Raw genomic sequence first — 114937 nt, forward strand, 5'->3', positions numbered from 1 at the left:
CTGAGATCATCAAGGTACTTGCGTTTCTTATTGAATTTTGCCAATTATCTGGACCAATGAAAAGGGTGCATAAAGGGGGAGGTATGTCTTCCGTTTTTTTGCGGATCCATTGACTTTGTATTGTACCAGGATCCGAATTTTGCGGACAAGAATAGGACATGTTTTATATTTAAACGGACATGCGGAACGGAACAACGGAAACGGACAGCACACATTGTGCTGTCCGATTTTTTCCAGGACCCATTGAAAATGTATGGGTCCAGATCTGGTCCTGATCTGTTCCGCAAAAAACGGAACAGATCAGGAAAGAAAAAACAGACGTGTGAATGGACCCTTAGAGCGTGAAGACCAGGGGGGCCACTTAGGAGCCCCAAGCCAAATAGGTTTTGTGACACAGTGGATCCACATTCAGTTACAACTGCTTGTTAATAAAAAAGAAATTCAAAATGGAGTCCATCCAGTCATAAACATTAGCCAGAAAATTGATTATCTCACAGCAACAGATCTCATGGATGCATTTCTGCATATTCCTGGCTTCTACAAACACAGGAGATTTCTTCAGATAATTCTAGCGCAAGACCAGAATCTTTAACTAAATTTTACTTGCCTATTGTTTGGGATAGTAAGTCAAACTTTTCTGCTCCCTGGCACATGGAGTATCAATCTGAGTCTTTCTTCAGATAAGGATGGGTTCACTTTTGCTAGATGTCATGGCAACAGCCCAGAACTCCAAAACCAATAACTTTTATTCCCTTGACAAATTGGATCTCCCTTTAGCAATAGACAGACTTTCCATCCCCTGGAAGGGGATATTCATCTGTCTTCCCTCCTATCCTTCTAATACCTTAGGTACTGAGGAAAATCAGGGGTAAACAAGATTTTGGAAGCTTCCACTTCAAAAAGACTTACTAATTTGACCAGAGAGGTCTATTTCACTCTGATCTGTATCATCTCCTTTACAGGTAAGCAGAAACAATAGACAAATTTTCAGACTCCAGCACTCACTTTTTCTTGAAGTTTCAAGTTCTCCGGCTTTATTATCAAACGTGCACAGATAATACAAGGTTCGATTCTCATAGGTGTAGGCTGTTGACGCGTTTCGAAAGTTCTTATTCGTAACAGTAGTGTGCATGTGGTGTGCTCTGGTATATATATAGGAAAGTCAGGTGTGCACAGACCCAAAGGAATTGGTGAGAACCTCCCATTTGAAAAAAAAAAATTTTTTTTTTTTTTTTTGCGAAAGGGGAGGGATTACATTTGATAGTATTGATTCCACCTTTGTGTGCAGCTCCTGACGTTCACAGACATCACCTGAGACACCCAGTTCAAATTACTTTGTTAGTCTGCCTGCGTAAATTTGTATACTAACGTGGTTTAAAACAAGCATGATCCAATATAGAGTCATTGGCTTTTACTAACATAATAATACTCTTCTTATCATGTAGCATGCAATAAAAAACGTGAAAATACTATAAAATACATAACAGTATTAGACATATAGAAAAAAGAAGAAAGAAAAAACCCTGTTTGTAAAATGCCTTTTGAATATGTATTCATTCACATTACTATTGCGTTATTTATATCCTTGGCTGAAGGGAAAAGCACTGGCAGTGTATTAGAACATATAATGTGTTGGTTGCTGGACACATATGTAATATTACTTATATATATAAACCTATTAGGTTGAAAAAGAAAAGAAAGGAAAAGAGAAGAGAAAAAGAGGAAAAGAAACCAGGATTACAATTTGAGCATAGCAGTGTGGGTGGAAGAAACCTTTCCTTCTGGCTGCTTTTTAAGTAGGTGTCCATACACACTGCTATTGCGTTACTTCCATTTTTTTCCCTCCTTATTCTCTTCACAAGAATGGCCCCTGGTTTTGCTCTTGAGCATATAATGCACTAATGCAAAAGCACAGATACAGAAAGAATATAATGTATAAATATATGAGGACCTTTTCGGTAAGGAAAAAGAAAAAAGAAAAGAAAAATAACCCGTAGGTAGAACTTTTAAGTATAATTATGCGGTCATTGTTGGGATAGTCAGTAGAAATGCATAATTTCTTTTCGCATATTTAAGCCTTTGGGATATCTGGTTTCTAATTTAAAAATCCAATACGCTTCTCTTAAGTTAACTTGATGTTTTATGTCTCCCCCCCTTATATGGGTTTTGACCTGCTCTATAGCATACGTTTTCAGGAATTTGGGGCTGCGGTTATGTTTTTCTATGAAATGTTTTGCCACATTAGAAATATTAACATATGCAGGGTTATCTATATAATTTAGGTGTTCTAATAATCGGGTTTTGAATTTCCTTATTGTGCATCCTATATACATTTTGTCACAGTGTTCGCACTTAATTATATAGATTACTGCCTGTGAATTGCAGTTAATATATGATTTAATATTATAAGTCTGTGTGTGACTTGTGTTGTCAAAAGTTTTTGTATTTTGTGCATAATTGCAGGTGCGGCACCGCTGACTACCGCAGCGTGTGAACCCCTTATATGTAAGCCAGGTGCTTGTAGATGGACAAGCCTCCTTTATGAACATGGAGGGCGACAAGACATTTCCTATGCTTTGGGTTTTTTTTGGCACTATCCTGCAGCCCTCTTTTAACACTGTGTTGAGTACATTATCTTCATAGAGTACAGGAAGATATTTTTTTATAATGTTTTGAATTGTGTTATATTGTCGGCTATACGTCAGTACTAGTGTAGGTTTAGAATTTTTCTTTTTATCTTTCTGTATACTTATTTTGTTGTTGTTTTTGGGACTTTCTTGTTCAGGAAATTGTTGTGTTTCATCATATATTTCCTGATTATTGGAGATGTTTGTATTTTTGTTTTTATTGTATTTATTGCTTTTATTTTTAAATACTAAACATTCTCTGGACTTTTCCTTTGCAGTTCGGAAACCTCTAAAAATCATCCATTCAGGATATTTTCTTTCTAGAAGTCGTTGCTGTATAATACAACATTCTTTTTTAAAGGCTTCCAATGTGCTACAGTTCCTTCTAGCTCGTATGAATTCTCCTACTGGGATGGATTTGATAGTGTGGTGACAATGGTGGCTGTCTGCTCGTAATATTGTGTTTCCCGCAATTTCTTTTCTGTAAGTTTCTGTCTGAATTTTTTCATTTGGTATACCCACAAGTTTTAAATCCAAAAAGTTTATTATACTGGTATGTTTGCTATAAGTAAACTTTAGATTATAAGTATTATTTTGTAGGTATTGGATGAAATCTGGTACGGCAGGCACATCTCCACTCCATATTATGAGTAGGTCATCGATGTACCTGCCGTACCAGTTCAGACAGTGTGCATATGGATTGTTTGTACTGTATATGTATTTTTGTTCCCAATACATCATTGTCAGATTAGCAAGAGCTGGGGAGTATTTAGCTCCCATAGAAACTCCTTGTGACTGGAGATAAAATACTTTGTCAAACAGAAAATAGTTGTGGCACATGAGAAAACGGGTTACATCCAGGACATATGTAATGAAATTGTCTTGATAGCCTGTGAGTTTGTTGAGATAATACTCCAAAGCCTCTAGGGCTATGGGGTGGGGAATCGACGGGTATAATGCTACCACGTCTACTGTAAGCCAGCTGAAATGTGGTTCCCACTTTTTATCAAAGAATGATTTGAGAACTTCTGATGTGTCCTTGATGTAGCCCGGAGCTCTCCTGACCATAGGTTGTATAATGCAATCTAACCAGTTCCCTAGTCTTTCTGTCAGTGACCCTATACCACTAACGATTGGACGCAGTGGTGGTGGGTTGAGTTTTTTGTGTACTTTGGGAACTGCATGCATAATTGGAGTAATGGGATGTTTCACATTCATATAGTCGTATTCCTTTTGTGTGAGAAATGCATAATTTAAACCGATTTCCAAAATTTGCATATACTCTACTTGATACTTGATGATAGGGTTATGTGGAAGTTTGATATATGTGTTGGTATCTCCCAAAATTTCCAATACTTGGTTATAATATACAACCTTGTCAAGGACGACAACTGAACCCCCTTTGTCTGCCATTTTTATTATTATTTTTTTGTTATCTGATAGCTCTTTAAGAGCTTTTTTTTGAGATTTGGAGACATTGTGGGATACGTCGTCGTCATTGAGAGAATCATGGATCTGTTTCAGATCCTTCTCCACTAGATCTTGAAACAAATCCATGTTCTGGGTACGTGACATAATAGGGTAAAAATATGGGTTAGATGTTTTAAACATTTGAATGATATCAGAGTTAGACTTTTGTTCATAATCCCCCTTTCATCCAATACCTACAAAATAATACTTATAATCTAAAGTTTACTTATAGCAAACATACCAGTATAATAAACTTTTTGGATTTAAAACTTGTGGGTATACCAAATGAAAAAATTCAGACAGAAACTTACAGAAAAGAAATTGCGGGAAACACAATATTACGAGCAGACAGCCACCATTGTCACCACACTATCAAATCCATCCCAGTAGGAGAATTCATACGAGCTAGAAGGAACTGTAGCACATTGGAAGCCTTTAAAAAAGAATGTTGTATTATACAGCAACGACTTCTAGAAAGAAAATATCCTGAATGGATGATTTTTAGAGGTTTCCGAATTGCAAAGGAAAAGTCCAGAGAATGTTTAGTATTTAAAAATAAAAGCAATAAATACAATAAAAACAAAAATACAAACATCTCCAATAATCAGGAAATATATGATGAAACACAACAATTTCCTGAACAAGAAAGTCCCAAAAACAACAACAAAATAAGTATACAGAAAGATAAAAAGAAAAATTCTAAACCTACACTAGTACTGACGTATAGCCGACAATATAACACAATTCAAAACATTATAAAAAAATATCTTCCTGTACTCTATGAAGATAATGTACTCAACAGTGTTAAAAGAGGGCTGCAGGATAGTGCCAAAAAAACCCCAAAGTATAGGAAATGTCTTGTCGCCCTCCATGTTCATAAAGGAGGCTTGTCCATCTACAAGCACCTGGCTTACATATAAGGGGTTCACACGCTGCGGTAGTCAGCGGTGCCGCACCTGCAATTATGCACAAAATACAAAAACTTTTGACAACACAAGTCACACACAGACTTATAATATTAAATCATATATTAACTGCAATTCACAGGCAGTAATCTATATAATTAAGTGCGAACACTGTGACAAAATGTATATAGGATGCACAATAAGGAAATTCAAAACCCGATTATTAGAACACCTAAATTATATAGATAACCCTGCATATGTTAATATTTCTAATGTGGCAAAACATTTCATAGAAAAACATAACCGCAGCCCCAAATTCCTGAAAACGTATGCTATAGAGCAGGTCAAAACCCATATAAGGGGGGGAGACATAAAACATCAAGTTAACTTAAGAGAAGCGTATTGGATTTTTAAATTAGAAACCAGATATCCCAAAGGCTTAAATATGCGAAAAGAAATTATGCATTTCTACTGACTATCCCAACAATGACCGCATAATTATACTTAAAAGTTCTACCTACGGGTTATTTTTCTTTTCTTTTTTCTTTTTCCTTACCGAAAAGGTCCTCATATATTTATACATTATATTCTTTCTGTATCTGTGCTTTTGCATTAGTGCATTATATGCTCAAGAGCAAAACCAGGGGCCATTCTTGTGAAGAGAATAAGGAGGGAAAAAAATGGAAGTAACGCAATAGCAGTGTGTATGGACACCTACTTAAAAAGCAGCCAGAAGGAAAGGTTTCTTCCACCCACACTGCTATGCTCAAATTGTAATCCTGGTTTCTTTTCCTCTTTTTCTCTTCTCTTTTCCTTTCTTTTCTTTTTCAACCTAATAGGTTTATATATATAAGTAATATTACATATGTGTCCAGCAACCAACACATTATATGTTCTAATACACTGCCAGTGCTTTTCCCTTCAGCCAAGGATATAAATAACGCAATAGTAATGTGAATGAATACATATCCAAAAGGCATTTTACAAACAGGGTTTTTTCTTTCTTCTTTTTTCTATATGTCTAATACTGTTATGTATTTTATAGTATTTTCACGTTTTTTATTGCATGCTACATGATAAGAAGAGTATTATTATGTTAGTAAAAGCCAATGACTCTATATTGGATCATGCTTGTTTTAAACCACGTTAGTATACAAATTTACGCAGGCAGACTAACAAAGTAATTTGAACTGGGTGTCTCAGGTGATGTCTGTGAACGTCAGGAGCTGCACACAAAGGTGGAATCAATACTATCAAATGTAATCCCTCCCCTTTCGCAAAAAAAAAAATTTTTTTTTTTCAAATGGGAGGTTCTCACCAATTCCTTTGGGTCTGTGCACACCTGACTTTCCTATATATATACCAGAGCACACCACATGCACACTACTGTTACGAATAAGAACTTTCGAAACGCGTCAACAGCCTACACCTATGAGAATCGAACCTTGTATTATCTGTGCACGTTTGATAATAAAGCCGGAGAACTTGAAACTTCAAGAAAAAGTGAGTGCTGGAGTCTGAAAATTTGTCTATTGTTTCTGCTTACCTGTAAAGGAGTTTTTGAAAAAACTAGGACACCGGGCACGCGGATATAAATACTATAAAAAACATATGAGCCGGTATCTTTACTTACATACTGTATCATCTCCACCTGATAAGTAAAGTTCTGTTGGGGGGCAAGTAGTTGATTCCCGTATCTGGTGCATTTTTTTTCCAGCGGGTATAAATAACATGGCTCCAGGCACTGATTTTTATTGTTCTTCAGTTTCTACAAGAAGGGCATCAACATGACAAATCTAACACTCTAGGGGTCCATCTAACTGCAATCAGTGCTGAAATTGAAGGGAAATGTTCTCACCATCAGGGGCGGATTGGCCATAGACCTTACAGGGAAATTTCCCAGTAGACAGATGCCTAAGGGGCCGCCTGAGCCCTCCTCACGTAATGTTTTTGGGGATGTATTTTGTGCTGATGGGGGCAGTATTTTGTGAGGGACTGTGGTATTTGGCTCTGTTGGGGTGGTATAATGTGCTGCAATATGGTATTGCTGGCCCCGCCTACTTATGCTGTCCCTGCCTCAATTTGGACCCAATTACAAAACTGGGCCATTTTTATTTATTTTTTTCCAGGGCCACTAAGTTCCCAATCCGCCCCTGCTCACCATCCTCTTATAATAAGATTTTTTTAAAGCAGTCAGAAAGTTGAGGCCTTATATAAAAAAGAGATGTCCAGCTAAATTCATGGTAATATGGCAAGGATGGTTCACAGTACCAGGATTGGCATCTCCGGCGCTACAGAGTAATTGCTTGAGGGAGCAGCTTTCCACAATAAATCTTGTAGTCCCGTAATTGAGATAGCTAATATGATATCTACCTATATGCATGGGTGTACATGACATCACCTCACACCTTGACACTAATGCCAATCTCAGTGGATGTTTTCTACTTACGCATTATATTCTCCGAACAGTGAACAGGTTGAGTCGTTTCTCTGCAGGATTGTTGTTGTTGGGGGGAGGGATTTTACAGTTTATGAAACATTGTGATAATTTAATAAAAATTATACCTGACAAAAAAAAAAAAAAAAAAGTTGAGGCCTTATAATCATGAGCCAGTAGCCTCCTAGGACTTATTCATTATATTGAAACATCTCTATCTTTAGCCCCTTCAGGATACCGGCTTAAAATTTTTATTGTACTAATTTCTCTTTGTTGTCAGGAGAGCTGCATGCCTTGTCTTCTACCCGGCCATTTCTTAGCCTACTTCCTGATGCAGTAATTTTGAGAACTATCCCTGGTTTTCTACCCAAAGTTGCTTCAAGTTCCAATTTAAATCAAGAAATTGTTCTACCTGCTCTCCATCCTTGAGGTAACAATGGCTCAAATTAGAGATGAGTGAATTGATGCTAAACTAATTGATATGTTATGAATTTCCCATAAATTACACTTCCAAATGAAGCCAAAAGGTTTGAGGATTCCAGTGGGTAGAATCGCACAAAGTGGTGCATGCCATTTTACCTATCAAATTCAGTAAACCAGTAAGGGAAACAGGGCAGGAAAGATGAAGACAGAGATCATGAGCAGGGTCCATGGCCAGCGGGCTTGCCCTTAATGCCTTGCAGTCAACTTCACAGCCAGTATAGAGAATATTGACTAATCTACTAGGCACTATGTAAAGTCCCAAGCAGACACCATTCTGAATTCAGCCACTGATGTGATGGGATGCGTCTCTCACAGACACAAGACAGCTATATAGCCATTGTAGGGTCTTATTGCTTAAAATATATCTTACCAGTGATTGATAAGATATATTCAGGTTTAGGTCGATTGAATTACTTGATAGAAAGAAAATATAAAGATCTATCTATCTCTCTCATAATATACTGGTATAGTGCTAAAAAATAATCTGCCTTTTTGAAATTCTGTAGGAGGTTTTAAAATGTCCTTGCAGAGATGACGAGGGCCACCTAAACATTTACAGTCTATGCGCAGTCAGCAATTTTTAAGGTATCTTAATTAATTGCAACTTTATGATTGGTAGATGCTGAAGAAAAAAAAATATATAGTACCCATTTACAGCTTCTGGGAGTTGTACAAACATGACCATTTTGTTTGAGCAAATCACTATTGGACCAGCTTCTAAAACCCCTGGCACTATTGCTGGGGAAAAGAGTGAAGTGGTCAGCCATTTGAGGTTTGAACATATTTAGGCTCTGACTGTTAGGACCATCATGTTCATGAGAACATCCCCTCTGTGAATAGTGCAGGTGTGCATGCTTGACCATCATTACATTCACTGCACTGGGACTGATGGAGATAGCTAAGCATTGTACTTAGCATTCCCATAGAAGTGAATGAAGTGCATATTGTAAATAGGGATGAGTGAATCGATTCTAATTTCTAGCTAATTGAATTAGTTCAAAATAAGCCTCCTGGAGCACTGAGGAGCTGGCCCTACTCCTCAAAAGACTCCCCCCCCCCCCCCATTTAATTGACAGGGCCAAACATTTTACCTGGCTCTATCAATCTTACACTCCCATGCCACCACTTCCACATGTACCAAGATGTCAGCGATGCATGTGCAATCGGTATATGCACTACTCAGATAGCAGATCCTTTGCACTTGCGCTGATAATCTTAAGTGACAAGGCCAGGAGAGATGTTTGGCCCTGTCAATCAAGGAGGTGGGGGGGAGCCTCTTGAGCAGTAGGATCAGCTCCAGGGGGCTGGTTTTGAACAAATCTAATTAGAATTGATTCGCTCATCTCTAGTGATCAATATGTTTCGTGGGGCAACCCGTTAAAAACTGAAGCAGCCCACTTTGTGAAAAGCAAAATCTGTGTCAGTCTCAAAACATTTGGCCATGACTGTAGATTGGTACAAGCTTTGCCAGTTTCAATAGACATGAAGTATACTGGTATACCTCAGCAAGCAACCATGCATATAATGCTAAGGGGGGGGGGGGGGGCGCCAAAACCTGTATTGATTTACAAGTTATACACCCTATAAAACGGGTATGGCAACATTTAAAGGGAATGCTTTTAATTGTTTTAACTACTGAGCTGTAGTCCAAAAAATTTAATTGAGGGGGACCTGCAGCTGCAGTGCTAGTCTTGTGGGGCAGCCATCTTGCCCGATTTGAAACTGAACAGCAGGTCAGTGATTTGCTTAGCCGCATCAACAGATCACCTCCGTAAGAAAACCTATTGACTTATATGGAGAGTTTTCTGGGTATGCTCTGTCACCTATGCTAATAGCAATTAGATGGCCACAAGAAAAGACAAGGCGCTCATAGGTAATGGTGAACAAGATACTATTACTTACTCCTAACCAGGGTGATTGCTACTCACCTTGGTTTGGTTGCACTGTGTGTAGTGCAGCTCTGGTGGAGATAAAAGAGTTGGGGTCGTCTGGGTTGGTGCAGCCGAATATTGTCCAAGTTGACCATGGGCGGGAGCCAAGCCGCCACTTTGGTGCATATTGTGATATATGAAAGCGAGCTCGTCTGCACTGGGTTCGTGCGGCGAGCGGATGGACACAAGGCGCAATTCACAATTCCCATCGAGATGTGGGGAGGTGGAGGGAATCACCTCTCCGCTCTGTAGGTCTGCGCTGCTGGCCTGGGACCCCTCTTGTATTTCTGTGCTCCTGGATGTCAGTGGCGGGAGATCCGTCCGCCTGCCGCGATGGTAAGGAATGCGCGCCTCCGGCGCCATCAGACCCCGGCTCCTTGTCAAAATAGAAGCTGAGTTTGCTTTGCACCCTTAGCCAACGCTTGCCTCTTGCCTTCCCCTGCTGTCAGGGACATGAGGGCAGTGGTATGCTAATAGGATGGGGGAGAAGGTGACATATGACCCTGTGTTTCAGGCTGCCAGCCTTGTTTTAATCATGCCTATAATAAGGACATATCTCTAGACAACAGGAAGTGTCAGCTTTATATGAGACTTCAAGAGCAGTGTGAAAACTGCAAGATACCAGTGTATATTTATTTTAATATATAAGGCTACTTTCACACTCACGTTTTGTGCGGATCCGTCTTGTATCTGCAGAGACGGATCCACACGAATAATGCAAATGCTTGTATCTGTTAACGGATCCGTTTGCATTATTAATTTAAAAAAAGTCTAAGTCAAAACGGATCCGTCTTGACTTACATTGAAAGTCAATGGGGAACGGATCCGTTTTCAATTGCACCATATTGTGTCAGTGAAAAAAAGATCCGTGCCCATTGACTTACATTGTAAGTCTAGACGGATCCGTTAGGCTCTGCGTAGTCAGACGGTCACAAAAATGCTGCAAGCTGCGTTTTAGTGACAGTCTGTAAAGCGCAACGAGTTGAATTTCCCCCATTATTATTCTCAATTTAAAAAAGAGCTTGAATGCTTTGAATTGAGCTGGATGGGCAGAAATGTACTTTACAAAAATGCTTATCCTTTTTCATATTTTATATTTCCTAAGGATTGCGGTTTATAAAACTAAAACCCACATCTCATTTTCTATGATGAGTCAAATGCCACATTGTGGCATGGTGTCTATGTAACCTTACTCACTACTACACAGCCCTCTCCTCGTCCAGTTGAAACACTCGACTCATGCTCAGCGGGATAAGGCATGGCTAGACTTGGAAGCTCAGCTTTCTAGGAACTAGCTTAAAGGATAACTGTCATTTTCACTCAAAATTCAATTTTAATATATGTTGTTGATGAGTGGTGATAATCCATAATCACTAATTATTGTGCTCACATACCACTTGTTTAATAGGATTCCGTCCATAGCAACCGCTCCTCACAAGACTTCTTTCTATCTTCTCAAGATGCCTGCCAATGCCCTTGGTTCATTCACACGTCCTTATGTATTTTGCGGATCCGCAAAACACGGACACCGGCAATGTGCGTTCCGCATTTTGCAGACCCCACATCGCCGGCACTCTCATAGAAAATTGAAGACAAGAATAGGACATGTTTTTTTTTTGCGGAACGAAAGTACAGATCCGCAAATGCAGACAGCACATTCTGGCCCCATTGAAAATGAATTGGTCCCCAGCTGTTCCGCAAAATTGCGGAACAGATGCGGACGTGTGAATGGACCCTTACCCTGAGGCTAAGACCTCCCCTCCCTAACTACCCACCTCACCCCAACCAATCGGCTTTCTTCAGACTTAAACACGCCCTCTTCCTCCTGAGTAGTTGATCGCGAATATTCTAATTGCAAATTTTTATCGAGAATATTCTAATCGTGAATTTTTATCGAGAATGTCGGCACTATCCCGGTCCGACGGGATTGCACATGTAGAGTTCGGGACTGTCCACTACTACGTCCTCCGTCTTCAGTATATAGAAGATAGGAGACGGAGGACACCTAGCAACGCTGTTTTAGCTGCACCACTGAAATGCCTGGGGGAGGAAAGAACATGCTGTCATTACTAGGTAATTCAATACCTATACAAAAGTACTAACTAGAGAACTAAGGTAAACTTAAATCAATCCAATTACATAAAAAAAATTGTTACCCTTTAAAATCACTTCTCATCCATCTTCCTCCTCTCCTGTTTCCCCTCGTACAGTTTATGCCTCTATTAGCTTAAAAAATATAAAAAACTAATAGCATTTTGGCTATAGAAACCCTGTTTTTCACCAGTTATTAAATAAAAACAACCTTTATTTGTGTTCAGGTGACATGTAGCAATTACAGTGCCCTAAATAGTTGTGCTTTAAAATGACATATCCACTCTGCTACTATATAGTTGTATCAATATAGTATTTGGGGGATTTTTGTAGGTCTGGTGCTGGATTTTTCTCATTTACTGATGTATTGTCTTCAAACACCCTTAATTTAATGAATGGTCTGTAAGAGATCACTAAGCGTAATGGCCTATAAAAAGTCCTATAAGTTGGGCCAGTAAAGACGGTTTTTAGATTATTATTATTAAAGCGCCATTCATTCCATAGCGCTGTACATATGAGAAGAGGTATACATACATAATACAGACAATTGCACTAATCATAAACAAGATGACTTACAAACTGGTACAGAAGGAGAGAGGGCCCTGCCCGTGAGGTCCTACAATCTACATGGTATGGGAGAAGGACACAGTAGGTGCGGGTGAAGTTGGTCGTGGCGGTATAGAGGCAGCAGGGTCACTGGTTGTAGGCTTGTCTGAAGGTGTTTTTTTTTTAAGGTTTCTTTTGAAGGATTCCACTGTAGGTGAGAGTCTGATATGTTGGGGTAGCGAGTTCCAGAGTATGGGGGATGCATGGGAGAAATCTTGGAGTCGATTGTGGGAAGAGGCGATAAGAGGAGAGAAAGAGGTTCTGTGAGGATCGGAGAGTGGGTGTGGGGGTGTATCGGGAAAAGTAGCTCAGATGTAGGGAGGAAACAGGTTATGGACGGCCTTGTATGTATTTGTTAGTACTTTGAAGTGAATTCGCTGGGCAATGGGGAGCCAGTGAAGGGATTGGCAGAAGGGAGAGGCAGAAGAGTAATAGGGTGAGAGGTGGATTAGTCGGGCAGCAGAGTTGAGGATAGATTGGAGGGGTGCGAGAGTGTTAGATGGAAGGCCACAGAGGAGAGTGTTGCAGTAGTCTAGGCGGGAGATGATGAGGGCATGTACAAGCATTTTTGCAGATTCAAAGTTAAGGAAAGCACGGATGCGGGAGATGTTTTTGAGTTGGAGGCGGCAGGTGGTGGAAAGGGCTTGGATGTGCGGTCTGAAGGAGAGGGCAGAATCCAAGGTCACTCCAAGGCAGCAGACTTGGTTGACCGGGGAGAGTGTGCAGCCATCGAATGTGATAGATAGGTCTGTTGGGGGAGGGGGTGGTTGAGCAAGATGGGGGATTGTGTAGCCATTGAGCGTGATAGATAGGTCTGTTGGGGGGGTTGAGCAAGGGGGAAAGATGATGAATTCTGCTTTATCCATGTTAAGTTTTAAAAAGCGAAAGGCGAAGAAGGATGATATAGAAGATAGACATTGTGGGATTCTTGATAGTAAGGTGGTGATGTCTGGACCAGAGAGGTAGATTTGTGTGTCCCGTCAGCATAGGAGTGATACTGAAAGCCATGGGACTATGAGCTGTCCCAGGCCAAAAAAGTGTAGAAAGAGAAGAGCAGGGGTCCTAGGACAACCAACACAGAGGGAATGAGACAAGGAGGTGGTGCAGGAGTGGGAGACACTAAACGTCTGGTCCAGGAGAGGGCCAGGTCAGTGATGCCAAAAGATGAGAGTTTGCAACAGAAGGGAGTGGTCAACAGTGTCGAAGGCAGAGGACAGGTCAAGGAGAAGGAGGAGGACAGAGTATTGTTTCTTGGTTTTAGCTGTCAGTAGGTCATTGGTGACTTTAGTGAGGGCAGTCTCGGGTGGTGGGGTCAGAAGCCAGATTGTAGGCGGTCAAAGAGGGAGCAGGAGGAGAGGTGAGAGGACAGTTCTGAATGGACATGTTGTTCAAGTAGCTTTGAGGCATACGGAAGAAGTGATATGGGGCGATAACTGGACAAAGAAGATGGGTCATGTGAAGGCTTTTTGAGGATGGGTGTAATGGTAGCATGTTTAAAAGCAGAGGGGAAGACACCAGAGGTTAGTGATAGGTTGAAGAGATGAGTTAGGGCTGGGATAAACACTGTGGTGAGGTTAGGGATGAGGTGGGATGGGATTGGGTCAAGTGCACAGGTGGTGAGATGTGATCTGGAGAGTAGAGTGGAGAGTTTTTCTCCTGTAATGGTGGAGAAGCGGGTTTTGGGAGAAGAGGACTGAGCAGTTGTGTAGAGGAGGTCTGTGCGGACTGTGTAGTGAAGCTCTCTCTTAGGTTGACTAATTTAGATAACTAATAGTTTATATATAATTGCGTATTAAAGGCCCTAGAATTTGTTAGTGATTATATTTGTAATATTAGGGAGTTCAGACTACTGTTGTCAGTGATGGCAGCTAGACCCAACTTCCTTGCATTCAACTAAGAATTTTGCTGTATATCCCACAATCAGTAAATACTTAAATTGAGAAGTGACTTTCACAGACTGCAGCTCAGATTATATTTCAGCTGGCTAATAAGTAGCAATTAAATTCTCACTGACAGTGCTCCATAGGAACTAAGTAACATGCCCATAGACTCCAATGCTAATGTACTTCCATTATAGAGGTGGTCATTAGTACAGTAGGACCGAGGAACGGCGAATTCAGTACTTCCTGGTTTTAGTCTGCAAATGGCGCATGCTGTGCTGTGACTTGCACACAGCGCAAGCACATTGGCTCACTCTGTGAACTCAGACTGTGTGACATCGGATCACAGCACAGCGCGCAGGAGCGACAGCTGGAATAGGATGGGTGAGTATTTATTTTTGGTCTGATTTGAGGTCTGATTAACATTAGGGGGTCTGATTGTAGCTCTGAGCTGAGGTCTGATTATCACTGGGGGGCTGACTGAGGATTGACACCAAATATATTTTTTCTTATTTTCCCTCCTCTAAAACCTAGGTGTGCCTTATAGAAAAAATATGGTATATAAATGTGGCATCATTGTAATCGTACGGACCTGGAGAATGACGGTAGCAGGTCAGTTTTACAAAAACAAAACCCATAAAACTGAGGCGGAATTGTGTGCAAATAAGTACATTAGAAAGTACAACTTGTCCCGCAAAAAAAGCAAGTCCTCATACAGCTGACGTGAAAAATAAAAAGGTTATGGCTGTGAGAAAGCATGGGGTATAAAAAATTAAGACTAAAAAAAGAAGAAGTTGTGTGGGAATTAAAGACACAAATCAAAACTCGTATTGTATAATATGTCCACAGTTCAGTATTTTTATTTCATTTACTTATTTTTTTCTTTTAAATCTGTCATCTCAAATTGCACAAACAAAACCGAACAGCATTGATAGATGTTGTTGCTTAAAGTCTCTCCTCTGTACACTCAAAACAGTGACCTAAGAACACCACAATATCCAACATACACGAACCTCAGGGAGCAGGAGAAGGGTACACAGACTGGATTTATGGTGCCTTCTTTGTTCCTGAATGAAATGGTCCCACAAAAAAAGCACAGGATACAGCACGACATAGGGCCATCTGTTCATCATGGAGTGAGCTACACACACTAGCATTATCTATATGCGCAACTGAATATTCCCTTACGTGACGGATGGTTTTTTTTCTTTTCCTTTTACGTAGAGTCGTCTTGTATGTTGCTAAAATTAACAGAGTCACACAACAAGTGGTATAGAATATGTAGATTAGTGTTCTTTTGTCATCGGCAGTCTTGCATGTGGAAATAGAAACAATTTCTTTTTTTCTTCAGAATATACAAGTAGATTTATATGCATTTAGATAAGACAGTACATACGCTGCTTACATACATCAATTCTGAGAGTCAATATTAACTTTTTCTAACGCTAAGAGTGCAAATCAGATTCTTCACGACAGACTGTTAGCATTGTTAACCCCCTCGCTACCAGTGTCTCTACAACATTTTGTTTTTGTTTTACATCATGTATTGCAGGTCCTCTAAGGGGTTGAGAGTTGTATTAATTTCTCTAAGAGCTGAAGCAGCCGCACCATATGAAGCCCCAACTACTGGAGGGGTTACAAGCAACTCAGTTAGAAAAGAAAAAAAAAAAAAAAAGGGGGGGGGGGGACAAAACCAGAAATAAAATAAAAACAAACAAACCACAATGCCAAATAAAAAATAAAAAAAAGCCTGCTTAAAAGAAAGCAACTAACATACAAGATTGCAATTTTTGTAGATTACGGAATGTGAAGAAAAATAATTAAGGGAGGTATGATCCAAATACACTGTAAAAAATAAATTGTCCTTCATGACAATAGGGAGCCAATTTCTGCAGCTTTTCCCTGCTATGAGACAGTAGGCGGAAGAGGGACGGTGGAGTTTCAGTAAGAAAATAGCCCAGGTTCAAAGATTCCAACCCTTTTCTTTTACATGCTATATCCAAATCCTGGCTGGGGCTGCCCATAGGCAGGTGCAGTATAACCATAGCCAAATGAAGCTTGTGGAGGTACTGCAACACTGGGTCCCGCTGTCAGCATTAACTGGGGCTGACCTAGGGAAAAGAAATAAGACACAGAGGTTAGAGCATACAAAAAACAAAACAAAAAAAACTCAAAGCTCATGAAGGAACATTTTATTTCCAGTAAAATAGAAATCACTCTGCTGACCAGGTTTCCTAGGTTACAGCAACTGAAAAGAGGAAGCCTCTATCATGTTTAAAGAAGTTTTCCCAGCCATAGATACTGATGACCAATCCTTAAAGGGGTTGTCCAGCCTTAGGTCATCAATATCAGATCGACCGGGGTCCAACACCTGGACCCCTGCTGATCAGCTGTTTGACGAGATGGTGGCGCAAACACCCCTTCCTCATCTTGACACTGTGCATCTTCTCCTGTGGACCGGTGGCATTCACTTGAATGGAGCGGGTACTTTTATTACACAGCACTTCTGAGACAAAGTGCAGTGTAATGAAAATAAAGAGGCGCACACACGGAGCTCCGCCTTCTCTTCAAACACCTGATCAGAAGGGGTGCAGTTAGTCGGACCCACACCAATCAGATATTGATTACCTATCCTGAAGATAGGTAATCAATATTAACGGCTGGACATCCACTTATCAGATTGATGGTGGTCAGACACCCAAGGACCTCCACTGATCAGTTTTCAGCAGCCACTGGAAATAACAAAAAACTAACAAACACAGAGCAGGAAGCACAGCTCCATTCTCTGTGTTGTGACTGTGTTGGACTACTGCAGCTCAGCCTCACACTCTGCTCAGCCCCATCTGTGAACAGCTGCATGGTGGGGGTGCCAGGTGTCAATAACTATAACCTGGAAAACCATTTTAAGGCCAGACTCAGACTATAGAGTTCAAGGAGAGAAATGCGCAGAGTTTGGCAGTATGAGTTCCCGTCCTGACCTGTGCTCCTCTGACAGAATGGCACTGCATTATAATGTTTTATAAGTGTCTGTGTCCCTGTTAGACTGAATTACACCGATAGCATTAGGTCAATGCAATCCAATAGAATGCAGGTCTAGCAGAATTATAAATCATTATAATGCTGTGCGATCCTATCAGAGAAGCAGAAATCAGAAAGGGAACTCGCATTGCCACATGCTGCGTGTTTCTCACACTGAACTCGCTTGTGTGTGCTTGGTCTAATGGAGTGGAAATGATCAATATCTATTGGGGGGGGGGGGTCTGGATAGGAGGCAGTCAAAGTTGTATTAAGCCACTATTAGACAGGCAGATTATGCAAGTAACTGTCAGGAAGCAAGCAGAAGTTCGTATTACATGCAACAATCTCCTTCTCAATATGGGGAAAAGTGATAACTAAATGCCATCGCTCGTCCCCATACTGAATCATTGTTTGCAAGCAGATCTGCCAACGACAAGCAATGATTTTTAAACCTGTTGAAAGACTGGGATTGCCCGATGAACGAGCATTTGTTCATTCATTGGTTATTCGACAGCAGTATTACACTGCCAGATCGTTAACAATGATCGTAAGCGATGATCTGGCAAAGTATCTGCCAGTCTAATAGACCCTTTACAGTCTATGGTCTTGCCTCACTGCTACAAAGATAAACCCCGTTTCACACTTGTGATGTGGCTTTCTGGTTTTGAGATCCAGCAGAGGATCTCAAAACCAGGCCAAAACGGATGAGTTTTGTGCCCATTCATTGACAATGGTTAAAAACAAACAAAAAAAAAACAAAAAACGATCAAGATGCATCCCGTTCCATTTTGCTGCATTTTTGGACTGGACACAAAACCGACGCAAGCTGTGATTTTGTGTCCAGTCTGCGGAACTGAACAAACCAGATCCGGCATGAAAAATCAATGTAAGTCTATGGTGCCAGATCGTTTTATTTTCTGTTAGCTAAAAAACTGGATCTGCTGCCCATTGACTTTCGGTCAAAACAGATGCATTTGGATGTATTGAATGGCACGGATCTGTTTTATTCCAGTTTTGAGATCCTCTGTTGGATCTCAAAGCCGGAATTAACGACGCAAGTGTCTAAAGCAAATAACTGTAGGCTGTATAGTAACATGCAAAGAAGGAAATGTCATGAATAGTAAAATTACCATAGACAATAGGCTGCGTTTCTGTAGCTTGTTCCTCCTCTTTTCTAAGGGATTCAGAGGCATCCAGTTTGTCAACCTTTTAAACGGTACAGAAAAGGATGTTAATAAATTACATGATCCCCAAATGATATGAGAATCCTAGAGTGCTGAAAACTAAAAACGTGGAAAAGCCTTAATATTCAGAAAGATTTATATCTAATATATAAAAAGGCTACATATTACGCCACCCGCAAAATGGAGCCTGGATTTAATATCAGCAGTCACTTGAAATATGCACATTAGAGAAACATCAATTATTGTTTAATATAAGCACCTATAGAACGACTCGTGTAGATATTTCCAAGCAACACAGCTTTAAAATGAAGCAATGACATCACGGGGAACATGGTCTTCATATAGTCGCTCCAAAACAATTTTTAATAAATAACATTTTTTAGGACTTCTATGTCTCGTGTTCCACTGGACTCAAGACAACAATGGGAATCTATTGTGAGTAAGATATGAGATTACAGGAAAGGACATCCTGATGACTTGCAAGAAGGAAAATTCAAGCAATGCTCAAACAAACATGCAGGTCATTCACATTAGTTCCAGTCACAGAGTCTAACACTGAATATTAAAAGGTGCAGAAAAAGGGTTAAAACAAAGGTGTAATGTATATAGGTATAAAATGTCCCCTGACCTCCTTTATAGCCAACATTCTTCATTCTGTCTGATCATCCCTCATATGTCCTCCTCTGTGATCCACAACATGAAGCTAAAGTGCCCAGATACAAATTCACTTTAAGAGTTAATATATGGGGCTTGCTTTTGTGAGGCGTGCTGGGATTTCGAATACATCTTCCTAGACGCCTGACGGCAGAAGAGTACTGAAAGCCTCTGAACATAACAGCCTGGAAGACACCACCTAAACAATTTGTGCGTGTGGTCCTGCTCTTCGTGCAGGCAAGGCATTGCCACAAATGCAATGATGCGGTATTATGGTGTTAATCATGCCATATAACCACTAAGTGGAAGACAAAAAGCCCCAAAAAGGCAAAAAACACTATTTCTAGACCCATAACAGGCGGGTATGCAGACAATAAAAGCTGAGGTACAAACACTTCCACATGCTCCTTGCCCGCCTATGAATAAGGGGCTTTAAAGGTCACATTCGGGATATGGAGTCTTCAATACCTACATACTGCTAGTCATTTAAAATATGCAATCCACTATGAAAGAAACATATATGAGAAGAAATAAAACACAATTGTGACTACCAACATCGTATCCTTTGATACTTTGTTTTTCTCAGAAATTTGGAAAATTGGGATTTGTCACATTTTCCCCCAAACTGGAGGTGGATTCAAAAGCATTTAAACGGGTTGTGTCATTATTAACACTTATGCCCTGTCCTGGGGATATAAAATAAGTACTTCATATCAGGAGAACAGGGGGTCCAGAAGTGCCTCTGAACTGCCCCATGAGAAGAGTGGTGGTGCTCATGGGCATTCACTTCTATGGGATTGCTGCTGTAGAAGTGAATGGAGCAGAGGACGGACATAAACAAAGTTTTATTCTCATGGGGCACTTTCTTGTGATCACTGGGGGTCTCAGCAATCACTTATCCCCTGTCCTGTGGATAGGAAATAAGTGTTATTACATCCCCTTTAAAGATCTATTCCTAGGTAACCATCTTTACAGCGATATTCGAATACAGGTGCGTTCATGTTACTTTAGCCCATGACGACTTTCAGATGGCCACTGAACGCTAATTGGGAGTAGGAGCAGCACATATAACTGGTGGTAATAGTAGGGAGAAAAGGCATAAAAGCATTGGACTGCAACCATTTGGGCTTACAGGGATGCCACTTGCTCAGTCTACTCTGTTTTCGCACCTCGTGTCATCCATGTAAACGTCAAGACAGAACGGCTATGAAAGGCTTTTCCACAGAAGCAGCACATTGCAAGGTAAAAAGAACTCCTCTGGAAACATGCATTGAACGCCATTGGTGCGTGAAGTGTAAAATGTGTGCATGAAAAGAAACGGCAACAGAACTGAAGCAAGGAGTGGATTCTGGGGGGAAAAAAAAAAAAATATGGAGGTTGCCATACAGGCTCCTGACAAAGACAGCCAACAGCAATGATTGCGCTATCATTTGAAAAACGTGGTGGTAAAAGGCTGGATTTCTTCATGCTGTGCTTTCATAGTGTAACACTACTGCAGTTCAATTACCGGTTTGGTTTTCACACAAACACACTCACACAGATTTCTCTCAAGGGTCAGGCACAGAAGGACATTCCCCTGCTGTATTTCCGGAGTCCAGGAGATCATTCCTATGGCGTCAGGCCGTTTGCCAAAGAAACTACAAAATGCATTAACAGGATTTTTGCAATATAGTTTTACGGGAACCCCAAAGTAATTATATTGGAAGGGGCGCAGAACAAATGGCCACCATCCTTTTTTTTTTTTTTTTTTTGCTCCCCCCCTCCCCCTAATTTATATATAATGAATGTACTTTGGCAATGGACGCTGACACCATACGATCTGGACCAGTGAGGGGAAGGAAAAAAACAATAAACCACAGCAAGAGAGTCACTTCTGTGACTTTAGTTTTGGCTATTGTCAGAAAATCAGTAAAGAAAAAAAAAAAAAAAGATCAGGAACTGGATCACAGTTTTATCAAATAATAAAAAAAAAAAGGATAAATCTGAAGGATGCACATAAGTTATATTTCGGAAAAAATGACTGTACTTGAATATAATATAAAAAATGGACAATACTATGCTACTATTTAACACTGGGGGCTTCTTATGTTAAATGTAAGTCTCTAGGCATTGACTACACGCTTGTTGATAAAGCCGTACATAACCTGTATCCCTAGGTAGGTTTGTCAGCGAAGGACTGCGCCATCTGGTGGTGTGCGATTAAACTACACACGGCATATGTATCACATCCTTCAGAATTATGAGACCAATGACCAGGTTTACATTAGTAACTGTGAACCAATACCTTGTATCTTCCTGAGATTAGCCGATTAGTATCAAAACACTAGAAACAACCTAAATCTAACTATTTTAGTTCTAGTATTTTAGGCCTGCAGAGGCTTTAGTGAGTGTTTTTTGAGGGGGAGGGTGGGGGGGGGGTGGAAGGAGGACAGCAGCAGCAAACGTAGTAATTGTAGTAGTAAAAGAAAGGAGGCGGTGTGGGAAACGCATGCAGATTCTTTAGACTTAGTCTTCCAGGTTTACAGATGGAAAACAAGAATCAACTTTCACCTTTTCCTTTATTGCATCAACCTGCAAAGGAATTCAGAGGGTGCAGCTTAGAAAATCAAATTTCACATTGAGCATAACAAAAAGGAAGAATAAGCAAAGAAAAAATAAATGAAAAAATAAATAAATTAAAATTTAAGGCCGTTAGAGAGAATGAAAACAAAGAAATCAAAGGAAATGTGTCAAGGAGAGGAAACAGGCATGGGTTCCATTGTGTCTGGGTTTCTGTAGTGGATTTGATGCATAAATCCAAATCGGTAGCCTAGCAATATACCATTACAGGTGGCATGGGTACAGTAGAAAACAAAGTGGTGCATAGGTAGATCGCCCCCCTGTAAAACAGTTATAGAAATGCATTGTGGTTGCTAAGTAGATAACGTGCCTTCCTGACAGGTAAGACATCATTATGGAGGAAACAGGACCTTAAAGGGGTTCTCCGGAACTGTAGCCTGTTCAGTACTTAAATAATCATAAGCAAAGACCTTGGTGACTGCACTTGAAAGATCTACCTGCATGACATCCAAGACTCGACGTAAGATGTGTGCGTTCTTTGCTTGGAGTTGGACTGCAGCAACTAACAATCCCTTAAATTTCGGATACAATCCATCTGTCAGGCCTTGCTACTAGAAATACTTGCAGATCACCGTTTCAGATTGGCCCTTTTTTCACTAATAGGAAATCTAGAGTGAGGTTGAATATAAACCAAATGCCAGGCTGCTGCCACAGTCTCTGTAGCTTTGAAAGATTGTTGGTCCAACCCTCGCCAATACAAAATCCTGTCGGTACCCTTGTTAACAGTGTATACACTCAGCACTACACGTCAACTGCTATAGACATTTATCTTTCCCACCAAACAAGTGATCGCACAGAATCGCACAAGGAAGCATGGATAGGGTCCTCCTGGCGTGTGCATGTATTACTTTATTTGATGACCTAGATCTTTGCACTATAAGGCTTTATTCACGCGTCCGTGAGATACCGGACTGGCATCCTGCTTAGTGCAGGAGCGCACGGCAACATTGTTTGCCATGACGCCGTGCGCTATAGATCATACGAGTGTAATACTGTACTGCGGTGGCGGCACAAAGTACACAGCGTTATAGCAACCAATGACGCCGTGCGCTCCTGCACTAAACAGGATGCCAGTCCGGTATTTCACGGACGTGTGAATGAAGCCTAACTGTGCCAGCCAAATAGGATGACACTATATAAATATAACTGCATGTTCCAAGTATTCCATGGTTAAAGGGACCAGTCGCAACCTCCCAACAATGGCAGCTGAGTTCTCCTGGCTGTAAGTGCCATTCCACAAATTCTGTGCTGACAGAAACGGCTTCTGATATGCCACGGAGTCCATGCAAGGGGGCAGACCTCGTGCCAATTTTCAATAAGGAGTTAACCACTGTGCTCTGCTCCTGTCCAATCAATGCAGAAAGTGTCACAGTATTGCGATACTCGATACCATGCGAAAAAAATAAAAACACCCAAAAAAGTTGCGTGCATTCCGCATTTTATGGAACGTCCGGCCCATAATAGAACAGTCCGATCCTATTTTTTGGGGGGACAACGTGACCCCCAAAAATTTAATAAATGGCGAATCGCGCAGTTTTTGTCATTTTTTTTTCTTTTACAGTTATCACCACATAATAGATTTTTTTATTTTTTTTTAACAGTTTAAGGGTCCATTCACACGTCCGTTTTTTCTTTCCTGATCTGTTCCGTTTTTTCAGGAACAGATCAGGACCAGATCTGGACCCATTCATTTTCAATGGGTCCTGGAAAAAATCGGACAGCACAATGTGTGCTGTCCGTTTCCGTTGTTCCGTTCCGCATGTCCGTTTAAATATAAAACATGTCCTATTCTTGTCCTGAAAAATCGGATCCTGGTACAATACAAAGTCAATGGATCCGCAAAAAACGGATGACATTCGGATGTCATTCCGTATGTCATCCGTTTTTTGCGGATTCCGTTCCTGGAAACACATAACAAATTTTTTTATTTTTTATTTCTTTTTTCAATTTTTTTTCAAAGAAATCCAAACAACTTTATTTGATTATTGAAATGTATACATGCTCCCGTTTTTTGCGGATCCGCAAAAAACGGATGACATACGGATGACATACGGAAACATTTTCAGGAACAACGGATCCGCAAAAAACGGACCGTTTTTCAGGATGAAAAAAAACAGGACGTGTGAATGGACCCCAAGTACTATTTCCCCCCTTTGGGGTAGAACCTGGGATCTTTTCATCCCTTGTCCTATTCGCCCTCATAGAGCACTGCGCCACTGGACAGGGGAAGGCCCTGCACTGCACCACCAATAATAATTAACATTTAATATACAAATACAGCCGGCGGAAGAAACACATTGCCGGCACCCGACCTCTGACAGGGCGCTGCGATCAACGGCAGTTAACCCCTGTGCTGCACACCTGAGGGGTTAATTGCCGCAGATCACAGCACCCTGTCAGGGGTCGGGTGTCGGCAATGTGTTTCTGCCGCCGGCTGTATTTGTAATGTATTAAACGTTAGTTATCATTGGTGTTGCAGTGGCCACAACCCCTCCCCTCCTCTGCGCTCTCACTAATGGCAGCAGCAGCAGCACAGGGGGAGGGAGAGACCGCTTCCTTCTCCCTGTGCTGCTGAGGGAACATGGCCACGCTGAGAGCAGCTCGCTCATGTTCTCCAATACTGGGCTGTGCAGTAGCACAGCCTAGAATCGATAAAAGGCAAATCCCGGTATCAGTATCGATACCGGGCTAAAAGTATCGATTGGGTATCGAAAGTTTTATACTCAAAACAACCCTAGGCTAAAGCGGGGTAAATGAAGCTGCCATAGTTAGAGGATGTGACAGGTCCTCTGAGTGCAGCATAGTCCACTCTATTAGCCCAAACAAATACACTGTGCAATTTTGCAAGAATACAGTGCATTAATGATCGATGGGGGTCATCACAATTCATCACACTTAGGCCTCTTTCACACGGGCGTTCCGGTTTGCTCCGGATGCGTGGCGTGTGCATTGCGGGAAACCCGCGTGACTGCGCACGCAATTTCAGTCAGTTTTGACTGCGATTGCGTTGTTCAGTTTTTTTTGTGCGGGTGCAATGCGTTTTGCACGCGCATGAGAAAAAACTGAATGTGGTACCCAGACCCGAACCCCTTCACTGAAGTTCGGGTTTGGGTTAGGTGTTCTGTTGATTTTATTATGTTCCCTTATAACATGGTTATAAGGGAAAATAATAGCACTCTTAATACTCTTAATACCCCATTAAAGTAAATTCACTGCTATTATTTTCATTTATAACATGGTTATAAGGGAAAATAATAGCATTCTTAATACAGAATGTTTACTAAAATGTCGATTGAGGGGTTTAAAGGGTTTCTACCACTTAGGTGTCACATATTTAGCTGTCAGACACTAGCGATCCGCTAGTGTCTGCTCTGGCCAACCATCCTAATATAATTGCTTTTGGGCCGGTGGTTTGGCTAAAAAAACTACTTTTATTAATATGCTAATGAGCCTCTAGGTGCTATGGGGGCGTCATTAGCACCTAGAGGCTCCGTCTACCTTCAGAAACTGCCGCCGCCCAGCGCGTCCCTCCAGCCCGCCCATCTCCTCCTGAATGCGATCCTCCTTGTGAGCGCCTGTATTCGGCGCATGCGCAGTAAATGTCTGACAGCTTCCCTGCTCAGACATCTCCACTGCGCCTGTTCCTCGGAGCACTATGGCGTCATCGCGCAGGCGCAGTGGAGATGTCTGAGCAAGGAAGCGGTCAGACATTCACTGCGCATGCGCAGAATACATACGCTCACAAGGAGGATCGCATTCAGGAGGAGATGGGCGGGCTGGAGGGACGCGCTGGGCGGCGGCAGTTTCTGAAGGTAGACGGAGCCTCTAGGTGCTAATGACGCCCCCATAGCACCTAGAGGCTCATTAGCATATTAATAAAAGTAGTTTTTTTAGCCAAACCACCGGCCCAAAAGCAATTATATTAGGATGGTTGGCCAGAGCAGACACTAGCGGATCGCTAGTGTCTGACAGCTAAATATGTGACACCTAAGTGGTAGAAACCCTTTAAACCCCTCAATCGACATTTTAGTAAACATTCTGTATTAAGAATGCTATTATTTTCCCTTATAACCATGTTATAAATGAAAATAATAGCAGTGAATTTACTTTAATGGGGTCCGGGGTTGCTAATCCCTATCATCTGCTTGCAACCATGCGTGAAAAATTGGATTTTTTGTACTCACCGTAAAATCCTTTTCTCGTAGTAGGCATTGGGGGACACAGCACCATGGGTATATGTCCAACTACCACTAGGAGGCACTAGACACAAAAAGTGTTGGCTCCTCCCAGGTGGGCTATACCCTCTCCACAGGCACGAGGCTATTCAGTTTGTACCAAAAGCAGTAGGAGAGAGAAGAAAAGCAAGGAACCAACAACTCCCGTACCGGGAAAGATCAAGAGACCAGCCCGGAGAAGCGGAAGTAAAAACATAGGGTGGGATCTGTGTCCCCCAATGCCTACTACGAGAAAAGGATTTTACGGTGAGTACAAAAAATCCAATTTTTCACGCATGGTTGCAAGCAGATGATAGGGATTAGCAACCCCGGACCCCATTAAAGTAAATTCACTGCTATTATTTTCATTTATAACATGGTTATAAGGGAAAATAATAGCATTCTTAATACAGAATGTTTACTAAAATGTCGATTGAGGGGTTTAAAGGGTTTCTACCACTTAGGTGTCACATATTTAGCTGTCAGACACTAGCGATCCGCTAGTGTCTGCTCTGGCCAACCATCCTAATATAATTGCTTTTGGGCCGGTGGTTTGGCTAAAAAAACTACTTTTATTAATATGCTAATGAGCCTCTAGGTGCTATGGGGGCGTCATTAGCACCTAGAGGCTCCGTCTACCTTCAGAAACTGCCGCCGCCCAGCGCGTCCCTCCAGCCCGCCCATCTCCTCCTGAATGCGATCCTCCTTGTGAGCGCCTGTATTCGGCGCATGCGCAGTAAATGTCTGACAGCTTCCCTGCTCAGACATCTCCACTGCGCCTGTTCCTCGGAGCACTATGGCGTCATCGCGCAGGCGCAGTGGAGATGTCTGAGCAAGGAAGCGGTCAGACATTCACTGCGCATGCGCAGAATACATACGCTCACAAGGAGGATCGCATTCAGGAGGAGATGGGCGGGCTGGAGGGACGCGCTCGGCGGCGGCAGTTTCTGAAGGTAGACGGAGCCTCTAGGTGCTAATGACGCCCCCATAGCACCTAGAGGCTCATTAGCATATTAATAAAAGTAGTTTTTTTAGCCAAACCACCGGCCCAAAAGCAATTATATTAGGATGGTTGGCCAGAGCAGACACTAGCGGATCGCTAGTGTCTGACAGCTAAATATGTGACACCTAAGTGGTAGAAACCCTTTAAACCCCTCAATCGACATTTTAGTAAACATTCTGTATTAAGAATGCTATTATTTTCCCTTATAACCATGTTATAAATGAAAATAATAGCAGTGAATTTACTTTAATGGGGTCCGGGGTTGCTAATCCCTATCATCTGCTTGCAACCATGCGTGAAAAATTGGATTTTTTGTACTCACCGTAAAATCCTTTTCTCGTAGTAGGCATTGGGGGACACAGATCCCACCCTATGTTTTTACTTCCGCTTCTCCGGGCTGGTCTCTTGATCTTTCCCGGTACGGGAGTTGTTGGTTCCTTGCTTTTCTTCTCTCTCCTACTGCTTTTGGTACAAACTGAATAGCCTCGTGCCTGTGGAGAGGGTATAGCCCACCTGGGAGGAGCCAACACTTTTTGTGTCTAGTGCCTCCTAGTGGTAGTTGGACATATACCCATGGTGCTGTGTCCCCCAATGCCTACTACGAGAAAAGGATTTTACGGTGAGTACAAAAAATCCAATTTTCTCGTGCATGGCATTGGGGGACACAGCACCATGGGACGTCCCAAAGCAGTCCCTGAGGGTGGGAAAAGAAGAGACGTGCCACCGGCTGGGCATACAGGTGCAGGAGAATGTGACCATGTGACCCAACAGGAAAAAACACGGAATGGGCAAGAGGTCTCATAACAAGGAAGAAACCTCAGAAGAAGCAGGGAAGACTGCCAGCACCCCAGGACAAATGTCTGGAAGAAAATCCCAAATGCAAGAAGGTGGCAAAAGGGAACACCAAGCGCAGCCAAGGGCTGGAGAAAAAAAATTAGGACAGCACTGCGTGTTGGATCGACCCAACGCCCTACATTGTCTCAGACCCATAAACCTGTGGCCATCCCCTGAAAGGCCAGGGGAGAAAAGAAACAGGGAAGCACTGGAAACCAAACGAGTGAGGGAAGCCATAGCAAGGCTCACATGTGAAGGGAGAGGGACTCCCCTCACCGCAAGGCCAGGTGAAGAAGCCAAGCGCCCCATGTAAAGGCGAAAACCCAAGGCTGCTAGAGGAAACTGCCAACCCTTGGAGAAGGAGGGGGTTGTAGGTAAAAGCCAGGAACAAAGAACGATCGCTCCTGCGTCCCCAAAAACAGGAAACGAGGCACAAGCCTCCGAAAACAAGATAGCACTGTAAAGCGCAAGACCAGAGGAAACTCTGGGCATGTGAAGTATCATGGAAAAAAGGAACCAGAGACAGGCCCAGGCAACCTTGGCAGGAACACACTGGACTGACAGACATGGGAGTAGAAGAAGAGCACTCCAGAACAGCCTAAGGAGGAAGGGGTCTACAACAGGAGGAGGTCCCTCCCGAAGGAGACCATACGGTGGAATTGCAAACCGTAGCACCAAACCACTCAATACCAGGTACTTTACGTGGGAGGATGGAAAAAAAGACAAATCCCAAGAGGACCTCAAATGAACAGGGACAGGGACTCCAGAAAGGAGTACCCAGATGGGGTCACAAGGAACCAGGAGCTGAACCACCGGAAGACAACGCAAGCCAGCATATCCAGGAAAGGCGAAAAGAAACCGCCATAGGGGAAGGGACATTGGCCATGGACAACTAGCCGCACCAAAAACATTGACCAGCACACCGTAAACATTGTCCCAGAGAGGGCAAGTACAGCAGCTCGGAGGTACCACAAAACGACAGACATCGATATGCATAAGGAATGCAGAAGTCGCCATGAAAAAACCGGGGTAGCCTACATAGAAATGTAGAAACCAGCTGCGACCGGCATACAGAAAACTCGCAGGGGGGAGAAAGTACCTGATAGGTACAGACGACGGCAAGGTCCAAGGGGAACGTCCCTCCGCCATGTAGTGCAACCAAGCATAAAATACAAGGGAAAACCGAAAACACCTGGACCCAGAAGGAACTACGGGGCCCTGACCGATACCAGAGCAATCAGCTGAAAATTCAGACAGATGTGTGGCGCTCAGTGGTCCTGTCCTTGACCCGTCAGGGAGGACGTCCAGCGACGAAAAAAAAAAGCCGTGGACCCAGAAGGATACCGTGAGGCGGACATCCAGCGATGACCGAAAACCACTGCCGCGGCCGATGCTCACCAGCTACATGTCCAAACAAGGTAGAAGATCCAGTGGAGATCCTTGTACTACACCAGGAATGGCCCGCTCAGCAATAGGAAACAATGTGAGTACTCCCCTATAACATGGGGTAACGCGGAGCACAGCATACCGTAGGACCTTAAACAGAAAGCAAGAGCAACTCTAGCACAAAGGCCAACAACCACCTGGCCATGGAGTAGGAGGTTGAATGAGGACCACCCGCCGGACCAGACAGATCAGTCATATACTGGAGCTACCAGAAGCAGCACTAGACCGATAAGGTGGGGGATGGGCTGACCCACCCCTGCCAGATATGGTAACCATGCACATGCTGAACAAGGGTGACCTGGTGCTGACAGTGCCTTGAGCGGCACAAGGAGACCAATGAGGACGACAGTAACGGAGTGGCAGACGTATGGAAGAACCAAACGGATGGAACCAACATCTGCAGCACAGATTAGAACCCGTGGGCAGAAAACACCTAGTAAGAAAGAAACTGTCTGGGCCACAGATCGCACCATAGGGCCCAGCACTTAGGGTACTACAAACACACGCCTAAAATAAAGGTAAAGTGGCTGCATGTTGCCGACCAAGGAGAGTGGAAACATAGCCACAGCATCTGGGGATGCGACAGCATTCGGAGGGTACAGGTACACAACCTGTAAAGTAGAAATATGGCTGTGAAGAGGAACTTCATTTAAGATCGAAGCAATGTGGCCGCATGGTGCACCCCAGACCCAGAGAGGTGCAACAGCAACTGCGTTAACAATGGAACCCATAGGGCCGCACGATACCACAAAGAACAAGACAGGTGCACACTACAATCAGGTAGGTGCAATGGCAACAGAAACAGGGCCGCATAGTACACCATAGAAGCCAGACAGGTGTAACGGCTGCAGCATCAAAGACGGTTCAGGAACTCTACCTATGAAGGAAGTAAGATGGCTGTTTGGTGCACACTATGATGAGGTAGGTGCAATGGCCACGGCAACTGGAGGAGGCCTCAAAATCTCGTCCTGTAAGGGAGAGAAAATGCCACATGGTACACCATAAAGCCGGACAGGAGGAACGGCTACCACATCCGGAGATGGTGTAGGTACTCTACCTGTTAAGGGATCAAGGTGGCAGGGAACAGACAGGTGTAACTGAACCGGACAGGGGCAACTCTATGGCAATAGAAAGTGGCCTCTATATCTCGCCCGTAGGGAGAAATGTTGCCGCCTGGAAGACAATAGAGCCCGCCAGGGGTATCGACCACAGCACAGGAGATGGCGTAGGTACTCTACCTATGAAGGGAGCAAAATGGCTGGGAATAGACAGGTGCAATTTCAACGGCAATTAAAGGCGGCCTGTAAATCTCGCCAGAAAGGGAGAAATAGTGCCGCACGGAACACCATAGCGCCAGCCAGGGGAATTGGCTACAGCATCAGGAGATGGCGTAGATACTCTACCTATGACGGGAGCAAAGTGGCTGGGAACAGACAGGTGCAATTGCAACGGCAATCGAAGTGGCCTGTACATCTCGCCCGGAAGGGAGAAATAGTGCTGTATGGAACACCCCAGAGCCAGCCAGGAGTAATGGCTTCAGCATCTGGAGTAGGTGTAGGTACACTACCTATGAAAAGGGGCAAGGCAGCGGTACAATTGCTCTTAACTCCCCAACCTACAGGAGGCGATAGCCGAGCTAACCGCTTGCCCAGAACAGGAACCCCCTGTAATGAGGTAGAGTGGCGAACACCACCACCAGGATGGGGACCCTGTGGAAACACTCTCAAATGTGTAGAGGATAGCCCCTGGTATAGGGGAACCAGGAAGGCTTGTCAGGGACAGCCTATGGCAGTGGTGCAGGAATCCCCCTGTTAAGGAGAAGGCGTACGTATCAGAGACACCGCGTAGGTGACTCAGTATGCTAAACACGGGGACGGCTGCCTTACCTGTGCGGTTGAATACCTGTGCGGTCAGGGGAGCACCATCCGAAAATCCACTAGAGGGGATACCAACCCTGGGTAGGAAAGGTTCCTCCGTCCACATTCGTCTTGACCTCCCAGAGGGCTTCTGTATGGAGGAAGACCGCCTGATGCTCTGTTCCGAGGGAATCGGCGCAGAGGTGTCCCCAGAGGCAACGGATGGGGTGACAGGAAGGATTCGTCACCAGCCTCAGGCCTGTCCTGGGGGGGATCCGAGGATGCCGAGGAGGGGTGGTACCCCGTTGAGACCACCCGAGGGAGTACCGTGAGCTACCCCTAGCCGAACCCGGGTGCAGGTACCCCTAACTGAGCGTGCCCCATCTGCAGGGAGGACCCTGGGAGGGCAGAGGTGGCCGCAATTTGGATTGGTAGCGGCCAGCGACTCGGCAGGGAGAGGCGGTCAAGGTTCCCATGGCATTGACACGGAGGGAGCCCATTCATGGGGGACCGACACAAAGGGATTGTTCGGGGAAAGGATCTGGGAAGAGGTACTGCACCCAGCAGGGACAGGCTGACCGCACGGCAGCCATTGTTAGACCCAGAGAGGTGCAGACAGCGGACGCACGTGAAAACACGTGGCGACCGAGGAGAGGCTGGGAGAGGAGATGCTCAAAAAGCAGCCAGCAGAGGCTGTCTATCCTGACCCGGACGCCCTGTTCCCCCAAAGAGGCGCTGCAGCAGCTTGTCCCCCCAAAAGAGGTGGTCAGTAGGGCTGCAGGGGACATGAAGCAATTGAGGGGAGGGGAGGGAAGGGGTTAACCACCCCCTTCAGCAGAAAAAACACGTTAGCCCAGGAAAGGGTGAAGAGATAGCCCCTCCCAAGGGCCGGGCGGGGCTCAGAAAAGCCCGGGAAGCAAGGAGGAGGGGCCGGGAAGATTGCGGCCTAGCAGGCCCAAAAGCCGGGGCCTCGATTTATTAAGGCGGCCGGGAATGGAGCGAGGGGGGCGGGGCGAACCGCGGCCTAGAGAGGGCCCACCGAATCATAAAAATAGGTGAGGAGGGTAGGGGGGGGGAAGCGACACCTAGGGACAGGTGGATCAGGGCAAACAGAGCACCTGGGAGCCGGGAACGGGCCACAGAAGATGAGGCCTAGTCCCGGCAGAAGCCGGGGACTAAAGTAGCGGAGAAGCCAGGGAGAAGACTGTGTGGCCAGGGAGGAGAGAAAAGACCAACCAAGGGAGAAGAGAAGGGAGGGGAAACAAGAATATAACCCCCCCCCCCCAGAAAAAAGGGGGGGTTGGCTAGGGGGGAAGATGGAGGCTCCCCAGGACCCCCAGCTAAGGTGGATCCCATCCCCCTGGCCACAGGAGGGAACCTAACCCTGGGGCAGGGACACAGGGACAGGGGAGTATACTCACCATCAGATATACTCACCATCCGATGTCTTCGGGCGCAGCAGGGTCACCCCTTCGGCAGACTCAACACGGAAACCGTGGGAATGCCGGCAAGCCACTGCGGATGCAGTCCGTGGGGACTGGGTGACCGGCGATGGTACCGAAGTACGCGCCCGCAGGGGGGCAACTAAAGTGGAACACGATGGAGCCCCAGCCTGCAGCAGGTATAACGGTGGAGAACACCGAGACCTGCGGAAGAGAGAAAAAAGAAAAGAATAAAAATAAAAAACAGCAGAACCTGCAAAAAAGCAGGACAGGTCTGCCTCCTACGGACACTAGACTAAAACTGAATAGCCTCGTGCCTGTGGAGAGGGTATAGCCCACCTGGGAGGAGCCAACACTTTTTGTGTCTAGTGCCTCCTAGTGGTAGTTGGACATATACCCATGGTGCTGTGTCCCCCAATGCCATGCACGAGAAATCGCACCGCATCCGCACTTGCTTGCGATTTTCACACAGCCCAATTCATTTCTATGGGGCCTGCGTTGCGTGAAAAACGCTGAATATAGAACATGCTGCGATTTTCATGCAACGCACAAGTGATGCGTGAAAATCACCGCTCATCTGCACAGCCCCATTGAAGTGAATTAGTCCGGATTCAGTGCGGGTGCAATGCGTCCAGCTCACGCATTGTACCCACGCGGAATTCTCGCCCGTGTGAAAGGTGCCTTAAAAAAAAATTATATAAAAAAAAATTATATAAAAAAAAATTTCCTGTGAACAAATTAGTCAACGCTCTAGCTTGTAGGATAACTTATAATGGTGATTGCTATTCATTATCCAACTAAAATATAAAGTTCCACTTCACAAATCTAAAATAGAACATCTTTCTGACCAAAATGCTGCCATGTTTAACTGGTTAGTCCTGTAGAAAAAAAATTAAGCTGCCAATTCAGCAAAAATTCCGCTAAAAAATAAAAAAAAACAAGCGTGCAGAATGTACATTTGTAAGCGCTCTAGCACAACAGATGCAGACGCTTCCAATACTGATGTGAACAGTTTTTCGTTAGGAGCCAGCACTTCTGCTCCATTCTTATATTCTCTTCATTTATTATCGGAATAGACTTTTTTTGTCTATTGTTTTGTGTCTGTTCTTACCTTGCTTAAGTATTCCCTCATGACCTGAATGAAGTAGGGCATGGCAAAGTCCATAATGTTGTGCCGCCATGCAGTTTCCAGGACCACATCTGGCCGCAGCAGGTCGTAACAAGTGAAGAGACAGGCTGCAAAGCACTCTTTCTTCCCTTCCAGCAAAAACCACTGCAAAAGTTCTTCTGCCAGTTCTGTGTCTTTGGATTCAGAGCCATACTGCATGGCATCCTGGGAGAGAAGGTTGTAAAAACAGATGACATCACTAGCACACTGGCTTAAGTTTTATCAATGAGACAATGAAAATATTAAAATAAAGCAACAGAACATCTATCCTTTGCTATAGCGTATGGCTTCCTATCAGAACTATATATTTTATACATATCCATTTGGTGCTAGAAATGTGTAGCAGTCTATCAAGTACAGTGATGACAGCAATTTTTGGACTGAGCAAATTATTCTGTAGAATAATTAGGGTCTGCATTGTCAACGGTTCGAACCCTTATTAGATTTGACCACTGGTCATATATACCTTATAGAGCCGGTCTTTCTTGCACAGCTCGACACTCTGTTTCCAGCGGTTGTTGCCCTTGAAAAGGTATGCAGCAATTCTTCTAAATTCAATTAGCTCATGCTTCTCCAAACGCTGAGCAAGGGATATGTTGTCAAAGTTGTCATAAGCATCTATGGATGTACGAAGTGCCTAGAACAGAAAGTACAAGGAAAAAAAAAAAGGAATATTAAAAAAAATTACACTTTACAATGAAACTTCTAGGTAGCATTTTTTACAACTATTACCTGATAGTCCTCTTCTGTTATGAAAAGATTATTAAGAGCCTCGTTGACAGATTTATTGTTATGGTTCTGTACTGAGCGGAGGTAAGGTTTTACAAGAGGAAGCTGCTTCACCTTGAACAAAAAACAAACGAAAAATGTTCAGTTCAAGCAACATCTGTGCATGCAGGATTATTCTAATAATGAATATACAGATTTTCGGTGGGTATAAATCCTTGCTAGTCCACACTAAACGTACCTTGCTGAAGTAGTTGACAGCGCGGGTGTGGTCCAGTCTTGGAGACAATACCATCAGGAGATCGTTCAGTAACAGTGGCTTGAATTCCAAATAAAACTGAATTGCTCTGTAATACAGCTCCACGTTGGCCACCTTCAAAACCAAAAATGGCAGATTATACATCAGTTATATGACTACTAATACATTTCCCTTAGCTTCAGTCTGACTCAAGAACCTGCAGATAGCAGTTTTTGCTCACCATGCATTATGCGGCTCTGTTGTAACATACATGTTAACCCCACCCAAATAACATCTTCTGTTAATTTACACCTTTTTAGTGTATAAAAAGGTGTCTACTTTGTAGATGCCTAACAATGTCAGCACAAATACAAGCATTAAACACACTTTGCAGATGGCACAAGAATTTTCAGCATTACCTTTGTGATAATATCTTTAAACTGTCCTTCCTTCCATGCGTCTGTCGGGTGGCTCATCATGGTGATAATGGCATTATCATACTCTTCATATTTATCATAAAGAAACACCAACTCTGCCCAAAGGTGGGCTTGCTCGGCTGCTCTGAGCACCTGCAAAAATAAAGCACACATATAACACCATTCGAGATGGAGACACTTTCCTTCAATCTACATGTATAAAAGATGCTGTGGTTTACCTTGGGAATGTTGACTCTGGACCAGAAGAGCTCCAAGTGCTCTCTCATTTTTTGTGGCTTGAACTTAGAATACAGAATGGCAAGCTCCGTGAACATGCCCATGTGTGCCCTCTCCAGTCCCAGAGCTGCTTCAAGCATGGTGATGAGCTCCTCAAAATACCCACGATCCTACATAACAAAGACAAAACACACGATTATTCAACACTTCACATTTGTGCCAAGTTCCTAGACACCACTTGGTGAAGTCTTAATGCAGGTACTGTAGCTTACATATTAACAGGCAATAAACCATCTGCAGTTACCTGATAATAGTTTATTAGCTCCTCCAGTTCATCAGCATGTACCACAATGTGAAGGCCACACATTTGGGCAAGGCGGAACTCTTTACCATCAACACAAGCAAAGCAAACCTGGTAAAAAAAAAAAAAAAAGACAAAAAACAATATTTGATGGAAAATTCCAAAATGAATTGACAAAAATCCAACTGGTGAAAAGATGGTCGTTTCACCTCTTTCCAAGTGCGAGTGCTGTTTGCCTTTCGTGCCCCATCCACAGCCGCTTGATATTCTCCCAGATGAACCAATGTGGATGCCAAACGGCCAAAGTTTGAAACGTTATTGTAGAGCAGCTTAGCAGCATCATACATCTTCTCATCATAGCATCGATCACCAACCTAATAGGAGAAAAATTAACAGTGGATAAACTCACTGGTTTTATACACAACAGTACTGATTTAAACAAAAATCATACACTAGCCTCCAGCCATTAGAAATGAATATTTAGCTAGGAAAGGTGCTTGCTGCAAACAGGCCTCCAAATGTGGGTGTGGCTTCACCATGCTTTAAAAATATGTAGAAATCCGCAGCACTCTTCCGTTTGTGAAAAAAAATAGTCTTATGTAAATCAGCAGCATAGTAACAGCGACGTTTTGACCATTTCTGTTTTTTATCAAGCTTGATAAAGACCAGAGATAGTCGAAACGTCGCTGTCACTATGCTGCTGATTTAAATAAAAGACTGGATTTTTTTCACAAACAGAAGAGTGCTGTAGATTTCTACATGTTTTTGGTACATGTCAGGACCCACAACCAGGATCTCCACCCACGAGCACCACCTTTCCTATTAATAGTAGATACTCCGTCCAATTGTTGGAATCTGTAGTGCTGCTTATCCTGTATTATTCTCTTGTCCATGCTTTACACAGAAAGCACATTAAATGGCAACTGTGTAATTCTTACCCCAGCAGTGGTGCTGTGAGTGAATTCAGCGCTTGCTGCTAAGGTTCCCCCAAATATGACAAGCTGGGGGTCCAAGCAACCAAACGGCTTGTGTTCAGCTTATTATAGAGGGATCCTTGTAACAAAGAAGGATTATCTAAAGTAGGAAACCCATGATTAAAACAATACTAACATTAGGGCTCATTCAGATGAGTGATATTCTTATTTGTATGCTGTTCAAATCATCATTTTTCAAAAGGACCCTCAAGTATTTGTCAAGAAAACTGCAACATGCACAATTGTGGTCCGATTTTCATGTTAGGCTGCTTTCACACTGGCGTTTCTAGGGCCGCTTGTGAGATCCGTTTCAGGGCTCTCACAAGTGGCTCAAAACGGATCAGTTAAGCCCGAATGCATTCTGAATGGATAAGGGTCAATTCAGAATGCATCAATTTGGCTGCATTTGGTCTCCGTTGCGTTTTTTAGACTGTCACTAAATCGCAGCTTGCAGCGTTTTGGTGACGGTCTGACTATGCGGAGCCAAACGGATACAAGCATTTGAATTATTTGTGCGGATCCGTCTGTGCAAACGCCAGTGTGAAAGTAGCCTTAGACTCATACTGATGCCATCCAGAAGGAAAAATGGACAACAGAACAGTCTGAAACATTACGGATCCCCCTCGGAAGCAGATTTTTTGCAGATTCAACACAAATGACTTGTAACGCTCAGAATACTAGCAATGTAATAATGATTTGATAACCGAAAACTTACTTGCTGAATATGAGCATTGTTAGGTCCATTAATAAACTCCTCAAGTTCTGTGAGGCGGTTGGTTTTAGCAAGAGCAAAGATGAGTTCTGTTTCTACATAGGACTCCCTTGCCTTCTTACGGGCCATCTGTAAGTATTTGACAAGTTCTTCCCAATTCCCTAAAAAGACATCACATGAAAAAAAGTTAGACATCTGATAGATAGAGATTTTTATATATATATATATATATATATATATATATATATATATATATATATATATATATATATATATATATATATCTCTATCTCTATATAGGGCCAAAGCAACCAATCAGATTCCACCTTTCACAGCTCCTTCGGAAAAATAAAAGGTGAAATCTGATTGGTTGCTATGGACAACTAAGCCAGTTCTACTTTACACCAGTTTGATAAATTACCCCAATAGCAGTTTTACCTGTACAACTACCACTCAACAGCACAGAAATGTAATTCGCTTGCTCAACGATGTGGGTTGTGGGTTCATTAAAAAGGGTTTTCCAGAACTTGATGACCTATCCTTAGGTCATCAGCATCTGACCGGCGGGGGGTCTGACACCCGGGACCCCCGCCGATCAGCTGTTTGAGAAGGCAGCTGCGCTTTAGTAGCGCCGCAGCCTTCTCAAACAGTTGATTGATGGGGGTCCCGGGTGTCGGATCCCCGCCGATCAGAAGCTGATGATCTATCCAGAGGATAGATAATCAGTTAAAACAGTGCAGAACCCTTTAAGAAAGGTCATCAATAGCAGATCAGCAGTAGTCCGACTCCCAGTAGCCTAGCTGATCAGCTGTTTTTAGGAGCCATTTTCATTTGAATGTGAGCAGTGCAGCAGTAACCAGGCATGTCCACTATGTGTATGAGCATTGGCCACTACAGTGTATGCACCTTAGTGATTTCAGTAGGTCCTGAAACAGCCGATCAGTGGGGATGCTGGGTGTCCGACCTGACAGATTTAATATTGATTACCGATCCTAAGTAAAAGCCATTAAAAGGGCTTGTTTATACTGATGACATCCTCAGGATAGGTCATTAGTATCTGATTGGATGGATCAGACCTCCAGAACCCCTCTCGATAAAGCTGTTTTGAAAAGACTGCAGCCCTTAGTGAGCATTGCAGCCGTTTCCTTGGCCAATGAGGACATATTCATCAGTCACATGGTCTATGTGCAGCTCAGTCCTATTCAAGCACAGCTGCTAACCAACGGACGGGTGCTGTACTTGGTAAGCTGCGAGGAGGCCACTATGCTCACTAAAGAGCCTAGGCCTCCCCAAACAGCTGAGCGGCATGTTGAGGATAGGTCATCATTATAAAACACTTGGTAAACCCCTTTAATAGTAAAGATCCTGAACACCCAGGCCCAGTAACTTGTCCTGCTTTCCCAATGAAATAATTCTGGAGCAACTTCTTGCCTTGTACTGTTCCTCTGTTATTTCTCTTAGAAATGTATGAATACATGTATGACAAATGGGTGTTACTGCTTGTGCAATGCCCTCCCCACAGTGCGGCACTGCACAATCACAGCTGACAGTATGAAACTATGGAGGGACGGCCCCCTTTGGCAACAAGAAAAGTAACACCCAGGTATCAATTTATACATACATTTCTCGGAGGAATAACAGACATACCAGGAAGGGTGACAGCTCCTCGTTAAATAAGAAATTAGTTGCATCACCCTACACAACAAATGCAGGACAGAGCCCAGGAGCTGTGTCTGCGTATATATTTAAAGCTGCTACCTAGTTTGATTCATCTGGTATAAACTCTCTTGTTCTGATATAATGGTCTTATTTTATCATCCACTCATGCTTTACATTAGGCCGGTTTCACATGTCACTCTGCTGTACTAAGCAGTGTGAACAAACAAACATACCACTAGCATTGGCAGCCTGGACAACTTCCATGTAAGAAGACGGATCATCTGCTTTAATGTAGGAGTCAATTGCTTCTTTGACCATTCCTTTCTGCAGCTGAGCCTTTGCCAGTTGGCTCCAAACGGCTGGCTCATTGCAGCGCTCAGCAAATTCATAAGCACGGTCCAGATTTCCAATGTGTTCAATCAAAACCTAAAACAGATGAAAAAAAGTCATTAAAATCTTGACACAGGGGAGACAAGTGATAAGAAGATAAATTAAAAACTGCTGCCTTGCCTGTATGGCAGAAGTGTTCACATCAAATTTCCTGAAAATGGCAAAGGCTTCCTCGTACAGCTCATTACTGATGGCGATATTTGCAATATCAGGAGCATCATAGTTATCCAGACGATTAATATATTCCATAACCCTGGTGCGGTCAGCTTTAATAGCAGTCAGGATCAGCAAGTTCTGGAGATTTCTGAGAAGGAAAATGAATGAACTTCAGTAAATATATGATTGCCAAAACGTTTCACAGACAATGCAGCAGAACAAACAACAAAAAACACAAAAGAACCAAACTACTGGCCCCATGGCATAGAAACTGAGGCGACCTCTCCACCATCACAACCAGGCATTCTGATAACAAAAACAGGACTGCAGTTTAAAACGGCAGCAATGGAGGTGACTTCCGAAGAATTTTGTTAGACTGGTTCTCTGGACCGTCAGAGTGGAAAAATGAAGACTTTTGAATGTTTTGTACTGGGAATCTTACATTATTTTAATACTTTCTTTCATTTCAGTGATTAGTGTTTTGTAACATTTTATATCCAAACCTACCTGTGCTCACTGAAGACTGAATTATCTAAAACAATCTTCTCCAATAGCTCAATGAGTTCATTGGGAAGGTCTGCGGTCATGAAAGCTTTTACAGTAACAGACACTTCTTCTGGGTCTTGGGTTTCTGACAATGCTGTTTGTACGACCTGGAAAGAATGGATATTGCTTTATTTGGAAGAGAACGCACTCACAGTGCAAAATGACTCGGGTTTCAGCACAAGCGAGTTTTTCATCCTGATGAGATGTGTGTAGCAAACGCATAGCATCCAGACCGAATCCTGACCAATTTATTTCAATGGGCGTGTGTACATGAGCTGTTTTCAAGCATATTTGTGTTCAGGAAGAAAAAATTGCAGCATGTTCTATAATGTGCATTTTTCATACACCTCTGGCTCTATAGAGGTGAGTGGGGCTTGTTTGCAAAACGGAAGGCATCCGGATGTAATGTGTTTTTCACTAATTACAAGGAGATGTTGAGTGTTATTCTTTAGTTTTTCTAAACGCATGTAAAAAAAAAAAAAAAAAGCATGAAATCTGGATGCCAAATGTCTTTCACTGATGGTTGGTAAGAGATCAGTTTTTTTCTTTCACGAATGCAATCCAGATGGAAGAAAAACTGAAACACTGAACACAATCTCAGAAAGCACCGATTCAACTTGTGTGCAAAACAATCATTTTTTTCCTGAACAGATCCTGACAATCTGTATCGCTTGTGTGAAAGAAGCATAATAAGTTGTGGAACGTACCTGATCAATAAGAGGCCTTCTGTATGGATTGCTTTCCAACAACACACTGGCCCACAATTCAGGGTCTTTACGGCGTACCAGATATCTTGACAGGCTTTTAAAGAGTGAGTTTTCATTGCAAACCTGAAAAGAAACACAAAACAAAATGTATACTTTCATTAGTTTTATTTTCATATTACGTAGTGCACAAAAGTTATCCGAGCATCAACGTTCTCAATCTTCATCTGGGAAAGAAAATAAATTTATATAAAATGTACCCTACAACTGCCATATCGCCACCCAATGGGGAGTGTCGGCTAGAGTCCTCGCCCAAATGGGGAGTGTCCCCACCCAAAAACTTTTACACATTTCAATAAGTCAACCAAAATTTCCACAAGGCATATAGAAGCAGCACATACATTGATGAGCTCCAAGTCACACTGTCCTCTCTCATATGCAACACAAGCCAGATGGGGATCTCTCTTTTCACAATACTTTCCAACAACTCTGCTGTCATAATAGGGGTTTTCACGAAGGAAGCGCTCTGGGTTGTTGTTACTGTCAATGTAAATCTTTGCCAGGGCATTGTGGGTTGCTGGCTCCTCACAGCCTTCATGGATCCTAGACTCCAACCATGGCAGCAGCAACTTTAACCTAAAAGGAAAAATAAAATACCCAAGCTAATTTAGATGATATAGTGTATGGCATCCGCTCGTGTGAAACAGCCCTAAGAGGACAATCATACACTAAGGGAATGTGCGGCACCTACCTGTTTCTTTTTTCAACTTCAGCAACAAGTTCATCAGTGGAGAATTGTCCCCTCACTACAAGGATGAGGCTCTTGATTACATCCTCAGAGCAATCTACATCAAGCAGGCCACCAATAACCACAGGCAATCGGCTAGGGTTAACCTTGAGAGATAAAAAATATAGTAAGTCTTAATCCCAAAAATGCACAGTGCAGAGCATAAAAATTGAAAACAAAAACCAACAGCCTGCATGTCTAGTTTCTCCTGTCCCTGGCGATCAGCTGTTCTTTAAGGCCAAACCAAGTCTGGCCAGATATACCCCCTGAAAGTAGCACTACAAGCCAGCCATTCAAATGAATCGCCATCCATGTAATACATCGCCTCTCCAGTCTACAGAATGGCTCTTAAGCAGAGAACCGCCTGGAGAGAGGCAGTCTTCATGAGGCTACTCCTTTAAAGAAGGAAGAAGAGTATTCCATTACAAAATAGAGGAGATAGGAAGGAAATTTCACAAATGCTACTAAAGCAGCTAACTGCTTTAGCTAAAGTAATTATTACTACCTTATACTAGAGAGAGATTTCTCTCTAACTGACCCTAAAGTTGGCCATACATTGCGGGATCGTTCGTACAAATGATCCCACCAACTAAACTGCCCGACCTGGCTGTCAGTCTTCAATATAACACAGACTCCCTGGTGCTTGAGTACAAAGGCAAGTGATTGGCTGAATTCAGCCGATCATGCAATCAATATGAAGTTTCAGCCAATAAACGGCCTAATTTTTCCAGTACGGTGGACATTTTCGGCAGCGATCGCTTGTTCGCCCTAGTTTTCAAACGACAGTCGGAAGGGATTGCCGAAATCTGCCATTCCAGCCGACTTTAATCTTATGTGTATGGCCACCATAAAAAAGCAGCCTACAATTGGATGATAAATGCTGGGGCTTGCTAACAAGACAATTACTGCAATGACAGAGCAAAACTTATATGTTTCATTAAGAGAAAAAAATATAAACAGGCTCAGATGACTTACCTTCTGGACATAAATCTCAATATACTTCTGCAGATTGTTTCTGTACAGATACAGGACAAGATCATGGACAAAGTCAAAGCGGTCACATACAATTATGAGTGGCAGCTGGTCTGTAAGTTTAGCTTCCTGCAACGATGCATAAAACGGGAAACATGTAAAACCATACAATTTAGCAATCACTAACTACCCAAGCATCAGTATATCAAATGTTATACAATCAAATAAACAATCAAATAACAATGATCTGTACAATATAAAGGTTTCTGACGCGGATGCATGCCATTGTCATTAATATCAGCTATAACTGTACTGCGGACAGACTGATATTGGTTGCAGAGCTATATCACTAAGTTTCTGCAATAGTCGCACAGCACTCTATAATAAAATTTATTTCCAGCCAACAAAACAAAGGAAACCTTAAAATGTCCCTTTTTCCACATGACAATCCTACGTACACAATTAACACCAAAAAAGGAGACCCGTATGAGATTTACCTTGTACAAGTCCTGCTCATTCCACAGACAAAAGGAAAAGCACAAAAAATAATAACTTCCATCAGGAAAAGCTTGAAATACATTAACATGGGTCTATATGGGGTACTAAGTCTAAAACTTGTCAAGGCAATTCAAGCATTCAGTAAATGTAAGAAAGGTAACTACCGTAAGTGTAGAATGCAATTGTAACAGGCAATGGAAAAAAGCTCCAGAACCTGCAATCTGGCATCTATACCTTCACCTCTGCAGGCCAAAGCAACATGGCCAGTTGGCGGCAAAGTTTATGCATCAGCCTCAAATTTAGGCACCATTCACACGACTGTATTGGTCTGCATCCGATCCGTATTTTTTGCAGATACAATGGAGACCAATTCATTTCCGAAAAAAAACAAAAAAAAAAACAAAACAAACAAAAACTGCACACCTTAAGGCTACTTTCACACCTGCGTTTAGGTGCGGATCCGTCTGGAGGCGGAACGGAGCCAAACTGATGCATTCTGAACGGATCCTTATCCATTCAGAATGCATTGGGGCTGAACTGATCCGTTTTGGGCTGCTTGTGAGAGCCTTGAAACTGATCTCACAGGCAGACCCAGAAACGGCAGTGTGAAAGTAGCCTAAGCTGTCCGCATCTGTATGTCCGTTCCACAGAAAGTCCTATTATTGTCCGTTTTACAGACTAGCATAGGCATTGTTACAATGGGTTTGCAAAAAAATTAAAAGTGATGCAACATGGATGTCATCTGTATTTTTTGCAGATCCACATTGTCGCAAATTGCTAAATATATACGGTCATGTGAATGCACCCTTAAATCCTCTCTGACATGTCACAAGACATGTGAGAAGTTATTGTGGGGCTACGTAAATGCTTTCCATTTCCAAATCTTGGCGATTTAAAGTGTATCTTTAGTTCTACAGAGAAACGATTATAGTGCAGGAGCGTGCACAATGACCGCTTTTCTAAATATATTGCGTATCAGAGTCGGCTTCTAATTAGCAGCACAAACTAGGGATCGACCGATATAGATTTTTTAGGGCCGATACCGATAATTTGTGAACTTTCAGGCTGATAGCCGATAATTTATACCGATATTCTGGGAATTTTCATTTTTGAAAAATAAAATAAAAATTCCTACACAAATCTGCTGAAAATTAATGTTTATTGTTAATGTGTATTTTTTTTTTTTTTTTTGTTAATCTTTCTTTTTCATTTATACTTAATATTTTGGTGTTTTATTTTTTTACTAACTTTTAGCCCCCTTAGGGACTAGAACCCTTGTCCTATTCACCCTGATAGAGATCTATCAGGGTGAATAGGAGCTCACACTGTCCCTGCTGCTCTGTGCTTTGTGCACACAGCAGCATGGAGCTTACTATGACAGCCAGGGCTTCAATAGCGTCCTGGCTGTCATGGTAACCGATCAGAGCCCCAGCATTACACTGCTGGGGCTCCGATCGGAGGAGCAGGGGATCCTGTGGGGGGGGGGGGGGGCGCCACCAATGTCTAATACTGGGGTGGGGGGGGGACTGCACCACCAATGTCTAATACTGGGCTTGGGGGGGCACACTGTGCCACCAATGAAGCTTAATCTCTCATTCATTCATATACAGGAGGCGGGAGCTGGCTGCAGAATCACATTGCCGGCTCCCGACCTCTATGAGCAGTAGCTGCGATCCGCAGCACCTGAGGGGTTAACTACAGCAGATCACAGCTATTGCTCATAGAGGTCGGGAGCCGGCTATGTGATTCTGCAGCCAGTTCCCGCCTACTGTTCAATTTGAAATTAGAATGAATGAGAGATTTCTCTTCATTGGTGGCGCAGTGGCCACAGCCCCTCCCCTTCTCTTGTCCCCTGTCCTTTCATTGGCGGCAGCAGCACAGTGGGGAGGGAGACACTGCTTCATTCTCCCCTGTGCTGCTAAGGGGAACACAGTGTTCCCCATACGCTATCGGAATATCGGCAAAATAAATGCCGATACCGATAGCGGTCAAAATCCTGAATATCGTCCGATAATATCGGTAAAACCGATAATCGGTCGATCCCTAGCACAAACCAGCCATAGTCCATGCTTGGGCTGCTCAGATCCCCATGTATTAGGGGACACACAGTCCTTCTTGGTCTCCAAAGCTCCTGTATTCACCAAGGCAGCCAGCATTGTAGATTCCCATTACAACCTACAGCCGTGGCTCCCATACTGAATACAGAAGCCTAGGAGGCCAAGAAGAACAGTGTCTCCCTACTGCCTAGCTATAAGTGAATGTGTGTGATGTAAATTTTTCCCCAATTTACTATATTATATATTTAGCAACTACAAAAGTCCTTTAAAGCCATTCCAGGTCTTTGCAATAAGATCATGGTTTTCCACTATAAATGGCCACCATAGTGTCCCCAGTTAATAAACTGTCCTGTCTTCTCTGTAGATAGTACAGCTGCGTCTGGACAGGGGGCTCTCGAATTCTGCAGTTGCACATTTCAAGGAAAGTGGAACTGAACTTATAAATCGTATCTGGACCAACCAGAAACTAGGTGGTCCAAAAAAGGGTACGAAAGTGAGGGGGAAAAAAAAAAAAAAAAAAAAAAGCTACATTTACATTGCATTTTTTTCAGGAGACCGAACCTCAGCAATATTTTAAAAGGAGGTGTGTGTTCGAATAATATTTTAGGTTGCTACACAGTGTAAACTAAGAAATTACCTTGAGGAAGTTTTTCACACGCTCTGGGTCATAACAGTTACTCTCTCTGCAAATTCTCTCAACTTCTTTTATCTGACCAGTTTTGCAAGCTGCCTGAATGTACTTGAAGTGAACGTCAGGATCTTGGCTGAAGTTAACAATAGAGCCCAGGAAATAAAATAGCCCTATAGAAACAAGGTTAAAAACACACTTATCTCAGATAAAATAAATTATTCAATAAAAAAAGTTTCTTTGGGGTTGTACCAATAAAATTAACCAAAATGAGCACAACATGTTCCCCATTCAGCCCTGCACAGCTAGTCCTGGAGAACAGGCCTATGGGGAAAAACAGCTCATCTTTCCCCCTAGCTGTGACTGGATCGCGGCACAGCCAGGGAGAAGGAGACGCCCATTGAGAAACACTGGAATCTCCTCCTCTCTGTACCGATGCACACGATTAACATACTGAGCGCGAAACTGCAGGGAGGCACAGCAGGGCGTATGAGCGATATTTATTAAAAAAATAAAATAAAAAAAACTGTCAGGGTGGCACACAACATGAAAAGGTCCTGAAAAACAGAAGTGTTTTAGTGTTTTTTGCCAAAATCCCATGGACTTGCCATGATTGGGTGCATATGCTGATTTATTTTTTTTTTCTTTTTACAACTAGAAACAAGCCATAGAAATGGCAAACCACAGAAATACCAAAGCCAAATGTTTGCAAGCTAGCGGTCCGTGCTCCACTTCCCAAAACCATTCCAAATAGACTACGCTTTAGGGTCCATTCACACAACCGTATGCATTTTGTGGATCCACAAATCTGCAAAACACGGACACCGGCAATGTGCGTTCTGCATTGTGCGGACCGCACATCGCTGGCACTATAATAGAAAATGCCTAATCTTGTTTGCAATCGCAGCCAAGAATAGGACATGTTCTATTCTTTTCGGGAACAGAATTGCAGACCCAGAAGTGCGGATCTGCGTTTCCGGATAGAAATGAATGGGTCCGCAATTCCGTTCCGCAAAATGCGGAACGGAATTGCGGACGTGTGAATGGAGCCTTAAAGTGGGCCAGAAGCATCTGCAGGCTGGTTATCATGAGATGCTAATATGAAAAGCATTTTATTCATACAAGTCTCTGATGTCTCTAATCTTAGGAGTCCTATGGGCAGTCCTACTCAGTTACTGACAGCCTTTCACCTATGACTGTGCATACAGAGATAGCAGTCAAGCACTAAGACTGCCTACTGGACTCCTAAGCCCAGAAAGACCACTGTAAATAAATAAAATATAGCAATCTGCTCAGCTCCTCATTTTACCATTAGTCATTTTGGGATATTATGACAAAGTGGAGGTAGCACATTTTTAATAGATCGATATGTCTACACGGGATCTTACACTACAAATATACGCTTTTTAACTAACCAGCCAAGATAATTGAGCTACTAAAAACAGTGCATAAAAGAAAACCTCATGTATGTCATGATCAATAAGTTAAACGTTCTCAAGAACCACAAACAACCCCCCCCCCCCGCCCCCCTTATACATAGAACATTTCAATTTTTGATTCAATGCCTGCTCTAAATTTATTTTTCTTCACTCCCAACGCACCTTCAAAACTCTTGAACGATTCAAAAAGTTCAATCAGAGACTGGGTAGAAAGCTGCTCATGGTACTTGGAGGCCACCTGTACACATATCTGCAGGTTTTGCCGGATATTTGCAGAAAGCATTGCACGCAAGCACTCAAGAGAGTCTTCAACGGACAGAGAGCCAAAGTAATTAACAAGCCACTGCAAAAGGAAACGGGGAGAAAATGTGTTAGACATTGTTAATTTTCAAAATATTCTACCAAAAAAGGAATACAACATATATACTGACAAGTCTGTGACATAACTGCAGCGGGGACACCTTCTCTGTGCAACATAAAGGGGCCCCAAACACTACATAGTCTGGGAAGGGGGAGGTATGTACGGACTTAAGGCAGCACAGAGGAGATTTATCACAACTTGTGCAAAGGAAAACTGGATTAGTTGCCCATGGGAGCTAATCATGTTCCACTTTTCATTTTCCAAAGGAGCTCTGAAAAATGAAATGTGATAGGTTGTCATGGGCAACTATGCCTGGTTTACTTTGCACCAGTTTTGATAAATCTTCCTCTCCATTCTGGAGACACTGGAGTAAAGAAGGGCATTGAAAAAGAAAACCCATACCAACATAGAATTGGAAAGCCCTGTGCATTATATTACGAGTGGTATGTTTGCATCTAGCAAAAGGCATTATTAAACCATTGTAACAGTGTAAATGAATGGGGGCCGCTGATGGATGGGAACCTCCATCAATGGCCATTTTCAGGGTGCAGCGCCACCAAGCAGGGGCATAACATGAATTAGTCATTAAACCATCGGACATTGGCATCAATTGTTTAAAGCGCACCTGTCAGCAGATTTGTACCTATGACACTGGCTGACCTGTTACATGTGCGCTTGGCAGCTGAAGGCATCTGTGTCGGTCCCATGTTCATATGTGCACGGATTGCTGAGAAAAATGAAATATATGCAACTGCCTACACTAAAGACTTTGACATGAACAGGCAGTGTAATCATCATCATGACTGGCCCTGTCAAAGTGCAGAGGACACAGTAGTTGCAGAGAGCTGAGCCTCATTTGCACATACTAAAACATCATTTTTCTCAGCAATGCGGGCACTTATGAACATGGGACCAACACAGATGCCTTCAGCTGCCAAGTGCACATACAACAGGTCAGCCAGTTTCATAGTACAAATCTGCTGACGGATGCCCTTTAATAATGCCTATTACTAGCAGCATGTGCTGTTCCTAGCACATGTACAGCTAGTAATAGCTGTGCTAAATAAACTACAAAGGCCTGGAAAACCTTATTAATATTCGGAATTCCTATTTGCACAGTCTTCGCTCCTACAAAAGAGGGTTGAACATCTTACCTCTGGATTGAGAAGATGAGTGTGGACAACTGCACGCTTGATGTCATACAGATCTGTGAAGTGTTCTAGAGCTCTTTGCAGTAGACCCGCTTTTTCACAAAGCTGGGCGATGTGGGCACGATCATAGTGTGTGAACATCTGGTTGCCCAAGATAGCATCTGCAACCTACATGGAGACACAGAGATTAGCACTAAACAACATGACAGATGTCAGCTTACAATTGAGCCTATATTTTAGAACTGTTAGGGCAGACTACCTGTGGAGCATGCATTAGGTTCATCTCAAGCAAGCGTGTTTGCAAGGGACCCTCGCTGGGGCGGTTGTTCTTTAGAGCATCCAGCAGAAAAGCGGTACACTGCTGGATTAGATTGTATTCCATAAAGACATCCACAATCTGTGAAAAGAAAACATTCTGTTAATACCACACAGTGCACAGTAAACGTTTTTCGTTAATTTTCAAATTGTAATTACTTAAAAAATATAAAAATAATCTAACTTTTTGGTACTATTTTGCATTCCAACCTAACAGGGTTTTCCAAGAGTAAGGGTCCATTCACACGTCCGTCGTTTCTTTCCTGATCTGTTCCATTTTTTGCGGAACAGATCTGGACCAGATCTGGACCCATTCATTTTCAATGGGTCCTGAAAAAAAAAAAAAAAAATCAAACATTGTGCTGTCCGATTTTTTTCAGGACCCATTGAAAATGAATGGGTCCAGATCTGTTCCACAAAAAAACGGAACAGATCAGGAAAGAAACAACGGACGCGTGAATGGACCCTAATACTGATGACCTATCCCCAGGACAGATGGGCTGACCAGTGAGCCTTTTCACAGCTCACCATGCACAGTGCCGTACATTGTATAATGGCTGTGCTTGGTACTCCAGCCCAGGTCTATTCGTTTGAATGGGGGTTGAGCTGCATATAGGCCATGCAACCAGTAAATGTGAGGTCACTGGCTTAAGAAGAGGCCACAGTGCTCACTAGCCTCTTCAAACAGCCAATAGGCGAGGGTTCCGGAAGTCAGACCCCCACCGTTCAGATGAATGACCTATTTGGAAGACAGGTCATCAGTATTGTTCTAAAGGAAAAACCCTTTAAGGCAATAGGCCATAGAATTGTAAAACAAAAAAATCTATTGTGTACCCAGAATTATTTGTCAGATGCTTTTAGCATTGTCAATTTCCTTTACCTGTGTGATATCAGCAAGTGGCTCCTCGTCCTGCACCAACATCTGAGCAAATTGCTGGCCTTGATCTGGGTTAATTCTCATGACATTTCTCAGCAGGAAAATCCAGTCAGGGGTGTATCCAACCTGCAACATACAAACAGTGCAAATTCACGCAATATAATCTACTCATTTGTAAAATAAATAGAATAAAAAAAAATGATAAAATGAATGATGCAAATATATAAAAAATAATAATACAGCAACCATCATACCTTTTTAGCATATAGGACAATTTTCTGAACCTGCCCAGTTTCTGCGAAACACTGAATAACCTTGTTAGGAACATTAGCCCTCAGGTAAACACTCAAAGCCAATGTTGGGTCCACAGACTTCACAAGATCTCCCAGCTCCTCTGAGCACTCAAGCTGAAAAATAAATAAATATATTATATTATATAAAAAATTTATAACACCGAACCACATACTTTAACAAGAAGTATTTCTTACAGATAAGTATTGTATAGACAGTATATAATATATAAAGTGGAATAAGAAGCTCCACTACCACCATTTCAGCATATTAAACAATGGCTAAGATATCACATGCTTGAGACAAACCTTATCTTCCTTGAGCCACTTCTCAAGAAGCTGCTTGCGACCCTGCTGTAGGACAGGTCTACATAATTCCAGAGACTCGTATTTATTCAGCTGACCCTGGTCCAAGAGAATGCCGAAATACTGTAGCAGTGGCGAGGTCTGACCAGGCTGTGCAGGAACGCTTTGAAAGCGTCTTATTGTCTCTGGAGTACGAAGAATACCCTAGAGTAAAACAGATAAACTGTCAAACACAGAAAAACTAAAATGACTGTAGATTGCAAATTTAAAATCAATCCCACTTGTCCTTGGCTACCAAAAGGAAGCCATTATATTACCGAAAGGTCCAAACAAAGGGCACTTTTTTGTGCATGAACTTTACATTCAGTCAACACTGCTGCTGTCCATTTTTAAGCCAGTCAATGCCATAAACAATACCCATTACTAAAACAAAGGGCAAAACGCTAAACTTTTCACTCAACCGACATTTAGACATTCACTGAATTTTGGCGAAAAGTAACTTGCATTAAAGGGCCTTTACATTTATAGAATATCTTTCAAGGGCTCTTCGGCGCCCTGTTAGTTGCACTTGGTGAGCCCACTGACTAATGAATAGCCCTTCTGAAGGAAGCAGAGTGTGATGTAGTCCATGGGATCATGGCCTACAAAATTTAATACCGAATAGCTGCTAACCTTTGGTGCATTTGCAGCCACCTTTGCTGCCTCTGAATAGTTTCCCTGGGCAAAGAGAGTATTAAATTTCCGAGCAAACAGTTCTTCTGCTCCGGCAAGATTGTTGCGGACAGCCATGCGCAGGGCTAGATCGGGGTTCTGCAGGACATTTGTGATGTATGGGATAATATTTTCTTCTTCTACACAGACAGACAGAACCTGAGAGCAAAAAAGACAAAAATACAAATGTATTAGCCAACTTGTGGCATTATTTAGTGACAATTCATCTACGGATGCGTGGTCTAATAACACACCTACAGCGTATGAGGTAATAGCCAAGTGATGGAGGATACCTGAAATCAGCTTTATTTATTTTTTTTTCCCCCAAGGAAAAAGGCCCTGTGCCTTACACCGAACCACACAGGAACAAGGACAGACAAGCTGCAAGTATCCAAATTTACCTGGCCCTTCCTGTTGACTCCAATAATTCCGGCAGTGGCTTCATGTGGTGCGGTGACAAATATGGTCTCTCCACTAATCCTGTTCATATAAATGCAGGTGCCAGTTTCAAGATCATAGAGGTGAATGTAGCCATACTTGGTAATTAAGAAGACAACATCATGTTTTTCACTAATCTATAGAGAGAATAAAAGTAGTAGTATTAGACGTTGGTGACAGGAGTACTGCAATCACAAACATGTTACAGTAAAGATTTCATACAATGGACTATTAAGGAGGACCTGTGTCTGCTGTGTCTTTTTAGTAAATAAGTATATCCCCCGTGAATTGACAATTCGGGAGGATCTATTCTTATAAGGGTTCATGCAAACTGCTGTAGTCCGTACTGTGGTCTGCAAATTGCGGATCCGCAAAACACGAATATTGGCCGCGTGCATTCTGCATCTTGTGGCATGGAATTTCCTGGCCTCTATAGAACAGTCCTATCCTTATCCGTCCTTAACAGACATCATTATTTTTTTACAGGGCCGCAGAATGGATATACGGATGTGGACAGCACACAGTGTGCAGTCTGCATATGTTGCAGCCCCACTGAAGTGAATGGGTCCGCATCAGATTGGCAAAAAATGAAGATCAGATGCAGAGATATATATATATATATATATATATATATATATATATATATATATATATATATATATATATATATATATGTGTGTGCATAAGCCCTAATAGAAGTTTAGGAATTAATCGCCAACTGGTTGTTAGCAGTTGGGGTGTGTCCTTGCATAGTCTGACACTGGTCAATCAGGGCTACCAGAAGCAGACTGTGCAGGGACAATCCTTTGACAAGAGGATGGCAACACCCACAAGGTAATGTATTCATCATTTTATAGTACGAATAGAGGAATAGCACAATGCAGAGGTATAAGAAAAAAAATGCTCCTGAATAGTTATTACATGAGGAATGCAGGTAGGGTAGTTACTAAAACAGATAAGCCGGGAATGGCAACAGGTTCATTTGCAGACTTAGCACAACATGCTGTACATACACCTCTATGGATTTTGCTAACTAGTAGAGTTCCTAGTGCAATTGGTCCCTGCTCGTAGACATAGGGGTAAATTTATCATAGGCCGACGACGTATTCCTGTCTATGATAACCAGGAGCGCTGCCGAGTGCTCCGCTTAATTTATGACGAGGCGTATAAATTTAGGCACAGCATTCAGTAGTCCGTGCATCTGAAGTGAAATCTATGCCAGCGTCTGAAGTAAAATATGATAAATGTGGGGGGGCTACTGGCCCTGCCCCCTCCCTAGAATACTTTAATGATAAATCTGCCACAAATTTTTCATGATCGCAGAGTGCACCTGTCCTTGTTATTAGATTGTTATATTGGTTCTCACATCCACATAATTGCTACCTTGTGTATAATGTTTATTGTGGTACTTGTGGTCCGCTGCGGGCATCCTCCACTGTATGCATTTTTGCTGGGGATTTTCATTAGCAACAGGCCACAAGTGCAGGATCTGCTCCTCTGAATATATGTGCATAACTGCATATGGGTTTGAGCATTTCCTGCCTGTTGAACACCACGCTATTCTTGTTAGTTTGCTTGTATATGGACGTGTATAAACACCAATTTAAATGTGCCTGTTTCCATCCACAGGCTACATTTAGGTGCACCCGCGAGGCCTTGGCCATATCAGCCAGTCTTGAATGGGACTCGCGGACTCCTCCCATTGCTAGCATGGTTACATGCTGGAGGTAACTGGCGAGTTGTCTGAGTCGGACCTCACACTCCTGTAATTCGCCCGCTGGCTCCTGGTATTGCCCACATGGCACAGGTAGGCGAGTGTTATGACTCAAGCTACTTGAGAAACCTTGGCGCGGTGCTTGGGCTCAGACATGTCCTCCATAGTAGGATATGTTGGCTAATCTCTCAATTTTAACATCAGTTTGAGGGCTTAGGTAGACCGCAGAGTGCACCTGTCTTTGTTATTAGATTGTTATATTGGTTCTCACATCCACATAATTGCTATCTTGTGTAGGATGTTTATTGTGGTACTTGTGGTTCACTGCAGGCATCCTCCACTGTATGCATTTTTGCTGGGGATCGTCATTAGCAACGAGCCACAAGTGCAGGATTTGCTCCCCTTTATATATATGCACAACTGCATGTGGGTTTGAGCACTTCCTGCCTGTTTAACACCATGCTATTCTTGTTAGTTTGCATGACAATATGACCAAGAATTGTCTACAGCTAACAGCACATTTAACTACAGAGTGTTCTAATATTATACCTGCATGGCAACAGGAAAGTCATTCTGGGCTTCTGGGGGGAAGAAAACATCCACTGCCTTCTTTGGGAAAGGCTGGTTACCAGTGGGGGGTGTTCCAACTTCTATGATATGCAACTGCAAAACAAAAGAAACGGATAAAGACACAGTAAAGACACTGGGGTCCTCCTAACTGGAACATACATTTTATAATCAGAGAAATAGAGTTATGTAAGCAGGGCTCAATTTGGAATGGAAAACTGAGGGCTTATCTTCAGGTGGGGATCAAACTCCCAGCAGATCAGCTGTTTAAAGAGGATGAGGCGCTCCAGTGAGTGCTGCAGCCTCCTCACAGTGCATCAAGCACAGCACCGTACCTTGTATAGTGGCAGTGTTTGGTATTGCAACTCAGCCTCATCCACCTGAATGGGACTGAGATGCACCTAGGCCATGGGACCAATGAACGAGACGTTATTAGATTAGGTAGGGGTTGTGGCGCTGAGGGCTCTTTAAACACCTGATCAGCGGGGGCTGCCAGGAGTCTGACCTCCACCAATCAGACATTGATGATCTATCCTGAGGATGTCCAAATCCTGGACACTCTCTTTAAAGGGGGTAGCCAATTTCTAAAAAATGTTTTGCCAAGAGCTAAAATTTATAGGGATAGTTGTAATGACCACTGATATGATGTCAGGCAAAACACCTTATATATTCTTTCATAAAAAATAATGTATCAGCGCGAATCAGTAAAAGAACTGTGCTTTAATGTACACTGATGAAATACTGTTCATATGTTCCTTTGAGCTTCCAGTATTTTTTGACACCCTCACTGCTGTAACATAGATCACCTTACCTTTCCTCCAGCCTGGCCTCTTACTGCAAAGCAGAACAAGGTGGACTCCTCCGCATTCCCTTCCATTTTGAACTGGGCAAAGCTGGCTGCGTGGCCCTCGATGGGTTGAGACACTTTCCTGTCCACAGAGTACAGCTGCATTGCGCCAACGACACGGTTTTGCTATGTAACAATAAATAATAAAATGTAACAAAGCTGAAAAGAGATTAACAGTATCACACAGAAATGTAAGTAATCAAACAAACAAGATTTGCTATATAGTCCTAGAAGTTGTACAGCATAGAAGGCTGTTGTAGAGTTACACTTCACATAATATTATGCAGTCTACACGTTAGGGAACTTTCACACTAGCGGCAGGATGGATCCGACAGGCTGTTCACCCTGTCTGATCCGTCCTGCCGCTATTTCGCCGAGCCACCGGACTGCCGCTCCGTCCCCATTGACTATAATGGGGACGGGGACGGAGCTCCGGCACAGCACGGCAAAATGCCGCCGGACTAAAAGTACTGCATGTCCGACTTTTTAGTCCGGCGGCCTCTAGCCTTGCACTACCATGCTGTGCCGGAGCTCCTCCCCCGTCCCTAATATAGTCAATGGTGACGGAGAGGCAGTCCGGCAAAATAGCGTCAGGACGGATCCGACAGGGTGAACAGCCCGTCTGATCCGTCCTGCCACTAGTGTGAAAGTACCCTTAGGCCCCTTTCACACGGGCGAGTTTTCCGTGCGGGTGCGATCCGTGCGGCGAACGTATGGCACCTGCACTAAATCCTGACCCATTCATTTCTATGGGGCTGTGCACATGAGCGATGTTTTTAACGCATCACTTGTGCGTTCAGTTGAAATCGCAGCATGCTCTATATTTTCCGATTTTGACGTGACGCAAGCCCCATAGAAGTGAATGGGGTGTGTGAAAATCGGATGGCATCTGCAAGCAAGTATGGATGCCGTGCGATTTGCACGCATGGTTGCTAGGAGACCATCGGGATGGAGACCCGATCATTATTATTTTCCCTTATAACATGGTTATAAGGGAAAATAATAGCATTCTGAATACAGAATGCATAGTAAACCAGCGCTAGAGGGGTTAAAAAAAAATAAAAAATAATTTAACTCACCTTAGTCCACTTGCTCGCGAAGCTGGCATCTCCTTGTGTCTCCGCTGCTGATGAACAGGACCTGGGGTGAGCTGCTCCATTAAATAGAGCTTAAGGACCTTCGATGACGTCACTCCGGTCATCACATGGTCTTTTACCATGGTGAATCACCATGGTAAAAGATCATGTGACATACCATGTGATGACCGGAGTGACGTCATCGAAGGTCCTTAACCTGTATTTAATGGAGCAGCTCACCCCAGGTCCTGTTCATCAGCAGCGGAGACACAAGGAGATGCCGGGCTTCGCGAGCAAGTGGACTAAGGTGAGTTAAAAATTTTTTTATTTTTTTTAACCCCTCTAGCGCTGGTTTACTATGCATTCTGTATTCAGAATGCTATTATTTTCCCTTATAACCATGTTATAAGGGAAAATAATACAGTCTTCAGAACATCAATCCCAAGCCCGAACTTCTATGAAGAAGTTCGGGTTTGGGTACCAAACATGCGCGATTTTTCTCACGCGAGTGCAACGCATGACAATGTTTTGCACCTGCGCAGAAAAAAATCGCGCATTTTCCCGCAACGCACCCGGCTCTTATCCGGGCAAAAAAAACCTCACGCCCGTGTGAAAGAGGCCTTAGTCTTAAAAAACTAGAGTTTTACCATAGGGAGAATATTAACTTAGTAGAAAAGACTAGCTTTCAAGTGTGGATGATTCGACACCAGAGAATGCGTCACCCAACAGACAGCATTCGGATTCACAAACCATTGAGGAGACCTTAACCTCTACAAGACCAGGACAATTTTTGTTTTATCTGCCTGCCGTCCAAGAGCCACCACTTTTTTACCTTTCCATTCAAGTAGCCATATGAGTGCATGTTTTATGTGTTTTAAGTATTTTTTTTTAAGGCCATTATTTAATTTACCATGCCTGTTACAAAAAAAACTGGGGGGGAAAAATTGTTTGTGGGGTGACTGCTTATAAAGGCAATTCTGTCCCCTTTTTTTTTGGGGGGGGGGGTATTTTTACTGCATTCACTCTGTGCTAAAAAAATGATTTTATTCTGAGGGTCAGTATGATTATGACTGCCAAATTTATTCAGTTATTGTTTTACTACTTACAAAAAACGAAAAAAGTTTTTTGCATGCTCATATTCTGCTATTCATGACTTTATATTACTATTAAGGCTACTTTCACACTTGCGCTAGGTGTGGATCCGTCTGGTATCTGCACAGACGGATCCGCACCTATAAATGCAAACAATGGTATCCGTTTAGTGCGGATCCGTCTGCATAACCGCTTTTTCAGATCTGAGTTTTCACGATCTAACTCAAATCCAATGTTATATTCTAACATAGAGGCGTTCCCATGGTGATGAGGACGCTTCAAGTTAAAATATACCATCGGATTGGAGAAAACTCTTATTGTGTCAATGTCAAATGGATCTGTCCCCATTGACTTGCATTGTAAGTCAGGACGGATCCGTTTGGCTCTGCACGGCCAGGCGGACACCAAAACGCTGCAAGCAGCGCTTTGGTGTCCGCCCCCAGAGCGGAATGGAGGCGGAACGGAGCCAAACTGATGCATTCTGAACGGATCCTTATCCATTCAGAATGCATTGGGGATGAACAGATCCGTTCAGGGCCGCTTGTGAGAGCCCTCAAACGGATCTCACAAATGCAAGTGTGAAAGTAGCCTAACACATTAACAGGGCCATGTGAAGGCTTTTTTTCTTCTTCTGCAGATCAAAATAGTTTTTCTTGGTACCATTTTGTGGTGCACACAATTTTTGGATTAGTTTTTATTTTATTTTTCTCAGGGACGAGGTGACCACAGGGGTGATGGGGCTTAAGTAGGTGTGACCTACTGCAGAAACAGCACAGCTGGGAGGCTTCTGCTGCAGCCAGTTATCTTATTACCAGACAATGCTCAGCTCTTAGGACAAATTTCTTTATATATTTCTCAGTTGTACTTCTAATATGAGACAAAATAGGATCAAAAGGAAAAAAGAAGATGAAGGGAGTAAGTGCTGGGATATTTTTTATTGTGCATTTAATGTGTTTTATGTTCCTTTAAAACAAACTTTTCTACAGTTTTGGATGATTAACAATTCACTGCCATAAGGCCTCATGCACACGGCCATGGCTTGCCACATCACGGATGCAGACCCATTTACTTGAATGGGTCCGCAATCCGAAGGTGCGGAACAGAGGCACGGAACCACTACGACGTCCTTCCGTGGTATTCCTCCGCAAAGCAAAAAAGTTCGGGTCTAGATCAGTCTCTTGAATGGGTTTGGTTCAGTTGCGGCAGCCGCATGGATAGTGCCCGTACATTGGGGACTGCAATGTATAGAACGGCCGAGCAATGGTCATGTGCATGAGGCCTAAAGCAACCAAACCATCAGGACAGCCACTGCCCTATACCTTGCCAGGGAATATGGACTTCAGAAGAGCCTCTGTTCAAAATGAGTGAGCAACAAAGAGCTGCTGGTAAGCAAAACTATTGTGCTACCAAAATCAGAATGTCCATGTATTACATCAGCAAAATCCACAGGGGATTTCAGGAGGAGGATCTCAAACAAAAGACATCCCCTTTAATCATATTTGAGAAAATATAAATATATATATATATATATATATATATATATATATATATATATATATATATATATATATATATATATATATATATATATATATATATATAATTAGGTCATCTCTCTCTTTACCTGGGCGGAAATTCCGGTGAGAAGCAGCCACTTCTGTTTTGCATCAGTGCGGTAGTTAATGATCTGGCATCCTGCCAGGCTGGAGTGGCGATCAAACACCTTTACTGGCTGCGATTCCCCCTCCATGCTCCAATGATATACAGCATTGTCAGTTACTAGAGCCACAGTGTTCAGCGAGATCCACTTCCAAAAGGTGACATCATCTGTCATGGTGTGAGCCTTCATTTTACTTTTCATTTCAATGTTAAAGATCTGGAGGGTTTTCCCAGCTGAAAACAGAAACACGACGTTTGGAAATGAAGCCATTTGCCGCCCCACAACCGCAGCAGAGGTCATATTTTCGTGTCAGTTTTTATCATGCATACGTAACACGGTTGTAGTTCATGATGCATTATGTTAAACAAAAAGCTACAGAGGATCAAAATGTGAAACAAAATCACCGGGATAATAATAAAAGGAAACACTTCTACACAGAAGGCATTAAAACTGTGCGCATTGGAAGAAACATTTGTAAATTGGTTTAACAAAAAGTTAACCAATTTGATTTAAAAAAATAAAAAAGTATGGAAACACATCTTTCTTGCCATGCTAGCAAACAAAGCCTGGCTCATCCCCCAGGAGCCACCAGCATGAACTCTGGATGATTCAAATAACCTGCATCGTCTACCATCATTTATAGTGTTTAGTAAAGGCTTGCAGAAGAATTTTACATAGACTGCCATCTAATCCTCCAAAAAGCTTAAAGGGGTTGTCCAGTTTTAGGGCTCAAGTACATGAGCTGCAAATTTCCACTCAAGGATGAGACTAAATGCTGCCCTGTGAGATCAGGAAAGCTTCTCCTAAAGAAATTTATTCAGACTTTTCTGATTTTTCAAGTCTAATCCAATCACCGCCACAAAATACGCTGCTTATGAATGGAGCCAAAAGGCATTTATCCGAAAGAAAGTCTGCTTTCTCACTCAGAAAGAGCAACCGTATTGTCCATTGGCTGTGTGTAGTATTGCAGCTCAGCCTAGTGTTGTCCAATTTGATGTTTTTTGTTTTTCAGTTAACTTGGTGCCACTGGGTGGGGATTGTTAATGTATTCATACATTTCTAGAAAAAGTAAGTGTCCTAAAAAAGATGCCCCAGAATGGTTTTTACATGAAAGGGGTTACCCAGGAAGTAAAAATTAATTTTACAGCACTATTAGGTGTGCTGAGACTTTGGCTTGTACTGCACCTTCCTGAACCCTCCTTGTGCCGCTACAGTGCTCAATCATGTGACAGGAAGTTGCATCGCTTCCTCCTGCTTGTGTCAGCTTGTCATTGCAAAGGGCTTTTCTCTTGCCTGTGTATAGAAGGATATGGCAGCAGTGATGCAGAGGTGTGTGTGTGTGAGGAGATGGCAGCAGAGATGCGAGACACGTGTGTGTGAGGAGATGGCAGCAGAGATGCGAGACACGTGTGTGTGAGGAGATGGCAGCAGTGATGTGAGAAACGTGTGTGTGAGGAGATGGCAGCAGAGATGTGAGAAACGTGTGTGTGAGTGCTCCAGACAAAAAAAAAAATACCTAGTAGCCATTGGCTCCTGAACGGAAAAATTTAGGAGCCAAATCAAATTTTTAGTCACCAAACCGAATCAAAATTTTGGTATCGTGACAACGCTACGCCAATCAGATCGGCGTAGGGTTGTTTTGATACCAAAATTTTGATTTGCTTTAGTCACCATAAAAAAGTATTGCAATACTCAATACCGCGCAAATAAAATAAAATTAAAAAAAAAGCTGCGTGCATTCTTTTGGGTGACAAGGTGACTAACAAAATGGCGAATGCTCACCGCATAGGAGATATTTTTTAATAATTTAATAGTTTGGACTGTGCTATGTAATATGTTTATTTTTTTTATTGTTTGTATATTTTATATGTAAAATTGGGAAAGGGGGGATTTAAACTTAATATTTTAGGGTACTTTCACACTAGCGCGAGTTCCGTCCTAGGGGCTCTATACCAGAAAAGAACTGATCAGGCATATCCCCATGCATTCTGAATGGAGAGCAATCCGTTCAGGATGTCTTCAGTTCAGTCATTTTGACTGATCAGGCAAAAGATAAAACCGCAGCATGCTACGGTTTTATCTCCGGCGAAAAAAAACTGAAGATTTGCCTGAATGCCGGATCCAGAATTTTTCCCTATAGGAATGTATTAGTGCCAGATCTGACATTCAAAATACCGGAATGCACCCGCACTAAATCCGGACCCATTCACTTCTATGGGGCTGTGCACATGAGGGGTGATTTTCACACATCACTTGTACGTTGCGTGAAAATCGCAGCATGCTCTATATTGTGCGTTTTTCACGCAACGCAGGCCCCATGGAAGTGAATGGGGCTGCGTGAAAATCGCAAGCATCCGCAAGCAAGTGCGGATGTGGTGCGATTTTCACGCATGGTTGCTAGGATGAAAGTCTATTGACTGTATTATTTTCCCTTATAACATGGTTATAAGGGAAAATAATAGCATTCTTTAATACAGAATGCATAGTAGAAGGTCAATATAATAAACATTGGTGGCGCAGTGCGCCCCCCCAATATAGTAAACATTGGTGGCGCACCCTCCCCAACACCCCAGTATAATAAAACATTGGTGGCGCAGTGGGCAGTGCAAATGAGGGTTAAAAAAATAAAAAAATAAAAATAATTAACTCACCTCCTCCAATTGATCGTCTCCTGTTCTTTCTTCGGGACCTGTCAAAGGACCTGTGGTGACATCACATGATCCATCACCATGGTAATGGACCATGTTATGAGCTCAGTGACGTCACCACAGGTGACCGGCAGCTACGCGATCAACTGGAGGAGGCGAGTTAATTTTTTAACCCTCATTGGCACTTCCCACTGAGCCACCCATGTTTCTTATACTGGGGTGTTGGGGGGCGCACTGTGCCACCAATGTTTCTTATACAAATACAGGAGGCGGGTGCCGGAATCAAATAGCCAGCACCCGACCTTTGTGACAGCGAGCTGCGATCAGCGGCAGTTAACCCCTCAGGTACCGCACCTGAAGGGTTAACGCAACTGCAGCTGATCGCAGCTGCCTATCACAAAGGTCGGCTGCGGCGGCGGGTATAGTCGCAAATGGCGACAAGACTAAAAAAAGTCTTGTCGCCATTTGTAAATTCTAAGTCGCATTGGCCACCATTTTGGTCGCCATCTGGAGCCGTGTGTGTGTGTGAGGAGATGGCAGCAGAGATGTGAGACACGTGCGTGTGTGAGGAGATGGCAGCAGAGATGTGAGACACGTGCGTGTGTGTGAGGAGATGGCAGCAGAGATGGGAGACACGTGCGTGTGTGTGAGGAGATGGCAGCAGAGATGGGAGACACGTGCGTGTGTGTGAGGAGATGGCAGCAGAGATGGGAGACACGTGCGTGTGTGTGAGGAGATGGCAGCAGAGATGGGAGACACGTGCGTGTGTGTGAGGAGATGGCAGCAGAGATGGGAGACACGTGCGTGTGTGTGAGGAGATGGCAGCAGAGATGGGAGACACGTGCGTGTGTGTGAGGAGATGGCAGCAGAGATGGGAGACACGTGCGTGTGTGTGAGGAGATGGCAGCAGAGATGCGAGACACGTGCGTGTGTGTGAGGAGATGGCAGCAGAGATGCGAGACGTGTGTGTGTGTGTGGAGATGGCAGCAGAGATGTGAGACACGTGTGTGTGTGTGTGTGTGTGGAGATGGCAGCAGAGATGTGAGACACGTGTGTGTGTGTGTGTGGAGATGGCAGCAGAGCAGAGATGTGAGACACGTGCGTGTGTGTGAGGAGATGGCAGCAGAGATGGGAGACACGTGTGTGTGTGAGGAGATGGCAGCAGAGATGGGAGACACGTGTGTGTGTGTGTGTGTGGAGATGGCAGCAGAGATGTGAGACACGTGTGTGTGTGTGTGTGTGTGTGTGGAGATGGCAGCAGAGATGTGAGACACGTGTGTGTGTGTGTGTGTGTGTGTGGAGATGGCAGCAGAGATGTGAGACACGTGTGTGTGTGGAGATGGCAGCAGAGATGTGAGACGTGTGTGTGTGTGTGTGTGTGTGTGTGAGGAGATGGCAGCAGAGATGCGAGATGTGTGTGTGGAGATGGCAGCAGAGATGCGAGATGTGTGTGTGGAGATGGCAGCAGAGATGGGGAGGTGTGCGCGCGTGTGTGTGGAGATGGCAGCAGAGATGGGGAGGTGTGCGCACGTGTGTGGAGATGGCAGCAGAGATGGGGAGGTGTGCGCACGTGTGTGGAGATGGCAGCAGAGATGGGGAGGTGTGCGCGCGTGTGTGGAGATGGCAGCGGAGATGGGGAGGTGTGCGCGCGCGTGTGTGGAGATGGCAGCAGAGATGGGGAGGTGTGCGCACGTGTGTGTGGAGATGGCAGCAGAGATGGGGAGGTGTGCGCACGTGTGTGTGGAGATGGCAGCAGAGATGGGGAGGTGTGCGCGCGTGTGTGTGTGGAGATGGCAGCAGAGATGGGGAGGTGTGCGCGCGTGTGTGTGGAGATGGCAGCAGAGATGGGGAGGTGTGCGCGCGTGTGTGTGTGTGGAGATGGCAGCAGAGATGGGGAGGTGTGCGCGCGTGTGTGTGGAGATGGCAGCAACGATGGGGAGGTGTGTGCGCATGTGTGAGGAGATTGCAGAAGCGATGGGGGTGTGTGTGCGCATGTGTGAGGAGATTGCAGAAGCGATGGGGGTGTGTGTATGTTGGAGGATATATCAGTGGCAATGCTGAGAAAACAAAAAGGATGCAGAAACTGGCAAGTCCCACTTCCATCCTGGAAGATCTGTGGCAGCATTGGTGGCGTAATAGGTTACAGAAAAACGTGAAATATGTATCTGCAAAAGATGACAGTCAATTTCCTTTTATGATAAACAGTATATGGGACTCCCTTTATTTTTGCTGCCTCCCTGAATAACCCCTTTAATGGAGTTTCCCGGGCTATAGATATACATGAGCTCTCAGCTGCTTGCGGCAGCCCCTGGAACAGCTGAATGCAGAGCGGTAGCCCATGTTTCCCATTACACAGCGGACAGAGCTGTCTGCTTCCGTCTCCAATTGCCCCAGCGGCAACTGCCCCTAAACAGCTGATTGGTGAAGACGCCCGGTGTTGGACCCCCACCAATCTGATAAGGATGGGTCAGCAATATCGATAACCTAGAAAACCTCCTTAAGAATATAAGATTTACTAGAACTGAAGGGTAAGAGCATATAGGAACTGAGCTGTAATACCACACACACAAATGGTGATGATTCTGGGGGAAAAGCAGAGCGTTTTTCTAATCCTGGACCACCCCTTACGGCCATGTGCCTTGGTCCTTGTGTGAATAAGGATATTCCATTTATAACAATTTTCAATAGTTCAGTGAAACATCCTTGCTTACATCCAGAGGCTGAAAACTCTCCTCGCCCAGATGGTAGACACTTAACCTAAAGTCCATACAGATCATACTGCCACATAAAAGAATATATAAAAAGCCCAAACACCTACGTTTTTTGTGAAAACTCTGCATAAAAAGTTGTGGCCACCTAGGCTGAGCGTATGCTTGCCTGGAAACCAAGCCAAGAGCTGAACTACACCGTAACCAACCCCATGTACCTGAATGTCAACAATGTTGTCATTCACTGACTGCAAGCAGAGATCTTGGCAAAAGAAAGAAGCACCACATCTTAGAAAGTTGTAAGACTTTCTTAAACAATGAGGCTTGGCAAGATTGTTTGGTTACCCCCAAATATATAGATATTAAAATGGCCCCAGGAGTGCACTAGATGGCTTCTCTAGTCAACAGTAATTTGGTAACCAACCCCCCCCCCCCCCCCCCCCCCCCGAATCAGGTTTACCTATTTAACCCCTTTAATACAGTATTTTAACTGTTCAGTACTGAATAATTTAATACACATTAAGAAACCAAGTTTTTTTTTTTCTTCCCCCCCCCCCAACAATACTATGTTCCCATCACTTTCAGAAAGCAAATGTTGACAACAAGCAAGGAAATGATTGAAAATGTAAATCATTACTACAATGGGATGCAGAGGGGTATTTGGCCTTGACTGGATGCATGCAAGTAGGCGATCTGGAGTGGGGTGGAGCGTCTCTGGAGGACACAGATTTGTTTTGGATATGAACTAAGGACAACAAGTGGGGTTTACAATGAAAGCGTGCAGGACACTGAAGACGTTCATGTTCTTCCCAAAGCCATTAGCTCCATCAGGACTACCCAACAGTGATTATAGCTGGCTAGAAGAAGGAACAGGCATGCTATATCAATGATCCCTGGTCCCGAAGGTCAGCGAAGCCAAGAAAACGTTTGACAGTCGGCAGATTATATCAAATCAGCATGGTCTATGGTCAGTATCTATGTAATGTAGTGTCACCCTGTGCCCATGCTAATGAACAGAATGTAACATGCTTGATGGGGGAAGTCCATACACCCCCAATTGTTGGCCAACTGGGATAACTCTTAGTGCAGGGTGTACCATGTCTGCCCTGCGGTCACAGGTTCTGCTTCCCCAGTGAATGCCTGCCACTCCTCCTGCTCTCACTTCTGCCACTGCCTGCTTAGGTAGGTACATATTCACTCAAACTGCACCACATACTATATTGATCCAAAATGTAGGCAGAAACTGAGAATCTGTTAATGCATAACTTCTCATCACATTTGATTCACATTTATTAGGGTTCGGCTCCGTTCACATCTGCGTCGGGCATTCTTTTCCATGGTATGATTGCTACTAGAGATGAGCGAAGCTTTGAAAATTGCTTTTCACTGTATGGAGCGGGCGCAATGATGGGGGAACAGCTATCATGCCACCCCCCATCACATAAACCCTCAGATGCCACATTTAACATTGATAATGGCATCTGAGACTCACATTCTGGTGCTCAGGGGGTTAAAAAAAACTAAATAAAAATGATACAAGTCTTGAGTGAGGAAAACTCGCCAAAGGACCTGCTGCAAGCGTGAAGCCGTCACCATGGGATCACTTGGCGACGTCTTCCCGCTCGCAGCAGGTCCTTTGGTGGATTTTCTTCAATTAAGGCCTCATGCATATGACCTGCAAAACACGGATGGCATGGACAGCCATTGATATAACTGCCTATTCGTGTCCGCAAAACATGGACAGGAATAGGACAGGTTGTATTTTTTTTGCGAGCCACGAAACGGAGCAACGGATGTTTCTATCCGCATCTTTTGCGGTCCCATTGAAGTGAATGGGTTAGCATCCAAGCCACCAAAACTGCGACTCTGATGCGGACCAGAACAACGGCCGTGTGCATGAGGCCTAAGACAGGAACAGACAGCCTCTCTGCAATCAAGTGGATAAGGTGAGTATAATTTTCATTTTCAGCCACCATTTTAGGAAAAATTGATTACCACAAAGAATTTCAGATTCGTGGCGAATCTAATTCTTCCTAAACTTCCGATCGAATTCAACTTTGGATGCATTCGATTCGCTCAACGCTAATTGCTACCAATGGACTATAATGGTGTCCGTCGCATTTCCATCATGGCGCCCATGGAACAGAGCATCAAACAGATGTGTACCAAGCCTTAGTTTAGCTTCAAAAGAGGTGAGGAGGCTGCAGAACGAGCCATCAGCGAGCTCATCTGACAGACTTAGCACAGAACGGAATCAAGCAGTTTGCATAGTAGTATGCATACACTGAAGCTGCAGAAGTGGAAGAAAATGTTTAATGAAAACTAATTTAGAATCTGGTTTAATTGGAAAAGCATATGCAATAAAAACGGGTTTAAAGATGTCCATGGTCTTTAAGGTTTACTAATAAACTTTTTGCTAGGCATGGGTTGGTGCAATTTCTACTGGCACAAGCTGTGCAGGACATAAAACTGGACGCCCTACAGTCCCCATAGTTTGCAGATTATATAACCACTACAAAAGGTAGGTGAGCCTTTATAGTCTTTGTATATCACAAATGTGAGCTTTGACCAATGCAAAGAGCTCAGTTCCCATTCAGATGAGTTGCAAAGCCCTGCCGTTTTAATAAATTTAGTCTAAATTATGCTACGGCTAAATACGGAAATTGACACATGCATTTCCCGACATTGGAAAGCAGCAGCCAACTCTCATAGGAGAAATTAAAGGCCTATCACACAATTATTTATAACCCAGAAAGCAAGGGAACTGCTAATAAATGCTGCGCTAACCCCCATCACTCTCCCAGCTCCATACCTGGACCAGCACAACCCTAGCCCGCTTCCATTTGTATTACTGAGCAAGCGTACATGGTTAGTACATCTAAATCTACTGGTTGATACTTACCCTGTGCTGAGGCATTCTCTGCAGAGCCTGCTTCAAAAAAAGAATTAAAAAGATTGCAATCACATTATAAAGAGGCGTCTATACAGGGCTACTGAAGGGTACATACACAACAATATGAAATCTTTAGAAAGAGACTGAGAGTCACCTAGTCTACGGGTGAGTTCTAGGGGCACAAATAAAATCACATTCTAGATTGATCTAATTAGAGATACTGGCATTTCTCAATGTTGCAGGAAGGAAGAGCAGCAATACTGGTTAAGCCGCCATACGCTTTAGAGAGCAGTCAGTCGAATGCTTGTCTCGCCGACACCTATAAACCAGCATGCTCAGATCGGCTGACCATACATGCGTTCTGAAAAGGGAGAGGGGAATAAGCTGCTGCCAGACACCTCTGGTGGCTTATTCTCCTAAAAATAATATAACCGGGTATGCTAAATTCCAAATGCCTGACCCTTATCCCCCCCAACCTGGAGCTAAGGCTAAGTGAGAACACCCCATACATATTGGATGGCTGGATGGGTCCTACCAAAATCAGCACTGATGTAATATGAAGTGGCTGCTGCAACAAAACTTCAGATTCAGATTTACTGTATTTTGCCGATTTATAGTTTAGGCTACTTTCACACTCGCATTTTTTGCGGATCCGTTTATGACGGATGCATGCGGTTGTATTATTGTAACGGATCCACAAAAAACGCGAGTGTGAAAGTAGCCTAAACTATAAAATCGGCAAAATACTGTAAATCTAAATCTGAAGTTTTGTTGCAGCAGCCACTTCATATTACATTAGTACTGATTTTGGTGGGACCATCCAGCCATCCAATATGTATGGGGTGTACTCGCTTTGCCTTTGTTTGTATTATCTGTAACATAGCCAAGACGGATCCGTCATGAACTCCATTGAAAGTCAATGGGAGACGGCTCAGTTTTCTATTGTGCCAGATTGCGTCAGAGAAAACGGATCCATCCCCATTGACTTGCATTGTGTGCCAGGACGAATCTGTTTGGCTCCGTTTCGTCAAGCGGACAGCAAAACGCTGCAAGTAGCGTTTTGGTGTCCACCTCCAGAGCGGAATGGATACTGATCAGAGGCAAACTGATGTATTCTGAGTGGATCCTTTTCCATTCAGAATGCATTAGGGCAAAACTGATCCGTTTTGGACTGCTTGTGAGAGCCCTGAACGGATCTCACAAACGGAAAGCCAAAACGCCAGTGTGAAAGTAGCCTTAGGTTGGAAACTCTATGTTCACTTACCCTGACTAGACTTTTTCTGGATAAGTTTGTTTATAGTAAAGGCCATCGGTATGTAGGGAAGGTTTAGGGTCCATGCACACGTCTGTAGTGTATTGCGGATCCGCAATACACCCGGCCGGCACCCCCATAGAACTGCCTATTCTTGTCCGCAATTGCAGACAAGAATAGGACATGTTCTATTTTTCTTTTTTAAAGTTTGGGGCCGCGCTCTGGAAATGCAGATGCGAACAGCACACTGTGTGCTGTCCGCATCCATTCCTGCCCCATAGAGAATGAATGGGTCCACACCCGTTTCGGATAATTGTGGAACAGGTGCGGACACATTCTACGTACGTGTGAATGGACTGCTGCATTCTGAAATAATAACATCAACTTAAAAAAACTAAATTTTCCCCCTCCCCATTATTTGCTGCCCCCTAGGAGACCTGACAGGAATGTTTCAGTAATTTTATGTTCATTGTGTAGCTGTTACTAGTTTATAGCCACTGACTCTAAATCCCTATAGACGTTCAGTTTCCCCTATGGCACTGTCTGACCTATGTGTCTATGAGTAGACTATGAAGATATTTACTTTATGGAAAGGAAGGACGCTAAGACATTTACATAAGACACGTGTTCTCTGGCATATACAGCACAAAACTCTTCCTCTAAAAGATTATCAATGTCTATTGAAATACAAATACTACAGAGGCAAAAGCACTAATGCAGCGTTTAAAGGGAGGAAAAAAATGCCGGTCTACGTCATAGTGGAAGTTATGATATGACATTGTCTTACCATCTATCCATGCTTAGGGAAAAAAGAAAAAAAAAAAAAAAAAAAAAAAATATGGGGGGACATTTATTAACTTATATACTCCACAATAGTTGCATATTAAAGTTACAGATTTTGTCACATGCCATTTTTGAGGCAAAATCTTAGGGTACTTTCACACCTGCGGCAGAAAATTCCAGGAGCCAGTTCCGGCGACAGGCAATCCGGACGCAAACTGATGGCATTTGTCAGACACATCTGGATCCGTCTGACAAATGCATTGAAATACCGGATCTGTCTCTCCGGTGTCATCCGGAAAAACGGATCCGGTATAAAAATTATTTGCATTTTTAAAGGTCTGCGCATGCCCAGACCGGAAAGCCGGCTCCGTTTTTCCAGAACACTTAATGCCGGATCCGGCACTAATACACTTCAATGTAATTTAATGGCAGATCCTGCAAGTGATCAGTATTTTTGGCTGGAGAGAAAATTCAGAATGCATTAGGATAAAACCGATCAGTTTTTTTCTAGTATTGAGCTCCTGTGACGGAACAAAATACCGGAAAACAAAAACGCCAGTGTGTCAGTAGCCTTAAACTTCCTAGCTCACGCCAAAGTGCCAACTAAGGGGGTCATGGCGTGGGCAGGAAGCAGGCTGGCCAACACACCCGACTCATTTATCATTTTCTATCCTGGTTTTTGGCATGGAAAATGGCTTAACTCTACACCAGCGAGGGAGCTGGCGTACATTTTAGGGTCCATTCACACGTCCGCAATTCTGTTCCGCATGAACATGTCGATTGCGGACAAGATTAGGCATTTTCTATTAAATGCCGGTGTTCTATGAATAAACCTTAAGTTATAACTAAACCTTAAGTCAGCTGATTTAAGTGGGCTCGCCGGGGGGGGGGGGGTGTTCTTCGGCGCAATCGCACTACGCCGATACTGGTATTCAGCGCATGCGCAAACAAACGGAGGTCTGAAGAAACCTTAACTCTCATTCAGCCCTATTTACTTCACGTGCGGCATGTATCGCACAGGGGTATGAGGAAACCTTAAGTGGCACGGGGTTTTGAGCTCACATCGCACGTGGGTATGAAGAAAACTTAAGAGGCACGGGGTTATGAGAGGCGCAGGGATCACACGGGCACGGGTGTATGAATAAACCTTAAGTCATTCAGCCCGATTTACTTCACACGTGCACGCGCGGTGTGTAATGCTAATTAACAATCATTTCATTAACATAATCAGTTATAGGGTGGCCACGCAGTGTTAGCACATGTGAAGTAAATCGGGCTGAATGACTTAAGGTTTATTCATACACCCGTGCCCGTGTGATCCCCGCGCCTCTTAAGTTTTCTTCATACCCACGTGCGATGTGAGCTCATACCCCCGTGCGATACGTGCCACGCGTGCACGTGAAGTAAATAGGGCTGAATGAGAGTTAAGGTTTCTACAGACTTCCGTTTGTTTGCGCATGCGCTGAATACCAGTTTCGGCGTAGTGCGCTTGCGCCGAAGAACACACTCCCGGCGAGCCCACTTAAATCAGCTAACTTAAGGTTTGGTTATAACTTAAGGTTTATTCATAGAACACCGGCGATGTGCGGTCTGCAAAATCATTGCCGTGTCCATGTTTTGCGGATCTGCAAAACACACACAGACGTGTGTAAGTCTGTCGCACAGCCTGCCAGAGGAAGCACCAAACTTATGCAGAAGCCTGCGCCTCTACTTTGGCAGCACAGAGGGACTTAAGAACAGCGTGGAAAACGCTGGTCTTAATGTAATCCTGCATATTTAAATGTATACTTTTTTTCCTTTTAATAGGATGTTCTGAGTAATGGATTCCACTGTCTAGCATCTATTATTGGCATCTACTTAAAGGGGTATTCCCATCTCAGACATTGATGACATATCGCTAAGATAAATGTGGGTCCCACCTCTGGGAACTGATCTGATCCTGTCTCCGGAACGGGACCCTTGAAGTGAAGGAGAGCACCATGCGAAAGCACGGCCACCCTCCATCACTATGGGTGTTCTGAAAATGGCCGAACTCTGGCTCAGCAATTCCCGTCAGTCCTATAGTGGTGACGGGACAGGTGGTGTCCTTGTGCGGTGCGCTCTGCTTTCCCCAGTATTGAACTTCTTAAAATAGCGGAGTACACTCACCATGCTATTCTTACAACTCCCATAGCAGTGAATGGGAGGGTATAAAGGCAGTGGATAGGTGCAACTATCGGGGATGATCCTTAGCACAAATGCTTGTTCACGATAATTTTCCCACGTGATGAATGAGAACACACTCGTTAATCAGATGATCGCATCATTCATGTGGCACACAAAATCATAGTTTGTAAAAATCTGTATGGGCACATGCGATCACAGTAGCAATCCGCATACAGAGGGGATAACTGCAGCATGTAAATGCACCTCCCACCTCCACTCACGATCAGGCAATTACTAGGAATGTTCAGTTTAGTCCCAATAATTGCCTGTCAGTCGGCTTTTAAGACTGTTTCTTGAAAACAAACTGCAGATTTTTTTTTTCTATTTGTGGAGGGGGGGGGGGGGGGGTCTAGGATTTAATGGGACAGCCAAATACACATTAGCAGTGCCATGACAGCATTTTAAAGCTGCACAATACAGTTAGATAGTTGTGAAATACTCTTATATCCCTGGCTTACACTGTACATACCGAACAAGGTCTCCCGTAAACATTTCGAGCGGTGGTGCCAGCACAGTTGTCAAGTATTTACAAGAGCATAGACATTCATTGCTTTTAACAAGGACTTTCTGTGGAGGCTGAAAGAGCTCAGCGACTCCCATAGAGTAAACCAAGCAGTAAGTATAATGGGGGGGGGGATGGACATAAAATTAATTATGCCGTACTCTGCCTCAATTTGCCAGGACTCAAATCAGTGTACCAGCACACCTTCACTTGTCCTTCATGAAAATGACCAACCCCTTGTGTTCTACCATCTACATAATGAAGAAAATAACTGAACGTACAAAAGTGATAAAAAAAATAAAATAAAAAGTCATATACCACATGAGATGAGAATGGACAACTGACTCCAGACCAAATCTTTATCCACATCCTGTGGCTATGCCATGTCTAACATGGGAATAACCCTTCGAAGGCAAATTTCACACAAGGGTATTCAGTGCAGGAAATTTCCTAGACTGAACATTGCTTTTGTAACAGCTTTATAATGCTTTATAACGTTGTGTGTTCCTGCTCGACCTCGGCTGTACTGAACTGTGCACACATAATGTCGTCAGTGCCATTTAGTACAGCCAAGGTCAGGCAGGAACACAGCATTAGAAATCAGTATAATGTTGCACGTTCGTGACACAGGAGCAATGTTGAGTCCGGCAAACACCCTCGCCATGTGTAGCGCATTTCCTGCGCTGAATGCACTCATGTGACGTTGCCCTCAAAGGGCTTAGCCCCATCTTAGACATTTAAGGCATATCCACAGGCTGTTTCATAAAATTCTTATAGACGTGGGTGTTGCACCTATGTCTGTAATGGGGTTCCCTTAACCTGCATGGTGCTGCTTGATTATAGTCAAAACTTCCAAGTGAATGGAGACACACATGCTTGGCCTCGGCACAAGGCAGGATGAGGGTCAGGGTAACCCAGTTCTGGAGACAGGTTCAGGCCCAAAAGGTGGGACAGGCATCCATCCTGCCTGGCTTGTTCACGCAGGGCTCTCTCCATTCACTTACAGGCAGATTGAAGATACACTTCAGCAAACCGCACAAGGCAGGATGGGGATTGGGGGAGCTCTATTCCCACCATTACCAGATATTAATGGTCTATCCTGTGGACTACCCCTTTCATTCCCCGGCCACACAGCTACTTATATTATTACTTGATTGACTCATTTTCAGACAACATACTTGAAGGACAAACCAGATTCTCTGCAATGCCTAGCTTATCTCCTTCTGTTCATGATGGTTGCTTCTGCTGGAAAATTAAACCATCAGAATCTATACAAGAAACTGAAGCCAAACAACCAGTCAAGTAGTCCAAACCTTCTTAGCTGCTGGGACAGGAGCAGTGTTTTTTGTTTTGTTTTTTTAAAACTGGCCCATCACAATTTTTTATTGAGGTTGGACAACCCCTTTAAACCTAGGGTCATAGCCCTTGATCTGTCAAGCAATATGGTAGACTCATGTTCAATATGACTCCTCTAGGATCCATTTGTTTTCTAAATGCGGGACTCACATGCTGCCGTAATCTGCTAAAAAAAAAATGTAAAATGACTAAACGATGCCTAAACGTAATATCTATTTACCAGAGGATACTGTTAAAAGGGAACTGAGGATGGAACATTTGACCAATGTTTGACTGGTGCAAGTCTGTCCTCTGCCAACCCCGATGAGGAACAGAACAAAAATTCAATTTAATGGGGCCACATTGACAGACCAGCCGCAGTCGCTGGATGAACAGTAAAGGCATATGAATACCGCAGCCCCAGTCGTCAGGGGCCAACAGAACATTAATAGCCTGCCCTATACATAAGATATTAGTGCTGGAAGATCCTTGGTGCTTGAATACTTGTTGCCCAGTGAATGGCTCTAATTTTACCCCTCATGCTGAGCATGGGCTCAACTCAACTCAATAATAAATAAAATCTGGTGAATTCAATATCTGACATGGTTTATGTTATAGTCTGAAAAATTCACAAAAAGAGGTCAAGCCCTGCTGCCCCCCATGACATGTGAAGAGGGGTGTCTGAACAGGCATAGTTAGGGCTCTACCCAAAACACTGTGGAAAGCATATGGAAGGGGATATAAAGCACACTAAGGGGAAACACTACGAGAGACATTGTAAAAGTCACTTCCCAGCTAATAAAAAGCTCTTATCTGTTTCTGCAGGGCTCATTTCAATTTAATACAAATGAACTTGGCATAATAAATCACAGCTGAACTGCTATATCAAGTCCCTGGCATACATTAAACTAGAGGAAAATGCTCTTGTTCAGGAGTAGGGGGGTGAACGTTTCCCCTTATATACTTAATTTCTGAGGTGGACATGCACAGAAACAGTGGCTAAAGCTTTTTACCTATACAGGACTATGACTTGTACAATGTAATAGGAGATAACTCACCATCTGCATACACACAAGAAGCATTAAAATGTAACAAAAAGCAATGCAAAATTAAAAAAGAGCAGGTTTTAAAACAAGAACATTTTTTTTCCTTTATCTTTATAAACATCTTTTATAAGGGCACATTCACAGGGGTGGTAATAGTACAGGTGAGAGAAGCATCATGCCAGCGTGGTAGTTACGTGGGTGGTGCCTACTGCGCAGTGCCCTGTGCTGCTATCATCTGCACCATTACATCCACCAGTGAATAACTAGAAGGGTACACGTTAGGGCAGGATAGGACAAAATGCATTTCAGAACATTTCAGGATTGCCATAATAACAATGTTAGTTGCATTGTAGTCATTTACACTTGTAATAATGAAAAGAATGATTGTATGTTTAGGGAGGCACCAAGATTAAAAGGGACCCGTCACCCCTCCTGTTATAGTGACTGTCTGCATTCCCCATGTAATAACAGTTCTGCAGCATCTATTTTTATGACATTCCTTTATTATTTCTTCATGAAGTTAAGAATGAATTACTAGCAGTTTGCAATGAAGGTACAGATGGGTGTTACCAGTTAGGGTGTGTGTCCAGAAACACTGGCAGCACTACTTGGATAATATCAGATTGTGCAGGGACCAGAGGTCACAATAACGCCTGTACAAGCATCATAGATGCCTGTTCAGGTCATTTTACTCCCTGGAAAAAAAACTCATGCGTATCAGAAGCTGCCAGGTCCGGCACAAATTAAGCGCAGGGCTATGTCAGTGTAACCAGTCTATTGTACAGTTTGCAGTGGGCGCCGTGTAGGGCAGCAAAGGTCTTATGTTTAGAGTATGATGTTGGATAAATGTAAAATTGTCTACATTTATTTCTGCATGGGAGACTAGCAATGGTTTCCCTGCAGAAATATCAGCCTCATAACGTTAGGTGGGCCTATGCATTATATAGATGAATTACCGCAAAATTCTGGCTGAAAATAGCAAAAAAATTGTTAAGACGAGTATTTTTACTCTTCTGGAAAAAATGAAGTGCGACCTCTAGCAGGGACACACTCCCAACTAATAACTCCCAGCTGAAAATTCATTGCAGACTGCTAATAATTAATTCTTAACTTCCAGCAGGAATAATAAAGGAACAGAACAACAGAGCCGTAAGAATAGATGCTCCAGAATTGTTATTACATGTGAAATGCAAGTAGTTACTAAAACAGACATGTCAGGAGAGGTGACAAGTCCTCTTTAAGGATCACATTTAAGAGTGAGTGGTCAATGCTGACACATTTGAACATTTCAAAAGAAAAAAAAAGAAAAAGAAGAAAAAAAATGCAACCTAATTTTAGATTTCTATATGTTGTCAATAGAGGGTCTGCAATAATAACCAGAATTCACACGTGACATATTTTCCTGCAGAAATTATCAGCGACTGAAAGCTAGTGCCCTTCATTTGAATGGGGTTGATTTGGCAGCAAGCATGTGGATATCTGCAAGCGCCATTTAGGTGAATTATACTGATTCTCAGTTGCAGAAAGTTTCTACAGCAAAACTTGCCACAGCGAATCTACCTGGACTAGGGATCAAAATGCATGCATCAGGTCGCTCACTATTAGGCTCCAGTCCGGTCTGTGACATGGATTTCATCACATATGACTACCAGCACACAGTGCAGGACCATCACACGATGGACTCCACTTATAATAGAGTCTGTCAGGTTCAGTTACGACACCTGTAATTTTAACAGGAAAAATAGCGCTGCGTGCAATGCTATTCTTCCTGTCTGCAATGCAGGCGTGTACATAGCTGTGTGTAGCTCAGCACACATACAGTGGTCTACCGTAATTTTATAGGACACCAGTGACAGAAACAGATGTGTATGTGCAGGAGATTCTTTACTATATACAGGCAGATATTACATATTGAAGGATGCCTCCAGACATGTACGTGCTGCCGTGCTTCTTGCACAGACATGTAGACGTAAACATATTAAGTATTGGACACGTCATTGTTAAAATATTTGTTATTTTGCTATAAAAATATATATTTTTTATTTAAATAAAATCAGGGCCTGCCTGGTTTAGAAATATTCCAATACCCTTTTAAACATGTCTAAGCTACGGAAAGCGTAGCTGCCTCTGGTGGAAGACATGCATCCATCTATTATATGGCTGTATAGAAGTTATTATCCAGTTCTGGAAATCCCACCAACACAACTCAACTAGGAGTTATTCATCACCCAACAATTACCTTCCAAAATGGGGAGACAGGTGTGGGAATGTCGCACACCCTATGTCTATGGGGATCTCTAGTTGCAAAGGGGAAATATTTAATACGTTCCTCTTAGAGGGTTCTGACACCAACAAGTCTAAGGGGGTGAACCCTTCTCTGAGTAATGACAAGACCACGTTTCGAAAAATAAATATTTATAAATATCATTTCAAGTATTACTCCCATCTGAGAAATATATGGCTGAGATAGGAATAACTCTCGTATGGGTTGGCCGGAGTTACAGAAACAGCCGAGCAGGTTGTGGAATGCTCCCATTCACTCCTATAGGAGCTCCAGAAAAAACACATCACAACCTGTTCGGCTATTTTTGTAACTCTGGCCAATCCTAGCCACAGTGCGAGAGTCATTCTGACCTAAGCCTTGTGTATGAAGATGGAAACAAACCGGTAACCAATACTGACTACGAAGATCCCCTTGTTTGGGACACTGTTTAGAACAGATCTAACTTTGTCCTTCAAAAACCAAATCATGAAAAATAAGTGTGCAGTTATAATTTTAAGGAATATGGCACCATTGATAGAATATGAGCAGTGGTGGTATCAGCTATAACTCTAGTTGATCCCAAGAATGAAAGAGCAGATTGTATGTTTCCTGCAGAGGAGACCTCTCACCCGCCTGCAGAGCAGGGAGAAACAGAACTATACTGGGGAAGCGGTCCTTTCATTCTGAGGATCGGTGAGGTCCTCACCATCAGATCTTAACAAATGATGGCATATCCAAGAGATATCTAAATCCCTTGTTATGATCGGAAGCCCGAAGACAGTAATGTATAAGGAAGTCTGCATAGAAGCTTCAGACCCTCACATCTGATGTCAATCCCACTTTATAACAAGCATGGCGTCTGCAAAACTGCTGACAGCATTATGTAGGGGCTGGGGACAGCAGTACAAACACACTGTGGGGGAGCTTTTATTATGAGCGGTAGTGTAAGTAAGCACTTTTATTCTGCTCCTGCACTAGAGGTGGAGCGTCACTTTGAAGTACTCTCTGCACTGAGCTCCTTCACAGCCCCTCTGATCTGAGTGACAGCTGTAGCATCCAACCGGGACAGCACTACAGCTGTCATTCAGCACAGGGGAGGGGCTGAACACCTCAGGGCGAGGGACCACCTTCATTTGCGGTGGCAGACCCCAGCAGAATACAAGTGCCAGTTCATATTGCTGCTGCTAATAAAAGTGCCCTGCTCTTCACAGGCCCTAACTAGATCTGTCAGCAGTTCTGCTTGGTCAAAACTGCTGACATAAGCCCTTAAAGATTGAATCTTCATATAATCTCAGCAAGGAGCCATTTTTTTCTCTTCATTGCATTCACAACCCATAAATGTAAATAGGAATGGTTTACTTAAGGTGCAAGAAGACAGCACCTCTCAACCTAACCCGCAATGTATGGAAGACCTGCACATAAAGTGAGACAGGGCTGCCACAATAGGACGGCCATATAACAGAAGCCACTGTTATTATTACATTTTCCATTAGGTATTATGATTAAAGCAGACAGTGAAAAATTCAAATGCAAGAAATACCTTTCAGCGCAATGACTTTGCTGGCTGGATTCATAATTGCATTATCGGCTGATATTGGTCTACGAATAGGATTGCTGGGGTCGTTCATATCAATGATAACTACTTGGGCTTGTTCTCCAACCTTCTCCCTGATGCAGATGAACTTGTCGGACTCCATTGTCAGCGTGCTAAAGCCAATATTCGCTGGGTTAATACCCAGATTTTGGAGCTGAAGCAAAAGAAAGGAGGAAAAAAAAAAAAAAAAAAAAAAAGTAGTTAGAATCATGGATTTAGACGCGGTGACATTATATGTACAAACCTTAAAGGGGTTAAAAGTTTATGCCCATCGCTAGGTTATGCCATCACTTTACGTCTTATGGGAGGTCAGATCTCGGTGACCCCCAAGGATTTTGAAAGTGAAGGGAATGCAGCACTGCATCCCTTTCCGCTTTTCCCCTGCACAGCCAGCCACCATCCATGGAGCGTCATTGTGGCCCCATTCACATAAATGATAGACCACTGCAGTTCTGTGCACAGCCAAGTGGCCAAAAGCACTGTGGTGCAAAGGACATTCTCAGGATCTCTGGATCCCCTAATGACCATAACGTGATGGCATAGGATAGGCTATCAATACAAAATCAGTAGGCGCTTGACGCTACACAGCACCGCCAAGCAGCTATTTCAGAGTGGCTCCGGAAGTACAATGCTCTATCCATCGCGCAGTGGATGGAACCGGTAATCCCAGTGCTGCTCCCATACACTTCTAATGGAGCAGCACCACAGTTACTAGCCTCGTCTACTATACAATGGAAGAGGCAGGGTAGTCCAAGCACCAAAGCTACAAAGAAGCAGTTGATATCAGACCCCCACTGATTATGTACTGAAGGCCTATGCCAAGGACAGGTCATCAATATTAAAATCCAGGAATACTTTTATACACCATTATTTCAGTACTAGAGAAAGAAAGAGAAAGAAAAAGAGCATTCACATGTTGCACTGTAACATTGGCCATCGGGCCTCTTGGTACAGTGTCCAGAATAGATAATAACATATTCTAGGATGCATTTAAAATCCCCACCTTAAAACACTAACCTGATGCCCTCATCGTCACCCGTTTTTTAGCTGCAGATCCACAAATTACTGGGCTCCCATTCTGCCATCCAAGATGGCTGCATCATTTCTCAGACTGCTTGACGCATACTGTACATTTAGTAGCCCCAAGACACTTCTTGCTGCCATTGAATAGGCCAGCACTGCTCATGTGAACAGTACTGGCCAATCTAAGAGCAGGGCTGGACAACCAGTCCGAGAAACGGTGCAGCCATTTTGAAAGGCAGAACGGGAGCCTTGGAATTAGCGGATCTGCCGCTAAAAAGATAATGTCTGTCACCATGTAAGTATTCTGTTTGTTCCCCAGTAAGGCTCTATTCACACGTCCGTGGTGTGTTGCAGACCCGCAATTTGCGGGTCCACAACACACCCGCCCGGCACCTCTATAGAAATGCCTATTCTTGTCCGCAGCTGCGGACAAGAATAGGACATGTTCCATCTTTCGCGGAGCTGAAGTTCGGGGCCGCGCTCTGCAATTGCGGATGCAGACAGCACTGTGTGCTGTCCGCATCCATTCCGTCCCGATAGAGAATGAATGGGTCCGCACCTGTTCCGCAAAATTGTGGAACCATTTTGCGGACGTGTGAATGGAGCATTAATGTGACTTTTTTTTTCTTGAACTAGAGGGTTTATGTGGGTGACAGATCTATAGACTTCATGTGGCTATTTCTACAAATGGACAGCAGATGGCATTCTTACAGGATGCCAGGATTATATACCACCTTATCCAGTCAACCGAGTCAAGACAGATTTACCTTAAATAATCACAGCCAAACAACCATCTGCTAACTGCAAGAAAATACAAAGGAGACACGTCCTACAAGGTCTGAACCCGGCGCCACGTGTGCAAGCTCTATTTACCCAGGTATCCACCGCTGGGAAAAATAAATAGGTCAAACGACGCAAGGAGCAGAAAGTGGCCAGATTAGTGTCAACAGGCCTGTCACCTCTAGGGCCTGCAGAGAACAGACTCTTAGCCAGATGACATGAAGAAAAAAAATATTTTTTTTCATTAATAAAATGTGCTGACAAGAAGCCTTCCACTACTTTCCCTAAAGTTGTCAGCAGATTCAGGCCGGGCACTGTAAGGAAGGACACAGAAGTGCTGAGCAGACCGCATTCTTTACTTCCACACTCAACAACAGGATGTCAACTATTGTTCTCAACGGATTTCCCAAAACGAAACCCTCAAATGCTCCGACAACTAAAAGTCCCTTATTTCGCGTTCACTACAAGCAGAAATCATCCAAGTCACCAAAGCTGCAGAGACATCTACAAAGCACGGAAAAAAATGGCCAACATTTGCCAACACTGAATGTTAACAACACATTCCAACTAAGGCCTCTTTCACACTACCGTTTTTTGTTTCCGTTTTGCGGGCCGTTTTTTGCGTTCCGTATACGGAACCATTCATTTCAATGGTTCCGCAAAAAAATAAAAATAAAATAAATGTACTCCGTATGCATTCCGTTTCCGTATTTCCGTTCAGTTGAAAGATAGAACATGTACTATTTTTGCCCGCAAATCACTTTGCTCCATTCAAATCAATGGGTCCGCAAAAAAAACCTGAACACATACGGAAATGCATCCGTATGTCTTCCGTAGCCGTTCTTTCTGAACCATCTATTGAAAATGTTATGCCTAGCCCAATTTTTTCTATGCAATTACTGTATACGCCGAACGGAACAACGGAACAAACAAAAAAAACTGAAAAACGGATCCGTGAAAAACGGACCGCAAAACACAAATAGCCATACGGTAGTGTGAAAGAGGCCTAAAGTGGAATAAAACACAGGAGACAACCCCTGGAAGACCAATGCTTCAGCACACAACAGTCCAGCAGAGGAACGAGATGACGCGGGTTGGTGGTGGATGAAGCAGGAAGAGCAAGAATGCACAGTGCCATGACCTGCCCCCAATGCACTTAACTGCTTATTTGCATATGGATCAGTTTCCTGAAAATGAAAAATGGATCACTAAGGCCTCTTGCACACGAACGGATACGCAATATACGGGCACTGGCCCCCTGTGCACTCTGCATCATGGATGCGGACCCATTCACTTGAATGGGTCTGCCATCACGGAGATGCGGAACGGAAGCACGGATCGGAGCCCCACGGAAGCACTACGGAGTGCTTCTGTGGCGTTTCTGTCCGTGCCTCCGCACCGCAAAAAAAATTTAACTTGTTCTATTTTCTTGCGGTGCGGACGGATCACGAACCCATTCAAGTGGAAAGGGTCTCGATCCGTACCGGCCGCCGCACTGACGTTGCCCGTGCAATTGCAGCCCCCAATGCACGGAACAGATGCACAACTTTCGTGTGCAAGAGGCCTAAGTGAAAGGTATCGTTACATTTAGCTGAGCTGGCTCTACAAGGCATTGCGTCTGGTTTACCAGTGGATTTCCTGGTGACAGGCTCCCACTAAAGGGACACTTCCATGAGAAAAGTGTGACTTTTTTAAACTCAATATTCAAAGAAAACATTTTTTAACTCTTACATTTCGGCAGTATTATGCCATTGAGGATACAGATTACTGTCCTTCTGTAGCAGTGAGCACAGAGATCTAAAACATCCATATAAAACAGAGCGCACTCTTCAGTTTACTGCTGCTGTGAGGGGAAGATATCTGCTTGCTTAACCCATTGGATACTGGAGGTTTTTTTTCGTTTGAGTTTTCATTTTTCTTCCCCGTCTTCCTGGAGCCATAACTTATTTTTCCATTCACATATCCATATAAGGGCTTGTTTTTTGCGGGACAAGTTGTTATTTCTAATGCCTCCATTTAATACGGCATACAATGTAGAGGGAAGCGGTAAAAAAAAAAAAAAAAACAAATGGGGTAAAACTGACCTGTGCCCTTCAATCTCTGGGGCAGTTCGATTACAATGATACCACATATGTGTATGCTTAATATGCCTAAATACTGTAAAAATTCTAACTTTTAAAAATTAAAACATTTTGTGGGACGATCTGTAGTTTTTATTGATACCATTTTGGAGTGTTTGACTTTTTTGATCACATTTTATTACCCTTTGGGGTAAGAGAAGCGATGGGGGAAAAAAAGAAAAGGCAAATTGGCCATTTTGATACCTTTTTCTGCAAACTGTATCACTTATATCATTACTTTTGCAATGAGTAATTCCTCACTCACTGGACACATCAATATTACTTATCTGTGTGCACTGGCTGTATTTCCTTAGGGACTATACTGACCTTGTTTCAAGCTGAATATCTATATGCATTCAGTCAGCATAGGGAGGGGGTAGAATGAGAAAGCCTAGTTTTTACAGACACAAACAGGATCATAGTTTATATCGCTTTCCTCGGAAATGTATATGGTGCAGTGTCCAACGGGACTGTGCTGCCTCAGCAGAACTACTAGGGCGACAGGGTCATACTTCACTGTGAAACAGACAAAGCTGAAATGAAAGGTTTCACTGGAAACCAACAATGTAATCATTAGAGATACGCAAATTTCATTTTTTAAAATTCGTTCACGCTTCGTTTGGTGGATTCCGTTACCACGGGCCATAATACAATTCCATGACGGAATGCCATTAGAGTCATTCCGTCATAATAGAAGTCTATGGCCTGCATAACGGATCCGTCCCGTTATGCAGGAGAGGACTCCCCTGCATAATGGAAACGGGACGGATCCGTTTTGCAGCCCGTAGACTTCTATTATGACGGAATGAATAACGGACTGCCTCTAAAGGCATTCCATTATGCATTCCGTCGTAGAATTGCGCTATGGTGCGTGGTAACAGAATCCATAACACAATTCTGCTTTTACCACCAAACAAAGCGTGAACAAATTTCAAAATATGAAATTCTCTCATCTCTAGTAAAGATCATTCTGGAACAGTCGCATGGGCAAATTAGCCTTTCCACAGAACGTCAACAGCACCCATCTATCCAGAGCTTTAGTGAGGCATCATTGTCCGGGGGCCCTATTCTTGTTACAGAGTCAGACAAATCAGAGCTGCATTCAACTGGAAAGGTTACAAGATGTCAAACATTTTTACTCCTTGGCTTAGGGCTGATTTACATGACGCTTGGTGCAGGAAACACGGACAGTGTGTCAGCGACTCTTCCAAACCGACCGTGGCTCCCCTGACCCGAACTGACTGCATCATAGTGATTTATGATACAGTCAGTTCCTATCTGATGGAGGGTCTACTGTACTGTACCCATATCATGTGAGCACAGTAAAATAGAGCCGCGATCAGATAGGAAGTGACTGTCATAAATAACTATGATGCATTCAGTTCAGAGGCGCTGTAGTCATTCCAGAAGATGCAACCGATCCTGTGAATCCGCCCTAAGGCCCCTTTCACACGAGTGAGTATTCCGCACGGGTGCAATGCGTAATGCAAACACGGAAACCGGACCCATTCATTTCAATGGGGCTGTGTTCATGGCCGTCAATCAGTTTTTAACTGTCATTCAAAATGGGTGAGTTTCACTGGACTGGTTCAGAAAACAGCCGCGTGATGGGTGATAAAAAATAAAATAAAAATGGCCGTCACATGTCGTGTGAATGAGGCCTTATATTTTGCTCAGCTGTGTCTGGACCTGCACAGAGGTATGTAGTCGAAAAGATCTTATTCCTGTCATTATGTGACCCGCAGAAAAATGCATCCGTCTGTTCATACAATCACAACGTGTAAAAGGAAGCGCAACAACAGCCTAGCCCAAGCCTAAGGGGTACGGCGACTCCCAAATAGGTAAATTTAGTAAAAAAACTAAATCATTACTATATAATGTATATACTGACTATCTCTGATTTGTGGGTAGCTCCGCAGCTCATTGATGTCAATGTCCGAATCATTTTTCAACGTGATTTAGTTGGTAATGATAATACCCTAAGGCCTATTGCACACAAGCGTGACAGATTAGGCACGGATGCGCTCAGGGTGCGTTCAGTAAAACTTGCACCATTTTGCAAGCAAGTTCACTCAGTTTTGTCCGCAATTGCGTTCGGTTTTGTCCACGTGGGTGCAATGCGTTTTGATGCTTCCGGATGCAATGCGTTTTTCAATGAAGCCACCTCCTCTTCAAACAGTTGATCTGTGGGGGTGTCGGATGGCGGCCTCCCAACAATCTGATAATAATTACCTATCTTGAGGATAGTTCATCGATATAGGAAACCGGCAAACCCTTTCAAAGGGGGGGGGGGGAATTAAAAAAGAATCATATAATTTACCCCTTACTACAGCCCCGTTCCTCTAGTACTTCTGCTGCAGCCAATATCACTGGGGTCTACAGTTTAGGCTGCAGAATCCCAGAATGTCACCAACTACTGTCACGGGCACAATGATGTATGTCTCCTTTCTGCTGGAATCCAGACACAAGTCCCTCCTTTATATAGCTTTGGCTCAAAAAGCTGTCAAAAAAAGGCCAAACACACCAAATTTTTTATGGATCAAATGCAGACTCATTCATCTTAATGGCGAGGCTTTTCATAATTCCCATGGACTTTCAGCTAACAACATGAATGGCAGGAAACAAGAAAAATGCAAAACTCGACAAAGACTCCATAAAAAAAAAAAAAAAAACTGTTAACCCAGCTTAGGCTACTTTCACACTGGCATTTCTGGGTCTGCTTGTAAGATCCGTTTCAGGGCTCTCACAAGCGGCCCAAAATGGACCAGTTCAGCCCCAATGCATTTTGAATGGATATGGATCCGTTCAGATAGCAGCAGTTTGGCTGCGTTTGGTCTCCGTTGCATTTTTTAGACGGTCTCTAAAACGCAGCTTGCGTTTTGGGGACGGATCCGTTTTTCACTGACACAATATGGTGCAATTGAAAACGGATCTGTCCCACATTGACTTTCAATGTAAGTCAAAACAGATCAGTTTTGACTTAGACTGTTTTTTGAATAAATGTTGTGAACGGATACAAGCGTTTGCAGTATCGGTGCGGATCTGTCTGTGTAGATACAAGACGGATCCGCACCAAACGCGAGTGTGGAAGTAGCCTTAACATTGTGCAGAATATAATTGTGAAGTATCGCAGCCAAGGGGCGAGTAAGGCATGTCCATCCATAGATTAATGCCACCCAGGCTGCTGCACCAAGGGGGTGAGGGTTATCCATCCCCATCATACATCTGACAAAGATCAGGTGGATCTACCAGACTGGCCTCGTCTATGTCCGCCAACCAAACTGGCAATTAATACCACAGATCATTTGAACACATCATTAAAAATGCATCTATGTCATCAGTACTGAAGGAAGAAACGGATCTGGTTCCTAGCCCTGCATCAGTGTAATGATTAATTCTGTACTTCACATATACATTACCAGTCCGAGAAAACGTCTGACAATCCTATTCATTTTACCCAAAATCCTTAAATAACCCAGGCATCACATGTGCATGTATGGATATGCAGGGGAATGGGAATACAAACCGGGGTCATTTTCCTCAGCAACAGTGAGAGTCTAGCAGCCAGCCCTCAAACAAGCCATGGCTGTGAAGTCCGATAGATGCCAGTAAAATTGTAAAAATTCCAAACTAAATATATTACACGATGGTGAAGAACATGAAATTGGCTGATTTTAGGCTACTTTCACACTTGCGGCAGAGATATCCGGCATGCCACCTGATGGTATTTGCAAGACTGATCAGGCATTCAGGCAAGTGTTCAGTTTTTTGGGCCGGAGATAAAACCGTAGCATGCTGCGGTATTATCTCCTTCCTGAACAGTCAAAAAGACTGAACTGAAGACATCCTGTACGGATAGCTCTCCATTCAGAATGCATGGGGGTAAAGAACTGAACAGTTCTTTTCCGGATTTGAGCCCCTAGGATGGAACTCTATGCCGGAAAAGAAAAACGTATGTGTGAAATTACCCTTACAATACTTCTACAATCTGTCTAAATGACATAAATTATTTATTTTTTTTAAGTAAAAAAATAAATAAATAAGGCAGATATACTCCATGTATTTGCAAAGCTGCTCTATCAGCAGTTTTGACTCCCCCCCCATCCTGCCAACATCACTACACAGAGGACAGGGAAATAGTTGCCGATCATATTGAGATCAAGAGAGAAAATGAATTCTGCATGCCATGTACATACATATGCTAATGAGAAGCCAAGTGACCGCTGAGCATTTATCCCAGAAATGTCCTGCCCTGGCGGCTAGAAGAGCTCATTGGAAGGGCTGGAGAAGATTCACTGCCGGGAGCCCTGGTTGATGAACGCCCAGTGGTGACATCTCATTAGCATTTCTCATTAGTCATCAATGCTCCATTTTCTCCGTTATGCTATGAGCATGATTAGTAACATGGGGATATTTAAAGGGACTTTCCATCAAAAAATTTTATTACAGAGTAACAGGTTACATGTGAATTTATAGGATGATTTTCTGGATGCCATTATTTTTTTTAAGTTATTCCATGTATTGTACTTCTGGCTCTTTTACTTCCTCCCTTGTTTGCACAGCAAACAACCTCACTTGACTTTCTCAATCTAAACAGTCACTGTCACTAGAGGAGTGACATAATTACATCACACTGGTAAGTGCAATGCTCCTCCTGGTCATTATCTAGGCCTATCAATTGAAAAAATAAAGCGGTCATACTAAACATCCCAAATTCCACACTTACTATCATCACAAGGGATTAGTTTGCACAGCAGCAGCAGTAAACTGACAGTGGAATCCCTAGCTACATAGAAGGTTTATCTCTGTGCTCACTGCTACAGAAAGACAAGATTTTGTATTTCATGTTCAATGGCCCAGTACTGGTAAAATGAAGAACAGCTAAAAATCTATGACTGAGTTTCAAAATTCCCCTTTCTAATGGAATGTCCCTTTAAAACTTGTTTCAACATCACCAATGCAGCAATGTTTGCCAATTGAAAACCACTAACAGTTGCTGTATCCAGGCATGTCAGCGCTGCCAGGAGTACCAGTGGGGCGCTGGAGAAGCAGATACGTAGATCATGTTTTTGTTTTTTTAAGCAATTGTAGGGGTTGTCCAATATTATTAATTATTTTAGACAACCCCTATCAGAACTGGGGTATAGAATGAAAATGTTATATCACACCAGGCCATTCCACTTGGACATCCTTGCTGATTATCTTTTAGAAGAGAAGGCGAGGAGTGTGAGAGCAGGTGTAATTACAAGTATGGCGTCCCCATACACTTCTATCTGTCTGTTCAAGTAAATACTTCAGAGCCGTTCCATAGAAGTGATTGGGGACGCCATACTTGTAATTACACCTCCTCACCACTGCAATTGCTGCAGCGAGCAAGTAAACTGAGCAGAAAAGGCAGCTAACCTGAAACGGGTGACCTATCCTAAGGATAGGCCATTAACAGCAAAAAATGAAGACAACCCCTTCAAGCTCTTTTGGCAGGAGGCACATGAATTTCAGATGAATGGGACAACTGCAGAAATTTTGGCAACAAATCTGCTGCATGCAAATTCTCCCTAAGGCTATTTTCACAGAGGCGTAAGCGGTCCTGAAAGCACGCTCCATGTAACAGCCACCTTTCCTAGGCCGAAGAGTGCATCTCTGCCCTGAACTTACAGCATCATAATGATATGATGCTGTGAGTTTATGCCAGACTGCAGATCAACTGTACTTTACTCATAATACCGTGAGTACGGTAGACCCGCGGTCAGGCAGGAACGCACAGCATCATACACAATGCTGTGAGTTCTGATCTAAGGTGCAGGTGCGGGTCTAGGAAATGCGACCATCACATGGAGTCTTTTTCCGGGGTTTAAACAAGCTTGTGTGAAATTAGCCTTATGGCCCTGTTACACAGACCGATCATTGGGTCCATTATCTGGGAATGCGAGATCCCAAAAGAGAGTGGCGAGAGGGAGCTAAAACAACTTTTACTTTGGATTTATAAAATATGATAGGAGCACCAAGACATACAGATAGTACTCACAAACACAAACTCCCCAGGGAATAGAATTTGCTCAAGATAAAACGGAACGTCCTTACCAGTTCAGACGTACCCTAAGCACGTTAAGCCAGGCTAAATTCAAGTTCGGAGTGGCCTGTCAGATAACACGATGGTGTGGTTGGTTAACTTCGTGCATAGATGAGACCCGGGAAGGCTATCCCTAAATAACCCTAGATGTTGGGAGGGGGTAGCTAGTCTGACCCTGCCTATCTATACAGAGCACTCGCCCCGATCGGACAGGGTCGCCCCTCATACCTAGCCCTGGGGATGGGCGGTATCCCTATTGTGTCCTACAGGATATTCAAGATGTGTCATGTTTCAACTAGTGTATCATCTTTACATCAGGGTATGTGTGGTGGTCACCTGCTTAGATCTATGATGGCCATGTATTACAGTGTCCTTTCATTTCAATGAGTGTCATGTAATATGACATCTCTCCAGTGAGGGTACTTTCACACTAGCGTTGTTACAATCCAGCAGGCAGTTCTGGCAAGCTGTGTACAAACGGATAGCTTTTTTTTCCTGGATCCGTCTCATACGGAATAACGGATCCAGTATTTACATTTTTTCAAATATCGAAAGCCCGATGCATGCGCAGACCGGAAAACTGGATCCGGCAATTTCTGGAACACTTGGTAGCGGATCTGGCATTACTACATCTCTATTGAAATTAATGCCGGCAAATGCAGTATTGTTCCAGGATTTTGGACGAAAAAAAACCTGCAGCATGCCGGTCAAATACCGTACAAGGGACGAAACGGAAGACATCCTGATGCATACTGAACGGATTGCTTTCCATTCAGAATGCATTAGGACAAAATTGATGCATTTTTTTCTGGTACTGAGACCTTTTACCTGATTTTAATACCGGAAAAGAATAACGCTAGTGTGAATGTAACCTAAGGCTATGGATACGGCTGAAAGACTCCAAAAACAGCCTCTGGCAACACTATAGGCCTGCCAGTCATGTCACTGGGCCCACTGCTATTTGGAAGTCTACACTTGGCATAGTGATGCAAAGCTCTGTACGTCACCATAACACAACAGAGCCTTGAGTTGCAGCGTGGCAAGGGGGAGCATCCGATCAAGGAAATGCTCCAATCCTCCACTTATATGTAATCCGGGAATAAAGAGTTTATATCCAGGTTCAGCCCTTGAGAACCCCTTTAAATTAATGTAACTATTTTGTAATTAATGTTTTTGGTGTTTTTTTTTGCTGCACAAAAATGCCAGCACAGCCACAACATGTGACAGCACCCAAAGCTAATCAAGGGAAAATGGGAGATCCATAGAAGTAAGTTTTTCCTTTTTAATAAATTTGCAAACATTTTAAAAATGTTGTCTTCACTTTCTTATTATGGGTGCAGAGTGATGGGGAAACTGGATTTTTTTATTTTAGAACAAGACAGCAACAAAATGTGAAAAAAAAATTGAGCAGCCCGAACACTTTCCAAATGCACTGTACCAAAACCACTGGGAATACACCAGATTTAATAAGTAGCAGTATATAACTATGTTATTGCATACAGGAACCACTAGGAATACACCAGATTTAATAAGTAGCAGTATATAACTATGTTATTGCATACTGAAACCACTAGGAAGACACCCGATTTACAAATCTGCAGTATATAGCTGTTATTAGACACCTGATTCATGTTATTATACATTTGATTTACTAAGTACTATCACTGAGCTTGAGTGGATACACCTACTCTTAAAACATAAGTTTCATTTCCAGGTCTATGGCGAGATCTAGTGAGGACTGACGGGGCTAATTAAAATCAAATTATAGTCTACTGTTTGATGTCCGCTGGAAAGTTTGAAACTTCCTCTACTTGAGAATTCACTATACAGGTCCTTCTCAAAAAATTAGCATATTGTGATAAAGTTCATTATTTTCTGTAATGTACTGATAAACATTAGACTTTCATATATTTTAGATTCATTACACACCAACTGAAGTAGTTCAAGCCTTTTATTGTTTTAATATTGATGATTTTGGCATACAGCTCATGAAAACCCAAAATTCCTATCTCAAAAAATTAGCATATCATGAAAAGGTTCTCTAAACGAGCTATTAACCTAATCATCTGAATCAACTAATTAACTCTAAACACCTGCAAAAGATTCCTGAGGCTTTTAAAAACTCCCAGCCTGGTTCATTACTCAAAACCGCAATCATGGGTAAGACTGCCGACCTGACTGCTGTCCAGAAGGCCATCATTGACACCCTCAAGCAGGAGGGTAAGACACAGAAAGAAATTTCTGAACGAATAGGCTGTTCCCAGAGTGCTGTATCAAGGCACCTCAGTGGGAAGTCTGTGGGAAGGAAAAAGTGTGGCAGAAAACGCTGCACAACGAGAAGGTGACCGGACCCTGAGGAAGATTGTGGAGAAGGACCGATTCCAGACCTTGGGGGACCTGCGGAAGCAGTGGACTGAGTCTGGAGTAGAAACATCCAGAGCCACCGTGTACAGGCGTTTGCAGGAAATGGGCTACAGGTGCCGCATTCCCCAGGTCAAGCCACTTTTGAACCAGAAACAGTGGCAGAAGCACCTGACCTGGGCTACAGAGAAGCAGCACTGGACTGTTGCATGTCATTCGGAAATCAAGGTGCCAGAGTCTGGAGGAAGACTAGGGGGAGGGAAATGCCAAAATGCCTGAAGTCCAGTGTCAAGTACCCACAGTCAGTGATGGTCTGGGGTGCCATGTCAGCTGCTGGTGTTGGTCCACTGTGTTTTATCAAGGGCAGGGTCAATGCAGCTAGCTATCAGGAGATTTTGGAGCACTTCATGCTTCCATCTGCTGAAAAGCTTTATGGAGATGAAGATTTCATTTTTCAGCACGACCTGGCACCTGCTCACAGTGCCAAAACCACTGGTAAATGGTTTACTGACCATGGTATTACTGTGCTCAATTGGCCTGCCAACTCTCCTGACCTGAACCCTATAGAGAATCTGTGGGATATTGGGAAGAGAAAGTTGAGAGACGCACGACCCGACACTCTGGATGAGCTTAAGGCCGCTATCGAAGCATCCTGGGCCTCCATAACACCTCAGCAGTGCCACAGGCTGATTGCCTCCATGCCACGCCGCATTGAAGCAGTCATTTCTGCAAAAGGATTCCCGACCAAGTATTGAGTGCATAACTGAACATAATTATTTGAAGGTTTACTTTTTTTGTATTAAAAACACTTTTCTTTTATTGGTCGGATGAAATATGCTAATTTTTTGAGATAGGAAATTTGGGTTTTCATGAGCTGTATGCCAAAATCATCAATATTAAAACAATAAAAGGCTTGAACTACTTCAGTTGGTGTGTAATGAATCTAAAATATATGAAAGTCTAATGTTTATCAGTACATTACAGAAAATAATGAACTTTATCACAATATGCTAATTTTTTGAGAAGGACCTGTATGGTTGTTGTCCCCATAGATAATCTTGGCGCACAGGCTTGGACTGGAGAAACTGCAGGATCACAGAGGCGATCGGTCCGGGTAACAAGTGTAGAAAAGTGTCTGTAGATATTCAAACTATAAAGTGCAGGTCTATTGTCCAATATTCGCTTTTAGGCAAAATTGGTCTGGGACTCCTTTGTCCCTATTGCCAACAAATACCCCTGCATAAAAGTGGAGAATTCGCCCCGAAAGGGCGGCCCGACTTATCAGTGGCTGTCCCTAGATTAGAAGACCCTACCTAGTCAAATGTCCCGTTTCCCCTGGAAGGATAACTTACAGGTTCATCAGGGGACTAAGCTTGGTGCTCAGTTGCAAAAAATGATGATCATCTCAGCTATGATAAGTGCCGCATCCAGCCGGTCAGACAGCACTAGGTCATTTTATATAGTCCCTCGCAAAATTCTGGCGTTACTGGGTCCCCTGCTGCGCATGCGCCAATAGTTACTTCATAGTTTAATAGCAATAAGGGGGGAGATCCAAGGATAACTTAAAGGGGTTATGCAGTTTGTTTAAACTGATGATCTATCCTCTGGATAGATCATCAGCATCTGACCGGCAGCGCAGCTGCCTCTCACTGTTTACCGCAGGTCCAGTGACGTCACGACTAGTGTCTCTGGCCTGGGCGGGGCTAAGCTCCATTCCAGTGAACAGAGCTTAGCTGCGCCCAAGCCAGTTAATACTAGTCGTGACGTCACTGGGCCAGCAGTAAACAGCGAGAAGGCAGCCTTCTCAAACAGCTGACGATCTATCCAGAGGAGTAATGGATAAATCACACACACATTATATATATATATATATATATATATATATATATATATATATATATATATATATTTATTTTTTATTTTACCTCTCCGGCTAGATCGCGTCTGGAGGTGCGCATGGGCATGCACTGAAGTCCATGTGAGGATAGGGATACTAAAAGGTATTAAGAGCAAAAGTAAAGGGGAGCATGTGTTGAAAAACAAATGATTTTCACCTTAAATGGATACTTTATCTAATTCCAGACGTCCGCTCTATAGATGAAATAAATTGAACTAGGCTAGAGACGCCCCATATTTAATGTTATGAGGAAAATGTCAAATTAAAATAGAGAAAGGTGGAAAAGTTTCGGAAGAACACAGGGGTTTAAAAGTTAAATTTCCAGTATCTTCTTCCAAATAGATGAATTCAAGAGGACCCCAATTATGGTCGGATATATATACCGTAATCTGTGGAATTCTGGTATGAGGTGCACAGGTTGTTCTTTATTAAAAGACAAAAGCACTAGAGGTATTTGACAAAGTTGGGGGCCAGGAATAGGGAGGATGGAGGGAATGGAAAACTAGTGACCGACAGTGGTTTCACGGTCTTTCATCTGAATATCCTTCTGCAGGTTTTTTTCTTATCCAGGTTCCCTCCCCTGGGTGAGGGCCGGACCACTTCAATAACAAAATTTGAGAGATCCGGGGTCCCCTCTGATATTCCATTGTATGTCGTGATATGGGGGTATCCCGTTTGTGTTTAATGCCTCCTAGGTGGTCTCAGTTCCCTTTTAGTTTTTCCCACATATTTTAAGGGGCAAGTGCAAAAGCACTGGCATACCACTCCAGTGGTTGTGCAACTGATGTCAAATAAAAGGAATTTTGCCATTTTCCTCATAACATTAAATAAGGGGTGTCTGTAGCCTAGTTTCATTTATTTATCTCATCTATAGAGCGGACGTCTGGAATTAGATCCCTTTAAGGTGAAGATCATTAGTTTTTCAAAGCATGCGCCCCTTTACATTTGCTTTCAATATTCCTATCCCCACATGGCCCTCCAAGCATGCCCATTTGATGAGCGAGCCAGCCAGCATACCATCATTGACACATGCGCACGGAACATGTCTTCGTAGGAATCCAACTAATGCTACCATGGCATCTGCGCACCTCCAGACGCAATCTAGAGAGGGCGGTAATACATTATCTTCTTTTTCTAAGGCAATAACCTTATTACCATAAGTTATCCTTCGATCTCCCCCCCTTATCACTACTTAAACTATGACATAACTTATCAGCGCATGCGCAGAGGAGGGCCCGGTAACTAGAGGGACTATATAAAATGACCTAGTGCTGGCTGACCAGCTGGATGCGGCACTTATCATAGCCGAGATGATCATAATTTTTTGCGATTGAGCACCAAGCTTAGTCCCCTGATGACCCTGTAACTTATCCTTCCAGGGGAAACAGGACATTTGGCTAGGTAGGGTATTCTAATCTAAGGACAGCCACCGCAGGGGCATCTGTTAGCAATAGGGACAGTAGTCCCAGACCAATTTTGCCTAATAGCGGATATTGGACAATAGACCTTCTTTGCACATGGCACTTTATAGACCAAAGAACATAAAGTAGTGATCAATTGTTATATTAAAACATAACTTTTACTAGTACATTATTAAAAGGATAGGCCCTTGATTGATACAGAGAGTCAAAAATAGCGGTAGTAAAGACCCAATGTGCACGGCGGCACCTGAACAATAAACCGAAGGCAAAGATGAACGGCGGCACTAAGGAATGATAACAGTAATCCTACCGCTCTGTCGTCAAGACCCAGGGTGCAGTCTGTATCCAGATGTAACAGAGTTGTCTTGCTCCAGTCAGTCTATTAGCTGCTAAAGGTGGCGGGGTCAGTTTAATCCCTATTATAGCCCTGTGGTATAAACCTCGGCTGACCCTAGTTGCTAAATAATAGGAGCAGCCTAACCACAAGGGCACTCGTCTTTAAAAGGACGACCCTGTCAGGAACCTTAGGCTCCATTCACACGTCCGCAATGTGTTTTGCGGATACACGGAGCCACGGATCCGCAAAACACGGAAAGCGGCAATGTGCGTTCCGCATTTTGCGGACCGCACATTGCCGGCACTAATAGAATATGCCTGTTCTTGTCCGCAATTGCGGACAAGAATAGGACATGTTCTATTTTTTTGCGGAAACGGAAGCACGGATGCAGAAGTGCGGATCCGCAAATGTGGATGCGGACAGCACATTCCGGCCCCATTGAAAATGAATGGGTCTGCACCTGTTCCGCAAAATTGCGGAACGGATGCGGATCCATTTTGCGGACGTGTGAATGGACCCTTACCCTGTATACTGGACCTGGTTGGCCCTAATCTAATCCCGCTCTCTACATGCACGTTTCATATTTGAAGAATCATGAGGGGAAGATTATCTAGGATTTAAAAACACAGAATGGACGGTCGGGTGATACCAGTTATAACACACCCAAATGATCATCCATTAAGTGTATAGACAGATGGGGAAGGGAGTGCTGGATTAGGGTACTTTCACACTAGCGTTATTCTTTTCCGGCATAGAGTTCCGTCAAAAGGGCTCTATACCGGAAAAGAGCTGATCAGGCATATCCCAAAGCATTCGGAATGGATAGAAATCCGTTCAGTTTGCATCAGTATGCCTTCGGTTCAGTCACTATCAGGCGTTTTGGCCAGACATAATACCGCAGCATGCTGCAGTATTATGTCCATCCAAAATGCCTGATCAGTTGCCAGAATGCCGGATCCCGCATTAATTCCCATTCACTTGCATTAATGCCGGATTCGGCATTGCAAAACAACTGAAGGACAGATCCTTCCGATCTGTGCATGCGCAGACCGGGAAAACTGTGAAAGACTGCAAGACGGATCCGTTCATCCGCATGACAAGCGGAGAGACGGATCCGTTCTTGCAATGCATTTGTAGACGGGCTCGTACCCGGATCAGTCTACAAATGCTGTCAGTTGTCACACTGATCGGCAGATCCAGCAGGCAGCTCGGAAGACGGAACTGCCAGCCGGATCACACCAACGCTAGTGTGAAAGCACCCTAAAGCTCCTTAACCTCACATAATGGGGCATAATGTCAGCCATGGGCAATAGATCGCACCCGCGCTTTATTTGGCGCCAGTTTTTAAATGCTTCATTGTCCTAGAATGAGGCTGCGGCTTGTCTCGTGACGAATGATGAATGTCCGTGCATGCGCAGCGACGTGGGCACCCGGCGGATGCATCTAATAAGAGAACGTCAGCACATCCAGACGCACTGTGCAACAGTGCGGTCAACTAGCACTGGCTGCTAAGCATACAGGGCGCGTCCCCAGCAACCAGTGCCTGAACGGTCTTGGATACAGACTGTATTATGCTAGGAGGCATTTGAGGCGTTAATATGTAGATAGAAACTTGGTCTCAGAAGAAGAGCGATACGATCATGTAAAGGACAGCAATAAATCAGCTACAAAGGAATGAGATATTCAATCAGAGAGGAGATACAATTCCTAAATTGAGGGAAAGCGCAATAATGCATGAAGTAATCCCTTCATCCTATTATTTTTATATTGTCCTGGGGTGCAATCCAGAGGGGACTTCAAATAAAGCAGCCAAAGTGTAGCCGTCATTTAGCCTAGTGGGTGACACCGTGCGCAACCGGAAAATCCAGAGTCTCGTGCTGCAGAAGGGTTCGGTCCCAGTCTCTTCTCTCAGCGGTTGACTGACCAGCTCCACCCCAACAGCACTTATGCGTCTCGGATTCCCATGGTGGAATTCGTGTTCATGTCTAGATACTGCTGTATCTCTATTGTTGGCGATGTCTCCAAGGGTTTCACCTATACGTCTGCGGAGTTCCCGTTTCGTTTTGCCTATATATTCAATCTTACATTCACATGCTATCTTGTAAATCACGCCGCAACTACGGCAGGTGATAAAATCACGGATTTCAAAGGAACGCTGTAGATTGGTGCTCAGAATGTCTTGGAAGATTTTAACGTGCCACAAGCCACCACACCTGAAACAACCCTGCGGCTTGCGATCCAACCAGCGCTAACGGGTCCTGAGGAGTAGTGGCTGTGAACCAAGACATCCCTGAGACTCTGACCTCTCCAACAAGTGACCTGTGGGTACTCATGTACAGTACCTTGGATATCAGGAGGATAGACCAATGTTTATTCAAAACATTCCTCACTTTGTCAGACATCCCGTCGTAAGTGGCGATCAGGCGAATCTTATGATCCCCAGTCAATTTCTCTTTGGCGGACAGAAGATTAGCACGAGGTGTTGAAAGTGCTTTTTGATAAGCCTGTCGGAGCACGTTATCAGGGTAACCACTAGAGAGAAATCTCTGCCTAAGGTTTTGGGCCTGTCTAACAAACTCACGATCATCAGAGCAATTTCCACGCAGGCGCAAATATTGTCCGCCAGGGATGCTCTCTTCAATGGAGTGGGGTGACCACTGGCCCAATGCAACACTGAATTTGTGGAAGTTGGTTTTCTGTAAATTGTGGTGCTTAGTTCGTCTGACTGCAGATGTCCAAGAATGGCAATGTTTTCATATCATTTTTGACAAATACGCAATTGTCTCTTCCCTGTTCTTCGCACTTCATAGTTTGAATATCTACGGACACCTTGGAACACTTATTACTCAGACTGATCCTGCAGTTTCTCCAGTCCAAGTCGGTGCTCCAAGATTAGGCTACTTTCACACTAACGTTTTTACGGGACGGCAGAGTTCAGCAATAACGCTTCTGCTATTGATAATACAACCATCTGCATCCGCTATGAACAGATCAGGTTGTATTATCTTTAACATACCCAAGACGTATCCGTCACGAACTCCACTGAAAGTCAATTGAGGACGGATCCGTTTTCTATTGTGGCAGAGAAAACAGCCCGTCACCATTGACTTGCATTGGGGGTGATGTCGGATCCGTCTTGCTCCGCATCCCAGGACGGAAAGCAAACTACAACATGTTGCGGTTTGCTCTCCGGTGTTGGAATGCAACTAAACGGAACGGAATGCATTTTGGAGCGTTCCATTCTGTTCACTTCAGTTTTGTCTCCATTGACAATGAATAGGGACAAAACTGAAGCGTTTTTTCCCCGATATTGAGCCCCTATGTCGGAACTCAATACCGGAAAACTAAAGCGCTAGTGTGAGAGTAGCCTTATCGATGGTGACAACAACAATATTGTGAATTCAATACTGTAGACTATAGTTTGATTTTGATCAGTCCTCACTAAACCTCGCCTTAGACCTTTTAGTTTTAGTTTTGACCTTGTATCTGACATTTATTTTGCCAAGTAGTTTTTAATATCTAGAAATAAGATTACTGATTATACCAAAGGGATTCGGTGATATTAATAAGCAGCAGTATATAACCATGTTATTAGATACCTGACCCAATAGGAAGCCATCTGATTTACTATTGAAGTAACAGTACACAACAGTACAGTGGTAAAGCGCTGGGGTCCTAGGATTGACTCCGACCATGGACAACATCTGCATGGAGTTTGTATGTTCTCCATGAGTTTGCGTGGGTTTCCATTGGTTTCCTCCCACACTCCAAAGACATACTGATAGGGATCTGTGAGCCCCATTGGGGACAGTGTGTTGTTAATGTCTGTAAAGTGCTGTGGAATATCGTATCGCTATATAAGCGAGTATAATAAATACATAGTGACGTTATTAGATACCAGAACCAGAGGAAGAGCCAATTTACTAGGTAGCAGTCTATAGCGATGTTATTATACATCTGATTTAGGGTCCATTCACACATCCGCAATTCCATAACGCATTTTGCGGAATGGAATTGCGGACCCATACATTTCTATGGGGCCGAGATCCGGAATTGCGGACCCGCACTTCCGGGTCCGCAATTCTGATCCTGAAAAAAAATAGAACATGTCCTATTCTTGTCCGCAATAGCAGACAAGAATAGGCATATTCTCTTAGTGCCGGCAACATGCGGTCCGCAAAATGCGGAATGCACATTGCCGCTGTCCGTGTTTTACGGATCCGTGAAACACACACGGATGTGTGAATGGACCCTTACTAAGTAGCAGTACATAGTGATACTAGAGCCATAAGACGACCTGATTTACTAGGCAGCAGTTGATAGTGCCGTTACCAGCTATGTGATCGCCATGTACAGTGCCGTTACCAGCTATGTGATCGCCATGTACAGTGCCGTTACCAGCTATGTGATCGCCATGTACAGTGCCGTTACCAGCTATGTGATCGCCATGTACAGTGCCGTTACCAGCTATGTGATCGCCATGTACAGTGCCGTTACCAGCTATGTGATCGCCATGTACAGTGCCGTTACCAGCTATGTGATCGCCATGTACAGTGCCGTTACCAGCTATGTGATCGCCATGTACAGTGCCGTTACCAGCTATGTGATCGCCATGTACAGTGCCGTTACCAGCTATGTGATCGCCATGTACAGTGCCGTTACCAGCTATGTGATCGCCATGTACAGTGCCGTTACCAGCTATGTGATCGCCATGTACAGTGCCGTTACCAGCTATGTGATCGCCATGTACAGTGCCGTTACCAGCTATGTGATCGCCATGTACAGTGCCGTTACCAGCTATGTGATCGCCATGTACAGTGCCGTTACCAGCTATGTGATCGCCATGTACAGTGCCGTTACCAGCTATGTGATCGCCATGTACAGTGCCGTTACCAGCTATGTGATCGCCATGTACAGTGCCGTTACCAGCTATGTGATCGCCATGTACAGTGCCGTTACCAGCTATGTGATCGCCATGTACAGTGCCGTTACCAGCTATGTGATCGCCATGTACAGTGCCGTTACCAGCTATGTGATCGCCATGTACAGTGCCGTTACCAGCTATGTGATCGCCATGTACAGTGCCGTTACCAGCTATGTGATCGCCATGTACAGTGCCGTTACCAGCTATGTGATCGCCATGTACAGTGCCGTTACCAGCTATGTGATCGCCATATACAGTGCCGTTACCAGATCCCAGAAGGGGCAGCACTGACAGATCAGGAAGTCAGGCCCTGCTCGGATCTTTGCCCTTTACCATACAGCCTATAGTCATTCATTCGTCACTGCACCTGAATTACACAACGCCCGTCAGTGACACTCCCTGCTGTCCATACATGAGATCTCCCTTCACTCTATCCACCTAGTGACTCTCTTCCGCCTGTGACATCAGCAGGCCTGTGGCCATCGCACGGCACAGAGCGACCACGGCCGAGCAGTGTCAAGGTTATGGGCTGCTCCGTCCATCACCCGGATGAAGGGGTCGGGGGGACTGGGGCGCTGTGGAGGGGGGTGAGGTTAATTCATTCGGCCGGCCTAGTACACGGCACTGGAGACAGCTGACGTGCTGCGGCCCCGGGTGGCAGGGCCTTGGAGGGCGACGCTCCGGTACCTGCAGGTGCTCCTGGAAGCGGATGGGTAGTATCTGAGCCATGGCGGTTACGAGCTGTGCTGCTTCTCTCTTCTCCCCGGGCTGTCGCCTCTCTCACGGATTGGGAATAGTAGTAAGATGTCCTCAGTGCGCCGCCTGTCTAGGAGAGGGCGTCCTCCGGCTGTTCCTCGCTGACTATCGGGCAGGAGCCGCAATGGCGGAAACGGGGGAGCTGCCTCTGCAATCCGGAACGACAGCTTCACCCTTACTCTGCGCCCCGCCCCCTGCACGCGCAAGGATACCACACATAGGTATCATAGGCGTCCTCTCAACGCCCGGCGGAGGGATACCACTATAGTTCTCATTCCAGCGCTAGAAAGCTCTTCGCTAGTAAGTGCAGTAAGCGGCTGCCGGTAAATATGTTTATTGTAGAGCTGTCCGGTACAGGACACCGTGAGGTAAACACTTCTGGGAGCGTTTATACACAGCACTCGGGATTCTTTTTCTCCCTTCCTTTTTAATTCTGCCACATCATGCGACTGGGTGACGTGACGTCACTTCCGGAAAATTTGGACCTTGGCCTTGAGTTGGTGATCACATGACGCTAGATGCTGCCTGGTGCTGAGACTGTGTGGCCGAATGTCAGGCTGCCAGTCACCTGGTGCCATGTGTGGTATTCCGCCCGGGACTGGCACAGCCTAGGACCGCTCATGTGCTAAAACTACAGCTACCCACCCCAAAGGGAGTGCCAATGATAAACCCCCAGTGAGGGAGGCTGGCAGAGTTCCTGTCAGACATTATAGAGCCTGGCTATGCTTGGGGAGACTCAAGAGCAGTTTTTTACTTCATGGAGGGAGTGTCTTTGGTCTTGTAACCTTGACTAAGGTCATGAAATAGGCGGGAAGATAAAATGTACCTCCATCAAAGGAAAATCTATACATTTTCTTTCAATGCACCTTGTATCCTATGAGAAAAATAGGGTGTCATTCTGCCCACCCCACTTTGTACCCATACAGTAATAGTAACCTCCAATGCCCATAATAGTATTGATGCAGGCTGCTAATTAAAGACGCCATTTTTGTTTCTCCCACACGGTAGTAAGGCCACATAACACCCCCATGTTAAAAGGGTATTCCAGCTATAACAAGTTATCACCTATCCACAGTATATAGGGATTAACTGTCAGATTGGTGGGGGTCCTACCACTGGGACCCCCACCAGTTCTGATCCCTGTACCCTGTGGAGCTCTCTGAAATGGAGGCCAGCAGCTCCATCCATTTCAGAGGGACACCACAGGATACAGGGCCCTTATTCTTGTGATGGGTGGGGGTCCCAGCGGTAGGACCCCCCCCCCCCCCCCAATATGATAGTTATCCTGAGGATAGGGGGTAACTTGTTATAAATGGAATACCAACACCCCCACCCCACACAATGATGTTCCTGTAGTGCCCCCCCCCCTCCCCTCCCAGAAATGGTGCCCCTACAAATAACAAAATGAATAGACACTTAAAAGTGTTTTCCAGCATTTTTCTTTCTTTTTTTTACTGGCGGTAAATATGTTTATTGCCCGGTACAGGACACAGTGAAGTAAACACTCTGGGAGCGTTTATACACAGCACCGAGGATAGCTCATCAGTATCTGATCGGTGGGGGTCTGACAATCAGGAGCACTGCCAATCAGCGCCCCTGCCTTCTCGCAGCTTAGCAAGCACAGCGCCGTACATTGTATAGCGGCTGTGCTGGTATTGCACCTAGCCTTATTCACTTTCTACAGGGCTGAGCTGTGCTAGGCCACGTGACACATGAATGTGTCCTAACTGGCCTAGGAAAAGCTGAAAGGAAGGCAGTGGCTCTTTCCAAACAGCTAATCGGCAGAGGTCTGAGTGTCAGACCCCTAACAATTAGATACTGATGACCTATCCTGAGGATAGGTCATTAGTTAGAAAATCTCAGTTAGAACAATGCACAGGACCGTTTCATCAGTTGCTCGCCTCTTTTGTAAAGGTGGTTTGTTACAATATGGTTTTACAACAGTCCACAATCAAATATGGTAGAAATCTTATGTAGAGAGGCTTCTGGAAAGGCGTTGCAGTAACCCTATAAGGTCACTACTACTACAGCCTCTGAGCCAAAAGCAAAGCTTCATTCAAAGTGCTAGTTCTGGCCCCAGAAGCTGCAGGGAACAGCTAAACGATAGCAATGGCGGGAGTCAGACTCCCAGTGATCAGACATTAGGATAGGTCATCAATATCTGAAGCCTGGAAAACCCCTTTAATATACAGGTATATTTATGTATATTATAGAGGGAATGCAAAAGCAGTGACATTATTTTTCTGATTTCATTTTGTTCACCATAAATATATCTTTTATTTATTGATTTGCTTGAAGTGCTAGTAAGGATGTCAAACATTATTTTCCTTCATGAGTACATACTTAATAAAGTTTGTTATTGGCAGGTAAAAAATCTTGTGTATTGAAATGTATATAATATACAGGGTGTATATACTGTATATGCAGTATATATATATTTTTTGTCATTTTTTATTTATTTTTACAATGTAAGTGGAAATGGAAGCCATGTATGGGCTACCAGTGATGGCTAACCTCCGGCACTCCAGCTGTGGTGAAAATACGACTCCCAGCATGCTCCATTCCTTTCTGTGGAGTTCTGAGAAGAGCCAAGCAAGTGTGCATCTTGGGAGTTGTAGTTTTACCACAGCTGGTGTGCCGGAGGTGAGCCATCACAGGGCTAGGCTGTGGGTGCAATCTTTACATGCAGTCACAAGCCACAGGGAAGGGGTGTGGGTCTGAAATAGAGTTTTAATACAAAACAATTTTCCTGATATCTATGAATAAACTGGACAATTCCTTATAGCAATGTACAGACTTACCTTTTTCTAGCTCCCAGTATTCTTGAAAAGTGAACAGTGCTTAGTGAGGCAGAGGAATATACAGCTTCCAAACTCTGAGGAAAACTTGCTATATACATTTTGAGGGGTTATTCAGTCTGACTAGATATACATTTAAAGGGGTTGTCCGGGTTCAAAGCTGAACCCAGACATACCCACAATTTTCCCATACACCCAGGACAGCACGTAGAGAGCGAGGATCCGCCCTCTGAGACAGGAAACCTGCACAATAAAAAAAGGCGGTGACTCTTCTACACCTCAGTGTGGTTTCCTGTCTGTTTGCTCCCCCCGTACTCTTTTTTTCCAGAGCCCTTAACTGCAGTCCCGGAGCCATGAGCGGGCAGCATCAGTGATGCACCGGGGTCAGTCCTGCAGAGACGCCGCGAGCCTCCGAAGGGAGTTTTTCGGGCGTTGGGGGTGTCGGAGGCAAAAGGTCGCGTCAACAAATATGACCTGGAAGGTCTGGAGCCAGAGGGCGGTAGGAAGCTAGCAGGGTACGGGACGTCTGGTGGAAAGCAGCGTGGAACACTCTGTGATGACGTCACATGCTACAGGAAGTGCGCACGGGAGATTTAAAAGCCCCGTATTAAAGTCCGTGGTGATGGCATCCTTTGCTGACAGGATATTCTTTTTGGAGAAAGAGAGCTCCTAGACTGCCAGAGAGGTTCAGTGTCATGGAGGAGGAAAAAGTGGCAGAGGATGTTGGATCCACTCCTACCCCCACCCCGGTATCTGAGTAAATGGGTGAGTCTAATGGATTAATGGGGGTCATATTTTTATGGTTTTTCTTTTTTGTTTTAATATTATAGGTTAGGCCAAAAAAGCAGTGTCTAAAAGAAGGAACATGGAATGTGCCTTATGTAAGGCTGTTTTCCCATGATACTGGGACAAGAGACTGTGTCAGCCTTGTATTGACAGGACTGTGGCGGAAAAGTTGCCTTCCTTTTACAAATGTTTGCAAGCCTTAGTGAAATCGGAAGTTAGTTCTTTAGCCAACAAGAAAGCTATGCCAGTTAAGGGCCATAGACAGGGCCGCCACAGCCCCCCTTTAATTCAGGATTCTTCAGTTTCCGAGGAGGAAGAATCTGTAAAATATTCTGATATTTCCTTGGGCTCCTCTTCTGATGAAGAAATAGAAGAAGGAAGACCTGTGTTTTCCTGTTAAAGATGTAGATAGGCTAGTGAAAGCGATAAGATCTACTATGGGAATCTTAGAAGCTAAGGAGCCTAGGTCTATGCAGGACATTATGTTCGGTGGGTTGGAATCCAGAAAGCATAAAACCTTCCCAATCCACAAAAATGTTACATCTTTGATAAAAGGAGAATGGAAAAGACCAAATAGAATCGTTTTTATCTCCAAAAATCTTAAGAGAAAATATCCCTTTAAAGAGGATGCTTCCGCAACTTTGAATAAAGCTCCAAAAATAGACGTCGCGATCTCTAAGGTGTCCAGGAAATTACTATTTGAGGACATAGAAGTCTTAAAAGATCCCTTAGACAAAAAGGCAGAAGCATTTCTTAAGGGTGCATGGGAAGAGTCTACTTCCTCGTTTAGGCCAGGAATTGCTTCTACTTTTGCGGCAAGATCTATGATTGTTTGGCTTTCTGAACTTGAGAATCAGATTCGCAATAGGGTTCCTAGGGAGGACATTCTTGCCTCTTTGCAGACTATTAGGAAGGCGGCGGATTTTCTAGCTGATGATTCAGCAGACTGTCAGATTAGCCGCAAGATCCTCTGCGTTATCTAATTCAGCTTGTAGGGCCCTGTGGTTGAAGAACTGGAAGGGAGATCTTCCCTCTAAACAGAAGCTATGTGCAGTTCCGTGCGGAGAATTTTTGTTTGGATCGGCGTTGGATAAATTACTTGAAAAAGCAGCAGATAACAAGAAGAAATTTCCGGGTTTATTTTCTTCCTCTTCTTTTTCGGGTAGAACAAATCGTTCCTTTCGTCCCTTCAAAGGGAATAGGGATAAAAGATAAGTGAAAGAGAAAAAACATTCAGAAACCAAAGAAAAGGGAGAGGTTTCTTCTTTAATCAATCTGGAGGTGATAAAAAGAAGTCAGACCCCCAATGACGCCAGGAATTAGGTAGGGGGCAAGGTTAAAAAAAATTCTCCCTGCCTGGGCCCAGATTTCCAACAACACCTGGGTCCCGGATATCATCAAATTAGGTCTAAAGCTAGATTTTCGTTCACATCCTCCAGACAAATCTCTGATGACAAAGATACACCCATCAAAAGCAGGAGCTTCAGCCATGGAAGAAGAAGTCCTAAAATTGTTAAACAAAGGTCTTCTAATTCCAGTACCGGTAGAAGAAGGTGGTAAAGGTTTATACTCCCATTTATTTCTGGTGAAAAAGCCAGATGGGTCTTACAGAACCATTATAAACTTAAAAAGATTAAATCTGTACCTAAATCTAAAAAAGTTCAAAATGGAATCAATAAAATCGGTGGTAAACTTGCTTTTCCCGTATTGTTTCATAGCAGTCTTAGATCTAAAAGACGCAAACTACCACGTACCAGTTTGCAAAGAACATCAGAGGTTTCTAAGAGTGGCAGTACAGATAAAAGGAAAGATATTACATCTACAGTTCCAGGCCATGCCCTTCAGCCTGTCCATAGACCCGAGTATTTACAAAGATTGTAGACGAGATGAGCGCCCATATAAGAGAACAGGACATTCTTTTCGCTCCTTATTTAGACAACTATTTTTATTATAGAAAAATCGGAAGAGAAATGTAGATGGGCGGTGTCAGCGGTTCTTCAGAATTAGGATGGATATTGAACGGAGAAAAATCTCAGCCTTGCCCATCTCAGGTTTAGAGGACTTTTTTAACAGAAGAAAAGATTCAGAAGGTACTTTCCTTAATTTCAAGCTTATTTCACCATCAGGAGATTTCTCTGAGGATGGGAATGTCGATCCTGGGGTCCCTGTCAGCCTGCATCCCGGCTGTAGGATGGGCCCAATTTCATACAAGGACTCTTCAATGGGACAGTCTCTCCTTTTGGGAGAAGGGAAGAATTCCCTTTGAAGAAAAAGTAAAGATCTCCAGAGTCTGACTTGGTGGTTACAAAGAAATAATCTAAATCAGGGCCTCTCTTGAAAGCTGGAGAACCTAGTTTGCCTGACAACAGATGCAAGCCCATCAGGTTGGGGGGCTCACGTTCAGGGATGTTACCTTCAGGGAAGTTGGGAAGGAAGAGAGAAAGACTGCTCTTCGAACCTCAAGGAATTAAAAGTGGTATGGAAAGCCCTGTCTGCAACTCTCCCGAGCCTAAGAGGGTCAAATATAAGGGTCATGTCGGACAACAAAACAACAGTATCCTATATCAACAGACAAGGGAGCACAAGAAGCTGGATTCTAATGATAGAAGCCCAAAAGTTACTAATTATTGCAGAAGAAAACTTCCCATCAATTTCAGCTGTCCATATCAGGGGGGTAGACAATGTGGAGGCAGATTTTCTAAGTCGCCATTCCCTGTCTCAGGCAAAAGGTTTTCAAGCAGATTTCAGTTCTATGGGGTTGTCCAGCAATAGACCTTTTTGCTACAGTCAACAAGAAGGTGCCACAATTCTTTTCCCTAGATTCCAGGGGTTCCCCTTATGGGATAGACACCCTTTTACAGAAATGGGACTTTCCTCTCTGTTATGCCTTCCCTCCGATCCCGTTGATTCCGAGAGTTCTAAGGAAGATCAGGGAGGAGGGGGAGTAATTCTAATCGCTCCCTTTATGCCGAGGAGAACCTGGTTTATGTGGCTCACGACGATGTCCATCTCGGACCCCTGGGTTCTCCCCAAAACCCAGGACCTTCTCAGTCAGGGTCCAATATTCCACCAGTCAGTGAAAAACCTCCATCTGACGGCGTAAGGGATTTTCTAAGAATCTAGTCTCTACTCTTCTAAAAAATAAAAACGTACCACCATTAATATCTACTGTAAAGTTTGGCATAAGTTCCTGCAGTTTTCAGGGATTAAATTTGATAGTGTTCCAGAAGTTATCCCTATAGATCTGGTCTTGGAATATTTCCAGAAGGGTCTTGACATGGGCTTGGCCTGCAATACTCTTAAAATTGATTTTTCTGCCGTATCTGTCCTTTTTATTGAGGATATTGCAAGGTCTCCATGGGTTATTTGGTTCTGCCAGGCAGTGAGGTCTACACCTCTGTCGATCCCTAAGGTTCCTCCGTGGGATTTGAACCTAGTGTTAGGGGGGCTTGGTCAAAGTACCTTTTTTTTTTTTTAACAAATCTTTATTTATCACAGCAGGCATGATAAAAAAATACAATAACATAATGCGGGCAACAGCCCAACAATCGAGGAAGGCATAAAGATACAAAGTTGTAATATTTAGGTACAGCAAAATAGGAAGATATGCAATATGTTAAGTTAGACTTGTTTAGGCAGACATGACATGAATGGCAAATATGGCATATAAGGAACTAGTTCCCGTGAGGGTATAGCTAATAAGTGACAGAAAGAGACAGAAGGGGAACAGGCGAGGACATCAAAAAAATCTGACAAACTGCTGGCTAAGACATAACTACTAAAATGACAAAATAGTTATGATAGCCAATTGGAGGCGTATGCAACCTAAGGGAACTATCTAATGAAGAGGAGTTATTACTACTGGGTCGCGGGGAAGGGCCACAGGCTCTGCGTCTCCGTCTCCCAGCCATTTTAGCCACGGACCCCAGAGGTCAATAAATTTGTTGTGCGAGAGGGTCTCCAAACTAGTTAGCTCCTCGAACCTGCAAATCTCATGAACCTTTTGGGTCCATTCATCAATTGAGGAAGCTTGTGTCGAGAGCCAATGTAGGGGGATCAAAAGCTTGGCAGCTGACAACATGTGTGCTAATAATGAGTATTTGTGCAGGGGGAAGTCCCTTGAAGGCGCATTAAGTAATACCAAAGTCTGAGAGAGTGGAGGGGCCGAGGGACATATTTGTTGCAATATCCTACTAAGCGAGGTCCAGAACTGGGAGACCCCCCTGCACGACCGCCATATATGTGATAGTGTGCCAACCTCTTCGTGGCATCTCCAGAAGACCGGGGAAGCGAGAGGGTCCAGCCTATGCAACACATCTGGAGAGCGGTACCATCTTGTCAGCACTTTAAAGGAATTCTCCTGGATTCTAATGCACCTGGAGAACCCATGACGAAGAGACAATCTCATCCGACAGGGCTATACCCAAATACTCCTCCCCTCTACCAATGAAGGCCGACCTGCTAGGTGCGCCCTCCATTAACAGCTTATTGTAAATGAGCGAGATAGTCTTTCTCGCCGGTTTGGGAGAGGACCACAAGGACGTCATTCCAAGAGGGAATAAAGTTTTTGTTGGCTTTTTTAAGGTACTGTTGACTAGGGATCGACCGATATTGATTTTTTAGGGCCGATACCGATAATTTGTGAACTTTCAGGCCGATAGCCGATAATTTATACCGATATTCTGGGAATTTTTATTTTTGAAAAAAAAATAAAAAAAATTCCCACAAATCTGCTGAAAATTTATGTTTATTGTTAATGTGTATTTTTTTTTTGTAAATCTTTTTTTCATTTATACTTAATATTTTGGTGTTTTATTTTTGTAACTTTTTTTTTTTTTTACTAACTTTTAGCCCCCTTAGGGACTAGAACCCTTGTCCTATTCACCCTGATAGAGATCTATCAGGATGAATAGGAGCTCACACTGTCCCTGCTGCTCTGTGCTTTGTGCACACAGCAGCATGGAGCTTACCATGGCAGCCAGGGCTTCAATAGCGTCCTGGCTGCCATGGTAACCGATCGGAGCCCCAGCATTACACTGCTGGGGCTCCGATCGGAGGGGAGAGGGGATCTTGTGGAGGGGCGCACTGCGCCACCAATGCTTAATACTGGGGGGGCTTGGGGGGAGGCGCACTGTGCCGCCAATGCTTAATACTGGGGGGGAGGGGGGGCGCACTGCGCCACCAATGTCTAATACTGGGGGGGGGGGCGGACTGTGCCACCAATGAAGATTAAAGGGGTTGTCTAAGTTATATTTCTTGATGACCCGGCACCCCCTCCGATCAGCTGTTTGAAGAGGAGACTCGCACGGTGTCAGCGCTGCCTCCTCTTCACTGTTTACCTTCTAGCCGTTGCATCTGCAGTGGTGAGCAGGTGTAATTACACCCAAGCCTTCCTATTGAAATGAATGGGAAGGCTTGGGTGTAATTACACCTGCTCACCACTGCAGATGCAACGGCTAGAAGGTAAACACTGAAGAGGAGGCAGCGCTGACATCGTGCGAGTCTCCTCTTCAAACAGCTGATCGGAGGGGGTGCCGGGTGTCGGACCCCCTCCGATCTGATATTGATGACCTATCCTGGGGATAGGTCATCAATAAATATAACTTGGACAACCCCTCCCTGATTTTTTCATATACAGGAGGCGGGAGCTGGCTGCAGAATCACATAGCCGGCTCCCGACCTCTATGAGCAGTAGCTGCGATCCGCGGCACCTGAGGGGTTAACTACCGCAGATCGCAGCTACAGCTCATAGAGGTCGGGAGCCGGCTATGTGATCTTGCAGCTCCCGCCTCCTGTATATGAATAAATGAGAGATTAAGCTTCATTGGTGGCGCAGTGGCTCCTCCCCTCCTCTTGTCCCCTGTCCTTTTATTGGCGGCAGCAGCAGCACAGGGGGAGGGAGACACTGCTTCCTTCTCCCCTGTGCTGCTAAGGGGAACACTGAGAGCGCTGACAGCAGCGCGATCTGTGTTCCCCATACGCTATCGGAATATCGGCAAAATAAATGCCGATACCGATAGCGTTCAAAATCCTGAATATCGGTAAATCCGATAATCGGTCGATCCCTACTGTTGACATATAAATGAGAAATGTGAGTAGTGCAGAGGGGTCCAGCTCAAAGCCATCCGCGATGCCCGGAGGTCCGCCAAGGATGGGACCCGCAGATCCCTCAAGAAGTCCCCCACAGAGAAGGCGCCAAAGGCAGACCAGATTCCCAGGACATCTGAGTAGTTTGAAATCAAGCAGTACGGTAGCAGGTGCATGGGTAAAAGGGGTGAGGGACCAGGGGGAAATCCAAACCTCCTACCTGCGGTGCTCCAAGAAACTAGTAGTCCTTTGAGAAGCAGAGGTGCATCTAGACAATGTGCAGGGCCTTGTCAAACCGTCCAGAAGCGGGCAAGTACGTTCGGTGAGAGTAGCTGGCGGGCAATTTGGCATCCCAATTTTTTAATGTTAGTGTTTAGTAATTCACTCAACAGACGGAGTTGAATAGCCCCGTAATAAAGTTTAATGTCTGGTAAGCCAAAGCCGCCTCTATGTTTGGGAAGGGTCAGTAAGGCATGTGCCAATCTCGGACGTGCCCGCCTCCAGATGAAGCCGGAGATGATCCTACGCAGGTCCAGGAAAAGGGACTCTGGCAAGTATACAGGCAATGTCTGGAGTAGAAAAAGCACTTTAGGAAGAATAAACGTTTTTTTTATATTTTTCCGCCCCATCCAAGAGACATATAGGATATTTAACTGTTTCAATTGGTCTTTAATATCGGCGAGGAGTGGGACGTAATTTAACTGATAGGCCTGATCAATTCGGGCGGAGATCTTCACCCCCAAGTAGGTGACACAGGTTGATGTCCATTGAAAGGGATGATCCCGGGTCAGCAATGAGATGGTTGCGTCAGGGACACAGACCCCTATCGCTGTGCATTTAGAGAGGTTTATCTTGAAGTTAGATAAATGGCCAAAGGATGGCTGGGAACGCCTTCACAGGAACCACTTAGAATAGCTAGAACGTGATAAGTTAGGAACATGCCCCTCTCTCTAAGGCCTCTTTCACACTTGCGTTGTCCGGATCCGGCGTGTACTCCACTTGCCGGAATTACACGCCGGATCCGGAAAAACGCAAGTGTACTGAAAGCATTTGAAGACGGATCCATCTTCAACATGCTTTCGGTGTTACTATGGCACCCAGGACGCTATTAGAGTCCTGGTTGCCATAGTAGGAGCGGGGAGCGGTATACTTACCATCCGTGCGGCTCCCGGGGCGCTCCAGAATGACATCAGAGCGCCCCATGCGCATGGATGACGTGCCATGCGATCACGTCATCCATGCGCCTGGGGCGCCCTGACGTCACTCTGGAGTGCCCCGGGAGCCGCACGGATGGTAAGTATACTGCACCCCCGCTCCCCGCTACACTTTACCATGGCTGCCTGGACTTTAGCGTCCCGGCAGCCATGGTAACCATTCAGAAAATGCTAAACGTCGTATCCGGCAATGCGCCGAAACGACGTTTAGCTTAAGGCCGGATCCGGATCAATGCCTTTCAATGGGCATTCATTCCGAATCCGGCCTTGCGGCAAGTCTTCAGTTTTTTTGGCCGGAGCAAAAAGCGCAGCATGCTGCGGTATTTTCTCCGGCAAAAAAACCTTCCGTTCCGGAACTGAAGACATCCTGATGCATCCTGAACGGATTTCACTCCATTCAGAATGCATTAGGATAATCCTGATCAGGATTCTTCCGGCATAGAGCCCCGACGACGGAACTCTATGCCGGAAGACAATAACGCAGGTGTGAAAGAGCCCTTAAGTGGGTTTCCTGAAGTAATATGACATCAGCCTTATTTCTCCTTAATATTTGGAATACACGACTTCGCTTAACAGGATTGTTACACCCTTTCACATTGAACGAGGCTATATTGATAGTCAGGGCCGCCATATCATAAAACCCCAGTACCAGCGAAACATGTCCTCGATATAACTAACTGATAGGAAAAGAAACAAGTAAACATTTCCACAAGGGTATGAAACTAAAATACTAGTGAGATTTGAGCAAATGTAAACGTGGTTCGCTCTATAACGAGCGTGAGAGGGAGTAAGGACTCAAAACCTATAGCCTGATCTGCCCAAGCTCCCGAGCGCGTCAGACAGAAGATCAAAGGATACAAATAAGAAAATGGTCTAATCCCGTGACGGGAAACATGAGGGGGGGGGGGAGACAAATGCAAACATATCACATAATAGGAAGGAAGGCAGGAAGATAGTCGGGGGGCGGGGGGACGACAAATACAAACGTATAGTTTTTTTGTATACATAAGCATTATAATGTGTTGCATTATAACCAAATGGGGTGAGCCGAAAGCTGACCCAGGACGTGTGGTCAGAGGGATCCGAAAACGGAAAGAGGATGGCAGGGATGAAAGGGGGAGAAGGCCTCCCCCCACCACCCCCATCCTCAACCCAATGACCAGCCCGAAGTAAAAGTGAAAACCTTGGTAACCCGTGAAAAGGGCCTCAATCATTAGAGTCCATCTGCGACATTCTGGGCTTTTTAGGTCTCTGCTTCCCGACGGTGGACCATGGAGTCGGGAGGGGCGGAATCTTGCCATCCGGCTGGACTGGAAGCCATGACGGGATGTCGATCGGTGGGATCTGTAGTACATTCCAGAGCTCCGGCAAGTCCTCGGGTGCGCGAACTGTTACACGCCTATTCCCGGACGAGATTTGCACACTAAAGGGATATAGCCACTTATACGGTATCCTGGCTGTGCGCAAAGCCTCTGTGAGGGGCTTCAACACTCTCCTTTTTTGAAGAGTGGAAGGGGCGACATCCTGGAACAGCTGTACTGTAGAATCCGCGATTTTCACCTCATCCATGCCCCTGGCCTTGTTTAAAATAGCCTCTGTATCACGATAACTCAACAGGCCACATATAATGTCCCTCAGGTTTTCTGCCGGAGAGGGTTTAGGACTGAGGGATCTGTGCACTCTCTCCACTGTGATAGAATTGGCGCGGTAGGTGAAAAGATCATGCATGGCTGCGAAGAGATTCTCTCTATCCAAAGCCTCCGGAAGGCCTCTCACACGGATGTTTTTTCAGCGGCTGCGATTTTCCTGGTCCTCTATCAATAGTAGGGCCATATTGATGGCAACCCTGTGGGAATCCAGGGTTTTAGCCACGGACTCCGCTTGTGAAAAAAGCGTGTCTTGCGATTGCTCCAGGGCTTCCACACGATTATATGATGAATATCTATTTTAATGGAGGACAAGTCCGCAGCAATCGGGGCCAAGGCTCTTTGCAGGGCCATATCAAAATAGTCCTTAGATAGGGGGTTGGAATCACTCACCTCTTGCTGCAGCCTGGCGTCCCCCTCCAGGGACAGGGAGCCGTCCCCCTAAACCGCATCAGGTCTGCGATTAAACGCTTTCGGCGCCATCTTTTCCTCCCTGGTGGGGAGCTGCGCCGCTCGCTTATGGACGAATTTCTCCATCTTGCTCCCCGCTGGGCCGTCCGAAATGCTTCCGGCTAGCTCTCCTGCTGCGGGCTTTGGCTGAATCTTGACCATGGCACGGGAATTAGAGTGCTAAAGTGGCTGAGGGCAGCTTGGTGGCAGGAGCGCTTCGCTCAAGCAGCCGCCATGTAGCGCGGTCAGGCTCCGCCCGGTCAAAGCACCTTTGAGCCCTTAGAAGAAATTTCTGTTAGGTGCTTAACCTTTAAACTATGTCTGTTAGTAGCCATTACTTCCGCTCGAAGAGTTAATAAGATCCAGGCCATTTCTGCTAATCCTCCGTATACCAACATTTTTGGAAGACAGGGTTCTAATAAAACCAGATCCTGCCTTCCTTCCAAAAGTAGTTTTCAAAATTTCACAGATCTCAGAACATTGTTCTCCATTGTTCTTTTTCAGGATCCCAAAAATAGGGAGCAAGAGACACTCCATTGTTTAGATGTAAGGAGGGCCATGATTCATTAGCTTGTACGCACTAAAGAATGGAGTAAGTCCTCCTCTCTGTTTATTCTCTTCCAGGGAATCAACAGAGGGAAAGCAGCTACAAAATCTTCAATTGCAAGGTGGATCACGTCCGCTATTTCTTTGGCCTACACTTCCTCTGGTCTCCTGGCTCCAGAGGGAGTTAAAGCACATTTTACAAGAGCAGTAGCATCCTCCTGGGCGGAGAGGGGTAATACCTCTATTGAGGACATATGTAAAGCGGTAACGTGGTCTTCTCCTTCCACTTTTTTCAGACATTATAGGCTTGATCTCTCTTTTTCTTGCAGATCTATCCTTTGGGAAGAAAGTACTTTCTTTTGTCAACCCACCCTAAGTCTTCTCTGTGAATTCCCTCTCTACATGCTGTCCTGGGTGTATGGGAAAAATTAAGATTACTTACGGTAATTGGATTTTCTAAGAACCCAGGACAGCACCCCTACTTCCCCCCCTTTCTGGTTTTTCGGTGTGTGTGTTTTTTTGCATAAAAAAAACGATGCTCATATTAGAGGGCATGTCTGGGTGAAAATGGGGATATGTCCGGGTTGAACCTCTGAACCTGGATAACCCCTTTAAAAAAACATTTTTACATTTTGAGGGGTTCTATGACAATAGAAAAACATGGCTCCGTTCTTCCAGAAACAGAGCCCATAAGCTGTGTCTTTTATGAGCTGCAATACTGGCCAGAACCCATGGACAAGAGCGGCACTGTTCGGGAATGTTTTTCTAATCTCATACAACCCCTTTTTGATGAATTTAAAAGTTTCCTTTTCTCTTGGAGTACTAGTAATAGAATACACTTTGAGGAGTAGTTATTAAGCCCTGCAGTCTGGAAAACTGGCTTCAAAAAGTAAAAATAAATAAATATAGGGATCTGCAACTTTTTCATTTTATTTCACCATTTGACATTTTATTCATTCCAGTTTTGAAAAGTGGATGGAATAGTGGGTGTGGTTAGCTATGCTAACGAGTTTCATTCCAGATTTATTAATGCAACTTTTTTTTTTTTTATGTTGCAAAATTACTCTAGTAGAAGAGGGGTGGAATAAAAAACAAACAAACTGCATTTCTAGACAAAAATGTTAGGCCTCATTCCCACATACGTGGATTTTCACGGAACACCTGTCCGTTAACACCCGTCCTACGGAGTGCACGAGCGCGCATCGTCATTGGTTGCTATGACGCCGTGAGCTTCGTGCCGCCACTGCTGTACAGTAATACACTCGTATAGCTCATTCACGGATTGCATTTGATACATTTGGCAAAAAAAAGTACTCCAATACAGACTCAAGAACTGACTTAAAAAATTGCCCTCATGATAAGTCCCGTCCCCCCCGGTTACATTTTATTATTTAATTTGGGACTAAGGCTAATTTCACACGAGCGTTTTGACTTTCCGTTTGTGAGATCTGTCATGGGCTCTCACAAGCGGTCCAAAACACAGATCAGTTTTGCCCTAATGCATTTTAAACGGAAAAGGATACGCTCAGAATATATCAGTTTGCCTCTAAGTTTCCATTCCGCTCTGGAGGCGGACACCAAAACGTTTTGCTATCCGCTTGAGAAAACTGAGCCAAATGGATCCGTCCTAGCACACAATGTAAGTCAACGGGAACGGATCCGTTTTCACTGACATAATCTGGCACAATAGAAAACGGCACAATGGAGTTCATGACGGATCCGTCTTGGCTATGTTACAGATAATACAAACGGATCCGTTCATGACGTATGCATGCGGTT

General features: G+C 43.9%; 1 protein-coding gene across 7 annotated transcripts; it reads right to left on the reverse strand.

The window, feature by feature from the left end:
* Positions 1-15274: 15274 nt before the first annotated feature.
* CLTC (clathrin heavy chain) lies at positions 15275-99838 on the reverse strand. 7 transcript variants are annotated; one of them, XM_044286316.1, is made up of 34 exons: positions 99563-99838; positions 77889-78096; positions 66972-66998; positions 58678-58946; positions 54850-55011; positions 54021-54134; positions 51721-51894; positions 51281-51478; positions 50612-50812; positions 50267-50419; positions 50016-50138; positions 49080-49217; positions 48824-48988; positions 47471-47651; positions 45879-46042; positions 42690-42815; positions 41679-41821; positions 41329-41563; positions 40931-41053; positions 40185-40330; positions 39642-39825; positions 39365-39557; positions 37476-37633; positions 35996-36160; positions 35790-35897; positions 35488-35655; positions 35252-35401; positions 34836-34967; positions 34601-34711; positions 34335-34505; positions 33812-34033; positions 21837-21857; positions 18579-18654; positions 15275-16541 (listed from the first exon to the last, which is right to left on the reverse strand). In XM_044286316.1, the coding sequence occupies exons 1-34, from the start codon at positions 99602-99604 to the stop codon at positions 16417-16419; spliced, it is 5076 nt and encodes a 1691-aa protein (XP_044142251.1). In that variant the 5' UTR covers positions 99605-99838; the 3' UTR covers positions 15275-16416. The 7 variants fall into 7 exon arrangements, with proteins under 7 accessions (XP_044142251.1, XP_044142250.1, XP_044142253.1 ...); XM_044286315.1 differs by having other exon boundaries at positions 66972-67001; positions 99563-99837; XM_044286318.1 differs by lacking the exon at positions 66972-66998 and having other exon boundaries at positions 99563-99837.
* Between the last annotated feature and the right edge of the window lie 15099 nt (positions 99839-114937).

This window comes from Bufo gargarizans, chromosome 3 (genome assembly GCF_014858855.1).
Source record: "Bufo gargarizans isolate SCDJY-AF-19 chromosome 3, ASM1485885v1, whole genome shotgun sequence".
NCBI lineage: Eukaryota > Metazoa > Chordata > Amphibia > Anura > Bufonidae > Bufo > Bufo gargarizans.

Coding starts and splice junctions, on each gene's coding strand:
- CLTC (XM_044286315.1), bottom strand. CDS start 99,604: ATGGCTCAGATACTACCCATCCGCTTCCAGGAGCACCTGCAG. Junction 51,479..51,720: donor GAGTCAACAGGAAGGGCCAG/GTAAATTTGGAT, acceptor TTTTGCTCTCAG/GTTCTGTCTGTCTGTGTAGA. Junction 41,564..41,678: donor GAAGTTGAAAAAAGAAACAG/GTAGGTGCCGCA, acceptor TTTTCCTTTTAG/GTTAAAGTTGCTGCTGCCAT.